Below are 144,179 nucleotides of genomic sequence, written 5' to 3'. Positions count from 1 at the left end.
ACACAATTTTCGGTTAAATACACATGTACACATTTTCTGCTCGATTAACATAAAATAACGTAAACGCTAAAGAATAATTCAATTGGTTCATTACTCAAATGAAGGACAATTTGGTTAATTTCCTTTTAGCCAAGCATAACGAACAAGAGACAGATACACACACGCCATCTCATTCATAACTGTCCAGATGTATTCCAAGTAAAGGCAGTGATGAACAGAAAATCTGTCAGTCAGACTTTAAAATAATATGATTATGCCATCCTCATTCTTTCATTAACTGTTCTAATTGTCTGTAATTATGTCAAAGTAGATTACATCATTCTAAAAAAAGCATTTCACATTTCTTTACGTTTCTACAAGACCATGAACTGGAGTAACCTGCATGTTCCTCATGCCTTATTATGTGGTTCTGAAAATAGTGGTAGAATTTGGTTGTCTGGTTGCTCCAAGCACTGCAAATCGGTGCTCAGTGAGGAGCACAATGTAGTATGAGATTACTACTTCAAATATACCACAACCATAGTGGTAGAGCATTATTTAAATGTAATACTCCACAAAACATGGCTGACATGTGATTCAACTGCTAAAGCCTTTGCTAGGAGTACAGATGGGGTGGAATATTCTAGTAGGGCCAATTTCATTACTGATGATAACCAGGGTTCCCAGACAAAATGCCGTGATGTAGATTTTATGGTATGCAAACCATAAGTCCACCTTAATACAAACCCTTTCCTTAAACCAACATCTCCAGCAAGTCTAGCTCTACCCTAACCATAGTTTAGGATTGTAGATGCTAAAACATTCAGAAACTGAATGGATCTCAATCTCAGACCTGAAATTGTAGAATTTGGTTTTAGGCTTCCTTTGCTAAGATTATTGGCTTGAGTGAGTATAATTTCAAAACATTTTTCACTGTTCCCTGGCAGACAGCCTTTCAAGTCACTTCTGCTGCCATAACCTTGCCACTCGCCGCGGATAGCAAGAGATTCTGCCGGTTCTTAAAGACCTATAACAGCCGGAACTGTTCAGACCACTCAGTTCTTTAATTTCCACAGGATTTCAGGATAACTGAAGCACTTTAAAAATACACTGATCATCACTGCGCCCAACCACCATGGGAACGAGGCCCATCCGGGAGGCCTGGACAGCTATTAGATCATCTGGAGACCTAATGGAAATCATTGCTCATGGGATACACTTTAGTGTGATGGCCATCTCTTCGGCAATAGAGGAGGGAAAAAAAATCCTTCCCTTTTCTCGTGTAATTTTCCAGTTTGGTCTGGGGTTTCCAAAGGGGCAGGAAGAATAATAGGTTACTAGTGTTCCAAAGCCATTAGGAATATCAGTATTAAGTGCTAATTAGACTCAAGCTGCACAGCAGGGAAACTCATTTTTTCTCCTTCAGATTCTCTCCATAGTATGTAGAAGTAGTCTGGGGCAGCAGTCTGGAAGTAGACAATTTCTTCTGACCCTTAAAAAATATACTTTAGATTGTTACCTCTAACACCTGTCCAAGGACACAATATGAGCTGGAGAAATGCACTTCTAAATTGAACAAGACAAGGACATTTTAACCCAACATCTCTTATAGATAAGGAAGTGAAATGTATTTAGAAAAACACTTTGCTTATACTGGAGTTCATCTGATACCAAATGTATTAGACTTCTGTAACTTCAGCGTAGCTAATTGATGGCTATTTTGCATGCAGATGGAACCATGAAGTTTTATGCAGGAAAGCAATTAAATCCACACAGAAGCAGGGAAAGCGTGTAACTAACTATGTTTGTGGGCAGGAACTGTTAATACTGACCGAATAATAAGATTAGACATCTCCCTCGAGCATTACCTGAAATAAGCTCGGCAAATACAATAATACTAATAATAAGAATAAGAATTAATCTACATTTTTCAATTCCTAAATACATTCCAATTATGCTATCTCCCTTGCCTGTGCCAATGAACACCAATAATCATGAAATTATACTTACAGAAGCCAAGCAGTTTACATTGTAAGCTACCAAATGGGAATAGGAAAGGCCACTCTGGTATTATCATGCATGCAGTGAGATAATCATGTACATTATTGAATTTCTCCAGTTACTGTGTGGAATGAACCCCACAACAGGAAGTCAATATATTGGACATTTTAGTTAATCCTTAGATGACTCCCAAGCTACATTATCACATCATTATTATTATTACAAAAATTACTTTTTTTCTCCTCCTAATGACACTCCCCCCCCTTTGCATAAGCCACTTAAATGGTATACATTTCTTTTTTTATTTTCCTACGTTTAACCGATTACATTTAGACAACACACAGAACAATATTTAGTTTAAAGCAAAGAATATGAGAATAAAATGTTATCTCTAGTAAAGCTAGGGGTAAAGAGAAGAAATATATGTGTAGGTCAGTGAAGGAATCCACTATGTAACATATAAGTATGTTAAGAGCCCAGAAAATACTGTAAATACGGTTCTGTTTTGTTTTTTTTCACTTAGAAGTACATTATAGATGGTATAAAAATAGAAATGATTTCATTAAATTTGCAGCAGGCAAGTTATTGCCTCTCCCCGTGACCTGATCTCTTCCATTGCCAAAATGTGAAATTCTTCAGTACTTTGAATGCATAATCTGTGTCTGGTTTAACTAACCCAGCATATGAATATGATGGCAAAGGCAACACTTATTGTCACTTTCTTTCTTTATGAATGCTTGCAAGACAACCAGCAATAACGTCAGGTGTTGTTGCACTGTTACTTCAAATTCCATTAACAAATGTATAATACAAGGGTGGGGGGGGAATAGTAATGTATCTAATCATATTGATAGTTCTAGCAATTAGATCACAGGGCTGGAGGCTCCAAAAAAGCAAAAGCACAAATGAAATGATGAACAGCTTTGTGAGCCAGCACAAAGTACTGCCTCCCTAATGCTGAAATAATTGTAGATATTAACAGTTCTCAAAATGTCAATTGAGTCAAGGGATAAAGTACGAAACATTCTGCAGGAATGTAATATAATAAGGAACGAGACAATCAAAACTGGCAGATTTAATTAAAAAAGATTCTAAATGAATCTGAACATTAAAACTGAATGAAAGCCAATAGCTGTGTCATTCTTCCTCAGTGATGACATGGCTGCGGGCAATCTCTAGTCTTTATAGTGGGATCATAATCTTTGCTACTTCTTAAATTTGCTACATTTGAAATAGGCCAAATCTCAGGCCCAGTGTAAGAAAATGGCTGTTATGGGTCTGAATCCAATTAAGCTAGTGATTACATTAAAACAGAAAAAACATTATTAAGATGCTTATTTTAGCAGTGCCTCAGACAACACTTGTGTAATGCCAGTAACATTGTTAATGGCTACTCCAAGAGTCAAAAGTTGGAGTACAATCATGTGCAAATGTCCTTTTCTGGCAGAAATTTCACACGTTGAAAATTGGGAAAGCAAAGCAAGAAGGCAGGTTCATAGGACAATGAAAAATTCAAAAGATGGAAATCGTGTAAATTTATTTTGCTGATATACTTCTTTCTCAAGCTGTTTGAATGCACTGACATTCTTTTTCCAAACCACTTACCTACTCAATCACCTCTGAGACTTTGACTTCAGCTTGACTAAAACCTACCCATTAACCTCAATGGGTTGTACTAATAGGTTATGACCAACGCTGCATTCACTTATAATGCTGGCCTTTATGCATCTCCACAAGCTGCCTTCGGTGTTCTTAGCAGCGATCATTCATCAAGCCCCCCTATCTACGTAAAGAAGCTCATTACATGGAATTACTGATACCCTATAATTATGATAATGCAATCACCCACAAACCAGTCACTTTAAATTTTCAGCTCTCACAGCAGTATATTATATTTACAATTTCGGGAGCGTGTCTGAAATAACAATTTCATTCCTGCTGTACAAGGTGTCTCGGAACCCTTAGAGAATGGAGCATAAAAATAAATAAAAAATGACATGTTTTTCTGATCCATTCCTGGAATTCACTGCCGATGAAATCCAGATGAATGAATCTTAAAGCACATCAGAAAAAGCTCCATGAACTACAGCACTTCCAGAATGAACTAACTTTGTTTGGGGGGGAAAATGGTTTGAATACAAATAAATCTAATGACTAGTATTTTGATAGTAAAACAACGGACACACAGATACTCCTCCTCAATCTCACAGTCCTAGCTGTGGTTCTTACCTTCCTGTTGTACAGATTGCATGATGTTATTAACTAAATGCAAATCAACCAAAGCATGACTCACACTCACTTTTGAAAAAACCTTGAAATTTGGCAGTTTTACCAGCATCACAGTTTACATGTATAATAGTGTTCTTCTAAATAACATTCTTCAGAACAGTACAAAACAAAGCACAAAACACCTCATATGAAAATAATCAGAAAGTGCAGGGGCAAATCTATAGACATGACAGTTTCATAACACAAATACAAATCTGACAAAGAGCAATAATGCCCTGCCCTTAAGTGAATCAGTTCACAAAAACTGTATATCATTATAAGGTTCTGTGGAAGACATGGACAAAAGCCTTCGGAAAATTATTTGTTGTCTGGTTTCTAATTAATTCACTCAATTAAAGGACCCCATCCACTTGCAGATTAGCCATTTACACAAAAAATGTCTCTTGTAAGGAATTACACAATTATTTAAACTAGACAACGAATACTAAACAGCCGAGTACCATGTTTCTCTTACATTTTTAATATGCAAGGCCTTTGAATCCATAAGCAACATGAATTCTGATTTTATTAAAGGGCATAACAGAATAAGCGATCACAACTATAAAATGGCAAACATTTCCCTCTCATCTCCACTGTGTTGGGAGAAGCGTTTTCTTTGTGGTGCTAGCACAGTTAAAGGAGTATTGAAAATTGAGTGCTTTTCAAGAAAACAAGGGTTGCTGATGGCCTTTTTGATCATCATTACGTGTACTGGAGTCTTGCACAAAGCGTCAAGGTCAATATAATTTGCACGTTTCTTGAATCATCTGTCAGTGTTGCAGCCTCTCTGCCTGATCTTGATATTAAAAGATTCACAATGTGTTACAGTGTTACACAAAGTTTTTCAATGAAGAAGCAGGAGCTATAATGCCTCTTTTAAAGTGCCTTTCTTTGCGATTTGTTTGTTGTGATAGTTTTGTCTCTGCAATAGCCCGTTTCCTTTATAGCACACGAAACTCGTTTGGCTACAGAAATTCACGCTCACCGCATTCTGCCGAATTGAGAAGCACAAAATTAAAAACAATCTGTGCAGCGAGGCAGGTGGTCTTTTCAAAATCACAGCAGAAAGGTGATTGCTGTCATTGCAAAAGTGCTAAATGGAAGGCATCTCTAATTTATGTATTTATTTTTAGGAAAACATACTCTAGTTCTATAACAAAGTGATACAGGAGACTGCACACGCTGAACAGCTATTATTTACAGATATTGCAGCAGTTATTGAAGTGGATGCCTCATGTGGTATTTTAGTACAGGACTTTTTTGATGTGTCAACTGAAGAGATGAGCATTAAGGTGGAGGGGGGTTGGGGGGTATTACAAATGCATATATATCCAGAAAAAAGCACGATCAATTGACAAAATGATACTGCAGCACACCGATATAGACAGTCCGTTTCAGACTACTTCAACTTAAACCTTTATTTCATACCAAAGCTTCCTGCAGAATGAAAGCAGGTTATATTATCATGGATGAAATTATGTATGATAATTTAAGTATTATACTTTTCAACAGCACTAAACTAATAAGAAGCTATATTTACTCAGATATTCCAAATAAACGTGCCTTTTCTCTAATAAAGCTTCAACAGTTTCAGTTAGGAATGAAAAAATGAATACATTTATCTGATAAATAAGCTGCTTTATTAGTTTTAAAATTAGGATTTAAGGCTGCTGTTTAAAAATATATAAATCGGGCAGATTGACACTGGCAAACAATAGAAAAGAGTAGATAATGAAAGACTTGTGTTGTGTAACCATTTCAAAGACTGTCTGAACCTTGGGCTCTAATACCTAATGCAGTGGCTTTACTGAAGCAATACTATCTGCTTTATGAGACTAAATAACACGAATGAAAGCCACATTTAAGACACAATAGGAATTGAAAATCTACTGTTTTCATGTTTCCATAGAGATCGAACAAAATATTGTATTTCTTTGTTCATGTTTTTTAGGTCACAGCATTTCCTCCCTTTTACTTTTTTTTGGTGAGGAACAATTAAAGTAACAGCACAAAAGCAACATATATACCCCACCCCACCCCACAGAAGGATACACAAGGAAAAAATTTAATAGAAATAAGTAACAAAACAGAAGGAACAGATCAATGCCGTGATGGAATCAGCTGCCGCCTTCCAGGCCAGTAATGTCTCCTCCCTGGCCCCATGGATCGGTGCTGTTGAAAGCTCAAGATAGATGATATCACAAAAAGCGTGCAGCCAATGAGGCCATGGAGAAGTGGAGGCTGCCAACGAAGCACCTCCTGTTTACTATTAAACTTTGTAAGGAACAAAAACAAGATGCTGCAGGTTTTTTAAAGACCCAATAAATCCTTCCTACTTCTGCATTTGCCAAACTTCATCGTCCAGGTGACATACGGTTTCATTAAAAGCTCAATTCAGCTATCCCATTTTTTTTAATAATTACAAACAGAGGACTTAAATATGCAGGGATATAAGGTCATGTCAAACGCAGTCCCAGAGTTTACCGACCTTGCCATTGAGGGGAGCCACTTAAATTGTGGCATCAAATCTGACATTTATCTCGATCATTGGTCATTGCTTGTTGTGAGGACCAAAATGTCAAACCTTCTGCATCTATTAAGATCAATATTTCTTATTAATTTCATGTATGAATAAGGGCGCCATCAAAAGAGGTCATTTTTAAGAAGAAACCGACAGAGCTGCACTGCCCCACTCCTACGCACGTCTCCATCACGTGATGAGGGATGCGGATCTAAACAGCAAAAGGAGTTTATGCCGATGATGCATCTTCCAGAGGTTATTATATCATGATGGTAGTTTTTAGTTTGTGTCACATGCAACTTCTTCTGAGCAATGTATTGTTTACGATTATGAAAAGCAAACCTCCATTCAACCAAACCTAAATGGACACAATTAGATTTAATTATGACACAAATGCACTACAAAGTGTAGATTTAAAATTCCATTTAGTTGTACTGCATGAGAAAATGCCAATCCTAAGCATTTAAAAAAACTCTCTCATGGGTTGAAACTGATTAGTTAAGAAAAACGAGTTCATGGCTCCTGTAATATCGCTTCACTCATGGGAAAACAAAGAAAATTGCCCTGTGTGGACAGCAGTATACGTATAAAAACGTTCTTTGCAGCCCGAGCAGTGTTTAATTTCCCTGCCAGTCTGTGAACAAATACAGGAAATGGAAAGGCTTTTGCAAAGTGTAAAATCCCTTTTACTGACATTAACCTGGCAAAATTAAACTTAAAAAAATATTTGATTAAATACATGCATTATTCCATTAGCTACAGGCCTGGCCTCAATAACATCCCAATGCACCCATGTTTTCATTTTTTCTACGTGTTCTACACATTACATTCGTACACTTCTGCATTCATTTATAATGTACAAAGTTTAGCCTATGAAAAGTATATAGCATAGTGTCCTCTGTTTACTGTGTCTCAGTAAATTTGCAGCCTTTAAAATAAACTGTTGAAATCCATCCGCAATGAAGTGAGCCTCTATTTAGTTTTTGCAATGCGAACACGTGCAAGACTGAATGTCAGACATCCCCAGCAGAGAACAGCAAATACATTACAAATGACAAGAGTGGTGCAATTGCGCAAAAACACCAGTAAGTAGTAAAAATAAATAAACCAGCAGCTAATGACCAATGGAAAGAAAGAGCTAATTCTGAAGAGGTGCATATTGATGTGGGAGTAATACAAGAAATACAAGTTTAACTGTGTGTAGAGGGGCTAACAGGATGAATTTCCCCTTTGTCTCTGTAAGTACAGGTTGTGTGTGACAAACAGGCTCTCCTGACCTGTGCCTCTTATTAGTTTCAAATAAGAGCTGCAGAAATGACAGAGACTGGGACTGGGCATCAGCCAGCAGCTGATGTTGTCCCTCTTCCAAGTCTGTGCAATATACTGCTTTCAGTTTCTATTTCAGACTCAATGGAATCTGTGAGACTCAATAGAAAAGCGAAGCTAAACAGAAAGCAAAGGAGGATGTGCTTTGATGTAAATACCGATCAACTATTCATCTCTCAGAATATCAGTCAAAAGAATAGTACCCACTTACGAGTTCTGGAAACAAACATTTTGGTCTATTATTTCAGTCCAGTTTTCCCTAATTTAAACAGATAATTCTTGTACCGTCCCAAACCTGCAAAGTACATTAAAAATAAAAGCAAGGCGTTGTTTTCCATCACCGTTCCATTAGTATCTATTCATAATGCAGTCCGCCAAGTGAGGAGTCAGTATTTTGGTAACTCAGAATATTTCACAAGGTCTTATTCTTCAGATCTTCCCTCGTAAGAACATTCTGCAATTATTTTTTCAAGTTGATACTGGGATTGGTAAACATATGCATGTACATATCTTGCTGCTCTAGTCTTCTGTACTCTGAGGAAAAACATCCAGTTTTGAATTTGTCTGCTCAAGTTTTCAAGTATCAAATAAACAACTTAAAATGACACTAACTACAGAACTTTTTCAAATGTACGCAAATGTACATTTTAAGTTAATAATAACAATATGAAAGTGGATTTTCCTGTCCTTAACAGTCCTGGTTTTAGATGTACAATGCAGTTCAATTGTGCCTTCCCCCCCACCCCCCATTTCAGAAGAAGAGTTCAAAAACAGGGACAGAATGTTATTGGAAAACTCCCTATCGAGTGCTGATGCTCTCATTAGAAAATCTCCCCTAGTCAGGCGGTATTGGAACCCTTTTCTCAAAGGAGACTCTGGAACTTAATAAGCACAGGGACCAAGTTACTTTCTCACCACTCTGACTGGTCTTCACTGATCAGAAGTGAAAGATAGACAGTCTGTTCCCAATTAGTGTGTGAAGGTGAAGAAATAGCCACGTATGCGCTTTACATACCATCCTGAGAACAGACAGGCCAGGTACCCGAGTATCTCATTCTTGCTCCTGCTATCGATTGTACATCTCCCACTCTCCCCTTTTTCAAATTTGAAACCTTTTTTCGTTTCTTCTTCTTTTAAAGTAGGGGTTTGGAATGAAATCAAAATATAAGGGTATACGTTTCACATTATTAAAAAAGAAGGTATACATTTAAGATTCTTTTCAAAAAAATCATGACAGCATCACATGACCTCTCACACTAACTCACCGCAAAAGTGCTTTGGCTTATTTACCCCCACCAACATATATACATCTATCATATTTAATATATACACACATACACCTACACCTTTACTTTTTTGTGGTTCTTTTTCAAACTATCTGAATGCAACTGAGAAGGGCTTGCTGTAATTACAGACAACGAAACCCTTATCCCGTATCAAGATGGAAACCAACGGTGTAGGCTGTTACCTAATTAATGCTAATACAGAGCAGGTCTTATTTCAGACAGGGTGCATGCTGAAAGTCTGACAGCCTAGGGAGCATCATGGTTTGCATCAAAAAAGAAAAGCGGATTAAAAAAAAACCAAAGTGATACGTACAAAATTGAATGTCTAAATCCTCACATCTCTACTGCAATGAAGGAAGCTAGGATAATGATAATCCTTACTGAGAAAGTTTTAAGTTATCTGATGGTGGAGCTTAACGGCACAATGTTTTGTGTTGTATCAGGACATCATGACAGCCCCACAACACAGAGGAACTTTGTGAGGTTGTCAGATATAGCAAAACTCCTACTACAAACTCCTCTATTACATGCCTGCAACTGAATAACAGGGGAAATGACCACAAGTTCCACAAAAGTGTTCACTATTTAAAGGCTACAGATGAGATAGACATGACAAGGACCATAGTTTCTCGAATTAAATGCAATCTGAATACTAATCTTAAATCTACAATGCCCTAATTTTTTTTTAACAGTTTATTCAATTTACTCCCAGCAATGCCATATTTTTCTCTGGTGTTTGAAGTAGACAGCTGCGCAAGTTTTCTAATGATTCAGGGAGTTTTCAGTTTTAACCCAGATGTTGAAATAGCCATGCAGAGGGTATACATCTGGTTAAATCAGGTTTATAATGAAAATCAGAACCACTAGTTGCATTGCTGTAACATTAAGGGAAAAAAAAAGAGTAACTATAACTTGAAGACATTTTTAATAGCTAACCTGATTCAAATTTACAGTTACTGGTGTCATGCATCCTCTGTCTTTGAATCACCAAGTACGCATGCGTGTATTCACTGACCGTTTCGAAGATGAGAGGAGTCTTTTCGGGTTTAGCACGAATTATGAAAATAGAGTTTGGACTAAAATCGGGCAAAATCCCAAAATCAGAACCTCTCAATAGACTACCGTTGTACGGTTGATGAAAATCATGTAACTGAAAAAACCTCTTCTGAGATCTATTACAAAACACACCAGAGTACAACAGTTTAACTGCAGAAGTAGTAAAACACAAATACTAGCCACTTTAAGGCTGTGAAAACAAGCAATCATTATCATTGTGTACCATTTAACATTAACTATGGCATTTAACATTTTATTGGCATTGATGTTTTTAAGAAATCAATGAATTCTTCACAAGTGATTGACCCCACTTAAGAGTCTGTGCAAAATAAAATGTCTAATTAATATTTCCATTATGGGTTGCACAAAATCTACATTGGAAAGTTTCATTACATCAATTATTTACAACCAACTTCATCATATAGTTCACAACAGGCCTTCCTCAACCCTAGAGCTTTCTGCCTTTCCCTGAAAATCTCTGCTAAATGAGCTGTTGTTGATAACTGATTAGGGGACACATTATCGCAGCACAGTTCTTCTGAAGCAAACTTGATTAATCTTATTTGGAAAGTGCTGATTATATAAAGCACGCTCCACTTTACAATCGAATAGGGCATGTGGCAAATGGTACTGATGAGGCAAGTTCTAAGTGCTATTTTGAGTTCTTTAGTTTTCCCTCTTTTGTTTTTTTCCCCCTCGGTGCAATCTCAATCCTGAATGTGTTGAAAAAGCACAACCGTTCAAACACACTAGTGTCAACTAAATTCCTGTTACGGTTGGTGCAGAATGAAGAACTGAAGATCTTCTGGGATACTGAGAACTGGGATCCTTGGATCACTTAGGTACTAATGGACGCTAAACGAGCACGATGGGTCGAATGGCCTCCTCATTTGTAAACTTTCTTATGTTCTTAGGTTTTTAAGTTCAACAGAGTGCAGAGCAGCACAGCAATATCTCCAAGGTGAGGTGTTTGGGGTACACAAGAATGTGCAATTTACAAGCAATGGCAGTATGTTTAAGTGTAGTCAGCTTGCTGTGCTGCAGTTTGCAGTCTAAACAGGAAATAATTGTGATCAGGACCATGCCTATCACTGTGCAGTATTCTTCTGCATTGGAATATTCATTGGAGAGATACCCAGATAGCATTATTTTGTTCGATTGTGATTATGGTTTTTTTTTTGTGCGTGTCCCCAGCAATTCTGAAGAAATTAATTTCCCCACCCATATTCCGGCTCCATGTCTTACAGTCTCAGGAACTGGCAAAAAGGTTATCACAAAGGTCATGCTCTTTGCAGCTCCCAACTTCTAAGGATTTTTATTTTCTTTACAAATAAACTGTGCTTTGAATTTAGGTAATAGAATAGGATAGGATAGGCAGCAGTCATTCACCCTTCATGTTTAAGAATAGCCTGAAAATACTCCTGTTTTATTCACTAAAATTACACAGAAATGTATTTCCCTTTAGCTTTGTCACCAGCATTCACCTGCTCTCCACAGACAAGGTCAGACTACCTCTCATACATCATCTCAGTGTGTGATAAAGTAAACGAAAGGAAAAACTAGGCAAGAATGACATCCGTTTTAAATCTCGGATAGGTTGTAAACACATCATGGTTTATAAATGTTCCGACGGACTATAGGGTTGTCCTGTGTGGTTTCTGGTTTAACCAAACTATGAATTTAAATCTCTATGAATTAATTTTAACTTAATTCATTTTTTTTCTTATTGCTTTCAACACTCCACTTAAGGAGTGATGTTTCTGCATAGACATTGAGCAAACCAACATATATATTCAGTCTGTTCTCAGATTAATAAACTCTTGCTCTCAAACTTGTCTGAGCAACTCTAACAGTTTACCAATCAATGATGCTCAGACAAGTTGGGTAATTGTATTGCATCAAACACTCCCATAATGAGCATTGTTAATTCTTTATGGACTCCATTAGTTTAAGTCCCAGACATCTTGCTTAATGAAACAACTCCCCTCCATGAGAGGCATTCTGAAACACAGAACTTGAAAATGATCTTGTAAAAAGTTAGTGAATTCACTTGAAAAGGGTCTTATCAAGGAAATGGCACAATAAAAAAGTGTTAGATTAGTGATCACAAGCTCGGGTGCAACGAAAGACACAAAGGACCCTTGGAGCAGGGCTGGGAAACCCCGAGAGAGAGTACAGGACATGCACTGCTCAAGAATGAATGCAAAACCTTGTGGTGAATGTCAGTCCACGATATTTAACGGTGAAGAGATGACCCAGGGGAGATGACAAAACATGCTTCCCCCTCACCCTCTGAGAAGCTGCCACTTTCTCCAGACCCTCCTTCCAGCTTCCCTCATACTCAGACACCCCTCAAGTCGATTTTACTAGATTTGTCCCCGAGTAGGTCCATAATGGCAGCATTTTATTTCAGCAGGATTCAACTCCTTGACAAGTATTATAAACATAAAACAAATTGCTTGGATGATTAAATACAATACTACACACCAGGCCTATAGACACAGTGGTACAGTATTGAACACTCGGATAAGGCTCTTTACTGTTTTTTCTTAATCAACAATGCACAAGTCAGTGAAACGCCGTAATGGCTGCCTGACAGATAGGGATGAATGTCTCTCTGATCTCTAATAAAATCTAATGTTGTAAGACTCAATCTTTAAGATTGTGTTTCTCGCTCATTTATCACTGCCTAAAGCCATTCAGGAACCTCTCTTTAAAAAACGCTATTCCGTCCTCATTTGCAAAGCAATGCAACAATATACAAAAGCTGCTTTAATAAGGTTGCCATAAAAGAGCATTCACCACCCATTTATCTTACTGGCTTTGAATAAGTCTTCAATTTTAAACAAATAGCTGTAAATCCATTTTATAGTATAGGCTTATCTTACTTCCTTGCAAATAACCTGTTTTTAAATTCTACACAGGTAACTTTAAGCATAGCAAAGATAAGGACATGCAGTTTAATCTCTACAATACTCTGTATAACCAGATTTCTTTATCACTATAATGTACGTTACGTGTTTCAGCTGGGCTTTCAGTAATTCATTGCTAATGTCAGCAATATACATAAAAAAGTAGAGGCAAATGTTCAAAATAATTCAGCCTTTTAGCAACAGAAAGAAAATTACGTTTAATACAAGTGAATGTTTATCAATCCATTTCCTAATTGAAATGAACACACAAGTAAAAAAAAAAAAAAAAAAAAAGGGAAATATCATCTAAACTATTCCCCACATTTCTGAGTATATTTTTTTGCCATGCATTTCACATTTCAAACAAAATTAACAATACAATGAATCCCGGTCTTCAACATCATTAGTGAAGGTTTTCAAGAGTGTTTCACATTGTAAATGAAGAGTTGGTTATAGATGATAACTACACAGCAGCTCACTAAGATACAGTATATTAACTAATGATCTTGCAAGTTTCACAACACGCTTAAAAAACATTTTGGCACCACATGAGTGTCTAATTGTCTTAAAAGTTTTTGCAGGTGTGATGTAATGTTTGAAAACTTCTGACAGTCTGACACGTGATTAGGAAAATATGAAGGAAGGAAAACAGAACCCACTTTTGGGCATTAGCGCTAATATCCTCTTGAAATAAATAGTCTCGGTGCATTTCTCCAGCACCTTGCAGGCAACATTTTACAGTTCATTCACTGCTGAAATTATCACATCGAGATTGTATAGTTTTAAAAATAATCTTGGGTTTGTTTAATGAGCCTTAGGTAAACTTTTGCTGCTAGATTCTGGGCAGCAATGTCAAAGGGCTTCCAAAACATTCATCCTGGCTGCACAATTAAAAACTAATGTCAATTAAATCCAGGAGGAAGCAATTTAGGACAGGTGGCGGTGTGAGATTTTAATGACTGATTGTTCCTGAAGCTACAGAATAATTGCAGATATGTTTATTTGAACTAGATGGAATTTTAATTAAAGCTTCTCATTTGATTTTCCGAAGTTTAAAGTGAGAATACACAGCCTAGTGTTCCAGCCATTAAGTAGGAATATACTTTAGGGATGTTAAGGGGTCAGCAACTGCAATTAAAAGAAAGGTCCTATCTGAAACCTCTTATGGTATGCACATGGTATTGTCAGTGTGCACAAGAGTGTCAACAAAGTGGATTAAATTTCATGAATACAAAGAGAAATGCCAGATTAAAAGGTCTTATACTCTTCAGGCACTTGGAAGAATACACCCAGCAGTCAAATTAAATGAGTTTTTTGATGGACGTGACATAAATATTGATTGTAAATGCAAGTTACTACAACAGCCTGACACAAAAAGAGACTTGGTTTTCCTCAAAATGTTGCAGAATGCAAAATCAGGACTGCATTTGAGCGTTGTAATAATAAACAAAAATTATGAAGTCCCCGAAAATATGTATTTGTGTAAAATGGACATATGTAAACATATCAACATTGTCAACAAGATATCATAGTTGAACATGCCAACATTATTATTCCCGAGGAATAACAATCACTTGTGAAGTACTGTCGGAGAAATCTGTCAAAAACTCCCAAGTATGTGTTTAGTTGAGTGGTGCTGTGAAAGCAGCTATTCACCGAGACTAAAGCCAAACCAAATCAAAACTTTGACCTACCCAATCACATTTTAATTTAAAAGGAGAAGCAAGACAATTAAAATGCGATTAGGTACAAGACTAATTTGCCATTAGCAAGTAGGTCAAAACTTTGATTTGATCTAGGACTAAGAAAACTTTAATGTTTTAAGACACTGAAATACTTTAAAACATGGTAGCAATTCTAGGATCAGTAATTTAAAGGTAGTAACGGTTTCTCTGTAAATGCAGACAACATTTTGGGATCATCGTTGTATCTATAGGGTGGAGACTACCATTCAGCCTACCATTCAAGAAATGTAGCTGCTATACAGAGGAATACATTTCTTCTAGGTTTAGCTATTGCATAGTATTCATTGCCTTATCTCTCCAGAGTCATAATTAACAGCAGTAAATTACAAGTCCAAGCTTCCCTCATTTTCAAAAGCACTAAACACATGAGTGATTGTCAACAGGTACTGGGGAATCATAAATTGAGAGCGTGAACACTGATTTCACAGCAGAGACCTGCCAATAATGGACAAATCAATTCATTAGAAGGAAGGTCATCTTCCTTGACCGCAGCTTGTTAAAGCGAGGCGACGTAAAAACAAAAAACCTCTCAAAGGCTTTATTTTTTTTATTTTTCCCCGGGATTTAGAATACCTCATTTGAGACATCTCCTGCATGAACAAGAGCATGGCGGTCGATTTTATGATTCTTTATGGGGGTCAACCCTAGAAAATAGTCTAGTGCGTCAGACCAGCATAAATCAGCTGAGCCACTGTTAGGTTAAGTACACGTTGAGGAGTTTGTCTATCTTGTGCTTCAATGGCATCATTTATGAATCTTTCATGGAGATTCCAACCATCCCACACCACACACTTTCTTGATTAAATAGCCAACAAGGAGGTAATGGCCATACTGTAGGACATGGACGTGGACTGGGGGAGCAAGCAGTAGCAAGCAGGAGGCCACAAAAGAGACTATTTAAGAGACAGACAAGGATGGTTATAACTTATGGAGGAGGACCTCAGGCTTCAACATAAACACTTTTTATAATGCAATATTCTCATACTACAGTGTACATCAAGCTCAATGACTAGTATGAGCACCCACTGCTGCTTCCTGAGAGTATGGGAAACTGACGCTTCAACTCTGTTTACACAGCAGAGATTGAACAACAATGGAGTCTTTGATTTTCCTCAGCCTTGATTAATTGAAATTCAAACTAGCTATCCTGTTGGTTATCAAAGTGAACACAAGGCCCAGGTACCTTGTCGTGTGAAAAAGATGTTTTCTCAATGACGGAAGACCTATTCAGTTTTAACACTGCACTGTGATGCACGACATCCTCTTTTGTATTGAAAAACACAAAGAGGAGAAATCCATTCCTTCATGCTTTTGATTGACTTATTTGTTGTTGGGGGGGCGGGGGAGTTCCCCCATTTCCCCAAAGTTCAAACCATGCAGGTGGCAAAAATCGAAGACAGTGGTTGTTTTGTGAAACTGGGGAAGGGCAGAAGCAAACTGTTATTTTCCTGGAAAGATTAGTGTTTTCCAGTCTCTAAGAAAAGCTCTATTACCATTTTATGGATGTTTCCAAAACTGGTCTTTACTCTTCGTAAAAAAACAAACAAAACAAGTATATTGTGTATGACAGAGAAGCAAGGCGCTGGGGAAGAAATTCTGTGTTTCACAGCGAGGGCTTGGCTTTCTTTCAAGCTTGGGTTTCAAAAGCATGCAGGAGCTCAAACCATATTTCAACAAGTAATTACATTATCTTCGTATATGATGCATTTTTCTCTTGGCAGAAGAAATAATTAATTCATGCACTAGGTTGCTTGTTCTTAATATGCATAGAAGTGATCCAGGGCCACTTTTTCCTTAATCTTGTTAATGTTTCTTTTTCTTTGTGTGTTGGTTTCTTTTTATTTATTTATTTTACTTCAAAAAGGTATTTCACTTTAAAGGGTATGAGGTTTGTACATAAATCAGAAAAACAACTGAATAGGTTCACTCCAGTGGAGTGGTATGAAGAACCTCTTTCACATCCATATCTTCAAACACTGCCCCATAAAATCTACATAAAGCACACAGAAAAGCCTTGATAACATATTTCCTTCAGTAGGAAGTTATTTTGTATAGGCACTACTCACACGAAGCATTCTCAATTCCACATACCATTCTTCATATGTATCACTAGTGTAATATTCTCTATTGTACTTAAGGAGAGTACTGATGTTTCAACCCCAGTGAAACCAATTAAGAGGATCACATATCAAGGTTCAGATGCAAGTCCTACCCCCTGACAGTGTTTCTGTGACCTGACCCCCTTCTGCCACCGAAAGTACAACAATGTTTTGCTCTAGGGAATGGCAACCTTGGCTTCACCTTTCTGAGGTCATCTCCAAACACTAATGGGACAGCCTTAGTTGTACCCTCATACACATCAAATCACACACTACATTACCAAATGTATTACAATAATGATGAGTATAGCAAAAAGGCAGCTGTTCATGAAAAACTCTTAGCCTTAAAACTGCTACCACCTTTTGATACATGTCCACTCTGTAATTGAGCCCATAACACACTTTTGTAGTGCAGCTAGAGAAACATATACTGTCTCTTGCAGATTGTCCTAGAGGTGTAACTATAGAAAATGGGTCAGTGTCTTTGCTCTGCCTGGTCAAGGTTCAGATCTGGCATATCCCACAGTCTTTCACTTCTATATAACTTAATGAAAACCATATTCTTGGTGATAGTCAACATGGGTTTAGATGAGGCAGATCATGTCTTACTAATTTATTAGAATTATTTGAACATGCAACTGCAGCTGTAGATCACATGAAAGCATATGATATGATATACTTAGATTTTCAGAAAGCTTTAAATAAGGTTCCACACCAAAGACTGATCCGCAAATTGGAAGCTGTAGGCATTCAGGGTAATGTAAGTAAATGGATTATGAACTGGTTGATGTATAGGAAACAGAGGCTGTCAATAAGAGGAGTCGCTTCTAACTGGAGTGAAGTTGTTACTGGAGTTCCACAGGGATCAATATTAGGGCCAGTGCTTTTCTTATCTATATTAATGATCTGGACTCTGGGATAGTTAGCAAACTTGTCAAATTTGCAGATGACACTAAAATAGGTGACTCAGCAGATACAATCTCGGCAGCACAGGTTATTCAAAGGGACTTAGATAATATTCAGTTGTGGGCCGACACCTGGCAGATGAAATTCAATGTGGACAAGTGCAAGGTATTACATGCAGGTAACAAAAATGTCCACTATAATTACACTATGGGAGGAATAGAACTAGAATAAGTAATGCATGAGAAAAACTAGGAGTTTGTGGACTCATCACTTTCCCCATCTAAACAATTTGGGGAAGCAATAAAAAAAGGCAAACAAAATACTAGGGTATATTGTCAAAAGTGTAGAATTTAAAACAAGGGCAGTAATGTTCAGACTGTACAATGCACTAGTTAGAGCTCATCTGGATACTGTGTACAGTTCTGGGCTCCACACTTCAAGAAAGATATCGCTGTTCTAGAGGCAGTTCAGAGGAGAGCAACCAGACTTATTCCAGGTCTGAAGGGAATGTCCTACTGAGAGACTGAGGGAACTGAATCTTTTTTTACCTTGGAACCGAGAAATCTACCTGGGGTACTTGATTCAAGTCTTCAAAATCATGAAAGGCATTGACCACATCAAGCCAGAGGAGCTTTTCCAGCAGGCAGGGACACATGCACACAGGGACACAAATGGAAATTGGGCTTCAAGGCATTCAAGACAGAAAACAGGAGACACTTCTTCACACAGAGAATCGTCACCATCTGGAACAAACTAGCCAGTGATGTGGTTGAAGCCAACAATTTGGGCTGGATATATACACACATATACACCCATAAGTATCATGTAATGAAAAGGATGATTATGGTTTTGAAAGCAATATGTTAGATGTACTCTTCCAACAACCCAAATAAATACAAGAGCCAGGAAAAGTCTAAGACTTAAAAAAAAATGTTTTCCAATGTGTAATTGTTAAATTTATTATCTTATCAAAATCATAATTTGTCTTCTCTAGCTCCATAGTCACCAACACATGGCATAAAAATAAAATAAAAGATAACTGTCTATTCAATACACCACTAACAAGGAAATCAGATTGTTTTCAGATAACAACTTTCAAAACAATCAGATTAACTATGTTGTAAACATCTCATAAGTAGATCCTGTAGAGTGTGGGTTTTATATTAACAGCATGAGACGTTCACCATAATTCACTGTAAAGAACGTCTGTCGCCACATTCAGCTCTGTAAAATGCTATTTCCCAGGTAAATCCAATGAGGAACATAGGGGAATACTAAATCGGTAACACTTTCATGTTTATGCATAGCACGAAATATTAATGTTTAAAAACTTATAGCTGAACAGGAGCTATAAGAATATGAAATCCAGGGGAAATGAGACACACAAAAGGAAGGAAGAGGATAAGAATTTCACACACATAAAAAAATGTGCATTTATAACAGTTTATTTTTGATTAGATGCAAATGAAATGCAAATAGGTTCTGCTCCTCGTGTAGGGAAAAATAATAATTGCCGAATGCAAAAACTGGATTGCCAAGTGAAATCTTTAAGACTAGCAGATCAACTAAGTAAACTAAGAATTCCCTGTGCTGTACAATTCCTCATTGCAGATTGTAAAAAAATAAAAAAATAAAAAAAAGGTAAGCTTAATGCGTACTTTTTCTAATTGCTGTTCATTCGAAATCAGTAAGTCATGTCAAATTAAGGAGAATGTAAGCCTAGCTGAAGGTTATGTTAATGTGTGCAATTTTGAGGCAACGGGCTACGTGTAGAGCCGTGTTTCACAACCATCGTGCCATGACACACTGGTGTGCCTCCGGGCCTGAACAAGTGTACCACAGAATAAGTAGGTGTGCCTTATTGTATTAAATTCAAAAAAGTTAATTACCTACCTTAAATATGGAAATATTTACTTCAAACAATGTTAAAAAGTTATTCACCTAACGCAAAACTAACATAAACTAACATAAACTAATGTCTGAATTTTCGCACTGTTTTTCCCTCCATCCTAACTGGTATGGAAACGGCTAAATCCTCATAGTGAACTTCAATACTACATTGCAGTGTCGAAAGGAAAGATCTGACTCTGTAAAACATATTAAAATAATGCTCTGCAAACAACCTAAATGACACTGTAAAAACATTCATAACTTCATTTATAGCCATAATTATACTTTAGCTTGGTCACATTTTGTATGTATCCAACAGGTTTTATAGGAAACCTTTAATCATCAATGTCTAAACACCTGGAACAATTAAACTGTAATCAATTAAGCTGGTGATTTCTTAAGCTATTTAAAGATTTGGTATAAAGAAAATGAACTACCCTTTTCAGCCCTCAATGACCACATTTAACTTAAATTGAACAAGTTATTTGCTTAATTGGTCAATAATTTCCATGTGTCTTTGGAAATTAGCGATTTAGGGTGACTAACAAACATATTGCATAGGAGCTCTCAGGATCATTTTTGGGCACCACTGACTTCTAATATACACCATTGTGTTGAGAAAAAAAAAAACATGAAAAAAATGAAATCATAAATAAATCAGGAAAAACTCAAGTTTCTCCCTGACAAATGTATTTTCTTTCTTTTGTCCTCTCTCTCACTCTCTCTCTCGTTTATGATGGAGTAGGTGGGCAGAAGGGGTTATTTTATGTTTAGCAATTATGATTTAGGCCTGAAATGATGTTCTAGACTGCTTAAACTTCAACACATTCTCCACTGAGGCAACGCGGTCTCCCTAGCCATCTGCACTTTTCACTCTTAAGCACTTTCTTCTGAGCCTGATAATGAGAGTGTACAAGGTGTCCCTGAGCACTACAACAGTTACCCTCTACAGGCAAATTCCTGAAGAAGAAGAAAAAAAAAATAGAAAACTAAGAGCAGTCAAAGAAAGCTTGCTTCACCATCAGAATCAAGAGCATTCACCTCCACATGACGGGGAACAGCGAGATCCTCCTTGTTTAATAAACAGAGACATCTTACAGCCAGAGGCTTCAAGTGACTGAAACAATACTCTGCCATCCTGACATCCTGTACTTCCCAATCACTGGCTGCTTGTGATCCTGTGCATCAAAGGGCAATTCCTATTACTAGCCCATGCGTACTGGATTCAAACCATCAAAGCTTTGAAGAAAGTACAGGGCTAACAATCAAATGACTGGCCTTCTCAGAGCCTCGTATGTGATCAATCCCTCACTAAAAAAAACCACTTCATGAAAAAAGCACAGTCATTTTTTTAATGTTATTTTTATCCAGCTTAGGTCAAAACAAAATAGAAAAAAAGCCTCATCCACCAAAAGGAATAGGAGGGAAGACCTTAAAGATGCATTTAATCGTGTATCTAATGCATGGAAGGAAACTTATGATGTATTAAATATTGCATTAATTGTCTTAGTGATATGGGGAGTTAAAATAGACTTCCAACCTTTTAAATTGTAACGGAAAATCTATTATGTATTCTATTTAAAACACACTGTAAACAAATTAAAAAAAAAATCCTGATCATAGTCAGTGGGATTGAAGAGTGTATTTTTAACATTACAAAAGCATATTCTTTGCATTCTACACCAAAGGTCTGAAAGTCATGAACCAATTTGCAGACCATTCAACAAACAAATAAAGAGACAGAAGGAGAACTGGACATGAGGGAATGCCAGGCTGAAACCCAAAGCTAAAACATTGAAATTACTAATAGCCCACCTTGGTTGTTCGGGTTTTCATGACATTAGGATGCAATTATACCAGTCCACACGGGAAACATGGAACCATGGCTAATATATTCTTCCAGTAAAACTGTCAATAGACCAGTAGTATCCTATAAGGATTGGTTTTCCATAAAACAAAAAGGACCTGCACCAAACCTCTAAAGAATTGGCCTTTATTTCATTATTATGGGCATTTTGACGAATGCCCATAATAAGCATTTTCCTTGGTTATATTTATTACTTTATTATCATTCATTTTCCATAAACTGTTAAACTCCCCATGAATCAGGGTTTATTGTTCTTGGGGAAAATGTCCTTCATTTACCCAACATCAATAACAACAGAAGATGTAAAGATAGTAAATAGTAATTTATTTGATACCATGTTGGGCACTATGACCCACTGATAGGACTGTGCTGATTTCAATTTTGATTTTCTTTTTTGGTTTATTTGTTTACCCATCACACTATTTCAAATATGCATTAAAAATGTAATAATCCTGCCATATTGCATCACAATTAAATTTGAATTCACAAATATTTATAAAAAAAATCCCATCCACAAGTGATGTTGTCGAGTAGAGTACTGCTAAGAATGTGTGTAGTTTTGCAATGAAAAAAAATGGGGTGTGTGGAATACTGTCCTGCTTGTCAAATCCAGATAATCCTTAAAGGATGTGTAGCGCATAAAACCCTTTCGTGTTTATAAGCTTTACCTGATTTGTACTAGGATTTCAACCTTGGGAAACAGTTGTACATACCTGTACTCCTGCCTCTCTCAGCCCCCTGTATAAGCTTGCACTCTCCACACAAATGACACAAATATATTCTGAATTTGAAATGCTGGAAATGCTTTCCTCTGACACAACCATTCTTCATATCTTTCACGAAGCACCTTGCACCTGCAAGTACTCTTATTAAAATCCAAATGCAAAAACAAGATCTGTTTTAAAAGCAAGGAAATCAAATCCAAGTCTAGCCACGTAATAAAAAGAAAACAAGATTAAACAGATTGTAACATTAAAAAACAAATCTTAAAAGAAAATTGGAGACATCTACCTGGTCCGACAGTGATGAGCGAATTCTAGCACACATTTCTCCATCACGTATTACTACAAAGTAAACAGATTAATTCATGAAAAAATCAAGAGTAGGATTTATTTTATTTGTGGACAAAAAAATTAAGGAAAAAAAGTAGGGTTGCATAAAGTTAGGGCAGCTTAAAAACTAGTTAATTTCCCCTAAAAAAAATTAAAATAAAATCTGTGAATGTTTGACAGCGTAATGAGTTTTTCTGAGGAAGTGTCAAATCAACAAATTACTGACTTGTGCATAGCTGTGCCTGGGTGAACTGTCCATGTATACATTTGAATTATGCAATTACATATATCAATATATGTTCTAAAATGTTATTGGTAATCATTGTACTACAAGAAGCGGTCTGCTGTATTTTATCTTATAAAACCACGCATTAAGTGAGTACAGGCCTACAAAAAATGCAATGAATAATTAAAAAGCGGATTAAATTTTGCGACATGGGAGCCCATATTTGCAGTTTCTTACCAAACAGTCTTCCACTGGAGAGGGAAATTGGGAATCACACAGAATACTCCCTTTGGAATTCTGTGCACCTTCAATTAAAAAGGGTTTAATAAGGTGTTGCAAAACATGAATGCTTTTCTACTAGTTGATTCCCTTTTACACCAAAGGACTTAAGTAAATTATACACTCCCTCCCATGCAAAGTTCAACAATGTTCTGATTTATTAGACAGCAAAATAGGAAGCATGGTCTATCTTGTACATACGATTGCTAATATCATACTGAAGGCTTTGTTTGCCCAGCTCATGTGGAGTGGTCAATCTAACATTCTGAGAATTTCCATATCTGGCTCAGTGCTCTATAATCTAGCTGTAAAAACAGACTAATAAAATAAAAACTGCCATCACTTATAGTTACTAATTAATTGTCTTCTCTTTTTCAATGCTCTAACCATTTTGTGAAATAGCATGGATCACACAATTATCTTTTATTGCGCATTTGCATCTGAAAGTATGCTACTATTAAGAAATAGTTTGAGGGACAGCCTACACAAAGGACAAGCTTAATTAATTTCACATTTTGCTTAGGACTCAATAACTTCTTATTATATTTTTCCCACACTGCAGAATGCACATCACGTGGCATGTTAGATTAAATGAAAAACGTGCTGATGATGTGAGTACTTTAAACCTAAACTGCCACAAGGTTTTTCAATCTACTTTGCCGAGAAATCTAGTTCCAAACAGTAGGTCAATTAATTTTATGTGAAAATGAAAAATAAATAAATAAAAATCTCAGGGAAAATGGTCTGCCTTCAAAGAGCAATAAAAACCATGGAGATATTTATATTGTTTTGTTTCCTTGACTTCAAGAAGAAGTAGATCCTAGAGCAAAAGCCCTCGATTAGGCTTTAATGTGAATCAATGACTCGCTCTGCTAAAGTGACACAATGAATACAGCCCAAAGAGTTCAGTCCAAAGACAGTCTGTTTAACAGGTTTGTTTTCCTGTCAATATTAGGCAGACTTCTTATCAGGTTCCTTTAGATCTAGTACGCAATACTGTAATTTATTACAACGGTAATAGGGCTTTTAAATTGCAACGGACTGGTAGACCCGTGAGTAGAATTAACTAACAGTCTGATTTGGATTGTCAAACAAAAGTGAGTGTAATAAAGTAAAATACTGGGGTATAAGGTAAGAGTCAGTAAAATATAGGTTTTATTTTTAAATAGCGTTTGTGACAACACCTCGTTTTGGTCATATGGATATGTGGTTAGATCTTAGTTCTGTTTTTGTTCTTAATAAACAGTCTCAGCTATACAACATTATACATTAAACTATTAGCTTCATACAAAGATTTAACACATCTAACACATTATAAAAGCAATTCTGAACTCAACCAAAAGGACTACTAATTAATAACTGGATTTGTTCTGCGAACTACTGAAAAATGCATTCAAATTGTGCAAGGGTACAAAGCAAACAAATAATAAAGATCTGATATCAATGTGATCATGATTAAGGGAGTATGTCTGTATTGCATAGAGTTTACCATGCTTCATCATACCCACATGTGTAAGAGCTCTGACAGAAAACTCAAAACCAAAAACTGGTTTAGTCTTAACTTGGTAACCATGCAGTAATGTTAAATTGGCTGTAATTAGCTGAAATCATAAAATTAGTCACTGTCAGAAGTTAGTGTCACAGAAACACAATATTTCTTCCACAAGCCATAGCAACCACAGCTTCCCCTGAGCGTGACAGAAAATAAATGTTTCTTTCCGTTTCTCTTTCCATCGTCACACCTTTCAGTGCAATGCAATGGGGAGGTTATTTATTTTGGTCTTTGTCACGTGTGCCATCACTGCCACAAAGCTGCACAGCTTCATTGTCCATCAGTTTCACATGCCATGCAAATTACGAACCCATCGGACATCCATTCTTCCGCTGGAATTATTCAGCTGCATCTGGTGGTCTTATTTCATCTAATTAGTGCTCAAGTTCTTTAGTGCTTTACTTTGAAAAGTTTACCTGGCTTTTAATACACAGAGCAAATTTGTTAATTGAACTCAGGAGACTGCTTTTAAATTGTTGAATAAACAAAATAATATGTGCAACAAAAAATATAATAGGCCTTTTGGTTATTGTGCAAAGAAAGCCAGGTCATATGCTCACCTCTTCAGCGCTAACACCCATATTATTCAATGCCATTCATGCAACTGAATGAATTCCAGTTGGTAATTTTCCCAGTGTAGTCATTTAGTTTTATGTATTTATCCCTGGAATCTTTAAACACATTTTCAGCATATTATTAAACCACAAGACAACTCCCTATACACAGAACTTATGAATAAATGATCAAGATCATCATAACAATAAGAACAATAATTGGAATATGACCTTGCATTTCTACTTCACATTTCATTCCAATGGATTCCAGTGAGGGTAACAGGAAGGAGGAGAACAACTTCAATGAAGGGCATCACCTTCTGGGGTGGTGTGCAATCACCATTTTGCACCAGTAGCTCACCACAAAGCCTGAGGTGGGGAGGTGAGGAATTACTAATCAATTAAACAAACACGTTAATAAACAAACTTGCTTTACTGTTAACAATTTGATTAAAAACAGATTGCTTAACAACTGCTGATGACACTTTCAAAACGGAAAAGATCAATCACAAATAAATGTCCTGAACAATGAATCCCAGAGTCAATGTGCACATCCATGACTGCTAAAGTTTAGACAGATGACTCAATCTTGAAACAGAGGAAGCCAGTGGGGGAACAATGCGCAACACCCCAGTCAGTCCATCACTGCTCACTTAAGTTAGATTCAGCAAAGACTTTGCTTAACCAACCGCCCACAAAAAGATAACAAAAATAAGTCAAGAGAATGACATAGCTTAAAATACCCTATGGGGTCTGTGCAGTTGACAAACTGTAAGTGTATCTTCGGGAGAAATTTGACATTTTCAGCGGTGCAATGGCACAAAGCAATCAGCCGTTTCTACAGCCCAACACCGCTTGCATGCTGCCATGACGGAGAAGAGAATGTGAAAGTAGAGATTAATTTCTGATACATTAGGGTTCTCCGGCCAGCCGAGTTGTCGTCACCTCAGGACATCAGGAAATGCTTATTTGAATTCCTGTCCTCTAAGATTTATTCAATAAACTGAGAGACCATTAAGCAACATATTTCAGCCAATGCTAAGCATGTTAGACTGACAAAAATGTACATTATTCAAATTTCTTTCTAAATACACTGCAATGACACAGCTCTTTTTCTTTTTTTTCAAGCCATTCTGAATTAATTGATTGCACCTGCAAAGACCATTTACAATAGATTTATAAACTGATAATTTCATGAATGATTCAGAAAGTATTCACAGATGTTTTTTAATTTATCCTGAGTTTGTGCCATCACAGAATGGTTAAGACATTACCTAACCAGAGTATGCAGTCTTCCACAAACACAATTAAAATTGTCTTGTGTTAATTGAAGACTGTGCAGACTCTGGTTAGGTAACTGAATATACTCTTTTTTTTTCTCCCTCTAAAATCCAAATCCAAATATTCTCTTTCCATTTTTTAAATTGTTTAAAGACCACCAGAAGACTGTGTACCATTCATTGTGCAATACATCTGTGCAGTAAATCACTTCTTAAATTCCTTTCTAGTGTTTATAGTATCAGTTTAATGAATCTGAGTTTCAAATTCATGCAACAGGTGTACACCAATAGATTATCTACACCATCTTAAGCCCTTGCAACAGCCTGAGCCAAAATCAAACTTCAACTATCAAAAATGTGAAGCTTGGTCCATATAAATCTACACAGAAATGAGTTGGGTCAGTAGAAACACAGTCACAAGGGTACACACATGTATACCTTAGAGGGGACAGCAGATCATCAGAAGAGAGCACTAACACACAGACGCACACCACACTCTCAGAAATACAACTAAATGTAGAGCAGCCAACGGACCTAAGCAGCATCTCTTTTTGGATGTGGGAGGAAACAAAAGCACCCAGAGAAATCCCAAGCAGCCACTGGGAGAACATGCAAACTCCACAGAGGCAGATTCACAATGATTATCCAGAGTTGAAAAACACATGACATAGACTGTCCCAAACATCCAGAATTATTTTATGTAAAATAAATAGATCAATAAATAATTAAAATATCCTTTGAGCAGAAAATACTAAACACTGCAGATTATAGAGCTTTACATACTAAATTGTAAAACGTGGATGTTTATTGAATTTATCTTTTTTCTCCAAGTTATAAAGACTGCACCTGAGATGCACTTTCCCCATGTTCAATCTAAAAATACAGAGCTGGTATACAAATCTAAATGTCATGAAAAATTTGGAAGATTTAACTATGCGATTTGAATTTCTTTGATAATGCCTATTGGCACTTAAAAAGAAAGGTCATAGCCTTGAGATGTTTTTGTTGTTGTTCTTTTTTTGGTTCTCTTAAAATGAGAGACGAAAATGATGTTTGCAATGTTTTGGACCAAAAAAACAAAAAAACAAGTGCTGTAATACCAAAGATTGCTTAAAGAAATGTGTTGTTTCTTAACCTGTTTAAATAAACTTGAAGTAAAGCTCTCATGCATAACATGTTGTCACAAATCCCAAAATAATAATAAAAAATAATTGTGAAAACAGTTTGTATGAGCTAGTATAAATTCAGGTCAAATTCTTCCTAGGTCACTATGGTCTATGAGTAAAAATGTTGGTTGCCAATTCTATAGATGATTTTAGAAAACTGCTTTAGAGCTCTGAACAGTTTGTATTTCTAAATCGCGTCTGCATGTATTTTCTTTTATTTATATTTATTTTTAATTTAGTCAATTTCAGCAATGCAGACTAAATGGCATAAACTTTAAATGGCACTAATTTACAAATTAATTCTCATTGGAATAAAAATTGCTTATTTTAGAGCAGAAGCTTATTGTAACAAACTGCAGAGTTGGACAGTATGCAGATAAGTGCATATCTATGTCCAAAGGGTGTGCAATATGTACCTGTTTCTCCAGCAATGCAAAACAAATTAAATTAACTTCAATTAATGTCACAGTTATTTATGATTGAAGTTATTTAAGTCTAATGTACTGTGGCTTGAGACTTCAGTGTAGGTTGTTTTTCTAATATTGTAAACACTCCATAAAACATCATAAATATATGAACAAAACAATGAATAAAACATGCATCATTATATGACCCATTCAATCTCTTATTCTGCCTACTTTACACAATCTGAGAAAAAATTATTAGTTAATTATATGAATATTGTGTTATCAGAAATACCTTGTTTTGCTATTTTCTTAAAATTAAGCAGGTGCAAAAGATTAAACCGATCTACATGTCTTACCAGGAAGCTACAGGGAAATATTAGAGCTCCAAATCAAATATACTTATATCAGTAAATTGTAATCCACAATGATTATTTGATTGATGTGTATAGTCTGAAATCCAAACACTGAACTCGGCTCCAACCTCCACAAGGAAAGCAGAAGCAATTCAGATTGTACTTCAAGTACTCAGCCATCTTAATACCTTTGACCAAAAAAAAAAAAAAATGATGGAAAGATCCCAAGTCTAAATAAATTAAAATGACCTTTTCACAGAAATGTATGGTTTGTAATCAGTTAAAGTTGCTTTTGGTTTATTTATTTTTTGCCAACATCCCAAAGCTTTCTCTGGCATACTCTTGCAAACCAAATTACAGTGCAACAAAATTAGGATCCAGATCACTGTTGGGCCAATAATCAACGATTCAATGATATTCACAATAATCAATACATTCCTACTACACACTAAGCAAATTATGAAGGCATGCTGGTAAATATTTTACAAAGAGCTGTTATGTTTAGACAATAGGGTTCATATCATAAACCTGATGTTTAAATTTAGAGATATGAAACCCTGCTGATTAATTACCCTTTCCCTCAGAACAAACACATAAGCTATAAATTAATTAAGGCACAAGTTCAATTAGTGTAATTGGCAGCAGGTGTACGTGCGTTACCTCTCCATATCAAATATGTGACAAAAGAGTGCAACAAAGTTGGAACTAAGGACCTACAAAGCAGTTTGCCCTTACCTCCCAGAAAGGTAAGGTCTATGGAGGAGTATTTTCTACATTAATCAATACTGACAATATGTGTGGTTTGTTTGCCTTAGTGTGTTCTGGAAGTCATATTTTAATAATTAAAAATCTGACACATGAACCAGTTTCTCATCCGCTTCCAGTAGTCTATACTAGTCTATCCAAGAAGTTCCGGTAACACTATACATTAAGTGTCCCTTTTTTTTTTTTTATCTGGGGTGCCAGGTATATTCTAATATTCAAAGGGAGAATACATCTTTGTAATTCCTTCCCAACTCATCACAAGGACATGGGAGTGAGGCTTACCAAACACCCCAATGCCCTAATTCCAGGGAGGTGTTATGGCAGTCAATTGTTCCTCCTCTCCAAGAAAGATACAAATAGATTCTATAGATGCAAACTGAGTATGTGACTGAGTATACAATTTATACAAATAATAAGGAATAAACAGCAAAACAAACGAGTAACACTCTTTTAAACAGAGATGATATGGTTGACAGTACTTATCCACACTTATATTCCACTTTTTCACACTAAGAACAACAATACAGATTTCTATAAACAGGTGAACATTCAAGTAATTACAGTGTAAATACACAGTAATTAGGGACATTTAATGTAAAGTGTTGCCAAAGATCCTTATAATTCTTAATCATGCTCCAGAAGCTGATAATTTTACTACATACATACTTCATGCATTAATGTATGTACTTAACACCGGTAAAATAGACAAGCTAATATTGTGTGAAATACTGTTCAGTTTTGTTTTGCTAGAATTTTACTATAAACTTAATTTATCTCTCGATTTACCATCTGAATGTGTCCATTACAATTGAATCTTATCCCACAGCATATTTAAACTGGATTCAATCTCTTTTCACATCCTCATAGGAAGGTCCACCCATACAGTTTTATTTAGGTTAAAATCAGGAGGCTGGTATGCCTTTCTTCACATCAAAGTGACAAGGTTTATTTTTTATTCTGCCTATGCATTTAGGGGCATTATCAGTGACTTTCCTGTGGTTACTGCATAAAAAATAAGTATATAATGGTAGTGTTCCTTTACAAAGATAGAGAAATTTTAAATACCAAGGGCTACGATTTCCCATGACTGTTAAATAATCCTCACTGTGAAGGCAACTATTTGATTGGTCTCGTTTCTTCTGCAAATCTTCATCTCACTTCAGTCATACACTATCAAACTCTATAATCTACCCACCCTTCAATTAAAACTTTTTTACAGTAATCAATTGAGGACAGCTTTTCGTTTGCCAGAGGCTTCTTGCTTCTACCAGATGAAAACCTGAGATCAAGTAATGGGATTGTAATTCGCGACTGGCAGGTAGGTCAGAGTTTTGATGTAATCCGAGCCCAAGTGATTCCTGAATGACACAAAACCCTGCTTTGAAAATTGTGCAGGAAGAGACCCACCGGTGGGACACGATCCGAATATTTTACAAAGAAAATATTAAGGGGTGTAGTTGTATGCAGTACTTTAACATGAAATGTATCTGATAGCAAGAGACACAACTAGTACACGTCAGATACCATATGCTGGGTCTCCGAGGTCAGTCCTTTTTTTATAACATCAGGTTCCTCGGGAGAATTTCCCTCTCCAAACATGTCAGGATGACAGCCTGTGAGAAAGCAGGCCACTGCCAGGTTTTACATCCTAGAGCCTCTGTTCTGTTTCAGTCTCACCAAGTGCATTCATTTTCCCAGGGCACAATGAAAATAGATCTCAGACACTATCAGTGGGAATTTATACGGACTGGTAATTTTCTTTGATAAGGAGCAATGCAATCTTAATGGCCTACAAAAAGAAACCTTGTGTGATGCTTACGATGCTCCTGTATTCATGTAATGAATGGACTGCTTTGCTTCACATTCCATTAGTCTTAGGTGTACCTTGTGTACACCGTCATTCATATTTTGGGACAGAAAAAAATAGGGGTGTGGTTTAAAGCAGGAAAGACATGTAGATAGGATCAAATTGCCTCCAATTCACAATCGTTTGTCCCCATTGTTTACCGTTTACTGTTCAGCAACACCAATTCTAATTTGAATTGCAAACTATATTCCAACTCACTCCTTTCATGAGATACAATTGTTTCATGAGGTACAATATTTACTTCATTATCCATATCATTAACTCACAGGTCTACGTGAATGATGGTAAATCTGTATACAACTAAATCAAGCAGGAATATTGCAGTAATAAAACACACACAAATGTTTCTTTGTTAGAGTGAAAAACAGAAATTGCTGAAGTCATTTTATACCAAGGAGACAACATCCAAAGATCCTGTATAGTATCAGATGCTCACAGAAGTGTGTCAACAACAAAGCACAGTGAATTGTTTGCCTGTAACATGGTAGTGTTCTTTCCTGGTAATTCAAAGGTACATTATTTTTCGCAAGAGAAGTCCTTTGTTCCAAGCGAAGATTAAAAATTCTCGTGAAATGAAAAAATCATGTGCCTGTGCGGATACAAAAATGTATCTGATGTTTAGCATCAATAGACTGCAGACAAGGATGACCTATGTGAAAAACACAAGTTATGATGACAACTAGAGAAAGAGCATAGGTTTCCATCTCAAACCTGTGTAATACATCATTATATTACTGAATGTCCTCCGATGGGTTCAGCAGGCCTTAGAGTAACATGCCTGATGTAAATATCCATATCCATACTGGTTATACTTTCCTCTGTATTTTATTTGGAGTCTCAGATGAGTAATCGATGTAAGAGAACTGCCTCACCTCCTTTACATCGAGCACAAAATAGGTCGGACACACCAACTGAGAACTACAGGAAACTCTCCCTGACCTCATCACAGCAACTGATGAAGAATAGAAGATGAGTCCCCAGCATTTAAGTATTTTTATCATCATGTCTTCTACAATGTATATGATTAAAAAAATAGTAGTTAATGTGTGAACTGGTTAATGTGCATCAAACGATGGCCCTCGTCACACAACTATGCCAAAATTGCCTTTGCAGAAGCTTTCAAGCACAGAAGGCAATGACGTGATGGACAGCTATAGTTAACACCATCAAACTAAAGAGAACAAGCTCTCTAGAGAGACACTGGTGGCGCCATACAGAGAGAGACCCCCCTCCCTCACACACTCAGTAATGAGTCAGGCTCAAATTGACTTGGTCAGGAAAGCAAAAAGGAAAAGAGTGACATTCTAAAACCTAATTAGTATATTTTTATATATTCCACACCAGCTGAGTTAATTTCAAATACTCTCCTTTGTTAAACATAGCCATAGTGCAAGCAAAAATTACGTACGAGAAGGCCTTTCAAAAGCATCATTCCATTCAGCAGGCTGACTTTTTCACAAGAGGGTGAATTCCAAGTACTTCTGTGCTTATGGCAGCTTTGACATTTATCGTGACATAAAAAAAAAGAGTGACAGAATAAGAGCATTACAGCTGCTCTTAAGCACAAATCATAAAAAATCACTTTTAGTGCAATTTGGTGGTGAGGCCCACTGTCTGTCATCTGTAAGTTGATCCTAAACAAAGAAATCCCAAATATTACTGCGCACCCCAATTAAAATTTCACCTGCCCAAAACTCCTAAATACAGCCAATCCCCAGGAGAATTAATGCGCTGCCATATAGTGAACTGAGAACAATTTATAACACATCTGCTAATTAGCGTGCACCTGATCACAAACTCTCTCCTGGGAGCAATCATTCCCTTTCTGTCTACTTTGCCACTTTCATCAGCATGGTAACAGTAATGAGCAGTGTCGCTGACAACACAAACAGTTCGGTGTTTCCAGGGACTGCAACAAACATCCTGCATCTGGCCAGAAACAGTAAAAACAGGTCTCCAGTTCAAACTTGAGCAGAGCTATCATTACTGTTGCAAATAAGCATTTCCCATCGGCTGGCTTCTTGCTGAAGATGTATTTTCACGTTGAGTGGTATGCAATATTCAAACCCCGATAGTGGTTTCCTCCTGCAGTAAGTGTACAACACTCATAAAACTTTCAACCAGGCACCAGTCCTGCATTAGTGACTTAGTGTTTTGACCCTTTCGCATGCACATCCCAGTTTAGTCCAGGAACCCTATTAAGGACTGGGAATCAGCCATGAGAGAGAAAGCTCACATCAGCCAACACAGATCCAGCCATCCTTGTATTTAATGTAGACATTTTTAAATCTGGCTGGCGTCTTCATTTGAAAACTTACTTTTGAATACTATTGGATTTGAATGCTCTAGTGTATTCTTACAAATACCACACGTTAGAAGCCAGAGGCCAAACTCTGATAATAATCCATGGGAAAATGAATTGCTTACTAAAAAAAACAAAAAAAAAACAGAATGCAAATAAAGAATTGCAGGAGTGTAGAGCTTGTCTGAAAATATTTCTACAGGAACATCATCTGTTGACACTGACACTGCTCACATTAGCTAAATTATTTGTATCACTATTTATTTCATGGTGTTAGTCACTCTGGGGGCTGGAGTACGAGATGTGACTTTTCTTTGTGGTACTGAATAAAATTTGTGCATGCATTAAAGTACGACCGTTGCCTATGGAGAGCTGTTCTAGCACTTGCCATAAATAGAAGTCTCTCTCTTTGACATTATATGCCTGCGATAAGTTAATAGTGATAAATTGATCACTTGCAGCACATCTATAAATGTAGGTTCAATGGAAACTGAGCTTTGCTTTTTTGTGGTATTAAAGAAAGAACAAAAAAAATCACCCCTGCGCATCTAATCAATTCACAGAACATCTGTTCATTAGAGATCGTCCATAATCACCTGAACACAGCAACAAAATGAGGTGCACGCAATTATGATGCAAATGCATCATTATAGGACTAGCACAGGGAAGAGTTGGAGGCGCTTTACAATTTTCCACTTTGTATCACAGCAGCCACAGTGTGAACTCATGTACCTATTCTGCACTGAAAATACTTGAATAGACATGAAAAGTACATAGTTTTAATATATGTACATGGACAGCTCAATACACCCAACTGAATAGTGTATTATTTATTTGCTCTACTTCCTGTGGGGTATTTTGGTTCACTGTTAAAATCTTGCATAATATTGAATTTGACCCGTTTCTGATCATTTTAAATCCACGCTTTGCATTTGTGCATGAGGTAACTCCTTACAGTGCCCTGTAGATTGATCATGCATTTATTTGGTTGAATGAAATGCAAACCAAAGTGTTTTGACACGGCTGGGGATTAAAAGGCACAGATTTCTCACAATTCAATGTTAAAATTAGTTCAGTTTCAATGGGGTCATTTACTGTTCATTCCTGAACTGTGATTAAAATAAAGGCTTTTCTTATAAGGAAGGAGGGGAACGACTTTTATTGGCATGGACTTGCAGAACCAATTCACTGAAGTATGTATTTAATTAGTCAGATATCAGCAGAATAAATTGGCCAGATATTAGTAAGAGAGTGGAGCCCCTGATAATGCAGTTTATCTACGTTGAAGCGTTTATATTAACAAGTTCATATGTCCATTTGATGACCACGTGTTAACACTCTCTCTTGCTCTCTCTCGCTCGTTTAGTCTTGGAGAAATAAAAGCTGATTTTATACTGAATCCAAAAGGGGGTTAGGGAGATGATTTTCCCAACCGCCTGTTTAAATGCGGTTTCAACGATTTGAAAAAAATAAGAACACTAACTGGGCATTTTGAGGCTTGCAGCTGAATTGAAAAAGTGCTGTCTAATATTCTTTAATACAAACATGTCTAGGCAGGATTAAAATGAATGCCACTTACTGGTATACAGCTGTTGTTTGTTATTGAAAATGACAACGGCCTTGTTAGTTCAATTTATGACATATCAATATATTCAAAACCAAGTAAGCTCCGCATCAACAGATGGAGATGTTAGAGTCATTGCATATCATTTATCTCTCACATATAGTTAGTGCCTCTTTCTAAACATAAATTATTGTATTGACAAATTCCTGAGTTAACAGCAGTCAAAGGCTGTGGTTAGCATCCTCGGTCCAGGAAATGTTTTTTATTTTCATTTTTCTTACTACTACTACTACTAATCCTGAGCTTTTGCATTCAGGAAATTAGACAATAAAAAAGAAACAAATGTAATCATGGTCCATTTATGAAGGATACGCATTCTTATTTACTACTCAACACTCGCACTAATTCCTCAGGTCACATTTCTTTAATTAATCTGCATACCAACATTCTGATGTGTGCAAAGTAACAACTGTGCTCTGAATAGAATACTAATGTTTTTTTCATAACCAGTTAACTCTTTACAAATTAATTATTGCATGAGAAAAGTATACACACATATACAGTTAGGTCCATAAATATTTAGACAGTGACACAATTGTCATCATTTTGGCTCTGTACGCCACCACAATGGATTTGTAAGGAAACAATCAATATGTGCTTTAAGTGCAGACGTTCATCTTTAATTTGAGGGTAGTTGCATCCAAATTGGGTGAACGGTGTAGGAATATGTGGTCCCCCCAATTTTAGGGGCTCAAAAGTAATTTAACATACTCATGAATTAAATTGTGTGTTTCAATACTTGGTTGCAAATTCCTTGCAGTCAATGACTGCCTGAAATCTGGAACCCATAGACATCACCAGATGCTGGGTTTCTTTCCTGGTGATGCTCTGCCAGGCCTGCACTGCAGCTGTCTTTAGTTCCTGCTTGTTCTTGGGGCGTTTTGCCTTCAGTTTTGCCTTGGAAATCAAACTAGTCAGAGATATAACAAAATCATTAGGTGTGGACAAATCAACTATTTGGTACATTCTTAAAAAGAAAAAACGCACTGGTGAGCTCAGGAACACCAAAAGGCCCGGAAGACCATGGAAAACAACTGTGGTGGATGACAGAAGAATTCTTTCCCTGGTGAAGAAAAACCCCTTTACAACAGTTGGCCAGATCAAGAACACCCTCCAGGAGGTAAGCGAATCTGTGTCAAAGTCAACAATCAAGAGAAGACTTCACCAGAGTAAATACAGAGGGTTTACCACAAGATGTAAACCATTGGTAAGCCCCAAAAACAGGAAGACCAGATTAGAGTTTGTCAAAAAAACGTCTAAACAATATTATCTATTCAGATTCAGCCAAATGCTTCAAAACTCATTGGACGGCGCTTCACAGTGCAGATGGACAATGACCCGAAGCATACTGCGAAAACAACCCTAGACTTTTTTAAGGCAAAGAAGTGGAATGTTCAGCAATGGCCAAGTCAATCACCTGACCTGGAAAGAAACCCAGCATCTGGTGATTATTTCCTTTCTAATCCATTTTGGTGGCATACAGAGCCAAAAGGATGACAATTGTCTCACTGTCCAAATATTTATGTACCTAACTGTACTTACTTAAAATGCACTGCATTATCAGTCCATTAATTTTTTTAAATAAATAAATAACACCTTTAATAGGACAAATGCCGAGGTAGTTCTACACAAAGTAATTGTCTGCATGAATTGATGGGGTGTTAGGAATGAAGAAATTTCTAAACTGTTGCGTTAGATATATCCTTAATTATTCTGGAGCAACCAGTATGGAAAATAATGGTATTAAAGAGTTGGGCTTATTTTGCAGGCCTCACCTGGTGATATAGTATAGGTGGTAATATAGTAATATCAAAGATGTCATGAGGGCATCTGATGCAAAAGTCCTCACCCTATGAAGTAGACATCCGCCCTTGAAGTTTTTCCCATCAAAGTTTTAAACCGTTCCGAAGAATTAATAAATGTGTCATAAAAGAGTAAAAGGCCTGGGAGATTAACATTAGAAGGTGGCAGTGTTTGCATTCCCTGCTGCCTAGGTTCTTGAAATCAAATCTCCTGCTGGAATACATTTTCAAACAAGGCGTTTAATTGCCAATCTAGGTAAAATGTTTGACTGTCAAGGCAAAAAAGTTAAAAACATTACAGGAAAAGTAAGAACTGTCGGCCTAAAAATGAAGCTGAAGGTCATTTCCACAAATTATGCACAGCTGACTTCATATGGCAATGAGCAGTAACATAAAAGAAATGTCACAGTGATTTTCCTCTCAAGACACAGATGACAAAGAGGCACCTAATGCAGGAGTGATTCAATCAGGGCTCAACATATGCATATTAAGATCAAGTGTGAGCACCTAGCCACAGTCCAGGTTGCAAAACAGAAAGAAGCTCATCAATGGTGTGTGAAGAATTCTATGTCTTTCCCTGTGTGTCTGTGTAAACAAGGTCACGGTCTCACTGTGCTACGGTACTGTGCTCTAGTTCAACCCTGATACCTAGAAGAACAGGGTCTGATAATTCATCAGCAATTTGGGCTTGATACATCGTTCAAGTCCCCTTTATATCACACATTATGAATGCCTTAATTTGATCATATATGGGTTTTCCTGACCCATATACCAGGCAGAAACTAAGCTTCCACTCATCCCAGGACAGACATGTGGGCCCCGTTATCTTTCTGTCCTGTGTGGTCTCCATTAAAATGCCTGTACTCTGTAACTTCTCTAAAACTGTTCTTGTCCTCACCAAGAGAGGTCTCGGAGAGTCTGTTGGTAGAGGCCACAATCGATTTTAAAGGTTAAATAAAATAAACCATTTTGGTTGTTTATTATCAAGATGTTTACCTAACTTATTAGGGATATTAGAGGTGCACAATTTGAACAATACTCACCATGTGGGATGTTCTTTCTGTGTGACAACAACCGAAGTGTGAAAGTTTAAACCTCCTTCAGCACAGGCCAACTTTTGATACTTTGTTACCGCATAAGCATATGGTGGGGAGCAGTACAATTGAACTAATACACCTATGAACATAATGCAAATACATTCTAGTTCTTTTTTAAATAGGGAATACAAATAGCACACTACACAACCATGCTCCAAGCTTCAAGGATCATGACCCACCATCATATATTGGCTGGTTCTTTGTATTAAGTCTCATCTACAGTACCTACAATCAATACTTGTATTTATGCGTTAAAACACAGACCTATAGTGTAAGCCTCAAGGAGAGGAGAGAAAAAAATGAAAAAAAAAGGTTTGCACATGAGAGCAGCTTCTATTAAAATGTCAAGCAGAAATAATACATCTATCATGAAGGTATATAGTATACAGGTGACTTGACCTGAAACAAGACAAAATACTATTAAGTTAAATGATATGCTTTTACCAAGTGCAATTACATCCACAAAAAAAACAGGATGGTGTCCTTAAATCTGTAAAATAAGAAAAACATTTTGCTATATTTTCCTGGTGGCTTTTCTTAAAGAATCGTATTGAATGTTTATGGAAATCTTTGGCTCACAGTGACTGGAGGTGCTTTGTAAACAATCCAATCTAAAACGGGATTAGAAAGTTGGAAAAATAATGTTACCAGAATGAAAAAATAACCAATTGAAAATAATACATTTTCTACTGAATTATTATGTAAAGTGGAATTGAGGAGGACACTCAACCAGTGGCATATATGTCTAAGGGTATGACTCAAACAACTCAATTGCAGCAGTTAATAGTTTCTAGCAATTTAATCAGACTTAATTTCAACTTACCATTAGTTTGATCTCAGTCCCAATCAAGAGGGAAATCTGATGTATGAAGGTAATGACTAATTGACATACTGAAAGATATTAATGGAGAAACCTGAAGGTTCTGCTTCAAAATCATTTTTTGTAATGGTAGTGTAAGGTACATTTCAATGCCCATTTTTATTGCACGTGTCCAATTGAAGTTTTTCTTTCTATGCCTAGATTACAAAAGAAGATTAATATATAATAAAGGGTGATTATACAGAAGAGATGAGGGGAAGGAAGTCAGCCAGACACTGACCAATTATTAAGCAGACTGTTGACCTAGTGCTATATTTCAATTTCATATTTTCTTGAGCATCCATTAAATAATTAATCATGGCTACATTACTATAGTGTACAGACATATGCTATATACAAAAAATACTCCTCATTTGTGACAAGGAAATAAAATCCTGAAACACAAGGTTGGAAGAACTAACTTCAGAAGCCGCATGCTCAGGACATGAAAATTACTGCTATGCTTCTATGCAGTAAATGTGTATTAAAATATCTGTAGCTGTATTTTCTGATGAACAATAGTATTAACCATAACTGGCACTTTAAAGAAAAAATAATTATAATCTTACACACCTTCACCAATGACACGCACAGACACCGAGAAAGTGAACTTGGCAAAAACTATTGTTATTCAGTCAGCAATTCCGCTGCTCATATCTTGTTCAATACTTCAATTCCTGCTAGCATTTTATTAAATGTCTTTGTTCAGGGTAACCTTTAGAAAAGACAGATTTGGCATGAAATTGTCCATGGCACTTTGCAAAAGTATTTCATGAACAATACCTATTATAATTGTATTTTTTGTAATAAATGATCCAATGTTGTATTGCATTGCAACATTTAAAATGTAAATGTATGAATAGAATATAAAAAAACCTGAACTGAGTTTCATTATAATTGAGATCATTCAAGGCAACAGATAAAGATAGAATATACATATAGAATCAGTGTTTATATACAACTTCATATAGCTTAATATAACTATTGATCTGGAACCAGATATATTGTATGCTTAGAAACTTAAGAAGCTTAAATGCATAGCACTAAAAAACAACACTTTTTTAATCTAAATGTATCAGAAATGCACAGTGTTACACCTAAAGGCTTGAATGGGAATGTGATTAACAAATATATCCAGATGGTCCACATTTTAAAATTTTCCTTCCTTCTGTTCTAAAACAGGTTTATATCCTACCACTTATGATTTTATACCAAATGATTACAGTGTGAAGTACAATATATTAATTCTATACCATATAGAGAAAAAGAAAAATAACAAGTTGACCTAAACAAAATATTGCAAAGCCTACTTCACTCTAATATGGGAAAGAAAAAAAACAGGCATGTGAACTCAAAATGAAAAAATAAAAAGAATATTTGTAACATCAGCAAAAAGAAGAAACAGAGGCACAATTATGATGTCAATTTAAACCCAACCGCAAGAGAGCTTGCATGGATGAAGTCACAATACTAATCTCTAGGGCTTGAAAATTATTCTCCCACCTCTAGAAAAACTAATTTGGCCAAGAAGCACACATTCTAAACCATCAGAGCCTAAATCATGTCACACTAGGAGATGGTGAATAAGACATCACTGTTAACAACTCAGGAAACAGATATGGGCACTGATACAGAATTCAGTTAATGCTGAACAAAATGGCACCATAGATGTCTACAACACAATTCGGAAGAGCCTAAGATAGACATACTACTTGAGGAATGAGTCAAGTTCCTCTACAATTAATTACCCAGATCCCACACAGGATTAAAAATATCTTCACTCCATTCATGTGCCCTGGCTGGCTTGGCTGAAAATAAAGCTTCCTTGGGGTTTTACTATGCAAGAATGAATGAAGAGGGATGGCTTTTCCAGAAAGGAACAACAATTTTTTTTAGGTTATTCATAAATCAGACCGTAGAATTGAACTTTACATACCTGGTTTCATTCTTATGTCAGATGTGAAAAACTAATTTCAATACCTGTCATACCGTTAAATGAATAAATTGCCAAAGTAAGGCAAAAATTTGTCCTAGAGCCTGAATTGTGCCAGTTCAAAATAATTAGGTTGGAATCCTTGCTGCAAACAAATCCTTATCTTAAAGTGTAAAGCAGTTTCATCAATTGATTAATTTTACACTACACGGCTTTTCATGTAAAGCCAAAGTCGGCCTGTGGGAGTGATATTGACGATGTTTTGTTACATGGGAGGGGGGGCGGGTGAAAGTTGTTATACTCTTAGGTTCTGTTCCAAACACTAGGTTGGTTACACCTTAGCAAATTCAAACACTCACATTCCTATCTAAAACAGTCCCCATCTTTTCAAAGCCACGTCACACAATGCAAAGGATGTTAAAAAAAAAAAAAAAAACACAAATAAATGCCTGCTTACACAACTATTTGGAACTATAGATGCCTGTTATGTTACTGGAGGGAAACATGACTAAGTACTAGCAGAAGCACAGAAAAACGAAGCACAGTCATGCACCGGGAGCAGAATAAGTGAAGGAAGCCCATCAGTGGTTTTGATCTAAGTGAGGGCCAGGATTACAGAAAGTATATTATGAAAAAGCATTTGTGCGATGAGAAAATAGCTCCTCTGATAGCATCCAAAAAGAAACTTCCCAAAATGATTGTGGTAAAACGAGAAGAAAAAAAATCTGATGAGGAGATAGGAGAGTGTCAGGATTACTACGGGTGAAGGACCGTGATCAGTGATAGCAGCCTGGCAGTCCCTTTGAACGCCTTATTTGTGGTTAACAAGGAAAAGCAGAAGACATTAAGCAGCAGCCTGTCACACACAGCTGGAACATAAGACAAAGTAGTGACTGGGGCTCCCTGGAAGTCTTACAGCTGGAAACTCATTTAGCACAGATCAGAGCTGCAGTCCTGGTCACCTGCTGCCGAGGCTCTCAGACTGACCAGTTGATTAAAACCAAACATTAGAACAGCACTTGACCTGGACTAGGTTATGAACCCAATATAGGCCAGTCAGTGCTACTCTACAATTTCGGAGTTCAGCAACAACATGGAGGAAGGGTGAGACAATACACCGATATCACAATAGAATATGCCCCACAATACACTATGCACGATACGATATATGTATCACAATACTAATGAATAACTAATCTCTGCTTTACAGACTTAAAAATGTATAAGAAATTCTATTTATAGACAGATTATGAATATAAAATTAAGCAGTATGTAAACTAGTTAGCTGGATATCAGTTTTAACTTGATAATTATGTTCACCATGTTTTAAGAAAAGGAAAAACAAATGGTCATCTGTTTTGATAACCAAACAATACATTTTTTCAGCATTAACTTGTAATACCTAGTCAGTAACAGTTTAAATATTCACAAAAAAAGCAGCCTACATACAAAGAGAGTGGAGTCAAGTTTCCATTCTTCATAATACATAAAAAATAAAATCTCAGGATCAGCAGCTTTACAAATATGATATTAAACTAATTGTAAACTTAACCCAATGCACAATACACAAATGTAGCCTGGTATCATACGGAGAAGTATCTTGATTCATGGATACAAATTGTCTCACCCCTACCGCCGAGGTAAAGAAAATATGAAGATGAATCTGTGGATTATGGAATACATAGGATTTTGCAAATAACATCATACCGAGGAATCTGATGCACCTTTTGACATCTCTCCATGTAAACTATAATTTGAAAGCTTAAAGGATTTTGCAATAAAAAAAAAAGACTAAGGTGGTTTATACCCTTCATATTGGAAGGTAACGTGCTCTAAAACTCTGTAATGAGCACAACTGAACGATACTGCTCCTTGTTGAAATGCATATAATTAGGGACAGTGCAGTACTGATACTATGACCTGTATTCCACTTTTCAAACTGAAAAATGCAGGCACACCGTTTCCACATTTCTGTGACTGGATAATGTAATGTGTGTATTCACAACTGATACATGGTGTTTTTCCAGTTAGCACTACTAGACACTGTCAATGACTTTGTTGTGGTCAACAATACATTTTGGATTATTAAAAAAGCAAGAAAATTCAGATTACATACAAATACACTAAACATTAGGTGCAACATAGATGCAAACCTGAATCGCATCAGACTACAATACCAATATACCTTCTTTGTTTGCATGAGACCCTCACACAAAGAGACTGTTCAAAAATCCAATTAAGGGTTCAAAATCTTTTCTTGCCAACTAACCTACTGCACTTAATGCACGAAGAAAGGAGCTTAACGACTACGAATCCCATTAGCAGAAGGCTCCCAGCAGACAACATTGTTTCTGAGAATCTTTCGGAATCCCATAAAATGAAATGAATACAAATTATCTGAAACCGCCTGTAAGGAAATCTCTATTGCAAATGTCAGTGTTTCTGGCTCACTTTTCTGAAATGTGTGTATTTAATCAGTCTAATACTAATCCAGAGCATTTTCTTTTTTTTGTCCTGTGACTGGCAAATGTGTGGTTGAGAAAATGATTCAGTCAGGTGAAACAGAAAGACTGCTCACAAATGTAGTTTTCATTTAACAGAAACTTCATTCAGATTCAAAAATAAAAAATGAAGAGGCTAATGTTGTCAGTGATTTTTGCAGATATAACAATTGTCTAACAACAACAAGCTGTTCCACCAAGGAGACACATCATAGCCCAAGATCCCCAAAAGCCATACTGACCTGCAAGGGCAAAGAAACACATAGACTTGGACCTGTATGGACCTGTATCCCAAGAGCAGGCTGAAGGATGTTGAAAGTGTAGTTGCTATTTAATCCCCAGCAACAGACAGACATCACAGGAGACTGAGGTTGCTAGCTAGTCATCAGCTTTTACAAGAACTAAACATAGCAGACACTTAAGAAACACACACACACACACACATATATATATACATCTATATAAGACTTACTGCTATGTCAGATATCAGCAAAGCTTCATGTTGCCCTTCCTACCCTCACAGAAACATACACAGGCATGGGCTTAATCATTGTACTGACAGAAATATAAAATAGGGGCTATATATTATATACTCCTCATGCATGAATACAGTTTATACTGCACTTTGGTAGAACCAAGCTCTCTAGGGTGTTGAAATTCATAAATGTTGCACATTTAAAATGTACAGGCTGAAGTCATCTGGTCTACATGTCATAGGAGACAACTTACAGCTCCTTAAGGCAGACCTTTGGATTAACTTTCAGAATGCTTTATGGATTCCTCCCCCCCACCCCCCTCAATAAAGCAAAAATAAATACATACAGTAACAGGGCACCATGTCTGGATTTTGCAAGCTTGAGCAGTCTTTTCATCACCCATGCATAGTAAAATGAGTTTTACTCCACTGCCTAGCAGCACAGATGATAATTCCATTCAAGAAGCAATGTTCAAAATATGGAAATTATTTGATGAAACCAGACACATTTTTACAAATACATTTAAACTTAATCAAGTGTAGCACGGGATGGGCGATAATGCTTGCCTGTGAAACGCATCATGAAAGTTAATACCTCAAGTCAAAGGACAAGCATTTACTTTCCTTGCTCATATACCAAGTCCATTTAGAGCTGAACTACACAATACAGGGAAGCATTACAAGGCACAATATTGATTAGTCAAAGACGTCTGCGACAGTAAATATCTTGGACACATGATGAGAAAGACAGCATCTCTTGCTTTTTGGATTTCCAGTTCTTTGATTTCCTTCCAACTGCCTGCAACAGTTGTTAATACCATATGCTATTAATTGCTAGCAATCAACAGTTTGCAATCACATTGCCATTGATACTTCATGAGTGCACGCAATTATATTACAGCGAAATTAGTATTCCTTTTAATTTTATGGCCAATTTGATAATGTGAATTGTCTGGTAGATTTCACTGTTACAACTTATTGTCTGTCAAGCCTAAATGTTAATGAGCAAATTTGCAAAATGATTAGACAGCACAGGAAAGAGACAAAACAAAGCTGCCGGCTTTTAAGCTGATAAATGAAAATCGGCCTTATATGCACTGAATCCATTATGCCTACTGCCTTCCCCGTACCAGGCTGTTGTCCCGTCGGGGACTGCAGCACTCATCACATGAAGCTAGTGCTGTGACAAGCCCTAAGGGACTTCCACATGAGCCAGAACACTACAGGGGGAAAGCACACATCTCACGTTTCCTTCCTAATCTGCCCGACATCATTATAGCTTCCTTGTCAATGGATGGAAATGCCACACATTCTTTTTTTTGGTGTGTTTGTTTGCTCGTTGTTTTGCTTTTTCTAGACCTGCAGGCAATGTGTCTTTCCCTGGGGTGTTTTTTCATTCTCATTTCCAGTTTAAAATACCACACATCCCTAACCTGTAAAAATTAGCAGGAGATGTTCGTTTGCACGTCAAGACACTGCGGGGGTGTGAAATCTAAAACCCCAACGTGTCCTTTTATCACTTTAAAGGATTATGATTCCACACACCAGAAATATTTCTCTGGAACACAGATTATTCGCCTCAGACATGCATCACTTCATTTTGATTAAGGCACGTCTGTGCACACTATCTAATAACCACAAAAGAAGTCCATTATTGAGAGACAATAAATACAAAGATCCCTATAGTGCAAGCGCTGATCTCCATAACAATATGCTAACCTATACCTCAAAACTCCAAAGTTGATTACCTTCACTAGGATAAACCATACAAGCCACTACTTCTCAATATACATCAGAAACCTCAGGGGATAAGAAAAGACCCAAAGGGCATAATTTCTCCTGTTTTTCTTTCTGCCTCCAGACAGCCAATGTGAAATAATCTTTGCAAGTGCTTCTTGCTATCAGGCTAGCCATAATCTCACATTTCCTAACTTTCCTTCTTGTAATAAAGTATTCACAGCTAAAAAGGTTTCTTTGGGATATGTTTTTAATGTTTTGTCAACTACAAAGAAAACGCATCTAAGGAACCAAATGCTTCTTCGCAACCAGTCATTAAATAACCAGATTTGTATGTTACATTTAAATAGAACTAAAGTGATGGTACAGCAAAACAAAATTTAAATATTGTATGTGCACAAAATGACTTGCAAATAAATGCTAAGTGTGTCCTCCTTTGGTATCTATCAAAGCAGGCACACTTTTTTTGTGGGGGGAGAGAAGTTGTTAAAACAAAATGATGCTAGTAATCAAGTTCATTCATATTGGTGTCTATGAGAAACTTCTCCTCCTACTGAATTAACTACAAAATGAATATCCACCATACAGCTGTTCAACATTTTTAATGGATTTACTGGGTATTTCATAGAAATCCATTCTTTAAAAAAGAATTTTAAAAGAAATTATATCAGAATTAAATTGTATTACAATCACTTCAACAGCAGATGGTTTATTATTGAGCCACATGTAATGCAGTCTATTTAGATTCAAGCAAAGTTTGCAACTTTTTTATAATTCACTGTAGAATCTCCCTCATGGTCACCATTGATTAGCAGAGTATGATGCGAAATAAATTAAAGTCCTTTCTTTCAGATACTCATTCAAAACACATCTGTTCTTCCTAATAAGGATTCTATTTACTGTTGTCTGATTACATTTACTGGGCTTTACTTTTTCCGAGCGCCTGCCATCTACTGATGAAAATGAGTCAAGCAATATACGGCAGGATCATATTTTAGGTGTTGCTTTATGACTCAACTAAGTAGATATACACACGCAATGTTATTTCAAACCACGTTGTTTACCGTACCTCCAGTCTTTGATATTGCACATCACTTAATATCCTGCTTCCCTGTGGAACATTTACACACAGCAGAGATATCTAACACACCAGAGAAGCTGCATGTTCCCATAATAACAAATATCTGAATGTTGCACACAATGTTGATTAGGATCCAGTTTGTTGTAAATATGAACCAATTCAAAAAGAAAGCCATACAAATTCAAGGGTGCCGCCTGAATCAGTTTTTAAAAGCCAATGCATTTCAATGTGACCTATTTGAAACATCAACTTTTTCAAGGGAGGCAAATTATACTTTCTATCACCTCTGAGCATAAAGTATACATTTGGATTGTGTATAATTCTCCAGGTTCAACACTGTATGACAACATCAAACACCAACCCAACACAAGGACAGAATGCCTTCATTTCTGCAGATGATCAGTTGCCCATAGGTTTCATCATTTTAAATGTGTGAAATACAGTTGTAAATGGAGCCTAGCAGAGAGGACAGTGTTTCCATTAGGTCACACACAATTTAAGCTATTCAAAAGGCACCTTATAGGTTACTACACTGCAGGGGCCTCTCATGACATGCTAAAAACAAACTTGCTAAAAGAATTCAAGGGGGAAAAGTGTTAAAGGTGCAAACATGTGGTGTGCTGCATTTAACAAACACCTTTTAAAATTGACTAAGATGAAACCTGTTCAAACTAAAGATTATTTACCCCAAATGTTGGTCATTTGTCAGAGGAGAATGTGCTTTATTCTATCCCAGTGGAATATCTGCATCCACACAGCTCACTCGTCATAACTTTAGGCAAGACATTTTACAACAACCTTCTCAGCAAATCTTACAGCATCCATAACCAACATCCTTAACCAAGCCTATTACTTTATGTCTCAATGGAATGGGATTTCTATTCCACAGGTAACCGTTAGACCGTTTACTCTGATGTATTACATGGGGACTGGAGCGCGGTAATATATCAAACAAACAAATTTGGTTGTGGTTGTTAACAATGATTCAAAGGACTTTAAAACATCTCTAGTTTGCTGATTTATTGTCCTATCAAAACACCGATTTCAGCACCTTTTATAGTTCAGTGAATCACAGGTCATTCGTTATTAAAAAGTAGCAAAAATGAATGACAACATATTTTGAGCCAAAACAAAAGTCTATACGGAAATAAATCAACAACGCTCACTACTTCAAGTTAGCCCCATTGATTAAAATCATAATGAATACAAACAAAGCTTACCCAAGTACGTTGGTCATGAATTTCATGAAAACACTGAGCTTTTCTAACCATTACCTCCAGTTATACAAAATAAAAACATTTACCACTTCAAAATATTACTTTGAATGACTAAACTTGACTATGTAAATTACACCCATGCCACCGAGAACACAATACAAATCAAAAATCAAAATCATTCCCCAAACAATGAGACATAATTGAGTTTGACTCTGCAACTGATCAGAAGTCCATTTTAAAACACAGCCAGAAATGTGCAGTGTGAATCAGATCTCTTCCATCTTTTACTGCAGGCTAAACAGATGTCAACAAATAAACTGCCAATGGTGCCAATTAACATGGAGTCTGAAGGACATTATGCCAGCTATTGCAGCCACCTTTATACTGTTGTGAGTGTTCCAATAAATTTAGGCCAGAACAAAAAGATAAATTGACCTAATACAGGCACAACCGGTTTTCATGTGCTAGAAGTCTTATCTACACAAAAATAAAACACATTACTTTGCAGGTTCAGTTTGACTTTGATGTGAAATGTACGTGAGACACCTGCAAATAATTGCATAAAACATCAGAAGCACAATGCTATCCGTTATAATATGGAAACATTTGAGAAGGTAAACTGATATCAGTTTGGTCACAGACTCCAATTAAATTTCCCAGTGTCTATATGTTTTCCACAAAGTAAACAGCACAAGTGAACAATGGGAAATTGGGCTGCACTAGATATCCAGTTAGCCGACGATGTGACAGTGTCTGAGCTAAGCATGTAAAAAAATAATTTATCCTAAGATAAATCTCTTGGTTCAAGGGCATTTTATACATGACAGTAATTTACCTCTGCTTTTCATTGTGTAAATATTTTTTATTTAGACAGAACTTCTCAGGCATGTGACATTCTTTGCTTTTAGGTTTCAACAAGCACAATTTTCCTCTATTCCCCATCAAAGCCGCAAATGAAAAACAAGCATTTATATAAAACGGTATGAAAGGCACTCTTGCATTTTCACTTTTGCATCTCCCAGCTCAACAAAAACTGAAGGTGAATGTGTTCTTCAACACAGTGGCCACTTGGACTTGGGAAGACACAGTCGCCTCAAAGTACAGGACATAGCAAAGGGACAGACAATGGCCTTTTATCAGTCGATGTGCAGCTTATTCTCAGCTCTAACTGTTGCTAATGATGCGTGAGAGAAATTAACGTTGCATATCCACATTTACAGGCACTAGTCACTGGAGATTCCTAGAAAACAAAGTAGTAAACTCACAGCTAACAAAAAATCTGTTCCCATTTCTTGGATTTCTTCACTGCCATATGTTCTGTGCACACCATCATTAAGAATAAAGCATCTAAAATGACATTTCCAGACTTTTTTCCCTCCTTTCTCTCCCCTAGAATGAAACTTGCATTGTGCAGCTTTTTTCTCCCTTTGTGAGGATTTATGTACCACTTGGATAATGCAGTTCGTGTCTAAAAAGTCTGACATAAATCAGTCAGGGTTTTTTTTTTTTTTTTTTTTTTCGTCTTTCCTTTCCCAGCTGTAGCTTTAAAGACAGGATACATCAAATCTGAGAAAAACCATCAAGGACACTGCTAGTCTTCTGGATGAGCAGTCACTGTACATGCAATGTATTTCTTCTTCATTTTGTTATTAAATTGTTACACATCTGCCACAGAGAACACCTGATGCGGATAATAAATTAAGAAGTGCAAGAGTTAAAGAAAACACCTCGCTACTTATGCTTGATTCTGGTGGCAACATTCAAGGAGTAAAAGACTTTGGATTTTAAATTATAAATCTAAAAATGAGCTTTTCTTTAGGGCCATACTTTAAATGTTCCACTGTCTCTATTTCAGTGTAATATTTTCTTCCTCTACAACCAGAAGTAGAAACTTCCTCAATGTAATCTTGCTAGAAAGCTACTCACAATTATAAAATATTTATTCTGTCTGGCCTAAGGATTACTGTTTATTGCAGTTGAGCTAGAAAGAGAAGGAACATAATTTAAATGCAATGGGTGAAAACCACAAGCAAACAGATTTATTTTTCCTTCTACTGTAATGGTGTGCTGCTCTTAATACCAGTATGTATCCATGCTTAGCTTTCAAAACATTAGCAGTTTGTAATTACATACATATACATAGGAGGTGAAAGTCTTAGGAGACACACAGAAACAAAGGTGGCGCCCACACTTAAATTAAAAATCAGAAAACCCACTGTAGAACAGCACAAAATAGCACTGTGCCGTTTCTCTACTCTGGGGTCATTTAAAGTGGTTGGAAATAAATTATAAAAACAGGCAACAGAAATTGTTTTCCTTTTTCAATCAGACTGTGGCACACTGTTAATGAATAATATCTTAGAGGATAACAATTAAAGAAAGTTGTAGGCCCACACACCCAGCCAGGCAAAAGAAGGTGAAATTAAAATGACATCCTACAAGGCACACAGCAGCATAATGACACATCGGGAAAATCATGGATCATGTGCTGGCTTCCCAACTCTCACTGCAGATTTGCAACATCTGAATCACCCCGGTAGCACGCCATCAACATGGGTTTGCTTTCAGCGTTATCCTGTGCGCTTGACAGCCGTCTCTATGTAGGACTGCCATTTGTAAACAAGAATAAGCAATACTTGATTAATGATGGGTAGTATTTTATTTTGATACACTTGCCACAATCCACCCCCCTTTGTTTTTCTTTGTTTCTTTTGATTTTATGGAAATGAGAGCAGCATTAACTCAAAATCGGGATAGGCAGTATTGTCAGCAATATACTTCATTCTTCTGTGCAATTTACAAGCCGTACAGTAACCCCTGGGACTTAATTAGAACCTCAGTTGTTCGTTTGCTTCTCTTTGCCTCCTTGATCATTTGTTTACTTCCAAGCAAAGAGCCACACAGTCTGTGTGATCTCGACTCCAGATACTGATCTGTAACGCATATGGACAATGCACTCGGCGTTAAAGTCATCGGGGTGCATGCCATCTAGATTCTGGAGGAGATTAAAACCCCCCGTCATACAGTAAATCGTTTCAAATCCTATTTAACCAAATGCATATGCTGCACTTTTAAATTCCGATTAGTTGGCTGTTTGTTTGGGTTTTTTTTTTTTTTGTTTGTTTTCCTCCCTCACAATGAATGCTTACAAGAATACCAGACCTATTCGCAAGCAAACATGGGTTTATTTGTAAACTGCACAGACAAATAATCGGAAAGGCGTGGAGCGGATACCCAACTGCGCCATGTGTAACATCTTAAATTATATTATATATTATATATAGAGGCACCTTTGTGAACATCTGAATGATTAAACCTCAAACCCAGGACTGCACCTGTGTGGGCATGTGCAGCTTAGGACTGCACAATTAAGCACAAACACAGATCAATCAACAGATAGAGACACAAAAGCATGCATACATATCATCACCAAACAAGCATCACCCTACCTGCAGCTGTCTAACTCTTGCATATGTGGACATTACAGCACCTGAAAAAGCTAGCACGCCTGAAACTTGCCTTTACCAGATCCTGGCTTCGCCTCCGAAAGAAAGTAACACTTAAACAACAATGGCCACAAATGCCTGCTACCATTAGATCAGCCCCAAGTGCAGGTGCAACCCGAAATAAAAGGGGGAAACGTGTCGTGTCAAGACCTGAAACTTTCAAAGCTGCCATTGCGTTTGTGGATCACTGCGGGCAACTCCGATCATCTCACTTATGCCAGCCAATGAGTGCAATCGGTCTCTTCACCTCTCCAGCGCAAAGATAACATAGTGTCACATATACGGTGTGTAAGGAAACAATAAAGAAAGCCCCCGTTCGCCTGCCAAAAACCCAAGCCCCGGCTCGCTTAGTTTCAAGGCTACCGGCAATAAAGCGCTTCTTCACCCACCTTTGCCTGCAAGGACGCGGCTCGGTCCCAGCGCCACCAAAATAAACACCAAGGATATTCTTAGGATCTTCATGATGGGAGACAGGGCACGCTGACCTCGCAGTGTCTTCTTCAAATCAGAAACGAGAGAGATGCAAGGGGGATGGGGGGGGAGAAAAGAAGCACTTCTCCTGAAGATGCCCAGCAGTAACGGAGTACAGATCGCTGAGTGCTGCTCACTACTAGTCAATCTGAAAGGACAGGAGCACAGACTACAGCGCACCCCAGGACTAGACCGTGACGTCACTGGGAGGAGAGTCATTCATATTCATAAGCAGAGCAGCCCCCTTTTTTTTTCGGCATATTTAAACTGACACTGACGGGGTTTGCTTGAAAAGGTTGCATCTGGAACGAGCAGACCCTGGCTGTGAGTCCCGACTAGGCTATTCATGTCGATTTGATGCACTCATTTACTTTGGGATTATTGGCTTCAGGTGTTTGGGGCAAAGTTGAAATAAAAAGCACACGGCAATAACAGTCATTATAATAATGTGATCCGATGCAAGTTCCCATTTGATCAAAAGTTGTTGTTTTGTTTGTTTTATTGTAGTTTCAGTGGTGTGATTGAGGTTTTGTTCTTGCTTCCCCCAGCACTCGATCAACACTGCTCGTTGTTGCTTAGCTTCAGTGTCAGAAATAGGATGAGGTATCAGATTCACTGGGGCGTCTCTGCTGCCTGTCTGCAGCACATATTTTTAAACTTCATTTTTTTTCCCCTTTGAATGGGCACTCGGCAGTGAACAGTCTCGAAATTGTGCAGTTTCTGCAATTCTGGGAATTACAGAGGATATAGCCATTGCAATGATTGTGTCCTTTAATTCTGACAGAGATGCACACTGGTTTATGTATTGTTTCTGACAGTCTCTATGGAATATTTCTTTAAGTGTACATTGTTCAAAACAATGCGGTCGGTTTGATTTGTATAGGAAATGCACGCAGCACGCATGAAGGGGATTTCATATGCATGTAATGCTTCCCGCTGTGAGTAAAATGCATTCATTTCAGCTATCCCATTCGGGACTATTGCAGCTGTGGCTAAAGTAACAGATGAAACAGAAACATAGAAACCTGCACAAATCTTAATTTCACATACATACAGAGGTGTTGTCGGGTAGCCTGTGATGTGTGTGCTACTATTCAGCATGCCATCATCTACATTTGCTGTTCGAACCCCCTTGAGCAATAACTCTTGGAGAATTTGCCGTAGAAATAAAGACAATATGTGCTTCCTTTGTTGGTAAGATTATTAGCCATTGTCATGAGACGTTACAAATTACGATTGTTGGCTTTGCTGGAACTTTAATCCACACACAAATTCCAAATGCATGTACAAAAGTATGTTCCATTAATAATATTATCAATCGTGAAATGAAAGTGTTACGAATTTCTGAAAATTAAAAAAATTATATATATATATATATATACATATATATATATATATATATATATACATATACATATACATATATATATATATATATATATATATATATATATACACTCACCTAAAGGATTATTAGGAACACCTGTTCAATTTCTCATTCATGCAATTATCTAACCAACCAATCACATGGCAGTTGCTTCAATGCATTTAGGGGTGTGGTCCTGGTCAAGACAATCTCCTGAACTCCAAACTGAATGTCTGAATGGGAAAGAAAGGTGATTTAAGCAATTTTGAGCGTGGCATGGTTGTTGGTGCCAGACGGGCCGGTCTGAGTATTTCACAATCTGCTCAGTTACTGGGATTTTCACGCACAACCATTTCTAGAGTTTACAAAGAATGGTGTGAAAAGGGAAAAACATCCAGTATGCGGCAGTCCTGTGGGCGAAAATGCCTTGTTGATGCTAGAGGTCAGAGGAGAATGGGCCGACTGATTCAAGCTGATAGAAGAGCAACTTTGACTGAAATAAGCACTCATTACAACCGAGGTATGCAGCAAAGCATTTGTGAAGCCACAACACGTACAACCTTGAGGCGGATGGGGTACAACAGCAGAAGACCCCACCGGGTACCACTCATCTCCACTACAAATAGGAAAAAGAGGCTACAATTTGCACAAGCTCACCAAAATTGGACAGTTGAAGACTGGAAAAATGTTGCCTGGTCTGATGAGTCTCGATTTCTGTTGAGACATTCAGATGGTAGAGTCAGAATTTGGCGTAAACAGAATGAGAACATGGATCCATCATGCCTTGTTACCACTGTGCAGGCTGGTGGTGGTGGTGTAATGGTGTGGGGGATGTTTTCTTGGCACACTATAGGCCCCTTAGTGCCAATTGGGCATCGTTTAAATGCCACGGCCTACCTGAGCATTGTTTCTGACCATGTCCATCCCTTTATGACCACCATGTACACATCCTCTGATGGCTACTTCCAGCAGGATAATGCACCATGTCACAAAGGTCCAATCATTTCAAATTGGTTTCTTGAACATGACAATGAGTTCACTGTACTAAACTGGCCCCCACAGTCACCAGATCTCAACCCAATAGAGCATCTTTGGGATGTGGTGGAACGGGAGCTTCGTACCCTGGATGTGCATCCCACAAATCTCCATCAACTGCAAGATGCTATCCTATCAATATGGGCCAACATTTCTAAAGAATGCTTTCAGCACCTTGTTGAATCAATGCCACGTAGAATTAAGGCAGTTCTGAAGGCGAAAGGGGGTCAAACACAGTATTAGTATGGTGTTCCTAATAATCCTTTAGGTGAGTGTATATATACACTCACCTAAAGGATTATTAGGAACACCATACTAATACTGTGTTTGACCCCCTTTCGCCTTCAGAACTGCCTTAATTCTACGTGGCATTGATTCAACAAGGTGCTGAAAGCATTCTTTAGAAATGTTGGCCCATATTGATAGGATAGCATCTTGCAGTTGATGGAGATTTGCGGGATGCACATCCAGGGCACGAAGCTCCCGTTCCACCACATCCCAAAGATGCTCTATTGGGTTGAGATCTGGTGACTGTGGGGGCCAGTTTAGTACAGTGAACTCATTGTCATGTTCAAGAAACCAATTTGAAATGATTCGACCTTTGTGACATGGTGCATTATCCTGCTGGAAGTAGCCATCAGAGGATGGGTACATGGTGGTCATAAAGGGATGGACATGGTCAGAAACAATGCTCAGGTAGGCCGTGGCATTTAAACGATGCCCAATTGGCACTAAGGGGCCTAAAGTGTGCCAAGAAAACATCCCCCACACCATTACACCACCACCACCAGCCTGCACAGTGGTAACAAGGCATGATGGATCCATGTTCTCATTCTGTTTACGCCAAATTCTGACTCTACCATCTGAATGTCTCAACAGAAATCGAGACTCATCAGACCAGGCAACATTTTTCCAGTCTTCAACTGTCCAATTTTGGTGAGCTTGTGCAAATTGTAGCCTCTTTTTCCTATTTGTAGTGGAGATGAGTGGTACCCGGTGGGGTCTTCTGCTGTTGTAGCCCATCCGCCTCAAGGTTGTACGTGTTGTGGCTTCACAAATGCTTTGCTGCATACCTCGGTTGTAACGAGTGGTTATTTCAGTCAAAGTTGCTCTTCTATCAGCTTGAATCAGTCGGCCCATTCTCCTCTGACCTCTAGCATCAACAAGGCATTTTCGCCCACAGGACTGCCGCATACTGGATGTTTTTCCCTTTTCACACCATTCTTTGTAATCCCTAGAAATGGTTGTGCGTGAAAATCCCAGTAACTGAGCAGATTGTGAAATACTCAGACCGGCCCGTCTGGCACCAACAACCATGCCACGCTCAAAATTGCTTAAATCACCTTTCTTTCCCATTCAGACATTCAGTTTGGAGTTCAGGAGATTGTCTTGACCAGGACCACACCCCTAAATGCATTGAAGCAACTGCCATGTGATTGGTTGGTTAGATAATTGCATTAATGAGAAATTGAACAGGTGTTCCTAATAATGCTTTAGGTGAGTGTATATATATATATATATATATATATATATATATAAACTACTCTCAGTCTGAATTCATTAAAGGAATTGGCTAAGACTTTACATTAATGGACACAAATGAATTAATGTATGAATCTTACAGCAATCATATATGAAATGCATCTGTAACCCTGACCCTATCCTTATTATACATGTGTTCAACAACAGAACTCAGGTGTGCATAAGGTATGCATGTGTTATTCCTGTGGTATTCATACATGAGTTCATTAAGAATTAGCGCCCATTATTGTAAAGTGTGACAAGGTAAATAATAGACAAAATCAAGTGGGGTGTAACTAAGTGCACCAGGTATCCCCTCAGTGGCAGTGCCAGAAATTAGTTTTGGGGGAAGGCAAGAGAGAGGCAGATGTATTTCATTGAGACTGGAAATGCTTGGTGAAACTGACAAGGATGCTCCCAAAATACATGCATGCCAGGGGTTAAATTGCCTCTGAGCACAGTGAAAATAGCAACTGTATATTTATCACGTGATACATATATAGCAAACCTGTTAAAACCTCTTTGCACCATTAAAGTTTTTGAACCGATGTGTCCATGGGGGGGAAGTGGATGGGAAAAGTGACCTTGGGTAGGGTTAAATGCCCTTCCATTAACCCCCGACCCCCCAGTGGTGAATCACCTATGCTATGCAAATGTTCCATAATGCTTTACAGTAAAAACTCACACTTTAAAACCTATATGGAAAAACCTAGCTCAGCTGGGATATTATATGAAATGATGCTACCACAGTGATTAGCTAACTATTAAGTGGTGCATTTTATCAAAAGATTGAGCACACGTGTAAGATTGTACTCTATTATTTCACATTTTAAACGTGTGAAATGACTACTTTGACTCATATCTGTTACAATATACTTGTATAATTAAACTTTTGCTTTGACCAACAAATATAGTACTACACCAGACCGAATAAAAGGATTCAATTAAAACCTCAATGTAATGGGAGATGTGTGTAATTGGACAGAGATTGGCATTGTTCTTACAGTTCTGGTCTCTTGCTAACTGGGATGATCACTTTATTGTTGCTCAGGACGTTCGGAGGTTTGGACTCTTGGGAACTGCTTTCAGGACTGACAAGAGCAGGCTTGAGGGATAAAGATCTTTAAACAAACACAGTGACGTATAGAAGCCAGACACTCCACCCCCTGTTGTTCTGTGTCTTCAGAGCTGCATGCTATACACAGACAGGGGAATAGGTGTTAAACTGAAGTATTTCCATGGGCATCCTTGTCAACAGTAGCTATAAAGAGGTTTTCCAGGTGAATCTGCAACAGCCTCTGCAGTGTGAGGGGAAAGCTTTAGCTGCCCTTAGTCAAATGAGGACAGCATATTTAAAACGTAAATAAGAAAGAAATATTTAAATACATATAAGTATTACTCAACTGGACACTTTGCAGAATTACAATTTCTGGGGATTTCTTTTCCAGTTGAGATGGATCAGATGTCTGTTGTTTATAACGTGGTTCAATATCAACTTGATGAAGATTTGGAGAGATCAATGGAAGCTTAGTGAACTAGTTCATGTGGGATATTCTTGCCCTAATTTAGTTAATTGAATCAAGAGCACTCGCACCTGGTGTGGGATGTGATTTATCTTCAAAGACACTGACAGGGCTTTGTAAAATAAAAGTCTGTTGTAAAACAGATAAATAAAGTTTGCCATCTTTATTCTGAAGTGTCAATAAATGCCAAACATGTAAAGCCCACAACCTCTGCCCCCTTATAACCCAGTTGACATAAAACACTAACCCTAATGGATGTCCAAGTATCCATTAAATCTAAATCTAACCCTAATCATCAATCTGGACCTGAAGTAACACCAATAAAATGCTCAGGGGGGACCAGCATAAACTGGGATTAATTCCCGGAGAGTGTAGGAAGATAATCATTAAAGGTTGTCAATCCCAATTTAAGTAATGATATCCTAATTTAAAAGATTAGCCCGGTGTTAAGAATTTGACATTGAAATTGTGAATTTTTGAAAATTACATTTGCAGCCTGAGGATAGTAGTTATCTGTTATTGACTTTAGAGGAATTCAAATCTTCATAATGTAGCATAATTGTTCTTCTCTGATGGCAGCAGTAGTGTTTATTTCATTTAGTAGCTGGCAACGAACACAGAATGCCTCAGGTCAGGTCACTTGAATTGATGTTTGAGGTTGAGGCTTGTTCTTTCAACCACTGACAAAAAATATGTAATTCTATGTGTAAGTCTGCTTGATTCTTAGCCACAGCTGTAGGAATTTTCATATTTTCCCAAGATTCTTTATGAGCCATTTACCTTGGAGGGAAGATGAAGCAAAGTTTGTTAATATTTTATATTTTCCTTGACTAAAGCCACGGTTGGAATAGTAAATGATCTTCTTCCTGTGGGTGTTAAAGGTTAAAGCTAATGTTAGTACGTAATGGGGGGTTTCTAAATTTGTTAATTTATATAGAAATATGAATAAATTAGAGCACTTCTATATATAGCATTGGTGATTCTTAACAATCATGACCCTGGTAGCGACCCTAAAGACTTGATTGATACACATTCTGATTTCATACAAAAAAAACGTAAGTATGAGAGGAGCATTAAAATCTTTTAAAGAGCTAGAAAACATAGACCGCTCTGAATAAAGCTGTATATGTGCTCATATTGGGTTTGGTTATTAGGAGATTAAATCATAATAATCTTGATGAAAATGGAATCTGGCTTCTAAACCAATGGTTTCTTATATGATCAAAACATTCTGTGAAATAAAGCTGGTTTTAATACATGGCTTCCAGCTCTCAAGGTGAGTGAGATAACATTGATGTGATTCGTTCATTCCCATGCCTGCCACATTAAACATCAAGCCTTCATATCCCTTTGTGCTGGACTCTGCAAGAGAAATATGATCCTAAGTGGTGTTTTGTGTGTAATCATATGCACATAAAAACATTGAAAAACTCTACAAAACTTTTTCTTAATGTAATTCTCTTTCATGATACATGAATTATCATCCATATTATCTATTTGTAATAAAAGCATTGTACACTCTAAATAAATCTAAATCTAGTGCAGGTGCTGTGAAAGCTGCATCTGAGTGTACTGACCTATTTAAATTATTTCAGAAATAGTTGAATTGAAAATTGGTGACCATCCAAATGCAAATTAATTTTAACAAAGTGAAGTTAGTAAAATGAGAGTGAAATTGTATTTGCCCCGCTGATGCTCACAGGCTGATGTGCAGAGGGAAAAAAATATTATTTTCATATTGGGTGGATTGCTCACTTAGTTGTTAAAAACAAAATCTGTATCTGTTTTAGCCCTGTTGTTTGCTGTGTACTGAAGCATACACTTGTCTAGGCATCTTACATTTTGTCTTGTTTTAAAACACGGCTCATTAACTGAATAGTGACAGGGAGCTGAAGGTTAACATGGATAACCCCTAGTTTGCACACTATAAAAGGGATTATTTTACAAGTTACATGAGACACATAATTGTTAAAATGAATCTTGGAAAAATAAACTCCAAAAAGATATAGATTGCAAGATTCCCATAGCAATTCAGTGAGATAAAGAAAAAGATAAAATTCAACTGAATCCTATTTTGAAAGTAACAGATTCACTTCCTACAAATACGATACTGGCAAATAATACAAATATATCAAGCCACCTCATTAATCTAATGAAATTTGTTAAGAACAATGCTAAGGATAACTAGACCAAGCTTGAGAGCCTCATTAAAAACAGCCATATAAGGGTCAAAACAAGTAGTGCACCATTATAACTACCCTGCATTGTCAAATATGTGAAACTTCAGGCCTAAGAATAAAGAAAATCCAGGAACACCTCTATGCTCTTCAAATAAAGTACCAGTACTGCATGTGCGGTTAAAAGACAATTAAAAAAAAAATCTTGACACTTCTGCAGAGTATTTCCATTCAGTGCAGCGATGAATAGCTGAAATGAAAGGGCATTATGCAAACAGAAATTCAACAATGGAAGCCCAAATCATAGTTACTGTGTTCTTAATTGTCTTTTCCATGTTGCCAGCACTTAAATAACACCTTCAGCTTGATAGACAATTGCCTTAAACCACGAATAGGGGAATGGAGAGATTTTTAACTCAAAGTAACATTTCCTCTCACTTCACACATACATTTCACCATGCATTCTGATTGTGTTCATTGTAGGACAAACTAATCTCTTCTCACCTGTTCAGACAATCAGTTAAAAATCGGGAAACTAATGAATGGAGGGGAAAAAAGTAATATATATCAGTTTATTATTTTGTGAGGATAAACCACCAAGTTATTTCAGTGCATATATACAAGGAAGATGTATTTACCTCTTCAGATGCATCTCAGATATAATATTGAAACAAATCTCTGTATCTCGTTTTGGTTTGGCATACTAGGTCAGTGATATGCAAGAGTCAAGTCCAAAAACATTATTATTTTTAATGTTTCGAGAGAGAAAGAGCCAACAGATTGGCAGTCATTCCTTTGGCTAAAGAAACACCTCTTCAGATCTGACACCTCGCGACTGCAGAAAATTTTGAGGGCAATCCAGATAGATGTGAAGGGTTTCTATTCCAATGTTCTTTGTATTTTGCCAATCAACCCTCCGCCTTCCCAGATGATGCAGCAAGAATAGCCTTCATCATCACCCTCCTCAATGGAAAAGCTTTGCAATGGGCATCTGTAGTGTGGAATCAGCGAGGTGCTGTCACATGCTCCCTGAGGGTCTTCCTGTTCCATTTCAAGGATGTGTTTAACCACCCGGCAGAGGGAAGAGGTGCGGGCGAACAACTGTTTTCACTCAGACAAGGCACCTCCTCGGCGGCTGATTACACCCTCCAATTTCGTACCCTCAATTTACAATCGATCTGATTGTATACATCGATTATATTCTTATCTTCTCCCCTACCTTGTCCTCTCATGTTCGCCAGGTTCAACCCCCAATAAGTGCGCTGGGCACTCTTCTTCACACGTTTTGATTTCACCCTTACCTACCGCCTGGGCTCTAAGAACAACAAGGATGCGTTATCCAGGTTGTATGATGCTGACACTGTTTGTATTTCCACAGACCCGATACTTTCCTCTGCGTGTGTTGTGGCACCTATTAGATGGGACATCATGACCCAAATCCAGCAGGCGCTGTCCACCAACCCAGTGCCTCCTGACTGCCCCTCACATCTGACCTATGCCCCTGCTTTGGTGCGGTCCCAACTGATGCACTGGCTCCATTCTTCTCCCGCCTCTGGACACCCTGGGGCTCATCGGACCATATCCCTAACTCAGAGGAAGTTCTGGTGGCCAGCGCTGTCACAATAGGTGGCTCAGTTCATGGTGGCGTGTCAGACGTGTGTACAATCTAAAACATCCTGGTGAATATCAGCAGGTCTGCTTGAACCTCTTCCAACACCACAGTGACCCTGGTCTCATATTGACATTGACTTTGTCACCGACCTTCCTTGTGGCTGTGGATTGCTTTTCTAAAGCATGCAGGCTTATTCCACTGAAGGGACTTCCCACTGCTCTGGAGACTGCAGAGTTCCTCTTCAACCAGGTCTTTCATGTTTATGGGATACCAGAGGATATCATCTCAGATCAGGGTTCACAGTTCACCTCACGGGTCTGGTCTGCCTTCATGAAGTCACTCCAAATTAACATCAGTCTCACATCAGGATATCATCCACAATCCAATGGACAGACAGACAGACTGAATCAGGAGATGGGCAGGTTCCTTCGGTCCTACTACAGCGCCTCTCAACCAGACTGGAGTTGATTCTTGCCTCTTTCCTGCCCTTTCCAGTGCATCCTGGGATATCAACCTCCCCTCTTTCCAGGTTCAGGGGAGATGCACCAAGTTCCTGCAGTTGATGACTGGTTTCACCGAAGGGATGAGGTTTGGCTGTGCACACCCATCTCCAACAGGCTATTCACCGTCAGAAGGTCCAGGTGGATCGCCGGCATCAGCCTGCTCCCCTATATCTTCCTGGACAGGAAGTGTGGCTCTCCACCAGGGACATCCGTCTCTGTCTCCCCTGTAGGAAACTCAGTCCTCAGTTCATCGAGCCCTTCAAAATGCCTACCGCTTGCAGCTGCCCTCCACCTATCGCATCTCGCTGACATTCAACGTCTCCCTGCTTAAGCCTGTCATGCCCAGTGCTTATCCGGATTACTATCCTGCAGACGTCCCTTCTGCCTCCCCTGCCTCTGTTGCTGCTGGATGATGGTTCCGTCTACACAGTCCAGACTCTCCTTCATTCCTGTAGTCATCAGACCAGTCTCCAGTATCTGGTGGACTGGGAGGGGTATGGTCCTGAGGAGCAGTCTTGGATCCCTCCTTACTCCGTGACTTCCACCGCGATCATCCCATGGCTCCGCCCACCCGCCCTCGGGGTCGCCGTCGCAGGCGAGACAGTGTTGCGTCAGGAGCTGATAGTGAGGAGGGGGTTCTGTCACTGTTTCATCCCATACATCCCACAATTCACAACCACACTACCAGAGGTCATCATCACCTGAGTACTAAGCCCTCACATTCCCCAGCAATCAGCCACTTTACATTCCTCAGCACCATGTGCACTTGCTCTATCTTCCTCAAACTCTCATTGGACCAGCACTGTCCTCTGCTCCCCACTGCTACACATGTAAACCCCTCTGTGACTTCAATACTAAATCTAGTCTTCTTTTGAGTTGTTATTCTCAGTGTTCCCTTTGATTATTGATTGCCTGTTTGCGACCTCCTCGTGTACCTCAACCTTCGATTCCCGGATTCTCCAAACCAGCCTGTTTGCCTCATCGTTGACCCTTGCTTGCCTTATCAACCTCACCTTCAGATCCTCCTTGACATTGCTGTTTGCCGGTTTTGACCCTTAAGTTTAGTTTACTGAAAATAAGTTGGTTTGAAATGTCATCTCTTTCCAAACTCTTTTGAAACATAATTGACCTAGAATAGAAACAGATTGGAATAGTAATTTATATGCTTTTTAACATGCTCACTTCCCCATTTGTGAAAACTACATTATTCAATTCTTCATTTTGTAATTGCTGCTTGTTTCAGCAAGCCTCTTCTGTTTGTTTACCAGATTGTCAGTAAATATACTGTTTTGTTCTCAAGAGCATACATTGATACCACAAGCATATTAATACTACTGTAGTAATCAATTTGCAAATAAATGTCATATAAAAAAATGTATTTTTTAAATCACCCCAATCATTCCATATAAAATTCATAAACATTTCCACATCTAAGCTACATCTAAGCTAATATTTACTGCCATTTGTGGGCTATATAAATAATTGATTCAACTTCTATTCAACATCATGCTGAGTATAAATTGTGATGCTTGGTTTCTAATATTTCAAATAATATTCAAAGAAACATTTGCTTGCTGTTTGAGACATCTTGCACCTGTAATTATTTAAAAAACATTGTATTTTCCCCCATTTATTTCTGTTCATCCCAGTAATTAAAATAATGTGCCAAATGTTTACCTTTTAAAATAGCAAAACAAAGAGTCAACACTGGATGTTGAAAACAAGGATTGTACCTATGACTGTAGAATATTTGTGTGAACTGATGAATACTGCACCTGACAACACGCCCTCCAAAGAAGCATGGTTAGTCATTTCAAGCAAAACATCTTTCATCTAGGGAATTTCAACAAAGTGAAAGCAAACGGCAGGCTAATGCTACTGAAGCACAGATTATAGCTTGTGTTATTTTAAACAAACAATGCAAGCTGTTACTTTGTCTTTCCGATGGATTGCAATGAATAAACCTTGGTCACATTGTATCACAATGCCGATAACATACAGAAAAAAAAACTCCATACTACAACTGTTCAAACATTAAAAATAAAGGATGCCACTTCAGTATCAGTATCAGTCAATGTCAATGGTTTTAAATTAAAATATATCTAATAAATGAGTATGATAAAAAGTATTGACAAGAAACCCAAACAGTTAATTATTTATTACCTATGGTTTATGCATATGCGCGCACACACACACAAATAATAATAAAAGTAATTTAAAAAAACAAGGCTTGAGTTGCCTATGGTATAAAAGTAGAAAATACAAGAATGCCTTTGAATATATCTGAAGTAGAGCACTGGTTACACGGTTTAGTTTCATTTCACTAGTCTTGCATAGATTTTACACATAAGAACATAAGAACATAAGAAAGTTTACAAACGAGAGGAGGCCATTTGAGCCATCGTGCTCGTTTGGTGTCCATTAATAACTGAGTGATCCAAGGATACTATCCAGTCTATTTTTAAATGTTCCCAAATTTTCAGCATCTACCACATTGCTGGTTAGTTTGTTCCAGATTGTGACAGCTCTCTGTGTGAAGAAGTGTTTCCTGTTTTCCATTTTGAATGCCTGGTAGCCCAATTTCCATTTGTGTCCCCGGGTGCGTGTGTCCCTGCTGATCTGGAAAAGCTCCTCTGTTTTGATGTGGTCGATGCCCTTCATGATTTTGAAGACTTGGATCAAGTCCCCACGTAGTCTCCTCTGTTCCAGGGTGAAAAGGTTCAGTTCCCTCAGTCTCTCAGTAGGACATTCCCTTCAGACCTGGAATAAGTCTGGTTGCTCTTCTCTGAACTGCCTCTATAGCAGCGATATCTTTCTTGAAGTGTGGAGCCCAGAACTGTCCACAGTATCCAGATGAGCTCTAACTAGTGCATTGTACAGTCTGAACATCACTGCCCTTGTTCTCAATTCTACACTTTTGACAATATACCCTAACATTCTGTTTGCCTTTTTTATTGCTTCCCCACATTGTTTGGATGGAGAAAGTGAGGAATCCACATAGACTCCTAGGTCTTTCTCATGCGTTACTTCATCTAGATCTGTTCCTCCCATAGTGTAATTATAGTGGACATTTTTGTTACCTGCATGTATTACCTTGCACTTGTCCACATTGAATTTCATCTGCAAGGTGTCGGCCCACAACTCAATATTATCTAAGTCCCTCTGAATAGCCTGTGCTACCAAGATTGTATCTGCCGAGCCACCTATTTTATTCTGCAAATTTGACAAGTTTGCTAACTATCCCACAGTCCAGATCATTAATATAGATTAGAAAAAGCAAAGGCCCTAGTACTGATCCCTGTGGAACTCCACTAACAACCTCACTCCAGTTAGAAGTGACTCCTCTAATCGACACCCTCTGTTTCCTATACATCAACCAGTTCATAATCCATCTACTTACATTACCCTGAATGCCTACAGCTTCCAATTTGAGTGTGGAACCTTATCAAAAGCTTTTTGGAAATCTAAGTATATCATATCATATCATTCACGTGATCTACAGCTGCAGTTGCATGTTCATATTTTTTAAATAAATTAGTAAGACATGATCTGCCTTGTCTAAACCCATGTTGACTATCTCCAAGAATATGGTTTTCAATAAGATGCTCCTCTATTTTCTGTCTAATCATTTTTTCCAACATTTTATAGGTGATGCAGGTGAGACTGATTGGTCTGTAATTTCCTGGCTCAGTTTTGTCCCCTTTCTTGTGGATTGATATGACATTTTCTGTCTTCCAGTCAGTTGGCACATCCCCTGTTCTAAGTGTCATTTGGAATATTTGAGTTAGTGGCCTATAAATCATTTCCCTAATTTCTTCAAGTACTGTTGGAAATATACCATCTGGCCCAGGTGATTTGTTTTTTGTTTGTTCCCTTTAGTCCTTTTGTTAACCTGTGGCATGTTATCTGTTTTTTCTTTTGTAAAAACCTCTGTGAAATACTCATTTAGAACATTTGCCACATCTTGTTCCTTTTCTAAGATACTGTTTCACTTCCTCCTTTATTGACCTCTTTCTGTTGTAGTACTGAAAAAGCTCTTTGCATTAGTTTTAGCTACAGGAGCTATGTTTATTTCTATTTCCCTTTTTGCTTTCACCTTTGAATACAGTCTATTGATATATTATAACATACTCACAAGCAAATTCCACCTATATGTTATGCACTTTTTATGTATGTATGTACGTATTTTTATGTATTTGTTTGTTTGTTTATTTATTTATTTCCCAAGGATTCAGTACCTTGGAGAGCACATAGCTGATTTTGCAATTATTTCGCTTGGAGTGAGAGACTCCTGCTGCATAGTTAACACAGACCTGCTTCATATTTTTAGGTCGCTAAAATGTAAATCTTTGTGTCCTACTTAATCAGCTAAATCATTCTTTGTCTGATCCACCCTGTGTGTCAATGACTTCTTGTCTCAGACTAAATGTTCCTTTTTTGCTTTATTGGCTGCATTTCTGACAAAATAGAATTGTTTCTAATGTAATGTTAATATATTAGTTCTTTGTTCTTTTATTGTATGTTTTTCCTTTTTTGCATCAGGTTTGGGGTTTGTTTGGCTATGCAAAATCTTTTGTGACTCAGTAGCTTTTAATTACCCTCATATTGACTATTCATAGTCTGTTAATTTGGTGCAGATTACAACACACAACAAATTAACCTTTAATGATGACAGGACAGAAGCTCACTCTCAATTAATGCTTAATGAAATGTCTCTGTTCATGAACTGATTAACTTTTATCACTGCCAGACAGTGAGTGGTAATACTCCAAATGCTATAGCCAACTCTACCAGTGCTGTTAAGAAATAAATATGTATACTGAGGGCAATTAGTCTCACACGCTCAGACTGCAAATCTTGGTATATTATTGCTTTTGTGAAGACACCAGAATAATGTACATTAGCTGTTCGAAAAGATGGTATCTTTAGTAACAGGGCCACAGTTGACTAACTCCTAATGCTAATTATCATTGAATTAGTGAAGTGTTGAACTGCATAATTAATTATTCTATTGACAATTTCTACACTGAATACTTACACAATAGTCTGACAGAAAGACAACTTGAACTGTTTTTACAAAGCCTGATGGAAAATTAGATGACTTAAAACCATTTAATTTGGAAACAGACCGGAAACAAGAGCATGGGATGTTTGTTAATGGAGTAATTCCAAGCCAAGTGCATGATGATGGTTTTCTGCTATGTACAAGTGAGCAGTACTATCAAAATACAAATCTACCATCATGTGACATGTCTGTGAAGTCTGTGAAGTGTGGGATAAGGTTCTGCATTCATTTCTATATACTTTGTATATGCTTCTACTACAATGTATTTAAAAGCAAACTTTACATTGTAACACACAACCAAAAAATCTGAAGAAACAAGCTGAGCACAAGGAATTCACACAAAAAAATGAATTCCATCAATTCCCTTATGTGAGGCTTCCAGGAACTTAAGGGTAAGATTTTTTTATTTTCCATTTAAACAAAGAACTGAGTCAGAAGAATTCACAATAACCCTTGTGGATAGTAATTAAGTTTTCAGCAGCAAATTCTCTTTGATAACACTAGTCTTTTTTTCTCACTTTAGCTGTTGTTTGCTTTTCAATTGGCATCCTAACATTTTGAGCGATACAGCCAGTAGCAACAATACCCAACACATACAGCACTGCTGTGTGATCATGTTATCAGCCTGCTGAAGAAACAGAAGTATGTTTTCCTATGCCCTTAAGTGCTATATTTGCAGTAACAAAGGAAAGAACTGAAAGATAGTATAAAATGGGTACCTTTTATGCTCTGAATTACATGAGATTCATATGCAATTGTATTATATTATGACCTTTATAACACATCATAGGCCTGCAGAGTAAAAATAAAACCTTAAATCTTACCATCTGATGTAGTGTCTAAAGCAAACCTATTTGCTTCCCTGTTTCACTAGTGCATTAAAATGATTAAGCATTCTAGTATGAGTCAAAATCACATTCTTACATTAAACATACAGAAATATGACAAGAGAGTACTTCTCACTGCTTTGTTTTGAAAATAATGTCACACTAAAATGGAGAATAAATACATACCACCAGGTTTGCCACTTTGAACCTCATACCAATCTGAGAGAGCTGTTATTACATGATAAGTAATAGTCAACTTTAAATGTTATTCATTTCCAATAAAAATAATAATATTGTTTTAAGAATGAACTTAACCGCACAGTACAAACCATCAACAGAATGCCATGTAAATGGCAGAATTGTGTCTAGCACTGCACGTCAGGATGTATTCCTGTTCTCTGGAGTAACAGCAGGGGGCGCACACACAATTACACATTGGACTAATTTATGGTTAATTAACTGAACTGTAAATACTGCTAAACATGAATCTGAAGGCCTTTGCCCTGGTTCTTTTTGAACTTTGGGGTCTTCATATCTCTGTTCCAACCAATGTTCTCTGTACATAATGTATCCAATTATTTGCTCAGCTGGATATATTTGATACAACTTCCCCAGTCTTGTATTTCTAATTACTTAAAATATGATGTAAGTAACTCTATGAAACACAAGTACATAGGTGCAAGTTAATTTTAAATTCCAACAACCTCACATTCAATTGACCAGTGGCATAAATAGGTATGCCAGAGAAATCTTGTCACACATGAGAAAAATAAATTACTAAATTAATTAATTAAAATAAATGTCTCAATTTATTAAAATTGAACACATTCCTAAAATAAATTAAATTGTGTGTTGCAAAATATATTAAGTTAAATTAATATGTTTTGTTGCATTACATCAATAGGTTGAACATTAAAATTGGATACAAAATTATTCACCAAATACCTAATTAATATTCAACATTTTCTAAACTGTGATACTGCATTGCTGTGCAGAATGGAAAGATCTCAAGCAGTACATAATTGATTTACATAACAGCCAGCATCAAAATGTCAAGCTATGCCCATGACATTCTACACATTCTAAACTAAGTACAAAAGCAACCCTATTCTTAAAGAAAGCCTGTTTATTGGAGTCTCTAACCATAGCCCTAATTTGTTCACTTTACTTTCTATGTAATATTTAACTAAATAACTCAAATTAATGCTCTGTAAACAACTCAAATGTAACCATTAGACCATTTGTATCTTTATATAAATCCCCAATACAAAATTAGTTTGGTAAAATTGTCTGATTTGGGATTTTCCCTTTTTTTCTTTTCATTAAACTTCCAAATCAGTGGTTAATATAGAAAATGGCAATTAATTAGCCCAACACATATACAATATTTTGAATCTTCATGCTGCACAATGACACTGCATTGCAGAGCACCTTTCACTTTGTACATCAGTACCAAGGTTGCCAGACCCTAATTAAAACCTACCCAAATTCCGTAATTTGGGGTGTGCCATGACATTTTGGAAAAAGAAAAATGAAATATTAAATAAATAAATAAATCCTTCTAGAATTGACTGAAGGAAGTAAAGAAGGAAACTGCAGGAAAACATTGGCAATTAAATCAAAAACACTTAAAGTCTTAAAGAATGTCACATATATGAATGGGACATTACTAGTACATTTAAAAGAAACAGATGCCTCTGTCCCCTGCTGGCCAGATTAATACATTATCTCAGATCCATCTCCTAAAGACAGCTATTTCTGGCACCACTCAGTACAGTTCTCTTTAGGCAGAGCTGGCAAGCTTGGGGTGGCTTTGATTCCAAGGGAGCTGGTGGTTTTCCATTTTTCGTTCACGGAGATCTTCTCAGTAGTACTGTAGTGAATGATTTATTTCTCCCCCCCCACATAAATCAGGACACACTGAGACGAAAGCCTCAGACAATGTTCACCGCACTCCTGGAACAATCAAGTTGTACACCACATGCAAGAAGCAACACAATTAAATGTTCAGTTAGGGACTTTGAAACAATAGCCTAACGTGAAACAAAAGACTAGAGAAAGATTGTTACACATGGACTGAATTAATATACAGATACATGTGAGAATTATTCAAAGACAGGCTTATGTAGCTTGTCTGCTTTGTCATTCTCCCTTTCTTGTTTTCTCCAGGACAAAACCAGTTGGTATTTTCTTCTGCTCTAGGGTGGTATCATTTGATTTGATTTTTATTCTTGCACAATTATACTGTCTTGTTTGAAGCTTCAACTATATTGTTGCTATGATTGTTTTCTTTTCAGACTATATTATTTAGCATATTATTGTTATAATAATGCATTGACAGCTGTATCTCACAAGAGCTTGCAAGCTAAGGATTTACAACACTACATAAGACGTTCACCTTGACCTCCCCTTGCACTCCAGCCTGATAATGATCTGCCATTGGTTATTAGCTGACATGACCACGTGGGGGACTTTGTGTACTTAACAAGCTAGGCAGGGAAACTATTCCTTGAAACAGTTACAGTACCTCCACTGCATGGTATGACCAAAACTGCAACATGAAATCTAGTTATAAAATCTATCTTTATTTTAGGAATAAGCTCTGAATCCTTAACTCACTCATGCACACACACACACACACACACACACACACACAAAGGACAAAAGCTCATCGCCCTAAGCAGCATGCAAGAAAGGTTGAGGAACACATAGCCCCTGAAAATGCCAGATGTCGCAGTTGTTTCCTTCACTACTGCTAACCATCAAGACTATGCAAATAGAAAGAAAAATAAATTGTCCTTCACCCTCCATAACCTTTGTCATACAAGAAGAAGCACACAGCACACTTGTTCAGGATGAATTTCCTTGTGTGGAACGATTCATGCCAAGGTCAGCAGGAACTGGACTGAGGGATGTCTGAGCACTGACATCTTCATTAAGCAGTCCACAAACTTCAAACAGAAAGCCTGCAGGGGAGGCTCATTAAACAATATTTGTGTGACCTTTGCCACTGTGGCATTAGCACAAGGGAACTGAATTGAAAATGCACGGTGCCTTGACTCTTACCTAGGTGAACCCAGCAAATTTGCTCTGTAATTTCACTGTTGACCGTCTCTTTAAATCTTTTAACTTTTAATGTCTTCTGCAATGGCATTTTATTTTAATAAAACACTATTTATGGTTGCACTCTGCAGTGGATCTACTTAGCTTCCATTTGAGGTGCTTATCATTTACAGTTACTGCTAGCAAATTAAGTGAAGCTTCAGTGATGATAAATCCAAAGAAAATAAGATGGTTTATTGTTTCCCTTCTGGAGAAATTTAGGTTTTCTTTCTTCTAACATTTTCCAGTGTCCATTTTTCACCTGTGCAGGCCTCAAACTTGGGGTTACTTGAGGATATGAGACTATTACCTGCAGGCACTGCAGCTTTCACCTCTAAATGGAGTTCCTTCACATTTCTGCAATCAGCTGTGCCTGTCTCATTTTATGAGACAGCGCAAAGTGTGGAAGACATAAAGTTGCCTATCTGACAGCCTTTCTTTTTGTCTCCTTTCTTTTATTTATTTGTATTTCATTTTAACAGGAGAGCAGCTTCATGTTAAATATAATTGAATTTTATATAATCACACATGTCATGTCCTATCTTTTCATGTCATATAATTCATAGGGCAGGATAAAAATACATTATTTAGAAACAGAAAGGGTGTTCCTTAGGGATTCTTCTGGTGGTAAGAGTCCTGTCATTTTGATCAGCTATTCATCATCCAATAGTAATTTAAGGTCAGGTGGCCAGTATCACACAACTGTTTTTAGCATGCTGGGAATTGTTAGTCTCCTGGATTAATCACGGTCCAGCAGGGTTACGGAGCTCTACACATACTCCTGTGCCCCAGGTTTTACACTTCAACATTAGAACTGAGCAGACAGTGGGGTGAGAGGATAAATACAGTACTCATTTGCAGCCAGTCATATTGTGCCTGAAGCTTTAGGGTGAAATGGATATATACCATAAACTCCAAGATATAGCTCCAAACTCCAAGATATTTTGTACTCAGAGCCAAACCAATTCCTACTGACCAATGACATGATAAAAATAGAACAATCTCTGTTGTTGTTCTTGTTGTGAGAACAAAAAAGTGGGCTCTGCTTTTATTAAAAGTGACATTTGTGTTTTCCGTTTCTCCTTAATAATAATGAAGGAAAACAGAGTAATCTAGTTATGAATCCCACAGTATGTATTTCATTGCTGATGTACCTTGTATAGACTTGGATTAGAGGGATTAGTTCACTGAAGGTAGAAAAGGACCTAAACCTTTTTGATTCACAAAGCTCTTGTGGTTGTCTGGCTGAATAATAAAAAATATATATGCTTGCCAAAGAAATAGGTCAAAGATGACCTGGAAATACAATATAAATAGCAGCCTAACATTACAGCACTCTAACTGAAAGTAATTTAATGGGACAATATTTCATCACAGCAAGATTGGCAGTAAAATATAAATCTTACATAAGGTTATTTCATTCAGTATAACGCACAGACAAGAACAGCATTCAAACAACACTCAAAGCATGAGTATGTGTATATATATATATATATATATATATATATATATATATATACACTCAAAGTTTGACTAATTATTACAAACATGCAGAACTGCATACAAATAACCTTTCACCAGAGCCAGAACGTTCCTTCTAACTTCTAATTACGAAAGTAAGAAAACAATATTTTCTCCAACTGTTCCTCATCAATTGTATAATACATGTATTTTAAATAGAAATTTAATTTACTTGAACTGGAAAATCATTGAATAAAAGGCTTATTCTTTGAATTTGCTTAGCAGGATGGAGGTCGTGTGAAGGTGAAATGCTACTGTCCATGATGTCTTGTATTGACGTAGCTTAGATATTAATCTAGACAAGATCCACATGGAACATGACATATGAGAACATAGTACAGCCAAGCCTCTTAAGCTCACACTAAGATATTATAGCCTCCCTAATGATATGCTACATTTCAAAAGATTGATGTGTATTGGACATCACTATGTGATACACTTGCACTTTTATTACATTGGAATTTATGATGACAAAGCAAAACCTAACAAGAAAATGATGGCTGTACATCACATTGGTGGAAACAGGGCTGTCTCGTAAATGCTTAGGATATGTCTAGGTGACACACTGCACAACTGTTGAGTGGTACTGAGCAGACCATAAGCAACTGCAGCAGCAAAAGCACATTATCTGTGGAGCACTGGGCTGCCGGGGAGTTGCTGAACACTTTCTGAAATCTTACCATTTGTTGTGTCCTGCATTAAGTTTTGAGCAAAAAAGATATGAATATATTCATTAAAAAATAAACAAAGATAGAGATAATACCACCCATTTAAAGAATACCCAAAACCCTGGAAGGCAACCCTCTGGCAGAAAATAGACCACATGAGAATTTCCGTCTGGCCCTGGGTGAGATGAATGGGAGAACTCCATTCTATTGGGCACAGCAGGCAGTAGTATACCATAAGAAAACCTATGCTACCAGTCTTTAATACTGATATTTCTCGATTTAGAATAGAAGTAGCAGATAATTATAGCAGAGATAATTATAGAGCTTGATTTTAATTTTAATTTTATAGAGGGGAACTGTTTCTCTGTTGTCCTTCACCTTTTTCCTGTGCTGTTCTACGATAAATAATGTGGGTAAAGTGGCTGGTTATTATAATAAGGTTGAAAACCTTTGTGTTGTTCCTTTCTTCTCTGCATTTGAAGACTATCTCCTTTAGTTTGAAACAGATGGATTGTTATTAACCTTTGGTTGGCAGAGAACCCTGACAAATCCACACATAATTAATTATGCATTTGCAACTTTGTTCACATATAAACAACACCATATGGACTTTCTTTATGTAGCATGTTGTTGCTTTCTAAGTGAGGTGTGTGATCAATTCTAACAATTTTAAATTTAAAAATTACAGAAGACGTTAATCATTCTCGTGGCCCTCTGTAATGTACTATGTTGTGTTTTCTTGCTGATTCCTCTTAGGGCAGATGAATAGCTTTCTTATTGATGGTAATTCTATATCCATTCTGTCTATAATAGGCATAAGTCTTTGGCAGATTGTGATCTCTTAAATGCTTGAAGCTGGGAATGGCATTGTTAGATTTGTCACTTCAGAAGTTCACGGACACAGCTCTGCATGCTCAGCAGGAATTCAAGTTCTGTAGCAAGAAAATATATCTATATATAAATGTCGAACGGTATAAGGCATCTTTTTTCCCTGAAAAGAAGTAATCAATTTTAAGAGGCTGTATTTGTCATTTATTCCCCTTGTGTCATACATGAGTTTCATTTGTCACCTTTGACTACTCATGTAGTATACACTTTCCACGGATTATTACCAGACCACTGGCTTTGAATCATCTAACAGGTTAGAAATAATCAAAATGGACCCTTCCCTGAAAACTAAAGTACCTTTGGGGTCAGATGGTAACCATTCAAATTGTGTGGTTGGCTGACGTCATAATGCAGAACCTATTGTCTATTTTAAATATTTCTATTCTTTAGCTCCATATGATTTTACACTTACAGAAGCCAAAGCAATAGATTTCAGTAGTAGATAGCTTTGAATTTTCAAATTTGAATTTTGTAATTTACTTTGAATAAATTAGGAATCTTCTGGAGAATAATTGAAGGTTGTATCCCTTGGGATTGATACATGGTATTCTTTTGATATCTCACATACCTAGTTTAATTTTTCAATGCTTGGATTGTTAAATTAAATAAACTAAACTTTCTGCTTAACAACCTCAGTAAGGTAGACAGATAGATTGGTTTATATATACTATCAACAGGTCTCCATCTGGTAATGTCCGGCACAGCATAATACAATTCCACAGATTTATTATTTAATTGTTTGTTTACATGTGAAATGTAATAATTGATATACATATACAGTGAGGGAAAAAAGTATTTGATCCCCTGCTGATTTTGTACGTTTGCCCACTGACAAAGAAATGATCAGTCTATAATTTTAATGGTAGGTGTATTTTAACAGTGAGAGACAGAATAACAACAACAAAATCCAGAAAAATGCATTTCAAAAAAGTTATAAATTGATTTGTATGTTAATGAGGGAAATAAGTATTTGATCCCTTCGACTTAGTACTTGGTGGCAAAACCCTTGTTGGCAATCACAGAGGTCAGACGTTTCTTGTAGTTGGCCACCAGGTTTGCACACATCTCAGGAGGGATTTTATCCCACTCCTCTTTGCAGATCCTCTCCAAGTCATTAAGGTTTCCAGGCTGACGTTTGGCAACTCGAACCTTCAGCTCCCTCCACAGATTTTCTATGGGATTAAGGTCTGGAGACTGGCTAGGCCACTCCAGGACCTTAATGTGCTTCTTCTTGAGCCACTCCTTTGTCGCCTTGGCTGTGTGTTTTGGGTCATTGTCATGCTGGAATACCCATCCACGACCCATTTTCAATACCCTGGCTGAGGGAAGGAGGTTCTCACCCAAGATTTGACGGTACATGGCCCTGTCCATCATCCCTTTGATGCTGTGCAGTTGTCCTGACCCCTTAGCAGAAAAACACCCCCAAAGCATAATGTTTCCACCTCCGTGTTTGACAGTGGGGATGGTGTTCTTGGGGTCATAGGCAGCATTCCTCCTCCTCCAAACAGAAGAGCTCGATTCATTGGCAAACTTCAGACGGGCCTGTACATGGGCCTTCACAGCGCAGTGTGTTACCAATTGTTTTCTTGGTGACTATGGTCCCAGCTGCCTTGAGATCATTAACAAGATCCTCCCGTGTAGTTCTGGGCTGATTCCTCACCGTTCTCATGATCATTGAAACTCCACGAGGTGAGATCTTGCATGGAGCCCCAGACCGAGGGAGACTGACAGTTATTTTGTGTTTCTTCCATTTGCGAATAATCGCACCAACTGTTGTCACCTTCTCACCAAACTGCTTGGCGATGGTCTTGTAGCCCATTCCAGCCTTGTGTAGGTCTACAATCTTGTCCCTGACATCCTTGGACAGCTCTTTGGTCTTGGCCATGGTGGAGAGTTTGGAATCTGATTGATTGATTGCTTCTGTGGACAGGTGTCTTTTATACAGGTAACGAGCTGAGATTAGGAGCACTCCCTTTAAGAGAGTGCTCCTTATCTCAGCTCGTTACCTGTATAAAAGACACCTGGGAGCCAGAAATCTTGCTGATTGATAGGGGATCAAATACTTATTTCCCTCATTAACATGCAAATCAATGTATAACTTTTTTGAAATGTGTTTTTCTGGATTTTGTTGTTGTTATTCTGTCTCTCACTGTTAAAATACACCTACCATTAAAATTATAGACTGATCATTTCTTTGTCAGTGGGCAAACGTACAAAATCAGCAGGGGATCAAATACTTTTTTTCCTCACTGTATAGTCTATGTATTCAATCAATTCTGTTTTATCAGTTAAACTGTGTACTTTTGATTATGAAAATGAGACTGAAACAGTGATCCGAGTGGCCATGTAGATATAATACATAGCTTCATATGTAGAGACAGGAAAATGGTATATTTTATTTTTTATTATTAACTGAAATTGTGTTCTATTTAAATCACTATACTGACTTGTTATCTTGCAGTCTATTAAACTTTAATACATATGTGAATTAAAGATGGTGACAAGCAGGACTGGGATTCAGATCAACCCCACTTTGCTAAACCGTCTTCCCACAATGTTGCTTGGTCTCAACACAATGTGTAGCCCTGCAGGCAGACATGAATTGTGCACACTAAGGCAACCCCTTTGGCTTTTGCATCTGGAGAAATTAGAAAGATTTCTCCCTGGGCTTTAGTGTTAAAGCAATCTTTAGCACAATTTTCAAGAAGGGGGGACATTAAATTCAAGGGCGAAAAATCTGAGTAAATCTATAATAAGGAGACTTCTCAAAAATACAATTGTACAGAGTGGGAGAGTAGGTTGCAACAATGAAGACAATCAAATGTAATTCAAATCAATAGGTCTGATTCATCCTTTCTAGACTGTAATGCAACATGATTTACAGGTGACTCCATACAGGCCAGTGAGTATACATATATATATATATATATATATATATATATATATATATATATATATATACACAATATAAAATCTATTTTAAAGGGTTTTTCTTTCGTGTTGACCTAGTAATACTCATCTAGCAAATTCCATAATCCTCAAAATTATAATTAATAACTTAATATATGTAATAGTGCTACTCTCCAAATGCAAGCCTTAAACCTTCCCTATAGGATAATTAGAAAGCATCACAAGAAGTTTGACCAAAGTATTTTCTCACTGACTATATATGCATGGTAGGTCATGAATTAAACATTATTGTGAGGCTTGGTATAAAGCATGAAGCAGAATAAATATACTAAGCTCTCTAATGCCATAGTCATCACACCCATAGGCTGGGTAAAAATAAGGTTCAAGGTCTCTCTTTGGCAGCAGTCATAAACTGTGACCTTTAATCACACACACATACACATGCTACTAAGTTTGTATATAAACGGCGAAATAAAAACAGACAAATGGAAAAACATACAACTTATGTACCTTAACATAAACATGGCGCCATTCTTCACAGTAGGGATGGTTTTCTTTGGGTGAACCCGCTGTGTTGGGTTTGCCAAAAGGTTCCATTTTAGTTTAATCTGAGCACAAACGTTTTGTGTTTGTTTGGATTCGTCAGACTGGATTCAAGGCAGGTGTTCTTGAGAACCATACAGGCCAGATGTGTGGAGTTCTTGTTGCACACTTCAACCAGTCTTGGCTATAAAAGCCTGTAACTCTTGCTAAGTTGCCATTGGCCTCTTGGTAGCATGCTGTCCTTCTTTGCTCGGTCATCCAGAGGAGGTACGGCCTGATCTAAGCAGGATTTTGGTGGTGCCATACACCTTCCACTTTTTAATAATCATCTACACCGTGCTCCAAAGGCTTTTCTTTCTTTTTTTTTTTTTTTTTAATACGTGTACATCATCTAATCTGTGCCTTAAATATTATTAACAAGATCTTTATTTCTGAATAAAGACTTATATTCATGCTAATGATATACAGACTGATTCTAATCTGCATAAAAGCTGCTTTTGTATTTATTTATTTGTTTGGTTGTTTATTTATGTTACAACATTCCCTGACCTTATTTAAACGTCTCTATGTGGAACTGTTGTGTGGGTCAATGTATTATTGGGTAACACATTGCTAAACGTCCAGCAGAGGTCTCCATTTCATTCATCGTGTTGAGTCACGCCCTTGGAGTTATAATAGACGCATAAGCAAACGAGTTTGAGTGATAATAAGATGACTGTACGCAAATACGAAATATGACACGAAGTGTAGCCTATGAAACTTAATACAGTATACAGACAAAGATAAAAAGTGAAGCAGAAATCATGCCTTTCATCAGCCCACAGCATTATTCCATTACTGTACAACAGTCTCCTATTGTAAGTCATACTAGTCTATAGTATATATACTATATATATATATATATATATATATATATATATATATATATATATATATATACTGGGAGAGACATGTTTATTTACTGAACAATTCTTAAATATAACCATAAAGGCCTGGTCATGGAGAGCTACTGTACTGGTCCTGGAGGTTGTCTAGACACAGAGCAGTACAGCTAGCGATACAGACACACGTGTATTTATTGACACACACCGGCACCACATGTCACTTTACATCGATACAGTTCACGTTGCCTTTGCAGAAGTTGCAGAAATCGACTGTACTGCGAACACTATAACATCTATAAAATACTATTATGGAGGAAAACGATTCATGTTTTTTTCAACTGCCTGTTGTTTGAGTCAGGCAATATACTACTCAGTGTACGCTTTTAAATAAGTTGTTCGTTACTTCTTTTCAGGAGACTTACAGCTTTTGCGCTTTCGCTAAACAGTCAGTAACGAAAGCGTTGCGAGTTAAACGTGGTTTCAGGAGAGGCGTAATTCCCACCCAAGATGGCAGCCGGCACTGTCACTCCGCACACAGGAACAGCGGAAGCTCTGACAGTGAACACACGCTAGGCGACAATCTAGTGGCTGTATTTCTATGGTCGCTGTCTGGGGGAGCATTGATAGTGTTGCACACGGCGTGTCTGACCGGAGAAAGGTAATTAAAAAGGTGTCATTTTTCTGCACTTGGCTATGCTATTGTTATGTTTGACTTTACCACTTCTTGAAACCAGTATTGAGAGTAGTTACAATAACAACAAAATTACATGCATTAACATGTCTGACCCATGCTCATATCTATAAACTAGACATACTGTACACGTATTAACCAAAAATATAGCCAAGCCAGAGAAATAACTAATTTCGTCACAGAAAAACAGCTTTAGTATTTCAACCGAAGCTTAGATTTGGTAGCAAGCTGTGTATTAAAATAACCAAAACAACAACAACAACAAGTAGACACGAAGTGAACTACATCCTAACCCTTTTCTGTGCTTAATATCACCAAGTTCATGATATATGTATGTGGGTTTGTATATATATATATGAGATGTGTTTATCCGCACCTAAGTCATAATTAAAGTGGCTTATTTCCATTGGCAGTTTTATGAAGCCCACAAGTAATTTACATTCTACATTGTGCCATTCATTTCATATATTTGACAAACAAAAGATCCAAAACATACATTGGAAGAATATTATACTCTATCTTGTGGCATTACCTAGCACAGTTTTTCTGATTTTAAACAGTTTGCCATCTAGCATGCTATTGCAGATGAAATGTATATGCTACATAAATAAAACAATGATCTTCATAAATCTTGTGAAATGTAGTATCCAGGTTCTGTAGAGGCATGCACAAAATTCAATTGTACAACAGTGTGGGCAATTATGAGTGTTGTTAAGAACTGCCATAAATTAAATGTTTGCCCTAAAGACATGCAATGGCTTATGCAAATCATGAGCAGATGCTGCTGCTAGTTAAAATTACTTCCCTTACCACCCCACCCCACCCATTTTCTCAATTTATGTGCATTTTAACTTAACGATTTTGTCAGGCTTAAAATAACATAAAACATGCATTTCACAGTATTCATGCATTCACTTAAAATGTGTAGCTTTCTTTTTGTCAGTGGCTGGAGTTTGAACACATTCCACTACTTCTGGATAGACTTATGTTAAATTTCAAAGTTTTAAAGTTTGCAGCTATTATATAATCATCTGATCATTTCCTTCTAAATTACTATATGGGTTTATGGTCTGTTCTCGCAGCTTACTGGTGAAGGTTGTCATAGTATGTTATAATACTTCTGCAGCGGACTGTGGAATATATTTAAATTTACTCTGACATTTTATTTTTTTCCAGAGCAGCAGTAAATGTTCAGATTGAGTACACTTGGTCTATGTTTTTCTGTTGACATTATAATTTACCTAAAAATATAGATAACTTATTTATATTCCATAATATGTTGGTCTTCCATAGTCTATTAGTCTTACTTTAGATAATTAGTCCTACAATTTATTATAGCAGGCAGTGATTGAAAATCTATCACTTAACATGTGAGAAACTTACAAATAAAGGCATACTTGGATGTGTGTCTGACTGGCTTTCTATATGGAAAATGAGGAGGGAAACAATGAGAAAATTGCATCTGCTAAAATGTGAAGACTTTCATTGACAATAGTACTCAATTTTAATTGGCCTTTCATTCTGCACTAAGTGAATACAGGGGAAAAACACACAAAACAAACAAAATTGCCTACAATTTCCTATTGATCCTTGATGTTCCACATGAATTGGGCAGTGCTTGTGAATGTAACATAAATGTCAGTCCTTGCTATGGTGATTTTCTGCATTTAAACTTTAATAAGTATGCTTAAATGAAATTGCACTCTGATTTAGTCAAATAAAGCAGAGTAACAGTGATTCAAACCAGTTAGCATTACATTTTAAGAAAGAGAATAGTGCCTTTTATTTGTTTATGTAAAGCACTGCAAAGACATGTATTAGTGGTACCATTTCAGACTGGAATATTCTGTTCTTATTTGAATTATTCACTCATCTTTTCGCAGTGGCCCTGGTTGAAACAACGTGTTCTTTGCCCTTTCAGAATGTCTTGAGAAACAGATCCCATCACTTCTTGCTTAGGTTTATTTAAATTTTTCATAAGACTTTGAATAAAAATGTAATGGCATTAATATTTTAAGGTTAATAGGCAGCACACTTGGTCTGAATCGTTGTATCAAAGAGATGAATGCCTGCCTTTTCTGTTCGTGGATATAACGTGCGTGAAAATCTGAAATTTAAATTCCCTTTGGAATTTGAATGGCCCTGATTTACTTAATATGAAACCTGTCTGTCACCTTTTCCCCCATAATCTACCTATGGTTTTCCATCAGGTCTCTCTCACTATTGAATTTGCTTCTTTGATCATCGCTAGTGCTTTTGCCCCTACTTCTAAAACTAATGTCCCACATCCATTTCACTTTGAGGTTTTGGCATGAATAGACCATTATGTTATGGACAGCATTCTCTTCGCTTCCTCCTTTCTGGAGTACCTTTTCATAATTTTAGTTTGTTCTGTTGGAGGGAAACAATTGAAGTCATTGCATGCTCCATGATTGCTCAGTGTGATGGATTATGGCTTGCTTGTAGTGGACAGCAATTGGAATCTCATCTCTTGTGATAAGATCTTCGATTGCAGAGAGGACACTTGTATGTAACCTATACAAGTGCTGAGTCCCTTCCCTCCCTTCCCACAGCCACAGCCTTTTCAATCTCTTTGTTCTTCCTCTTATAAAGTTCTAAAGATATGAGATTTTCAGTCACCAGCACAAACCACTTTTGAAAGTCAAATTATCATGTAACAATCTATGCCTTTCAGGTGTGATGTCAAGCTGATAGAAAGAGATAGGGATTCTTTACTGTAAAACACCTTTTATGTTCTGTTTAATGAGATGATTTTCATGTAGTTGAAGTTCTGTGTCTCTTTTGATTTCCAGGCATTTGGGAATACATTTTAATAACTCTTGTCTCTGAGACCTGACTACCTACATGTTATGTGCTGTATTAAAATATATGGATAGACATGAATTGTATCTTAACATTAAACACATTTTCAGAATGCACAGCACAACCGAAGGGGTCCTTGATCGGTTTCATTCTGAGATCTTAATCTTGCAGGTATCATACCAGTGGGATAGTTAGTGAGATGAATAAGCGTACAGTGTAGTCTATCAGATAAAAAATGATTGTATGCCAGAACCTTAAAATGTGTTAATTAAACTTGAATGTGCAGTTAATCTGAAACATGCTCACTAAAGTAGGATTGTCCATACCGATGTTTGTTTTAATACAAGAGCACCTAAACTATGTGTCTCATTAAAAGAATCATATAAATAATAATAATAAAAAATAATATATACAGTCAGAGTGGATCTAAAAACTGGAACTGCTTCACACCTGCTGTCAAACAAAAGGAATGCATTGTATTTTCTTATTGTATTTTCAGACAATTATGTTGCTAGCATATGTTTTATACATTTGTTACCAAAAAAGGCCTTTACTGATGTTCAGATTTTGGGTTCGAATGACTTGACACTTCTGATGACACTCAAATATCACCATTCTGACATCACTCTGAATGTTGTGCATGAAAGCATTTAACTTTTGACCACCAATTACAGTATTCAGGAATGCGATGTTTACATCTCTTTAGATGGGCGAAAAATGAAAAGCACTTCAATATCCATAACTCTTGAGTACCTGTGAAGTATGTCTTGAGAAATTGTTTATCCCTGCTCCCTTATTTTGATGAATGTGAAATTGGGAGGTCTGCTTGTCACAGTGCAATGTAATGTAATGCATTGCTAACTCAAAAAGAATGAAAGAATATCTGCAACCTAGATTGAAATCTAAATTTTTATTTTTCTATTGTGAGTAACAATGTACATCAGCCATTGGAGTCCTGGTATTAATGTTACAGGACAAACCTCAGTGTCTAGAATCCAGAAAGACAACAGTAGCTCCAAACAGATGGGCAAAGCCTGAGAAATTATTATTTTTTATTTTTTTATTTCTTGGAAATAGAAATGTATCACAGTTTAGTATTTGATTTAATTGCTTAATACTTGGTTTACCAGAGCCACCTTTTCAGCAGAATCCAATACCAGCTACTCCCAGATCATCATCGAACCATTAAAAACATGCACTGCTAGCAGATTACCAATCCCTTTCGCATTAGGTCTTAATCCTCTTACTGACCCCTTTGTAATTATCTGTAGGAACAGCAAAAATTTTCAGTGGAAGGAAAATCTTCCATCCCTATAAATTCAGACTTCCTACCTATCATTCACATTCCCAACTGAATAAAGTACAGAAGGTCTGATTCCAGTTAGGCCACTTACTCCATGTGCAATTTCAGTACTTGAAATGTCTAGGCTATATTTAGTGACAAGTCTCCATGGATATGGGCATCCACAAATAAATAAATAAACATTATTGTTGTTGTTAAAAATAATTGTATCCTACGTACTCCTACATGTGTAATTTATTTATTTAAAGTTTGCATGATTATATTATATTGCTCGACTAGGGGCTGATGCTCTTAGTGGCATAATTGCCTGAAGGTAATGTAGCATCATTGAAGAGTCAAATATTGTGGTCTGTTGCCTAAAGGCCATTAAGACATTAATAGGCTTCAGGCAGAGGATTTTCTTTTTCATTCTGCCACTATAGGCCTATATTTAAAAAAAAAAAAAAACTTCCTGCTAGATGCAACAAACAACAATGTAGGTAGTACATACTTTATTTTTAAGTTTTATTTTTCTAAAATATAAAGACGCTGCTATTATAATTGTGTGTTCCCAGACTTTTGACTGCATTCAATAGAGCGAATGCTGACTTTTTCATGTTAATGGAGTTAGACTTCAATAATATTGAATTGCTCAGTAAACTCAGTTCCATTATCACTAAGTAATGGATCCATTGCTACCCATTTAATCAATGAAGCAAGGACGTTCTGAGACATATCATTTTTGTCTCAATAATTTTGCCTTGATCAAGCAATTTACCATTTTCCAGTGCTTAATGGAGCTGAATTATAGCTGTGTGTGAAGATTATTAGGTAAAACAATTGATGAAGAGCTTCATAACCTTAACAAAATGTTGCTTTCCATCACTGGGTGCTTTCACTTTTACCATGTGGTATGTTCTCAAGATGTCTGCCATAAGTGATCAAAGTGAACTGAGAAGACACAGTGGTAAAAAGAGTTGAATGATCAACTTGAAACAGCTAATACTCTGGGCTAATACATTATGACTAGATGGAAACTTGATGAAAATGCTTAAAACCAATTACCAACTAGTTGAAAGACCATTAAAGCATTGCTTCTGAATACATCTTTCCAAAGGTTTAATTTCATGAGGAAACCAGATTTAAAGATAGTCATGTTTTTTTTTTTTTTTATCTGTGTCAGAAATGGCCAATAATGGGATTATTTAGTTTCCATGCATGTTGTAGTTTTATTTGAGACATCTTGCTTAAATAAATAATTACCCTGCTCATCATTTGCAAGTTTGTTTTCCTCAGGAGCTTTTCTCATTGGCTTCATGTCCTATAAAATTAAAGCATATGCTGAAATATGACTGGGCGATATGACTTAAAAATAATATCTCGATATTTTTAGAAGTTTGGGCGATGCACGATATATATCGCGATATATATATTTATCCAATCAAGCTACAAAATAAAACCAAAGACATTAAAACTACAAGTATTTTGTTAATCATTAAATAAGCAAAACTAACAAATACCACATGCAGGCTGTCATGGTAAATATATGCAGAATGCAACACATTACAGCGCAAGTGTTGTGTGATTACTATTACGTGTGTTATGTTGTTATGGGATATATATATGTATATATACACACACATTTTGATATACTGTCGCATAAAAACAATAACACAAGTAATAGTAATCACGCAACACATGCGCTGTAAAATGCTATACATTCAGGTAGATTTACCACAGCCGGGTTTACATCTGCTGGACAGGGACATTTCTTCTCCGACTGTCGCGTTTCAATTCTGCTTACCAGTACATCACATGTTAATACCAAATAGCTATAATAATAATAATAATAATAATAATAATAATAATAATAAAACTGTTGTACCACTTCACCATCTAATGCAACTTTCTGCATCTGTTTGCATTGCTTTCCAATTTATTAAAATGTAAACAAACGTTATTATTCTTTAATTTTATACAAATTATACACATCTAAATTAGTGGCGGTGGGGGTGCTTGCAGATCGAGTTCAGCCCGGCGACGGGAGCGGGGCGCAGCGTGTGCGCTTGCGCATTAAAGTATCTCTTGGTTGTGTTGGTTATTGTGTGTCACTTCACTCTCCTTATGTCTGTCTGTGTTTCTGATGCTCATTTCTTGCCCCATCCGACACGTGTGGAAGAACGCAAAGCGTCCTAATGACAAAAAATATTGCCGTAAAGAGTGTCATTCTCGACAAAACGATATAAACGATAGAGCATAATATGAAACGATAGACGTTTTTCTATTGTCATACGATATATATCGTCATATCGCACAGCCCTATGCTGAAATATAAATGAGCTTCATGTAGGGCCACTGTCGCATTCTGTCTTAACAGACAGGTCTCCAAAAGCATGGTGTCTGTCCATAAGGAAACCTTTACAGGAAATTCCACCAGGAACGTCACACCTCCAGAAGTGCAATTAACTTACCTTTGTTTTTGTTTTTTTGTGTTTGTTTCTTGTTTTGTTTTGAAGGTCATAGATTGGGGAACATGTTGTAGATGATGAAAAATGTTCTGTCAAATTCATTGTTTCAGGTATTTGAGATACAGTCATAGAATGTATTGAATGGTATGTGTGTTGGGGAAAATATAAAGCCAAACTAGCCCAAAGCCCAACAGCACCAAATTGAACACAAGTTTGAGGTATAGTACCCTTTAAAAAAGTGCTTTCAGTGCAGCCAGTTCAAAAAACAATAAACATTATTCTCCACAAATGGCATCAAAAAGACTGAACTTCAAATGTTTAAATGAATACAACAGTTCTAACAGAAGTCCTAATTATGTTACCAGTGAGCGATCTTTATCCCGAGGAATGTTTTTGATTTTAACCAAAGATCTCTGTGTTGTAATAAGACAGAATTTATTTTTGTATTCACTAATTTTCATTGTTCTGATTGATTTCTCCAGCAGAGCATGAAGTGAACACCCTTGAGTCCAGTGTAGAAATGGCTGGCCGGGTTCCTATTGTATTGCTGGCATGTGGCTCCTTCAACCCCATTACCAACCAACACATGCGGCTGTTTGAACTAGCAAGAGACCATATGCATCAAACAGGTTGGCGTTTTTTCACCAGGTTGTTTTCCCACTGCACCTTAAGACATTGTCCACACCAGGTGACACATTACAGACATGACTGGAATTCAGAAGTCATCCTGGATTTTCACAGGTCTTACTTTTTATTCTGACTGAAGTGATGAACCTGTATGCATGCTGTTTTCATTTTGTGAAGAACATCTGTGAAAAAAGGCCTGTTTCTGTTGGCTTAACAACCCAAGCACTGTTGCCCAGTCAGGCACGGAGGTAGAAGGCAGACAGCACCCACAGTGTCATAAGTGCTAGAAGTGCTAGCGTGCAACAGAAATGAGCTCTATGGTCTGGGGAGAACATCTCTGAGACCTGAAGAGCATCCTAGAATTTGAATAAACTGGCTGAATAGAGGCATGGCACAATGTAGAACTGCAAGAAGGGATTGTGCTAGTCTGTAACTAATTTAAATAGCCAATATAAAGTCCTTGGGTATTGTGCTTATTTCCTTTAATTGAACTTTAATTGGAGTGTGTATTGTACGTGGTTAGATTTTAACGTTCATATTATGACAGAAAAAGTTAAGAAAAATCCTAAACTATTAAAGTTTTCGGTGCAGAACAATGAGGATTTGAATGGTTAGAAAATATAATTAATTTACTGCTTGGTTTAATTCCTTTCTGTATTATGTTTGTAAATATTTTAAAGGATGTTCAGCTATAATGGGCTTAGATACAAAAGGAACATAAAGGAACCTTCTCACATGTGAAAAATGGTTGATATTCACAGAACTGGTGTTCTATAAACAGCTACAGTGTAGAACTGCTTTTTGGAGCCATGTTCTGTGTGTGAAATTACAATACAAGTTAAAATACAGTACCATGCTGATTTTTAAATGGAAATTCAAATGAATACTCCACAGCAGGACTTCTGTATCTGTAAAGGACCAGATTACCTAGGTTCAGCCAATTAAAAGAATAATAATTAATTTCCATTAGCAGAAAGAGTTTTTGATTAAGAGTGTGTGGCCCTATGACTCTTAAAGAAATGAAAAACTGTCTTCAAATGAATTGAATGCTGCTTGTTTAGAAACATATTTAATGAATAACGATAAAAGCTATCCATGTAAAAAAATTTAATTAACGAGATAACTTTGATAAGTGAAAGTAGGACACCTTCACTTTATTTAAAACCTAATCTGATTTTTATTTAATTTTTTATTAATGCCACTTCAACAAATACAATATTTCATTTTTTACAGTGCCATGAGCACACTGGTGTGCTGTTTTTAACCTTCAAATTGTTTACTTCTTTCAAATATAGAATCTGTGTCTGTGTACTTCATGATAGTATGTAACATGTAAACAAAAACGGAAAATGCTGTATGTAGCTTTCTAGGAGAAGAAAACTGATTGACAGTTATTGCTATCAAATGTAATATTCTATGTTCATCAAACTGGTCATTCATTCATGCTAAAGGCAACCTTTTGGGCAAGGTTGTTTGTTAATCTTTAACTGCAGTCCAGATTCCATATTTTGTGGAAATAGAAATCCATGTAGTGAAATATACATGGGTATAAGATGTAATATTGATCAGTAATACAGCATGATTTACATCTCCTCAGAAGCTTTGCCTTTTTGTCTGCTGTAAATGTAATCAGCCTTTTCTGATGTGTGGGGGACCGCTGTGTGTTTTTCTAAATTTATGTGAGAGTTCCCATTTTGACACTCAACTGGAGGGAACTGAGCAGAGATAAATTTAGGTTTGTTCTGTTTTTACAATTGTATCTGGCTGAATTAAAAAGCCTTCACTACTGGTCAAAAGAACACGTCAATTTTTCCAGTTTTCATAGAAATTTACGCAGCTTAATGTCTCTATAAATTTTGTTCATCCCACGTTTTGGGTCCGTATCTTCCTGTAGAATAAACCCGTGACCAACTAGGCATATACCAGAGGGTATTGCATGGCTCTGCAAAATGCTGGGGTAGCCGTTTTGGTTCAGGGTGCCATTCTCTCTGTGCTAGTCGCCGACTCTTGATCCAACAGAAGAGCCCCAGACCATCACCTCCTCCATGTTTGACAGTTGGTGTCACACACTCAGGAACCATCCTTTCGCCTACTCGACGGCATACAAAAACCCTGCGTGATGAACCAAAGATTTCAAATTTTGATTCATCGGTCCTTCTTCCAGTCTTCAGTAGTCCACTGGTGGTGCTTCATGGCCCAGGCAAGCCTCTTTTTCTTATTTTGCCATCTTAGCAATGTCTTTCTTACTGCCACTCGACCTGTCAAACCTACAGCTTGAAGTCTTCTCTTCACAGTTGAAACTGAGACTTGCTTACTTCGACCAGTGTTTAGCTGTGCTTGAATCTGTTGTCCTGTGAGCTGCCTATCACGCAAGCTGTTGACTCTCAGAAACTTGTCTTCTGATTCTGTTGTGGCTTTGGGTGAGCCAGACCTCTTCCTGTCAGAGTTTCCTCCAGTTTCCAAGTGCCCTTTGATGGTGTAGGAAATTGTACTTAAAAACTGTGCTTAAAGTTCAATAAAAACTGGAAAAATTGGGTTGTTCTAAAACTTTTAACCAGTAGTGTATCTATCAGACATAACATTATGACCAGTGACAGGTGAAGTGAATAGCATTGATAATCTCATTATCATGGCACCTGTCAGTGGGTGGGATATATTAGGCAGCAAGTGAACATTTTGTCCTCAATGTTGATATGTTAGAAGCAGGAAAAATGGGCAGCGTAAGGATCTGAGACTTTGACAAGGGCCAAATTGTGATGGCTAGACAACTGGGTCAGAGCATCTCCAGAACTGCAGCTCTTGTGGGGTGTTCCCGGTCTGCAGTGGTCAGTACCTATCAAAAGTGGTCCAAGGAAGGAAAAGCGGTGGTATTATCCAACAGACGAGCTACTGTAGCTCAAATTGCTGAAAAAGTGAATGCTGGTTCTGATAGAAAGGTGTCAGAACACACAGTGCATCACAGTTTGTTGCGTATGGGGCTGCGTAGCCGCAGACCAGTCAGGGTGCCCATACTGACCCCTGTCCACTGCCAAAAGCGCCTTCAATGGGTACGTGAGCATCAGAACTGGACCACGGAGCAATGGAAGAAGGTGGCCTGGTCTGATGAATCACGAGTTGACTTGGCCTCCAAATTCCCCAGATCTCAATCCAATCAAGCATCTGTGGGATGTGCTGGACAAACAAGTCTGATCCATGGAGGCCCCACCTCGCAACTTACAGGACTTGAAGGATCTCCTGCTAATTTCTTGGTGCCAGATACCACAGCACACCTTCACAGGTCTAGTGGAGTCCATGCCTCGATGGGTCAGGGCTGTTTTGGTGGCAAAAGGGGGACCTACACAATATTAGGCAGGTGGTCATAATGTTATGGCTGATCGGTGTATATATGCTGCAGAGAAAAAGTTCATCAACAATTAAAGGAATTAATTATAAAATACATAAGAATTAAAACTTTCTGTTGACAATGACCTTGCCATCACAGATGCTTGAAATTCTCAAATGTGTAATAGACTGATGATAACAGTGTACTTGTACATGTGTAATTGATTTCATATTTTGTAATATGTTCTTAATTATATTATAGATAGGGTAACATTTTCTTGGGTGATGTTATCATTTATGTAAAGAGACTGAACATCCAAATCTTCAGTAAATACAGGGATAACATTTTTATTCTTACCCTAACAAGTAAATAATATTAAGAATCTTTATTCTGATTTCTGATACCACACTCATAGGACAAACAGAGTGACTTGACCCTGCGTGACTTGACCCTGCAGAATGCCATTTTGTTAGAAGCAGTGCCTGTTACTTGTTGGAATAAAACCATTTCTGTTTCTGCTGATAAAGCTTTAGACTCACACTCCCTGAGATTAAGGAGTGGATTTACGCATTGCCTTGTACATTTTTAATCCCAGAGTGGTTTTTCATAGATTGGTAAAGCTGATTTCTTCCCGAATGCGTATGTGTTAGACTTTGTTTATGAATAAAATACGTTCCTTATAATATGATGTGGGTTCAGCTAGCAGCCTTAGCCTTAATCTTAACCACTATCGATGCAGGGCTGTATTTGTCTTGGGTTTCTCCCCCACCAGTTTTTTGTCTGTTTATTAAGTGCTTTCTGAGGTAATTGTATGTCAGGTGAACTTGAATGGCGTTACCACTTCTGAATATTTTTTTTAAAGAAGAAGAAAGAAAGAAAAACACAGACAACTAAACACATTGCCAGTTTGAATGTTTGGCCAATGTATTCAAGAGATCCATTCAAATACATGTAATAATCACAGCTCACCTTGTCTACTTTATTTCTAGGGAATATTTTGCCTTTGAAAATCATGGCCATTTGCATTGCTTATGTTAACAGCAAGGCTAGAGGTAATAAACTATACAATATAATGCCATACAGACTATGGCCATGATACACAATCTACATACATACATTAAAGTCTACAGGAGAAAACATTAATGTAAGTCTTTTGTTACCGCAATTGTATGCCTCAGTGACATAACAGTGTGCTCCTTAAGACAGGGTTAGAAAACTGTGTAATGTGGCCTTGCAACAAGGAGTCTGTTTCAGTATAGATTAGGGCACTAAATCATATAATAATAAGCTGACACCAAGTAAGAATTGAGTGCAAAACAGGTTGATATTTATGATCCAGGCCTTCTAATAGAAACATATATTTGATAAAGGGACCTCTGTTCTTTCCCATTCTTCATTTTTATTTTGGTGTAGACTGGCTTCATCTGTGGTATTTGCACATTAGGTCATTTGCCAAATGCAGTCTTAAATTCCCCCAGAGAATGCACTTAACTTTGTACTATAACTTTACAAACTTTGATATATCTGGGCAGCAGAGTGGAGTAGTGGTTAGGGCTCTGAACTCTGGAGGGTTGTGGGTTCAGTCCCAGGTGGGGGGCACTGTTGTACCCTTTACCTAGATTACTCCAGTAAAAACCCAGCTGTAGAAATGGGTAATTGTCTGTAAAAATAATGTGATATATTGTAACAATTGTAAGTCACCCTGGATAAGGGTGTCTGCTAAGAAATATAATAATAATAATAATATCTCTAAGAACTTAAATAAATCTGCAGACTGTCCAGATGTATCAGGACTCATGGTGTGTGAGCCCATTAAGGTGATGTAATCCCTCTCTGAGTGTACAAATGCCCCATGCCAGGGGACCATTTTTTTGTTTTTTTTTGGTGTAGTGGCTTTGTTGCTCTGCTGGGGGAAATAATCAAAGATGCTTATGCTGATATCTTAAATCTGATATTGTCCACAGTTAGAGATTAAGTCCTCTGCTTCTTTTCATCACCAACTGTTTTATTGCTTACTGCATCCACTTAGCACTGCTTCTGTCTGGTTTCTAGCATCCAGTTTCTGTTGTTTTTTTTTTGTTTTTTTTGTCTAAACTTAATAGTTATTTTCATATTGGAATATTAGTTCAATTTGAAAGCAGCCAATTTAACTTACCATTTAATAAACTGATATATTAATACAGTGAGGGAAAAAAGTATTTGATCCCCTGCTGATTTTGTACATTTGCCCACTGACAAATAAATGATCAGTCTATAATTTTAATGGTAGGTGTATTTTAACAGTGAGAGACAGAATAACAACAAAAAAATCCAGAAAAACCCATTTCAAAAAAGCTATAAATTGATTTGCATGTTAATGAGGGAAATAAGTATTTGACCCCTTCGACTTAGTACTTGGTGGCAAAACCCTTGTTGGCAATCACAGAGGTCAGACGTTTCTTGTAGTCGGCCACCAGGTTTGCACACATCTCAGGAGGGATTTTGTCCCACTCCTCTTTGCAGATCCTCTCCAAGTCATTAAGGTTTCGAGGCTGACGTTTGGCAACTCGAACCTTCATCTCCCTCCACAGATTTTCTATGGGATTAAGGTCTGAAGACTGGCTAGGCCACTCCAGGACCTTAATGTGCTTCTTCTTGAGCCACTCCTTTGTTGCCTTGGCTGTGTGTTTTGGGTCATTGTCATGCTGGAATACCCATCCACGACCCATTTTCAATGCCCTGGCTGAGGGAAGGAGGTTCTCACCCAAGATTTGACGGTACCTGGCCCCGTCCATCATCCCTTTGATGCGGTGCAGTTGTCCTGACCCCTTAGCAGAAAAACACCCCCAAAGCATAATGTTTCCACCTCCACGTTTGACGGTGGGGATGGTGTTCTTGGGGTCATAGGCAGCATTCCTCCTCCTTCAAACACAGCGAGTTGAGTTGATGCCAAAAAGCTCGATTTTGGTCTCATCTGACCACAACACTTTCACCCAGTTCTCCTCTGAATCATTCAGATGTTCATTGGCAAACTTCAGACGGGCCTGTACATGTGCTTTCTTGAGCAGGGGGACCTTGCGGGCGCTGCAGGATTTCAGTCCTTCACAGCGCAGTGTGTTACCAATTGTTTTCTTGGTGACTATGGTCCCAGCTGCCTTGAGATCATTAACAAGATCCTCCTGTGTAGTTCTGGGCTGATTCCTCACCGTTCTCATGATCATTGAAACTCCACGAGGTGAGATCTTGCATGGAGCCCCAGACCGAGGGAGACTGACAGTTATTTAGTGTTTCTTCCATTTGCGAATAATCGCACCAACTGTTGTCACCTTCTCACCAAGCTGCTTGGCGATGGTCTTGTAGCCAATTCCAGCCTTGTGTAGGTCTACAATCTTGTCCCTGACATCCTTGGACAGCTCTTTGGTCTTGGCCATGGTGGAGAGTTTGGAATCTGATTGATTGATTGCGTGTGTGGCACTCCAGTGCTCCTAATCTCAGCTCATTACCTGTATAAAAGACACCTGGGAGCCAGAAATCTTGCTGATTGATAGGGGATCAAATACTTATTTCACTCATTAACATGCAAATCAATTTATAACTTTATTGAAATGCGTTTTTCTGGATTTTTTTGTTGTTATACTGTCTCTCACTGTTAAAATACACCTACCATTAAAATGATAGACTGATCATTTCTTTGTCAGTGGGCAAACGTACAAAATCAGCAGGGGATCAAATACTTTTTTCCCTCACTGTATATTTATCCCCCCCAAAATAAAAATAATAAAAAGATTTACACAGCATTGTAGGATTTTATAACCATGCATACGGATAAGATGTTTCATTTGTTCTTAAAGGGCAGTTCGAAGTAATTGAAGGCATCGTTTCCCCAGTCAATGATGAATATGGCAAGCGAGGCCTGGTATCTGCAAAACACCGCGTTGCCATGGCACGGCTGGCCCTGCAGACCTCTGACTGGATACGAGTGGACTCCTGGGAGAGTGAGCAGCAGCAGTGGAGTGAGACGGTCGCCACGCTGAGGTATGCAGAGTGTTGAGTTAAAGAACAAATCGGCCAGGAAAACCGTTGTACCCCGGGGCAAGACTCCTGAAGAGCCCCCAACCAGCATTTAATTTTCTTGAAACCCTCTTAATCATGACTTGCTACAGAACTGCAGAGGTGTTAAATTGTTTTTAGGTAGTTAATTATTTACCTCAAGTTAGTGACTCACAACACCAGGAGGCCCTCCGGTCCCCGGGGACAAGAGATGTGCATCCCTGCTGTAACCATATTTGATTCATTTGGTGTAATAAAACCGCAGAGCACATTCATAGCCTTTGTTCCCTATCGTCGCCTATAGTGGGGCAGATCAGGCAGACTTTGAACAAGCACTGTGAGGCAAGTAAGGAAACCTAATTCCACTTTTGTTAACTCATTTTTTTTTTCTTTAAGGCAAAGCAAATTTGTATGGAAGAAAAATACTTGCTGACTCGCCTGATAGCTAGAAAGTAGCATTGCGCTAAATATTCTGGCTGGTACACAACGGAGGCTTGGTATCAGGCAAAACCAGACAAAATGTTGAATTCAAAATCATGCCAGTAGTTTCCTCTGGTTGGCTGAGGGCAATGAAAAGACAACAGATCTGTTGCATCTTCCCACCCCATTGCAAAACCTCTATAATCCTGCCTTGGGGTCTCAGAACACAGCTAGAGACATTAATTTTGATTTCAAACAAACAAATAAGCTGCTGTTCTAGGGGAGAAGTTTGATAAAGCCACATCTTGTTCTAGACTCCATTGCCTTTGATTTATTTCAGATTGTACCTGGAAGGGCAGGAAGTTTTGGACAATAAAACTGGAAAAGGAAAGTACACAACTTAAATGAATAATTAAATGAAATATTGTATGACAAAGTAATGGAGATAAAACATGTACTTAATATGTTGGTCGTACTGACCTAATGTCTTCCAGGTGTAGCCAGCTCACTAGTTTTTCTCAATTTCCTACAAGTGGGAGCTGGTTATAATCAATATAGACTCTGAATTGGGTGTGAAATTATACAAACAGAGAAGCAAACAGCATTCAGGTCATGGTGTGTTAATGGATTTACAAGCATGTTGAGTAATACCTCCGGTCTTTTTGGCAAACGGCATGCAATTTTTTATCTCTTACTAACAAGACAGCGGGAGCTACAGTAATTACTGGGCTCTCAGTAGACTCACCCTAGTGCAGCACAATACAAAGCCTTTAATGCTACATTGGCATTTCTATTTTGAGTGCCCTCTGGTTGTGCTAGGGGTGCCTAAGCTGCCTTTAAAAATATAGCAGCCCCTGTGATCATTCAGATTTTTGCAAGTAGGTGAAAAGCAGATGCTAATCTCACCTACTAGAACCTGCAAGGAGCTGTTCCATTTCAAATGCGTATTTAGGTAGTGTTGTTTTTTCATTTAAAGAAAGCTGTTTTTCTCTCAGGTTTGTTCTCTGTGGGGGAAAAAAACTATGTATGAAATTTCCACCAAATCATCAAATGCATTCTGCTATTCTAAAGATTTCCATCTTACATTAATATCTCATAGGAGCAATTTAAGTGCTTTTCTCTGTATGAGGCAGTGAATAGGCGATTGGATTTTGAAAGAATGGGGGGGGGGGAACTTCATTTGAATGGTAATGTCATGATTGCCAGCCCTTGGGTGAATTTCTTTGAAAGCAATGAAGTGCTAGTCATTTTATAAAGCCTCCTTAAAGTAAGTGTTCTTTTCCTTAGTGGGCTTTGTAGTAGCTCTTTGTTAGTTAAGTGAATATTTAGGATACATTTAAGAGATTAAATATGTAATTAATATTTTGTGCTTTTTCAATATAAAGTTGTGCCCCCCTCTGTCACCCCCCCACCAATTATGTAGTCAGTACAGTTGACAGAACAAAATATGTTTGTCATGTTGGGTAATTATTTACTTGGAGATGCTGTAAGGTTTGCCATGAAGCTTAAAATGTACAGACTTACCAGGAGGAATAAAAATCAGAATAAGAGGACCCTGCCCGTGACCATGTAATTGAAGTGACCATGCTGATATAAATAAATAAAAAAATATCTATGAATGCCCTCTATCATGTCACACTGCATGTGCACATCTTAAAAGCTCTTGTCCATGTACTTGGAGCTGGAGAGAGGTCTGGGGAAGTTGTTCTGTTGTGCTGCAAACACTTGTGACACGTTACAAATTGCTTTCTGTCCCTAATACAAATCCTCTCGTGAAAAGATTCATTTTAAGCTGCATTTCGTAAAGAGCTGATTAAAGCATGAAGTGGCCTCTTGTCTTTCTTGCTGGTGCCCGAAAGCCGACTCTCGTTCAAGTAATTGAAAGTTAGAGGAAAATCATGTACATCTCTAAGAGGATTATGGAAACAGTAGCCTTTTTTTCTTCCCCTTATACTGCAGGCACCATTATGACAGACTTCAGAACAGGCATCAGTCGAAGGAAAACTTGAATAATGTCTACATAAACAAGGCATACACACTCGACAATAAGTCCCCTACAGGTAAGGCTCTTTGAGTTCAAGCCTCTCTGTTGCCTGCCAAAACAAAATAATTAGATGTATTTCCTTTGCATTGGTTTCAAGCTTTCTCAAGACTTTTAGTTTCATTCTACAACTTCTGCAAAAAACAAACACATTTAAATACAGTTCTTACCAGTTACACTCATTATTCATCTGTGGCAAACAAAATTGATATGCTAATAAGATTTTATACTTCCTTCGTCTAATTTGGTTTATGACTTATACAAATTAATAATGCCCGGGATTGTAGTGAGCCAAAAACAGAAGGCAGTCTTAGCTGTAGGCCGACATGAACTAGAACCATCTGTTGCATAACAAATGTTTTTGTTTATTTAACCTCCTCCAATGAGGAAAATGCTGTGAGGGTCTCTGTCTCCACAAGAAGAGGCTTTGGGGCTTTGTTCAAGATGGGCTTTATACACTGCAGGAATTGACTGGTTACTGTATATGGTAGCTTTGTCTTGAGCATCATGCCGGGCGCCGCTGCAGACGGGAACGGAGGAGGCTGATATTTTTCTTATGGGCATTGAATTACATTTTTTATTGCTGGGGTGCTTAATTTAATTTGACAGGGCTCTGTGCTATGCAGTGTACTCAAATGAAAAAGCCAGACAGGAGTGAAATAAACACAGGAATGGCCTTTTTCTCTTATCTTTCCCATTTTTATCAAGCATTCTCAATCTGATCATTGATTATGGTCTTTCCTTTTCAATTTACCTTAATGTGCTTCCTCTTGGCTGAATGTAAATCTGTATACTGTATCCTGCTCTTTGTCTCTTTGTTCCACATTATGATTGTCTGCGGCACCGGTGGTGTTGGATTGCTATCAACGCCTTATGAAAATCATTGCAGCACAGTACAGATCATTGCATTGTTTCACTTTGTCTTTTTGTGGGGGGGGCTGACAGAAAAGTCCTAAGTAATATTAGCATTCCACCATTCCTGACCAGGCTTAAAGACTGTTACACATGAAACGGATTGAAAAGCACCTGGATGGATAGGTAGTCAGATTATTATTTTTTAAAATATTTGATTTGCTGTACTGCAAATTTGCATTTAATTGCAAATGATCAAATGAATTACAGGTATGGATTTGCAATGACTACAGCCTGTATTCAGATGTAACATAAGAAAAGGATAATCACCAATATGTCTATGTTAATACTGATGTCTTTTCAAGTGGAAGTTTGTACAATTTCTCATCTGACATGCATTTTCGGTTCTTTTCTTTTAATTTGATCCTTTAAGTCACTGACACTGGTGTGCCCTAGGAAATGGGATTCTAGTTTCAGTGTAAAATTGTCTTTGCAGACCCAGCTGTTTAATTTTTTCCACAAGTACATCATTTTCTCTGCTTGTGCTCAATAGGAGCCCATTGCCTTACTGTGTTTAGATGAGCTGAGCTTGATTAGAGGACTATGCATATGTGCTAACAGAATTTATCTCTGCAAGCTGTCAGAACTTACCATGAGAAAATAACTTCAGTGAATGAGTGCTCCATGCTGTAACCTAATGGGATTGTAAGAGGCAATCGTTCATAAAAAAACATTAAGGCCAGTTAATTATTTAACATGAAAAAGAGAAAAATTATGAAAATATAAATCTGAAAATTACAGGTTGAAAATAGGTTTTGAACAAGGGCTGCAAGGAAAGTATTTATGTAATCCCATCTACCGTACTTTATTTGCATTATTTAAGACCGTGGGTTTTATTAATTATGGAAACGCAGAGCGAGTCCATAAAGAGAATTAGTGCAGAGGCTGGAACATCAAAGCTATTTGGGGTTTCATTATGGATGTTAGGATTTAGGAGCTGAAAAGCTGTGGGGAAAAGAACACACCAAAAAAATACACACACATAATTTAGTAGCGCCTTTTTATTTATGTATTTATTTAGGTGATAACGATGATCGTCCCAGCAGACCCCAGGCAACACTTGTTTGTCTTTCTTTAGGAACACCGCGGCTTAAGTTGCTTTGTGGAGCCGATTTCTTGGAGACATTCAAGGTTCCCAAGCTCTGGAGGGAAGACCACATCGTCGAACTCGTCGGCAAGTTTGGCTTGGTGTGCGTCAGCCGTGCCCACCTTGACCCCTGCCGGCTGGTCCACGAGTCTGACGTCCTCACCAGGCACAAGCACAACATCTTTCTGGTCAGGGAGTGGATCCAGAATGAGATCAGCGCCACCGAGATTCGCCAGGCCATACGGCGAGGGCAGAGCGTCAAGTACCTCCTCCCAGACTCTGTGATAGAATATATTAAAGGCCACTGTTTATACACAGTGGAGAGCGAGCAGAAAAATGCTGATGGCATCCTTCAGCCCCTTAAACTGTTTAAAACCCTTAATGAGTAAATATTTCATTAGGTGATAATGGATTTTCTTTTCCTAGGCCGTATTTAGTTTTTTCCCTCTTCGTTCTCCCAATCTGAAAAGTAATACAAACAAAGCTTGTGCAAGCACACTATTTGGCACTGCATATTTATCTGCTCAGTGGGGAACATGGAGGAAAATGTTTAAAATGTGCTATTTGAGGTGTGTTTTTTTGTGTTGTGAAAATTAAATTAGGCCTTGGAAGGGTGCTCATGATAGTTAGACATGAAATTCACTAAAGCACAAACTCCCCTTTTCACCTGTTTAAAGTGAACTGAACAGAAATTAAGGAATGTAGTATAATTGCTCATTCTATACGGTAAACCCCACTTCTGATGCAATACCTGTATTTTCAGATCAATCCATTTCGTATATATATTTTTGTAGGCTTGCTGAAGGACAGGGAAATCCCTTTAATATTTGTATATATATTTTGTCATCTGATGTTAAACATTGCTGCAATTGTGCGTGACCTTTAAAGTGTTTTGCCTTTCATAATACAGCAGGGTTACTGCACTTCATGATTTGAAATCTAGTCATAATCAACAGTGTGTGTATAAAGCCTTCGGATTGAGTGGAATAACAGATTGAATTTGACTTTACATGCTTTCTGCTACATCAAAATGTTGTTCCTGTTACAAAACTATTTTCTGGAGAGGTTGTGCTATTCATATAAACACATTTTATAACCTGGATGTGAATCTGTAAACAGAACCAAAGGATGTGAGATATTGTATTTGATGAAACAGAATTGGTGAAGTATAAATGAACGTGGATTCTACAACAGAAAATAAGGATGTAATACAAACAATACAAACTTGAAAATCTGAAACGTACCCTGTACAAGGTTTTTCTTTATTGTTATTCTTCATTAAATGCTGATTAATATGCAAGTTTAAGAGATAATGGGTACTGAATCATCAATAACAGTAAATATGGGACCGTCATCATGCTCAGTTGGTAAAATTCCACCTTGCAACACCTGTGACATTGTGGACAACTCATAGAAACAACAGGAAGGTTTGTTATCAATATACCAATATGTTTACCTCATCCGCTGAAAATGTCAAGTCAAAGAACATTAAATATTTTGAGAGTGTCTCTGCCTGCTATAGACAGTCTCAGAAAGAAGAGCAAAGATGCACAGGATATGCCAATCTGAGAAATTTTGATGAATTAATGAAGTGTTGATCAACACTCACATTTCTCACATGAACCACATAATAGCCTGTTGCCTGTGTGTAATTAACACCATCAATGACAGCATTTCACCAGAGAAGCACCTGTTCTGAAAATAAACCTTGTGAGATTGACATTATACAGGACTCAATATTAAGAAAGTGTAGACTTGACTCTTTTTAATTTTATTCCTTGTATGAGAACTTCAGAAATATTTACTTTTGCACCAATAAGTAATCATCTAATCGATTATGCTGATTATCATGTAAATCCTGTCATTCCATTGTGTTGTATTGTGTGTGTGTGTGTTTATTTACTTACCTGAAAAACACTGGTCGGTTTTAATACAGGTTTAATACTGATCGCTTAATCTTCTAGTAAGCCCCATACCTAAATATTTGCTGTACTAATTAATTCCCCTTTATGAGAGCCCTGCAATATTTACAAAGCTGTATTAACTTTGTATTGGAAGTAAAGCATCCAGCATCCAGGTACAGCAAATACATCTGACAATGGTGATGCATAAAAGAGCAACAAAGAAATTATGAAATTACCAGTTGAGCCACAAGCTTTATCCTTGTTTTGTTTCATTTCATGGTCTAGTTTATTTTTTTTCTTCTTCTTTTCTTTTTTCTTTGACTCTTTAAAAGAGTCAAAGGGCATATGGTTCCCACAGGCTGTTTAATCTAGTAAATGAATGTGTTAAAGGTGAATGGGGCATTCATCAACATAAAGCTTTTAGTCTGGGTTTGTACCCATCTTTCTGTGAGATCGCTGTAGTCATACTGTTTCCAAATGGTAACCAACTAAAAGTAATGTGCAATCGCCTGTGTTCATTCCCGTAAACTCTGATATGAAAAGCACTTTCCAGAGAAACAGAGCAGAGTTTAATTTAAAAGTGTTAAAAACTCTTCTGGTCCAGTGACAGTGGGAGAGAAGGTGAGAATGGATCTCAGTTTACTATGATATAATAAGCAAGTAGCAGAATGCTAAATTTCAATTATTGGCTAGAGATTTTTATTTGATGTATTTGAAAAATATTGTGCCACATAAGGTTAAATTCACTCGAATTTTCTCAGCAAGTTTCACAAAAGAAAAACGTATACAGGGCAAGTATAGTGCCCAGAAGTTGGGGCTCAGGCTGAAGGGCTCTGGATCTATCTATGTGCACAGGCAAAAGAGATATAACATTGAGAAAGAAGCTGCAGTAAATACATTTTTGCCAGAAGATATTTGAGTACATTTCATTATGTTAATTGTTGTATTAACTCGCAGTGGAATGTAGTTAATGGAGTGTATTCATCTCGTATTAATATCATAAATCCATTATTATTGTTATTTTTATTAGTGCATAAATAACTTGATGAAGTAGCACGGTTTATTGCTTTGAGGATATTAAACTATGCACCACTCCACCCATTAAGATGTATTAGTAATTGCACTGTGTTAAAAAAAATAACACTGTGAAGACATATATCAGAAAATTTTACGAAAACAGGCTTCCTATGATTCATCCTAATGATTAACAAGGATCTAACGAAACCGATATACTTTTGAAAGCCTCGGTTTATAAGTAGAGCGCTCCTTATACAAGAACAAAGTTGTGCGTCTTTTTAAAGGAAATGGGGGGTGCAACAGTAACGCCGGAGCAATAATGTAATCCGATTAATAGGTCTGGGCAAATAAAGGGTCTTTTGAAGCCGGGCTTGTTGAAAGAGATCCTCGCATTTACAGGTGAACTGAAAACTGAGCAGGAAAGAAACCGGATCTCAACTCGGAGCAAAATGTCTACAGATTTTAATGGATATTGGAAAATGATCAGCAATGAAAACTTCGAAGAGTACTTGAAAGCACTGGGTGAGCTTGTTTATTTTCTTCTATTGTCATTTATTATTGGTTGGAATTATGCAGAACATGTTTTAAGTCATGCAAGATATGTACTTTAAAGAAAAAAACTAGTTAAAATATCGTACATATTTCTGGAGAGTATAATACGGAATATTAAATGGCAATAAATGCATAAAAACTTTAAATCGTAAGTACTTTTCAAATACAGGTCAAGGTCATCGTGTAGGTTTGGAATAACTATAAGGCTTTGTAACATGTTGCAAAGTAATACGAAGTAATATAATTATCTTACAATTAGCATGCTTCCATCGATAGCAACAGAAGGCAAGCACTTCTGTTTGAATGATGCTATTAAATAGAATGAACTTTATTGTATAAATATGCTTGTCATTTTCATGACAGAAAACAAGGATGCTAATTAGACTAAGCAAAATAGCACTTTTAACTAAAGGAGAGTGCAAGTGTATGAACAAAGGAAGCAATTTCGTTTATTTTATATTAATCGCTCTTTAATTGTTTGCATAATCCAGTTCAAAGTGTTGGACTGCATTTAATGTACATTGTATCCAAGTTAAGGTAGATCTGAGTAATCTAATTAGGAACTGCTGAAACCTGCTGCCTAAGTATTTATTTGGATTTTATTTACATAAATGGAAAATAACCTTGTGCTTTGGACAAGTGAAGCATGGGGATACATTTACTGTATCATCGCATCAGGTGTAATTGTTAATTTGGATTTCTGTCAAAGGCTAAACATCCTCATCCTGGCTGCATAAATAACATTAAGTAAAGCGTCTTTAACACCAACAGTAACCTAAAGCAAGCAAGCAACCAACCAATCAATCATTCAATCTTTACATTTTATCAGGTCCAATCTGACAAGTGTGCATTTACACTTTTCTAAATGGATACACACTCATAATTGTATATGACATTAATTTCAGATAAAGAACAGAGGGAGATGTAGTCACAGGGACTATCCGTATGTGTAGTCATTGGTATATTGTTTATCAAATGCCAGGGTTTTCAGCTGTGTTCCTGTAGGACCCCTGTGGTCTTGGAGTTTTTGCTCCAACTGAGCTGTCAATGACTTAATTGATGCATTAATTAATCCTTTTTTATAATTATTTTCCTTCTGAAAACAATTTAAAAGGTCTGGTTAAGCACATCATTAGTTTAATTAAGTTGTCAATTAGTCAATTAAGCTCAGCTGGAAAAATAAAGAAACAACAGAAGACTCAGGGATTCTCCAGTAGGGTTGAAAAGACCTGATCTATGTGATAAATCTCTCTGATTCTGGGACACTTTAAATATTTTCTCCCCCCCTCCAAAACACACTGAGTGACGGTAGCACTGTGTATAATGTATAATGTAACTATTTGAATTTAGACAAAATGCAATCCACAACTCTCTGTGGTGCAGGGAAACCTATTGAAAAACAGAAATCCTCTCCCACACCCACTCCAAACCTCTCTCCAAAATGTTATATTACTATAAGCACTAAAATCTTTTGGAGATAAGTTTAAGTGTGTGTACGGGAGATATTCTAAATATTTGAATTTAGCCTTATGTAAGTATCACACAGAACATTACATGTGTACAGTGGTTCAATAATCCTCACAGGACGTTCCTTGTGATATTTACCATCTGTATTAAAAGATTATCCATATTTTTGTCTACCTATGCATTCGTTCACTCACATTTTAATGAAGCGTCTGAGAACAGTGTTTCGCTGGCTGGCACACGAACATCCACTCCAGGCAGTTAAACACTGAAATTAGGTTATGGAAGCTTCTACTCTTGCTCTTAATGTCAGTCTCATTATTAGTAGTACAAAGGGAACTAAAAAGCTTAACATCTAGAAATAATGGGCTAGGTTGTAATGCTATGTTAGTCTTACATCACATAGTTTAATAAAAGGAGTTCCATTTGAGAGCTATTCCACTACATATATTTCTATGTTGTTTTATTATAATTCATCTGCATGATAAAAAATATAAACAATCAAAGAAAAAGCCTAGAAAAACTGATCATGTGGTAAGCTAGCATCTGATTGTGACTGATAATGTTTCTAACAATCCCTTTTTAGAGCATTGTCTTGTTCCCAGTAACACAACAAAGTGCATATTTTGAGGGTGTTAAAATGATACACCATCTTATGTGTACTTCTGTTTAAGCAATACACTTTTGAGGTGAAATATTTGGCTATATAAAATAAGCTTTGAGAGCTGTTTCAGGACATAAACTTCGCAGCCTGCAAATTAACAGCATGGAAGGGAATGGGAACAATTTAATGAAAAGTATCCAACAATCCTGTCTGTTAAATGGGCTTTCATGGGCTAACTCAGTGGCATTTCATTTAAAGTGGCATTTGTGCATTTAACCTGACAGTGCTGCCAAAACAATATCCTTTAAGTAAAATGTGTGTGTTTGTTCAGAACTTGCCTAATTTTCTCCTTTAAATCTTTTGGAACCCTTGTAGATGTGAACGTCGCAATAAGGAAAATTGCAGGCTTGTTGAAACCTGATAAAGACATCATTCAGAATGGGGATCACATGGTCATTAAAACGCTCAGCACTTTCAAAAATTACAACATGGATTTCGAAATCGGGAAGGAGTTTGAGGAGGATTTGACCGGGGTGGATGATCGCAAATGCATGGTAAGAATTAGGATTGTTTCTGACACAAGGGCCTGTGTTTCCCTTCAGTGTGGGGCGAGGAGAGATTAGAATGGGTTAGCCATGGGTCATTAAGAATTAAATCATCTCACACAAGAGCTTTATTGAAAAGCATGTTTGTGTAAGTTCCAGATTGAATTAAATAGTTTGGGCCTTAGAATTAATAATATCTTCTCACCCATGTCCAACCATGTCAACATAATCAAAGTAAGCAAGATCATTGAGGATCAAACTGTACGCTTTTGATGCATAACATTTGAAGTTTGATCTACTTGACAGTAAGTCCATGGTGTTTTGCTGAATTCAATGTATTTAGTACTTTGGGATTAGCAGTTGAAGAGTGTGCTCTAGTTGTCACGGTGATAGTTTTCAATGCAACATACCTTATTGTTGTATATATGAAGCCGATTGACACCTACGACTGCATAACAAATATTTCATAAGACGTTTGCAGTGTTCTTTTCTCTGACTCCAGACAATGTTTTGTAGGTGTGTAGAATACATGAAACTAACCAGAAGCAGATACAAGCATATTTTCTTTTGTTTCTGGAGCACTGGTGCAAATAGTTTAATGCAGAAATGACCTTGTTCTTGTCACATAATATTGGGTAACAACTCCGTTTGACTGGCACATCCCAGCATGAGAACTACTACATTGCATTTGCATTGATGAGCACTTTGGTGGAAAAATAAGATGATAAAATCAGTGTTTCAGACAGGTGTTTGAATAAAGCCTGAAGGCTGCACTTAATCACTCTCATTTGACGGGAATTACCACAAGATTTAACATCAAGCAGTGAAAGACTAATACATTCAAAGATTTAATTTGTAGCAGTGTTTTAAGTGTGCAGTTTTTTTAATTCATGAGAAGGTGAGACAAGAAGATGGGCCCGTAAATGTTTTGGCACTTTCCAAGTTAGTTGCCCCTTACAAGGTGTTCGTTAATCCATTCAGCCTCATTTTGGTGAAACAGCTATAGCATTTACAGGTGTCTCCTGTAGTGCTGTTCTGTTAATTTCAGCACAGCTTCTGAATAAAGGAACAAGATCAGAGAAAGGTTAGCATTTAACATCAACAAGAAGCTATTATGGCAGGGCTGTAGACCCCTAATTGCTTAATTAATCTCCCTCCTCATTAGTTATTTAATGTTGTGGTTCCCATCCAATGCAGGAAAAACCATCCACCAAAAATAAACTTTGGCGAATGGGAGGGGACTTCAGATGCTAAAAGGCATCACTGCCATCTAGTTGTCATGTCCCAAACATGGGAAGAGGGAAATCCATCACTGCAAATTCACTGGTTAGGTTTTCCAGTTAGAACTATGAGATTTTCATGGTCCACTGGGAAAGATTGATATTTTTCTTGTAGCAAAGGAGTTAATGGCTCACTGAATAAACTATCCTACATTGGATTAATTGTAAATAAGATGACCCAGAGTCTATTGTATGATTTTTTTTGGCTTTTTGTATACATTTCAGACCTCAAAAAACATCTGTAACTATATACTCTATATCAGGGAGAAAATGGGATGCAAGACACCCTTTCTGGGGGTGCGAGACATGGCAGACTTTTGTAGATTACGTCACCGCAATAAACCCGTACCCTTTGAGCCCTTTTACAGAGATACTCTGCCAATTACATATAGTCTATCTGTAATGGGCAGAGTATCTCTGTAACAGGGCTCAAAGGGTATGAGTTTATTACAGTAACATAATCCCTGTCTGAGTGTACAAATGACCCAAATCAGGGACTGGTCACTTGGCATAGTGGCTTTTTCGCTCTGCTGGTAAGGCTAAGTGGAGCGGGGGCGCTGTGATGTGTGCCTGAGAGACATTGGTTCAAATCTGAGAGGGGGTGCTGACCGCACACACTACAAATGTAGATATAAATGTTAAAATATTATAATTTTTTACCTTTACCTTTTTTCTTTCTTTTCAAATTTACACCTGCTTTTCAGTCTGTTCAGAGCAGTACAGACAAATAGGCTTTTCTGGATAGATTATATACATACTACTACTTTTGTGTGAAAGAAGGCCTCAATTTGTCTATTTCAAGTCAATTCATAGACATCTGTAAATGTTCTGTACATCTTTGTACTTCTTACTTTTGCTTATACTGTGGTGCTCTGTTAAAACTCTGAATGAAATAAAACTTTAGCTTTTTTGTCTATTCAAGAACACATAAATGATTGAACTGATTTATCAAAGCAGAGTATTATCTGATGTTTGCTGGCAATATGAGTTCGAGGCACCCTTTCAGTTGTCTGCATTGTGCAAACGGTTTAGTCTGTTTCGTGTACAATACACATGAAAGGTTTGCACAGAAAGTAGGCCAAAGGGAGCAATGACATATGAGTAGTAACTCATGATTTCAAATAATATATTATTTGTGTCAAGGTTTGGAGCAGTTCATTTACAAATCACCTTTGTTTATAAAAGAACAAGCACGATCATTCAGACCAGGCCAAGGAATTGTTTTTCAGAAGCCATTCATTTTGGGATGCGGTGAGGATCAATGCATAAAAGCACTAAATACAACAGACTTGGTTATCCTGGCACTGTCTCAAGTCTTTGTTTATTTTTTTTGTAATTATTGCAAGCATTATCAATCAAAGGGTGTCTGATGTGCTATTACCTTTAAAAAACCTTTGCTTGCTTTTTTGATAGACCACTGTGACCTGGGATGGAGACAAGCTAGTCTGCGTTCAGAATGGAGAGAAGGAAGGGAGAGGATGGACTCAATGGGTGGAAGGAGACGAAATGCATTTGGTAAATCTTTGTGGTGTCTTTTTTTTATTTTACAGCCATCACGCTCACCTCAACATTTGTTCACTTCAGAAAAGATCTTGTGACCCGTTTAAGGTGCCTCCTGCACATTTCGTCTGTCCGACCCCCCTTGTGAACATGGAGAAGTGCGTCTATATCTTAATATAAAAGTATTTTGCTTATCATAATGCTGTTTCCATTCCCAAAGTCTTTAATGAGGGCATCTGTTTGACAATAAATGATTTAGCAAAACATTTGAGACAGAAACTTGTGTTCTAACATCACATACTATTTCAAAGATAATAGACTTTTGCTAACTCTTACATGTATAATTTATATGATGTACAGAACAGGAAGCGCATTGTATAGCATTTCTACCTTTAAAATTCAGTTTTGCCACCACGTTAAAAGTGGGAGACTTTATCCAGAGGACATTTGTTAGCGTCCACAATGAATAGAACTATTGCTGTATTTAAGGACTAAATACTTTCAGAACCGAAATAAGCAGCTGCTGGCATTAATAATGTATCACTAAGGAGTTATTTTCATTTTTGCATTTAAGCAGTGGGTAATGGCGTCTTGATTGATGGTAGTCCGTGTCTCCATATGAAAGATAAGCCATTATAAACAATCAGAACAACAGAGATCTACGTGATTTATAAAGTGTCTCTATGATGCATTAGTAATGAGCTATAAATCACTTGCATGTACATCATTAATCACTGGCATTAAAACTGATGGTCTTAAATGGTACCTTAAGTGTGTAGATCTGTCAATAATACATTTGTATGCACTTTCAAAACATTTTACATGTATTGTTGCGAAAACAGGTTTGTATGGATTTTCTGCTGAAAAGACAGATGCTGGTAAAGCACAAGCAGAAATGATTTACCAAGCGGTTCCCAGTGAATTAATTTTTGAAAGAGGGTTTGTCCTCTGAACTTGTAATGCTCATCATAAAGAGGTTAATTTCAGTCAATGATTTTTCTCTACATCCCAATACTTGGATCTTGTGGAGTCCATCATAATAATACATCACTTGCCTTGGGGGGACAAAAATGATTGGTTTGAACAAGTATGGGGTTTTTATGTGTCTGGCATTTGGATGTTAATTATGAATCTGAATTATTTGTATTACTTTTATTCTATAACAATACAAATAACACTTATAGTTCTAGCTAAAATAAAGCTGAACTATTTTATTTGGTTCGATTTTTTATTATTATTCTTCAGACAATGTCGCCTGCAATCACTTCTCATGTGATTATGAAATTGGGGCCCTCTCCTGGACATCTCATGTAGTGCTCTTTTGTACACTATCTGAAGACAAAAAGAAAATCCTCTTGTCGGTTTAAACGTAACAGTATTTTTAAACCTTCTCCCTCTGTTTCTGCACCCTTTATGGACTGTAAGAGTTGATGTGGTCTTTTTTAATGCCAGTGTGTGTTTTGTTTAGGAAATTAGGGCCTGTGGTGTGAAGTGCAAACAAATCTTCAAGAAGGTCCCGCAGTAACAAGGTTTCTCATTGGACAGAATGTTCCCAGCCGTCTCTGAAGAGACATGCAAATCTATGGAGGAAGCTTGTGCTCATAGTTCTCCCAGAGAAACTCATATTCTGCAGATCTCACAATACAAACTGACATGGTCTTCATATTTGCCAAGACTCTAGAGGTGTGGCTTTATACTGAATTGTACTTATCCTTCACTGGGTTTATTCAACTGTGTAACAGACTAAGGACTTCTAGTTTGTGATTTAAACACAACAAAACAATGAAACTGTTCAACCCGTTTGTTCTTTTCTTATCCATGTATTGTCTACCTGCCTATCTAGTTATTAACAGTTTTTACCTCCGATCAAAATGTTGAAATAAAAAAAGAAATTGAATTATGAGCCACATTTTGTGCCAAACATCTGAATAAAACAAGAATAAATAAAGAAATGTGTTTGTCGTTTTGAATGACTGAAGTTTGAGCCAATATGTATATTTCTGTAGGGAACGATCACGATAATGACAGCTCACGGAGGTTGTAATTTCTTCGGCAATGAGGTCAGATCCCAGCAGTTTAAAAGGTTTTGCTGAAAGGTATTATTTGCCTAAGAATACTGTCATTAACACTTTTCAATCATCATCATAAAAATTGATTTATGCAAGTATCTGAATTATTAATAATGCAATGCTATTGAAAAAGGCCACTTGACTTTTTAAACATTACTCCATTAATGTTTGTTTCAGAATCTCCCTACAGCTTTTTTCTTCCAGTTTATATGATGATTCTGATATAGAATGATTGAGTATTTTAATCTAAGCCTACAATCACATTTATTTTGTACACACCATGTAGTATGTTATTCACACCTTCCTTGATTAAGAACACCGCAGCATGGATCTGACTGTCATAAAGACTTTTTTTTTAATGCCAATTTATATTAAGCAAATCCCATAAAATACACAAGCAATTTGTGGGCATAATTTTTAAAAGCCAGCTCTGAAAGCAAAGTGATTTTATAGCATTAGATGAAGAAATTTGATTGTTATCAGTCTGATCACTGATATGGGTCTCCACGCAAGGCTGCCCTTTACACTTACTGATAGAGCTTTAATCAGCACAAGAAACTGCCTCTGTGGCAAGTTATGAATAGATAATAAAGTCATATTTTGTCTTTGAAGTGGTGCAAGCTGTACTCAAGATTTTATGTGGCAGCATCTTTACACGGGTTAAGAAAATGAACATTTGTACTGTGACAATTGTATTTCTGTATTCATGTGTAGTTTTAAAAACTGGAACTTGTATGTTCTGGCATTAAATATATGATCAAGTTAATAATCTACTGGCAACATGCAGGGGTTATTGGAAGTAAGTTATGCTTTTCCTGCTAGATTTCTGTTGACACAGCCAGTGACGCAACAAAATTGTAACAAATCAGTGCCAAAACTCAGTGTGCAATTTCTGGAAACAACATACCATTTACAAATCTTATATATATATATATATATATATATATATATATATATATATATATATATATAAAAATAAGATTTGTAAATATATATATATATATATATATATATATATATAACTATAATAATAGTATATATTTGTGTCAGTGCATGCAGTAGGATTTGATAAGGCTGGTTAATGTTCCATAGTACCTTTGTGTCAGGTTGTATTTCTTACCAAAGAACTGAAAAGATAAATATTCATTCATTCCAACAACAGGTACTTTATCACTTTATGTTGCCATACAATTTAATTGTAATCTGTCTCTCATTTAGTATTTGTGAAAATGGAATTCAGGGGCTTGCATAATATTAATAATTATTTATTAAGTTATTTTACAGGTGATGATTTCAGGCACCCTAAATGTGTCAATTTCAACTGAAACATGAAGAGAATACATAAATTCATACAAGCTGCATAATTACATGCATTTCTGACATTTTCCTGATGATTTTACAAGAGAATTTGCATGGCTTTTATCCTATTGTCCTACCCCACCTTCTTAATCTCCTGGACTATGATACTGTATAAACACAACTTTAATTCACATGCAGATTACTAAAGATTATTTCAGTGATCATGGGGTTAATTCTGACAAGTATAGGCTGCACTCTATATCTAATTTAAATTATGGATTCTTAAAAATATTTACTACTACTGTTTTTTATTAAATTATTTATTTATCACTTTTAGAAAAAATGGATTAAATAAGAATATGAAAACAATTGTTTCTGTATGAAGGACCCACATGAACCCATGGGGCTTCTTATCTGAATGAAAAACTGTATATCGATTTTTGTCTGTGCGTCTCTTTTGTAAATTGCCATTGCTAATTGCACATTAGAATTAGTAATCTATCATTCTGTTCTACTGACCCTTGCAACAGAAGTTAAAAGGCTGAATGCAATGCCATCCGAGCAATAAACATTTCTATCTAATGAACTCTGAACTGAGGCCACATTTGTAGAAAGAGTCTATAAATAGGGCAGAAGATACTTCACGTTCTCTATTTGCCTGTAAGCCAGAGTCTCTAGTCTGCACACCACCCAGAACTAACCTCAGTGAAAATGCCGGCAGATTTCAATGGAAGATGGGAGATGGAAAGCAATGAAAACTTTGAAGACTACATGAAAGCGCTTGGTAAGCTGCTACCTCTCTGCATGAAAAAGAGCACAGGGCATCAGTGCTGCCTCATTTGCTTATTGAGAAGCTGTCAGTGCAGCTTAACCTTGACTATTTGAATGGCTTCTGCTACTTAATGTGTGAAATAAATATTGATTTTTCTTCTGCATTTCTATCCCTTAGAGAAACTCTAAGTCTAACTTTGCATGTCATGCCACGATAAAGCTGTGCTGATTCGCCATTGCATACCATTGGCTTAGATGTTGTAATTCGGACCATCACATTTTCCTGTTAGTTTATCTCAAATTCATCTTGTTTTATTTTCCAGCAAAAAATCATTTGATTCTATTTTAACCACATTAATTTTCATGAGGTAATCGTAAATCATAACAATATGGAGATGGAAAATGCAATGTAATAAAATAAATAAAAAAGCAGGGATTGAAATAAATAAATAAATCCAATGTAAATTGAGTTCTGGAAAATAATGTATAAATAACAAATCGTATTAAATGCAAAATGATTTTGTCTCAAGCGCACGGCTGACCGCATGATTGAATATTTGTGGCTCAAACAAAACTGAACGTTTGTGACCGAATACATTGGTGTGATGCAATATCAAGTTAATGTATCGCTTTGAAATAAAGTGAAGAGATTGTCCCTATGCATGATTTTAATTTTTTTATTGCAGATATAGATTTTGCTACCCGTAAAATTGCCCTACATCTGAGTCAGACAAAGGTATTTGTTCAGAATGGTGACAAGTTTGAGACAAAGACCCTGAGCACATTCCGAAACTATGAGGTGAGCTTCACAGTTGGAGAGGAGTTTGAGGAAACCACCAAAGGCCTGGACAACAGAGTAGTCAAGGTAATAAACTGTCTTCCTTTAAATTAAAAAATATTTGGAGATTGTCATTTCAGAGGTAATTTTTGCTCACAGAATAAAAAAAGCAAAATTCTGGTACATTCCCTTTGATATCTGAGAGTGCAGTGCAATTAATCAGTAAGTCACTCACCTCTGAAGGCCTTGGACTAAATTAGGCAGTGTTTCCTTGCAAAGCTTGTTAAGTTGTCAACAATTCTGTATTTGTGTTGTTGTTGTTGTTTCATTCTACCATGACATGTAGTTTCGGAGCACAGGCCTTTAACTAAAGAGGTCCTGGCCTTAAATAAATCAGCCCTGACGTTCACATTTTGCAGACTTAAGAAACTAAGTCTAACTTGATTTTAATTATAGTTTCCCTTGGTTCCAATGAAGTATTATACAAATCTATTGATCCTGGTTACTCATTAGGAATTATTACTCAAAAAACCATATATGTTTTGATGAAATCTTTCTTTAGACTTACAGGTGCATTTGTAAGCTAATCTATTAGTTTGCAAGTTTTTCCATTTCTGCAGCAAAATACATGTTAAGCAAAAAATATACAAGAAAAATATATGTCCCCAGCCATTTTCTGAAGAGAATGTGAAATATTCAGTCAGCAAAGAACATGAATAAATGTACAGAGGAAACCTGAGCTAGAGGGAAGTGCATTTCTAGGTGTGGAGATTAGAAATCGAATTAATGATGATGCAATGTCATTAACTTTAATTGGAAGCTGTCTGTCAGACTGTCTTCTGGTCAAATGTCTAGACAACAATGTTTTTTTTTTGTCTTCCAGACTCTCGTGACATGGGATGGAGATAAACTGGTTTGTGTCCAGAAAGGCGAGAAACCCAACAGGGGCTGGAAGCATTGGATTGTAGGAGACAAACTGCACATGGTGAGATGCTGTTCATTGATCACCATAGAACTACAATGTATAGTGTTATATGTACTTGAGTGAGAGTGAGCATGAGTGAGATTAGAAAGTTTAGATGGTGACAAATAATTTAAATTACCAAAATTGCTTGTCAGTCAACTGAGTTTACATATGTAGATTATATTTCTAGTCCCGGATCGTTCCTTTGATGAGGCTGGTTTGTGGCATTCTGGATCAACAATATTTGACCCAATATTTGCCTGCTCTTCAGTGTCTTATTATGGTCCAGTTGAGCTTTATTGTGAAGTTCTTGGAGATACTGAATTATATAAATCTGTATGTTGATGTTGTTGTTGTTGTTGTTGTTAAATGACTTGACATTATCCTCGTCCCTTTCAGGAGCTGACATGTGGAGATAAAGTCTGTCATCAGGTGTTTAAAAAGAAGGATTGATGAAGACGTTTTGGGCCACAATGTTACTGCCATTATTGAATGGATTAAACGCCTGCGTGAATTGCATCTATTTTAATTTGTATTAAAAGGAACAACAAATATATTTGTATGTGTCAGAATTTGTTTAAAAATGAATGTTTCTGTTTTTTTTTATTAACTCTGTAAGGGTGCTGGGGTGAGGCGATTAAAAGGTAACTAAAGAACAGTGCATGTTTGATGTTTAATTTTAGTGGAGCCTTCAGGGAATGGAAGAAGATACATATTGAAATTTAGTAGCACAACAAAAAATAGGTTGCAGCACTCCATCCATTTAACTATACTATTTCAGCAATGACACACAAAGGGTTTGGTTATCCTAGTTTGAACCCAAATCTTAATTCTAGTGGAAAATATCACTTATGTTCTCATTCGAAATATCAGAACTTTAAACCATTCATATCTTTGATTAAACCCCAACCAAAATCCAAGTCCATGCTTTAAAAATACACCTTTTATATGTAACATATATGTGCGGAACATTATTATGTAAAACTATACACAACAGCCTGTGATGGTGACGTCACTCCCCTAATTCCCCACGTCAGAGGATTTGTCTTTTAGAGCTGGGTGTTTGTGGATCGTATCACATCGTATTGTTTTTGAAATCAGGTATTCAGATCTGACTCTGAGACTACATATACTCAAGTACTCAATATATTATGTAGAAATTCAACTATAAAATTACTGCTTTGAGCTTTGATTATTTAAATCCTGAACATTCTTAAATATAGAAATAAAAAGCCCCCAACCCAATAGCCAGAATCTCTACTTTAGCCAGACATCAAAATGTCATAAGTACAATATGCATTCAGTCCTTCTCATTGACCTACAAGAATCTCAAAATTGATCCTACCAGACGTCCCCTGGAGAATTGCACATTTATTACTTTTTGGCAAAATATGCATGCTTTATTACATGAAAAGGGAAGATTATTTGCATCCATTTACGGGTAGTTTAAATATAAATCATGCACATTTTGCCAACTGAAAATAAAGCTACATACAGTGTGATATGAATTAAAATCTATTTTAAAGTGAAGACTTCTCTTTGGCAAGCCAAATTATTATTTAAAGATATATTCAAATATTTTGAGATATCTCTAAATCATTTAAAGATATCTGCAAATAATTCCAGATATGTTCAAGTATTTAAAGATCTCTCTAAATCATTTAAATATATCTTCAAATCGTTTAAAAAAAACTAATTTAAAAGTAAATTTAGATATATCTCTAAATGATTTCCAGATATCTGGAAATCATTTAGAGATATCTGCAAATCATTTAGAGATATCTCTAAAAAGCACCTTATTTTGATATCTCTAAATGGTTTGCAGATATCTTTAAATGGTTTAGAGATATCTCGAAATATTTGAAGCTATCTCTAAATGATCATTTGGCTTGCCATATTATGAATGCAAATGTCAAGTCAGTCGTATATAATGAAAATAATTATTTCAAAAATGATTTTAATTATTGTTCACAGTAGTTAATAGTACAATGTTTTAAACTGCGCAGGCGCAATCTGTCAAGTGACGCAGGATTGCAGGAGATGCCAAATATGTCATAACACCGTACAAACCAACAGAAACCTGGCCCTACAAGGAATCCTAAACTTTAGCTCACAATTTAGCAGAAACAGTCACAATACTATTAATTAACAACCTCAAGGAAAATAAAAACTATACAGTTGACACAGATGAATGTAGTGAATTATTTTTCTCCTAGGCTGCTCCGGGGACTGTCATGGAGATAAATCTTTTTCTGGGGATTCCAGTCCAATCCTGGGAGAGTAGTGGCCCATCTAGGGACACATGCCTCAGATAATTTATGAAGAAAATAAAGTTTGTATTACTATTACAGTCGAACCCAGTGTTTATATTTCCAGGTTATAATATTTAAACATAAATTAGCATATGCACAGATCGCTTTCTTCTTTACTGAACCTGACAACAGTTCCTCACTGCCACGACGTGGAACAAATCATGCAAATTAGAAACCTTAATACACCGAATAAAAGTATATAAAAGTTGATGTTTGGGGTAGATGTAGATGAAAAGGGGTTTCAAGTATTCCCATTTTAATTCACTGCATTCATATAAATATTTTCATTTTATTTTTTCATTTCTCACATTAGAAAAAGAGATTACATTCCATGTTGAAACGGAAATTCATATATAGTTCATATGGTCAAGTGGTCTCTTCTAATCGGGATATTACGGTTGAACTGCTCTGGGTTGAATCAGCTGTACGAGATCTCGCAGCTATTCTCGCGTGATCCGCCACAGGAAGCTCCACGTCAGTGAGTCCAGCGCATCTCCGCCGAGTCGACACCGAAGAGAGGGGGACCTGGTTGGGACCTGGCTAGTACCTTTACACACCTGCCCGGCACCGTGCAAACATGGTAAGAACATATATATGACTATTTTTGTGCAAGGGTTTCGGATAGGTTTGGGGGGGACGTACGGCCCGCAGTGCAGTAGTCGTGGACTAGTTGTTTCTGGAGCTTGAGTAAGGAAACGTATTGAGTGCAGGCCTCGATTGGACAGTCAACAGCAGGCAGTCCTCAAAAACACACCAGCTCGGATAAATGTGTCCAGTGTGCTGTATTTTGCTATGGAAAAGGTTAAGGACGTTTGCACTATTCCACTGTCCCATGTTTACAGCATCATCTAATGTCTGTCATCGACAAGCTAGAATATTTAGCCACTACAGTAAAAGTACAGTCAAAGTTATTTTTGTCTTAGGTGGGGCATTTACATTCAGTGTTGTAAAATGTCTCTCATTTTCACGATCTTGAAATGTAAAGTGATAACATGTTACTGTTTGGGGGATAAAATGGTGATAGAAATAGGCAGTGCCTGAACTGACTCGTTTAAGCTGCTCTTCTTTCCAGGCAGTATCTTGTGTATATTTTGATGTAAACCAGACGATTATGTTGTGCACTCTTGCTTTCTTATTCTGCAGTATGAAATACGTTTTAGATAAGGCATTGTGTCTAGTTGTTGTTAAAATCTGTTGATGTGACTAGACATGTTTGATACTTCCTTATTAGACAATTTTGTATTTTACGTTTTTCAATTGAGAAAAGCAGACAGGAATAGCTTGACCTTTATTGCCTTGCATCTGTAAATAAAAGTTTTAACGATTTCCTTGTGAAGCAAAAGAGCTAACAGTTACAATGCTGGTTCATGTAACTTTGTTATTTAAGTACTGTTTCTAAAATTGTATACAAACTGCATTTCTCCCTTTTTATTATGTTTTATATGAATGTTTTATTTTTACAGCCTCTGAGACTAGATATTAAGCGGAAGCTGACGGCTCGGTCAGACCGGGTGAAGAGTGTGGACCTGCACCCCACAGAGCCATGGATGTTGGCCAGTCTGTACAATGGCAGCGTCTGTGTGTGGAACCATGAGACGCAGGTAATGGACTGGCTGAACACAAGGCAGCAGCCATATGAGTGAACCATCTGGTGCAAGTAGGATAACTGTACTTGATTGAACAAATATCTGAATGCTTTCTTTTGTGTTTGTCTGATGTGTGATGTCATATGTGCCTGTCAATCAGATGTCAAACCTACGAGATTGGTGTGATTGTCCAGTCATGAAGAGCTGAATTATTAATAAATATACCTTAGAAATTATTGCATTGAAGCAGTATTTCAGACATGATATTCAAAAAATGAACTGATATCTGACCTTTTGTCTATCTTTTAATTTCCAGACTCTGGTGAAAACCTTTGAGGTGTGTGATTTGCCAGTGAGAGCCTCTAAATTTGTTGCCAGAAAGAACTGGGTCATCACGGGAGCAGTAAGTGTCATGTTTCAAATGTTTTTATTTTGTCACAATTTAACTTTAGAGCAACAACTATGCTCCATGTCTAGACTGTGATTTCATTATCATGAAACTGAGAGGGTGTTGTTATTTTTCAGATGCATGTATCGATTTTTGTATTAAATCAGTATCAGTCAAACTAATAAGATGTAAATCGATTTCTCTTTGTTTTCCTGTATTCTCTCCGTAGGATGACATGCAGATTCGGGTATTCAACTACAACACTCTGGAGAGGGTTCACATGTTTGAAGCACACTCGGATTATATCCGTTGCATAGCTGTCCATCCCACTCAACCATACATTCTCACCAGCAGTGGTAGGTTTGAAAACCATATCTCTCTCCCCCCTATAGTTATTTATTTTTGAATTTCCGGACAGAGGGGAGGAGTCATACACGCTGTGGTAATGCAGTTCAGGAAGTCTCACGTCTCTGTTTTTGTGACTTGACAGATGACATGCTCATCAAGCTGTGGGACTGGGAGAAGAAGTGGTCCTGCAGCCAAGTGTTTGAAGGCCACACTCACTACGTCATGCAGATCGTCATCAATCCAAAAGACAACAATCAGTTTGCCAGTGCCTCGTTGGACAGAACGATTAAGGTGGCTGCATTTGTTTTCAATAAAAATCTTGAATAGGCGGTTGGGGATAAAAATAAACTGTTGATGGTATAAGTGGATTGAGATGTATGACCTTTTAAGTTGAGAGAGTTTATTCTGTGTCCTATTAGGTGTGGCAGCTTGGTTCCTCTTCTCCAAACTTCACCCTTGAGGGCCACGAGAAAGGTGTGAACTGTATAGATTATTACAGCGGAGGAGACAAGCCGTACCTCATCTCTGGAGCTGACGATCGCTTGGTGAAAATCTGGGATTATCAGGTATGACCCTTACTGAAATTTTCAAATTTGGTTTAGAAAATACACAGTAGTCCCAGATAGCACTTGTGGATAAGTGGTAAAGATATTTTTTTATAAATAATTTATTAGAAATCAGGGAGCTAATTTATTTTTTTTGTTCCAGAATAAAACCTGTGTGCAGACATTGGAAGGCCATGCTCAGAATGTGTCGTGTGTCAGTTTTCATCCTGAACTCCCCATTATCATTACAGGCTCAGAGGATGGTAAGTTTTATATATATATATATATAATTATAACAGTTCATTTTACTATTCTTTCATGCCAGTGAGTGCACATGGAAACACAATACAACTTGCTGACCTTCATAATTATTTTTTTCCACACAGAGAGAGAGAAAAAAATCAATCCCGCTTTTTAATTTGTGCTCTGTCAACCATTCTAAGCTGTTAAGAGAGATTGCTTCAGCTAATAAGTATCCTGGGTTTGTTTGTAATATACCACCCACCTCTCAAAATTACACCCTGAATAAGTAATTTAGGTATTTTCTGTCGTACTGTTCAGGTGTAGCCATTGTGTGTATACTTTATTGTTGCCTGAATTAATTGAAGGAAATAGCTTTTCTTAGAATAATACCTGAGATTCTGTGGAACTGTGGAAATGCAGCATTTTATTCCTGTTTTCTGACAGGCACTGTTCGTATCTGGCATTCGAGCACATACCGCCTGGAGAGCACCCTGAACTATGGCATGGAGAGAGTGTGGTGTGTGGCTAGCCTGCGAGGATCCAACAATGTGGCTCTGGGCTACGACGAAGGCAGCATTATCATCAAGGTACTGACCTTCATATCACGGATTACATTTTCATTTATTATATTATTACTATGTAGTTATTCATCGAAAGCCTGTTTTCAAAGCAGCTTATATATAGTGCAATTCTAAGTGTTAATTGTGTGTGATATTAAAGAACAGCCTCTCGCTCTCATTACAGCTGGGTCGAGAAGAGCCTGCCATGTCCATGGACACCAATGGGAAGATTATTTGGGCCAAGCACTCCGAGATCCAGCAGGCCAATCTGAAAGCCATGGGCGATGCTGAAATCAAGGATGGAGAGCGCCTGCCGCTAGCGGTGAAAGACATGGGGAGCTGTGAGATCTACCCCCAGACCATCCAACACAACCCCAACGGCAGGTAATGTGACTCCAGCTACTTGTGCTTGGTTCTTTGCATTTGTAATGTGGGGGTCGATTACTTCGTAAATCTGAAGAAGTCCTGAAGTTAAATAAAGTGAACATGATACTACTAAATGTATTTGATTTAAACATAAATTTTTGTTATTGTATATGGCTTTACTATGAATGTCGCCTTTTCAGTATTTTGTTTTGTTGTTATTAGATTCGTGGTGGTCTGTGGAGATGGAGAGTACATCATTTATACAGCCATGGCACTGAGAAATAAGAGCTTTGGCTCTGCACAGGAGTTCGTCTGGGCCCATGATTCCTCAGAGTAAGTCTACGAAGTGACTATACAGCCTTCCGTGGGGAACTGGGAGACATTCTGTAATGAACCAGTGAGTGTACAGCCATCTGAGTGTTCTCTCTTCACTCCCAAGGTATGCAATCCGCGAGAGCAATAGCGTTGTCAAGATCTTCAAAAACTTCAAAGAAAAGAAGTCTTTCAAACCTGACTTTGGTGCTGAAGGTAAAGTAATAGATCTCCTGGGTTAGCTGTAACCCCTTTAATCCTCGTATGAACAAGTTTGAGCTGAACATACATCTTTATATTGTATTGTATCTTCCCATAGGTATTTATGGTGGGTTCCTGTTGGGAGTAAGGTCTGTTAATGGATTGGCGTTTTATGACTGGGAAAACACTGAGCTGATCCGTCGCATTGAAATTCAGCCAAAACATGTAAGTAATATGATTTAGGTGAAATGTGAATTCCTGAAGGCATTTACACTCATTGGACGCAAGCTTCCAAAAGCTGTGTTAAGCATACTGAAAACAGTAAGAGAAAGTGAAGTGCTAGTGAACTACAGAAAGGGTATTCTGTTAAACTGTCAGATTTGTGTGGTGCCCTTTGTATGTGACCTAGTGGTGTGTTTTTCCCATTCTGGCTATATATATTGAAAGGTCACTTGAGATCATGGTTATTCAACTTTTTTTATTTTATTTTTTCCCCCCATTATAGATTTTCTGGTCAGACTCCGGTGAATTGGTCTGCATTGCTACTGAAGAGTCATTTTTCATTCTAAAGTACCTGTCGGAAAAGGTGGCAGGTGCACAAGAGTCAAATGAGGGAGTCACAGAGGATGGCATTGAAGATGCCTTTGAGGTACATCATTACAGGTTTTAGCTTTTATAGTGCTCACTTCTGTTGTTTTTTCCTTTTAAGTATTTCATGTATAAATGTTTTTGCACTTGCAGATGCACAACAGAATTCACGCAATGGATGATAAAATCAATAAAACCACAGTGCAAAGTGACAGCAGCTACAATGCAAACATTGATTGTATAAATACTTTATGGATTTAAAAATGTTGTTTCTCCTTGGTTGTTAAACATATTTCTTTTTTTCCTCAACCTCACCCCCCAAAGGTTCAAGGAGAAATACAAGAAATAGTCAAGACAGGGTTGTGGGTTGGCGACTGCTTCATTTACACCAGCTCAGTAAACAGACTCAATTACTTTGTTGGAGGAGAAATTGTTACAATCGCTCACCTGGACAGGTATGTTTACTTGGCTTAGGAGGTCCACAGCATTGTTTAATGGATATTAATGAAAAACAAGTGTATTAAAAAAAATATATACAGTATTGCATAAAATGTTTTTATCTAATTATACATGAATTGTATAGAAACATTGCCTTTGGAATAGATGTATGTGCCTCTGAGATAAAGTGAATATCATTCTCTTGCAGGACAATGTATCTTTTGGGTTACATCCCCAAGGATAACCGTTTATACCTTGGTGATAAGGAACTGAATATTGTGAGCTACTCCTTGCTTGTGTCTGTGTTGGAGTACCAGACTGCCGTCATGAGGAGGGATTTTGGAATGGCAGATAAGGTTCTACCCACCATTCCAAAAGAGCAGAGAACAAGAGTGGCACACTTCTTAGAAAAACAGGTGAGTTTATTTTTTATTATTTAATTGAAATATTCTAAATGTTAAAGGTTTATGACATAGTACACAGTGGTCCCTCAGTAAACAATATTAATTGGTTCCATGAAAACCATCGTTAAAGTTGAGAACGAGAGCTGTTTTCACTAGCAATGCACATCAATCACTGAAAATCAAGCCAGCTGAGCTCCAAATGCTCATGAAAGAGCATCGCTGATTGGCTGAGCTCTGCGAGTCCAATTGGGTGCATGCCGATTGACTGAAATTGTCGGCCGAGTAATATCCTAAACGTATCGCTAATCAAGAATTAATCATTCATTGAAACAATGGGACACTATAGGATGAGGATCTTTATTGAAAATATTGTTAATCGATGGTATTGTAAACCGAGGTGGTGCTTTATTCAGATTCAAGGCCTATTTTCTATACTAAGGATTAATAGTTCTCGCTTAAAATGTGCCAACTTAATCATAACTCATAAATAACTTTTTTGGTACATGCATGATTTGCAGGTAATTAGAATGTTCACATGTCAAATTCCTGTTCTTGATCAGGCTTTAAAATCTTTTTTTTAAACAGGGCTTCAAACAGCAAGCTCTGGCTGTGTCTTCTGATCCTGAGCATCGTTTTGAGCTGGCGCTTCAGCTGGCAGAGCTGAAGATCGCGTATCAGCTAGCAGTAGAGGCAGAGGTGAGGAATACTAACCATGTAATCATGTGTCAATCATGTCGTCTGACATAACTTGTATGTATTCATTGATTTATTTTATAAATATTATATTATAGTACATTATACTCAACAGGGGTGGACAAATCACTTCTATGTGTGGTAGTCCAGTGGGCTACCAAAAGGTAAACTATGGTAGCCCGCCACAGATTTTGGTAGCCCACATTTTTCACTTCCATTTAACACTCCAATAAATAAATTGTAGACGGATCTAATTTCAAGGTGGTTAAAGGTTCAGAACAGAAAAACACAAACACTCCCAGGTACATAAACTATAAGTGTTTTTTGTTTTGTTGAGACATTCCACATTTAAATTGTCATATAAACTTGACAACAACATACCCCTGACAGAAAAATTATAAATCAAGTGAAAGTAATATGTTATGCCTAGATAGAAAGGCCTGTGTATTGCTTGGTCTGTCCTATATACATTTTGTACAACTAAAATACACGTTTTTCAAAACATTATATTATATATGGACAGAGGTCCATGCAGGGTTCATCATCAAATTGTATAGGCCTGGCATAGGCATAGTCAGTGTTAGTGTCAAATTTGTTGCGAACTAGAGCTGCGGGGGAGTGGCAAGAACAAGGGCGCTTGTTTTTTTTAGTTTTTTTCCCCCCAGTTTGTTTGTTTTAAAAAAAATGTAATGTTAACTAATTTGTTTTGCCAACCAATTGCATATAGAAACTCTGGGTCCATGTATATTCAAAAAGTAGTCAACATTTCAGCAATTATGAGGCTCTCATAACAACAAACACATCTGTGAATGTTAAAACTGTAGACCTAGTAGTAGCTCATAATTAAATTTGGCATAGTTTTACTTCTGATGCATTGGACTCACGTCGGTGTTAATAAGTTGAGGAAAGAGAAATGCTCTCCTTTTCAATGTCATACATAGAAGGACTACTTAGTTATCCTACAGTTAATAAAATACATCACGTTACCCGCACAATAAAAAGACTGCGAGCGATTTTCGAAAAACAGATCCAATGGCAGAGTACCTCTGTTTTGACATTACTAATCATGCACTCAGGTAACCCTCTTGGGGTTTACAAGGTTTTAGTTTATTGCACTCAAGACGAGCTGCTGTTTACCCGACGTCATGCAAATTCATTACGAAGGAGTGAATTAATATGTAAATTAGCTATACATACAGCTCTCACACTGTTTTTAGCAGGAGCATCACAGAGCAGGTTTACATGTGCGAGAACAATACTCGAGACACTGGCTGTATTCAAAACCGCATAATACACATACTACATACGAGCATTTCAACATTACTGAAGTGTTATGTGGTACGTGTAGAATGCAGTTTCAAATACAGCCACTGACATAATTAAATCCATAGCCGTCATGTGACAACTTGTTCAAATTTAATTTTTCATGTCACTGATGGAGCAGCAAGCCATGAATATCAATGTTTTATTGGGATACAACACGATGTACAGTGAAGGGAAAAAAGTATTTGATCCCCTGCTGATTTTGTACATTTGCCCACTGACAAAGAAATGATCAGTCTATAATTTTAATGGTAGGTGTATTTTAACAGTGAGAGACAGAATAACAACAACAAAAATCCAGAAAAACGCATTTCAAAAAAGTTATAAATTGATTTGCATGTTAATGAGGGAAATACGTATTTGACCCCTTCGACTTAGTACTTGGTGGCAAAACCCTTGTTGGCAATCACAGAGGTCAGACGTTTCTTGTAGTCGGCCACCAGGTTTGCACACATCTCAGGAGGGATTTTGTCCCACTCCTCTTTGCAGATCGTCTCCAAGTCATTAAGGTTTCGAGGCTGACGTTTGGCAACTCGAACCTTCAGCTCCCTCCACAGATTTTCTATGGGATTAAGGTCTGGAGACTGGCTAGGCCACTCCAGGACCTTAATGTGCTTCTTCTTGAGCCACTCCTTTGTTGCCTTGGCTGTGTGTTTTGGGTCATTGTCATGCTGGAATACCCATCCACGACCCATTTTCAATACCCTGGCTGAGGGAAGGAGGTTCTCACCCAAGATTTGATGGTACATAGCCACGTCCATCGTCCCTTTGATGCGGTGCAGTTGTCCTGTCCCCTTAGCAGAAAAACACCCCCAAAGCATAATGTTTCCACCTCCATGTTTGACGGTGGGGATGGTGTTCTTGGGGTCATTCCTCCTCCTCCAAACAAGGCGAGTTGTGTTGTTGCCAAAGAGCTCGATTTTGGTCAGTTACTTAGTGTTTCTTCCATTTGCGAATAATCGCACCAACTGTTGTCACCATTCCAGCCTTGTGTAGATCTACAGTCTTGTCCCTGACATCCTTGGACAGCTCTTTGGTCTTGGCCATGGTGGAGAGTTTGGAATCTGATTGATTGATTGCTTCTGTGGACAGGTGTCTTTTATACAGGTAACGAGCTGAGATTAGGAGCACTGCCTTTAAGAGAAATCTTGCTGATTGATAGGGGATCAAATACTTATTTCCCTCATTATCATGCAAATCAATTTATAACTTTTTTTAAATGCGTTTTTCTGGATTTTTTTGTTGTTATTCTGTCTCTCACTGTTAAAATACACCTACCATTACAATTATAGACTGATTATTTCTTTGTCAGTGGGCAAACGTACAAAATCAGCAGGGGATCAAAAAAATGTTTTCCCTCACTGTACACTACTGAACAGTGCACAACAATATAGAAAGCGTAAGGATTAAAGGGGAAGATAAAATAAACACTTTTCACTTATCACTTTTTAAAGCAGCCATTTAAGGAGGTATATATACACGATTATGTCTGTAGAATTTACAAGTGTTTTTCTCCCATTTTTTTTGTCATTTTTACATTCACTGGAGTATTTGGGACTGACACGTTGTTTTGGCCACAAAACTGATTCTCCTAATTTTTGGGCCAAACGTGCACACACATCATCGCTTCATAAGTCATGTAAATCCCGTGGCATTTGAGTAAACTTATGTGTGTGTATGTATTATATACGTGTGTGTATATATTATATACGTGTGTGTGTGTGTGTGTGTGTGTGTATGTGTGTATATATAAACCGCAACTACAGATGTCTACTACTGTACTAACTAACTCACTTCGCCAACACAAATATTATAATCAGGCTTAAAAGATTCTCAGTTGCACAACTAAACACACAGAGCTCAATGTAAGTTAGTTCCTAATAAATTTCCCTTACCTTTATTTTATGCAGTTTTAACGTTTCAGTTAGTTTCTTCTGTAATTTAGACAACTACAAAAACTCCTGCCTGCAATAACCAATCACAGCTCTGTGTTCAGCATAAAGCCCTCCCCCATAGGCCTAAGAGCCAATCACAAGTCACATCCAACACAGATCTCGCCCCCACGTGTTGCTTCAATCAAGACAACAATATTGTTTTCGAGTCGTGGTAGTCCTGCAGGTTTTGGGACATTACAGTTTGGTAGTCTGGTCCCTATTTTTTTGTAGTCCTGGGCACCCGGACTACGGATTTGTCTGCCCTGCTCTACCATACTGTGTTGCAATGTATATAATTTCTCTTCACAGTCTGAGCAGAAGTGGAAGCAGCTGGCTGAGCTTGCCATCAGTAAGTGCCAGTTTGGATTGGCTCAGGAATGCCTGCACCATGCACAGGATTATGGGGGACTCTTACTGTTGGCCACTGCCTCTGGTAATGCTACCATGGTGGACAAACTGGCAGAGGGGGCTGAGAAGGATGGCAAGAACAACGTTGCTTTCATGACTTACTTTTTACAGGGAAAGTAAGTATAATTTTTGTGTACTCAAAGCCAGGGACGTCTATTAACTGAACATCGGGAAGTTGTTACAAAAGTTATAATATTGATATGAAAAAAGTAAAGTAATCAAATAATATCCACTGCCTATTGTGAGAATAGATTTTTATTTTTATTTTGATATCTAAACTCAATTGATGGTCATCAGTAACAGTGTTTTACTTTCCTCTCTCTCAGACTCGACCACTGCCTGGAGCTCTTAATTCGGACAGGACGCCTGCCTGAAGCTGCTTTCTTAGCTCGTACATACCTTCCAAGCCAGGTTTCCAGGTATACTATGTCAATATTCATTGCTTCTAAGAGATTATTGTGATGTGTTCATTTATTAATCTAAAATTAAGCTAGGCTATTTAAATAGTTTTAACTACATCTGCAGTTACAACACAGCTTAGAATGACACTACAGGGAATGCTTTTTATTTTGTATTTATTATTCTTTTCCTTAACCCTGGCAACTGTTTTTGTTTTAAGATTAATAGTTTTAAACAATTGAGGAAGTAGAGTTTTAGTCTCAAACAAACAGTTGTTGGGGGGGGGGGTTTGTTTTATGCCAGGTCTGTGCCCCCATAAGCAATGCACACAGCCAAAAATGGTGCTTCTGTTATAGTTGCAAGCTATACTTTAAACTATGTGATTGAAGTATTAAAGCATGGAGCAATGGCATGATTCATTATTTGATTAATACATTCTCTGTATTTGGTTTACTTTCCCTTAGGGTTGTGAAATTATGGCGGGAGAGCCTTTCAAAAGTTAATCAGAAAGCTGCCGAGTCATTGGCGGATCCCACAGAATATGAAAACCTGTTTCCAGGACTGAAAGAGGCCTTTGTGGCCGAGCAGTTCCTAAAAGAGAACGCTCTCAGCCAGATGAGACCAGCTGCTGAATATCCCCTCGTCACAGTAAGTCCCGTTGCTGCACAGTTTGTATAATCAGACTTGTTTGTTTTCAGACTTCTCATGTTGCATTTACTGTTCTAGCCAAATGAAGAGAGAAATGTACTTGAAGAAGCCAAAGGTTATCAACCCAAAGGAACAGTGGAATCGGAGGTAAGCACTGGTTATTGAAATTGGAACATAAAAATTAAATGGATTAACACTTAACTTAATTCTTTCAAAATCAAATGTCAAATTTAGAACAATATCATGTTAAATGTAAATAATTAATTTAATGAAGATAATGGTTTGCAATCAGTTATCCTACATGACAAGCAAACCCCATACATAAGATTGAGTTGTGTGGTTTAAATGTCCTGTGCTGGTCTGCTTTAAGACTATTGCAAGTGTGGAAGAGCCCGAGACGGAAAGTGTCCCAGGTCCCTCATTGCTGGTGGAGGCCTCTGCTCCCAAACCTGATCCAGCTCCAGAGATCAAAGATGAAAAGGTAGCTTATTGCTTTTTCATGTACTAGATTTAAAGAGGCAAGAGTTATGGAAAACCAAATAAGACTTCAGCATTTGAGCAAATAGAAAAAAAAATCTGTTCAATGGTAAGAGAGAATATTTTGATTTATTCTGATATCAGGAAATACCAGAATAACAAAATATTGTGTGGAATACAGGGCTATAAACAGCTTCAATTAATGGACTTTTTTTTTTTTTTTTTCAATTGCGTGTGTAGCTTTTTGGGGGCTTTGATTGGAGGTGCATGTTTTTAAAAACATATAACTAAAAACCTTTCCATTAATTGGATTTTAAGATTACACAAAATACATCAAGATTGGGATCAAAAGATGAAGGCAATCACTGATATCTGCATTCAGGCCCCTCGTTTACTACTTTACCATTGCTTCCTGCACATTCACATCTTTACAGATGTGTTAGGATTGTTTTACTTGCTTTCCCTCAATTTATTTATTTTTTGTAATATCGCCTTCTTTCAGACTTTGCAGGAGCTAGAAGATGACTTGGATAACTTGGAACTGGATGACATTGACACAACAGATGTAAACCTGGATGATGATTTTCTAGATGACTAACCCTCATGAGGCATTACTATTTAAGAGACCAAACCCTTTATACTTTTACTTTTTCATTTTTTTCCATGGAAATATCACGAAAAGTAGAATGTAGTCCCTCCAAGATTTAATTGCTGCAGTATACAAATGTTTGTGTTTATTTTGTACTTTATACAGGAACTCTAGCTATCAAAAGCTACTATTATGCACTCAGTGCTCAGTTGAATATGATTTAATATCATTGTGGTGTATCAACTCTAGAAGACTAAACTTTCATTGTCATTTGAATATTAAAATACATCTTTACCATCTCTTGTTCATATGTTTCTTTTCTGAATGGTTTATTTTGAAAAGGAAATGAAAGTAATCAGCATGGGTTTTTTTTAATGATACTTTAATATAAAGAATGAAAATTACACTGCAGTACAGCACTGGCTGCTGCGCTAAAGCAACGTGATCAGACCGGTACATGAGACCAGGTCAGGTAAGAAGCCTCCTCCTCGTGCGAGATGAGCTGAAGTCAGAAATGTCTCGCTAGCGATCATTATGCAGAGCTTTCGAGAGTGGTCTCCTGGTAGGCTTCGAGAGCAAGTTCAATGTAACCAGTCTTCTGGGATTCTTTCTTGGCAAAAATCTTGTAAGAAAAAAAACATTTTATTAGTTTCTAGCAACAAAAGCTATTACAGGGATACATTAGGATTGGAAGTCTTCTTTACTGAGCTGACTGAAATACCCGCAGGAACTATATAGTTAATGCTTACTTCCCTGCTAGTTAAAAAAACCATACAAAGTTTGTGATTAGTTTTTACTATACCAATACTTTGGTATCTAGTAAAGTAAGATTTTGGAAAGTGTTAATTGGTAAACATTAGAGCTATACAGACTGACTATAAATTAGTCTATAATAAGTGTGGTTCCTTTCCCCTTTTAATAAAAAATAGACTACAGTAACACTTTTTAATCCATTATCTTGAACACAGAAAATTGTCCTTTTGTATTCAATGCATGGGTTAAAAAGTCAGATAGCAATCAATGTATTACACAAATTACACAAAATGCAATATGACCTCAGTAGCATCCATGACTAAATTGATTCTCTGAGCTTTTGTCAATTCACAGGCTGCAGCCAGATTAAGGGAAACAGCCTGTCATTGTGTAATGATCCACTTTGGAGATGCATGGTACTCCAGGTGGCCCCTTTTCTTTGAGGTCAGACTTGCTGCAAATTGGTTCTGAAGTGGGCTTTAGCTGACATCTGTAGCAGAGCAGAAACATTAGCTATCTGAGCTATGAAATGAGAGCACAAGATGGAATCTCTCAACTCTTGACATTTAAAAAAAAAGACAGAAAAAATGCTTACTCATAAAAGACCCTTGTAAAATGCAACCGCCCCTCTGTTCAAGAGCAGACCTGCACACATTCACAGCCTGGGTTAACGTGCAGTGAAGTAATGAACAGGATTTTTTTTTTTTATGCAGAATCTCCTATATCAGTTCATAAATTATACCAAAAGAGGGAAGCCACACCTTTCTTATGTACTTTAAAATGCACATACTACTAATATAATTATTACCTTAAGCAGCTCAATTCCACTGGCTTGCTGCTCCTTTGCCTCAATAGCTGACGGACATTGTGGATACAACATATGATACAAATGAACCAGGCTGGCAGCATCTTGTATCCTGCCAAAACACAGAAATGGCACTCTTTCAATATTAACATTGCATGAATGAAGTTCTTAATGAATAGAATGAAGATATTCACTCACAGGTCTCTCTGGATCATATCAATCAATAAGCCGTCGATTCTTTTCACGTTGACCAAGTGCCAAACCATTCCCGCGAAGTGTCTGGTTGAGCGCAGAAGGTCATACTTTCCCTGTTTGTCAATATCCTCATATGTTAGCTGATGTACCTAAATAATGAAAATAATGACTATTTCCCCATGTTCATGTCAGACAGTTTTATCAAAGCCTCCTTAATGTATAATGATCCTGACAAAGCAAAGCACGATGCAGAAATACTGCTAATACTTCAAAGCATAACTGAACATAACATTTCCTATGAAAAAAGGCACAATTCGGTGAACCCAAATACAATCCCATTTATCAGATACTAGAATACAGTGAGGGAAAAAAGTATTTGATCCCCTGCTGATTTTGTACGTTTGCCCACTGACAAATAAATGATCAGTCTATAATTTTAATGGTAGGTGTATTTTAACAGTGAGAGACAGAATAACAACAAAAAAATCCAGAAAAATGCATTTCAAAAAAGTTATAAATTGATTTGCATGTTAATGAGGGAAATAAGTATTTGACCCCTTCGACTTAGTACTTGGTGGCAAAACCCTTGTTGGCAATCACAGAGGTCAGACGTTTCTTGTAGTTGGCCACCAGGTTTGCACACATCTCAGGAGGGATTTTGTCCCACTCCTCTTTGCAGATCCTCTCCAAGTCATTAAGGTTTCGAGGCTGACGTTTGGCAACTCGAACCTTCAGCTCCCTCCACAGATTTTCTATGGGATTAAGGTCTGGAGACTGGCTAGGCCACTCCAGGACCTTAATGTGCTTCTTCTTGAGCCACTCCTTTGTTGCCTTGGCTGTGTGTTTTGGGTCATTGTCATGCTGGAATACCCATCCACAACCCATTTTTAATGCCCTGGCTGAGGGAAGGAGGTTCTCACCCAAGATCAGACGGTACATGGCCCCGTCCATCGTCCCTTTGATGCGGTGCAGTTGTCCTGTCCCCTTAGCAGAAAAACACCCCCAAAGCATAATGTTTCCACCTCCATGTTTGACGGTGGGGATGGTGTTCTTGGGGTCATTCCTCCTCCTCCAAACACGGCGAGTTGAGTTGATGCCAAAGAGCTCGATTTTGATCTCCTCTGACCACAACACTTTCACCCAGTTCTCCTCTGAATCATTCAGATGTTCAAACTTGGCAAACTTCAGACGGGCCTGTACATGTGCTTTCTTGAGCAGGGGGACCTTGCGGGCGCTGCAGGATTTCAGTCCTTCACGGTGTAGTGTGTTACCAATTGTTTTCATGGTGACTATGGTCCCAGCTGCCTTGAGATCATTAACAAGATCCTCCCGTGTAGTTCTGGGCTGATTCCTCACCGTTCTCATGATCATTGAAACTCCACGAGGTGAGATCTTGCATGGAGCCCCAGACCGAGGGAGACTGACAGTTATTTTGTGTTTCTTCCATTTGCGAATAATCGCACCAACTGTTGTCACCTTCTCACCAAGCTGCTTGGCGATGGTCTTGTAGCCCATTCCAGCCTTGTGTAGGTCTACAGTCTTGTCCTTGACATCCTTGGACAGCTCTTTGGTCTTGGCCATGGTGGAGAGTTTGGAATCTGATTGATTGATTGCTTCTGTGGACAGGTGTCTTTTATACAGGTAACGAGCTGAGATTAGGAGCGCTCCCTTTAAGAGAGTGCTCCTAATCTCAGCTCGTTACCTGTATAAAAGACACCTGGGAGCCAGAAATCTTGCTGATTGAAGGGGATCAAATACTTTTTTGAAATGCGTATTTCTGGAAAAAAAAAATTGTTATTCTGTATCTCACTGTTAAAATACACCTACCATTAAAATTATAGACTGATCATTTCTTTGTCAGTGGGCAAACCTACAAAATCAGCAGGGGATCAAATACTTGTTTCCCTCACTGTACATATTACTCTATATATATTTAAAAAAATGGATGCAATAGATGTCCTGTGGTAACACATGCAATTTACAGTGGGGAAGAAGAAGAAGAAAAGAGCAAGTACAACTGGATATACTTTTATGTACTCAGAGGAATCTGGCTCAAACTGGACAAGGCAGAGGTCAAGGATGTCTTCATGTCGGTCTTGCAGAAATACAACCTGCAAAACAAGCGAACAAAAAAGGCAATGGTGAAATTGGCAATGGTAGCAAGACAACAGATTGGTAATATTATCTCTAGACAACCAGGAAATACAAAACTGAGGTAATACAAAAAACAAAAGCCAAGCTTGAGCAACCTGCCCCTCATCCTCTCTGCTACAGTCTGGTTTGTACAGCCGAAAATGTACCGATTATAGGGAGCATTCCATTATTTTAGACAATGTCTTATCTGTGAAGGGCAATACGGGATTCACATTTATCATATTGTATCTTCTTTGGTGCCATGGTAAGTAACTTACTGTACGCTGACCCCTCCACATTTTTCGGGGGTTCCATTTGAAGAGAAACAGCTGACTGCCCAGATTTTCAAGCCTTTAATACCTGTCTTTAACCTACCAGAAAGGTTTTCAGTATAATTGCCCAGGTGACTGATAATATTTACTACCAGAGTGTATCAACATTTCCAAAAATAACTAATATTCATTAATAAAAAAAATCCAATGGAGGCCTTGATGACAAGTGTATTAAAAAGCTTGATTGCATTTCACCTTCATGTTTTCTTCTTTAAAGACTGGTGGTGGTGTGAGTCTCCTGCCCTCCTTAGGGAAGTATATCTGCAAAATCCGATCCCGTTCTACCCAAGAAGCTTTGCGTAACTTCCCATCTGGTTCCCGGACAACAATAAAGCGCTCCTGAGGGGGGAACAATACAAAATAATAAAACTAGCTGTCCTTTTGAGTGGCTGCCACCTGAGTCTGAGAAAAGCATGCTAAAGGTGTATAATGACTACACCATACTATTTTAAACCAGTTGACTGGGGTATTTGTAATTTATTTTTAATGAGAGGATATAAAACCACTCAATATTCTCTACAGGACTGCTGAAATGTTCTCCAAGGTATAAACTTTGTGTTCCTCTCCACAGAAATAATTCAGTTAAACTGAATGTAGCTTCTGATCTCAATCAGAAGAAACTCCAGATATTCTCCTTGGTTTAAATACTTACTCTGTGTGGGATGTTGTAAGTGATGTCAGTAAACACATATTTGGAGGTTTCCACTCCTTCTAAAACCTTGTCTTCTGCCAAGACATCGTTAATTGGTTTTCGTTCAGGTAAAACCGGCGGCATTTTCAGTTGCTTTTTAGCTACTTCTGCAGCCCTCTGTGTGGCCTGTCAAATATTGAGGGAGAACAAAGTGCATGAGTGGTTGGATGCTAGAAAAGAGACTTCCTCATTCAAGTATGTACAAGCAATTTACAAACAAGGATCAGCACAGTTTGTATGTCCAATTTCAATGCAGAATAATATTTTACATATTTAAGTGAAATAATGTCCATACCTCTTCCAGCTGTTGATCTGTCATGAGTTTGTATGTTGGTGGCTTTAGCTCCTGTTTAATAGGTCGGAATATCTTCTGCAGGTCCAGACCAGTGATATTGGTCAGAATATTTTGAACTTCTTCATCTGAGAACTGTGGCTTCCTTCCATCTGAAGATCCTGTAAACATTATAGTCATTTAGATTTGAATCAATACCTGCATCATTAGGCGGAAACAATGAAAATCCAAACTACCCTCATCATCTATACCACTTTCTAGATACGACACACGAGTTTAACATACAGTAAAAATACGTTTACTATATATAGACACATGGTAACGCTAACCTTGTGGCAACATTTTGTGTTAGCAGGGTTGGACATGTATCTATTCGATATACTATTACTACTGTACTAGTGGAATAAAAATCTCTTTAAATGCATAAGCTGTAAGATCTGCACGCATTCATAGCTAAAGGTGCCTCTATCAATATATAACTTGGATTTAACACAAAAAATGATAGCTAACATTGAAAATTCGCTATTATTACTAACATAGTAGATACCGGGTAGTGTACTGTGTACGCAAGGTCAATACAGAAAGCATTTCAAATCAAGTTATGTAACATTAAATATGATATATATTACCTCCCGACGACGCACTGCACAGCATTCTTCTCGCACATTTGTGCAATATATGCGATTTCTTGTCCACATTTGATAGCTGGGAGGAATATTTGAACAGACACCTTGCTACGCTGAAGGCAGCCATGTTTCCACAGAGTTCAACCTCAAGCCCCGCCCCTTAACCTTAGCAAGTGAATTATGGGAAGGCGAGTTTTTGAACGACTGCTGGACAAACGGGAGGGTGAGCTGTTTTATTATTCTAAACTCATTTAAAAAAAATGTAAGTCTTTACTAGGCTTACATTAAACGATTAAGAGATACATATTAAGTACATTAATTTAGAGTATTATGTCAATGTTAAATGCAATTAAAAAAACGTGTGGCCATTAACCTAAATAAGTAAACTGAAGTCTGTACTCATGAACATTTCTTAACAGCAGAGCCTAGGAGAAGAAACTGGCAAGACTTGTTCATAAAGTTAACAGATTGAAGTCTAGTTTTTGGTAGCTGTACATTTGCTTGTTACACTTGTTACAATTGCTTGCTTTTTTAATACATCAGTCCACTTCCCTCACATTTTATGCAGTGTTAAAAGTAAGTGTGTATTATTTCAGAAATGCCCCTTGTTTGATCAGTGCTTTAAAGCTCCAAGGCAGCATCTGAGTCTTGTCCTAATAAATCAGCTACATGTTCACGGTGAAAAGTGTCTCATGTAAACCCAGGGTTTGATTTTACTGGCAGAAAGAGCTACAACAGCTGGCTGAGGGTTTTGGTGACGACCAGACTGTGGTGAAAGCCACTAGATGGAGCAGCTAACTAACTTGAGTAGCTTCTCTGTATCTGAGATGTCAGTTGTGGACATTGTAAACATGAAATCAGGTCCAACATTAAGTGTGAGTTAATGATCAGCTTCTCCTTTAGCAGTTAGGCTATTTGTCTTTGCATCCTGATCAGCAATTTAAGTTACTAACCTTTGGAGGTATTTTAGCAAGAAAAAAAAAAAAAAAGACATTGTAAAACCATCTTATCAAAAGGATTGCGTCTGTCCTTGAGACATTTTGTGAGTTTTGGTACTCACATGAGTCTACATTGTTCTCAGTTGTTTTTCATAGCAGAGAATCTGATTAAGTCGGTAGGTGAAAGTGGAATTGCACTATTTGCAGCCTTTATCTATGCTCATTCTTTGTGTTGACTACTTGCATGCAAACAGATTTGTCTTTTTCGTGTGTGTGCTTTCATCAGGCAGTGGATGATAATAAGGGGTGGAAGGAGATATTGATATTTTGTATTATATTATAGAGTAGGGTGTTTAAAAGTAGCCTTGAATGCATCAAAGGTTACCTATTTATCCAAATGTAGTAAAATGATGGCTTTTGAAAGTTACATGGTTCCTTTTTTTTACTAATGCATCCTTTAAATAACTCTGAATGTCACAATATTTCTGTTACTTACATTATATGGCAAACAAGTAGTAGTAGTGTAGTTGTAGTTACAGATTACAGAGTTACAGAGTAATATTCGGTTCTGAATTTGCCCTTCTCTTTAGTTCTACTGTCTTTATGAATGACAATTTGCATCCATTCTCTACAAATAAATAAATACATTAAAGAAGCCAGTAAAAACATTTCCTTTTGCTGTTATTTAAGAAGTCCCATGGGTCTGTTTCTGTGTGTCCCCCCAAGTTCTTGATAAACACCATCATCTCTGCATTTGAATAAAACAGACTAACAACATTGACTTCTTATAGGGGATTGACTGAACTTTGAAGCAAACTGAGTCAGAGGTTCTTGAATTCCCGGATCACTTGGCAACCTGTGGCTCATTCTCCGTCTGGAAACTTCCATTCAATAGAGCAGGATTATAGAGAGATCAGTATGGCAGGTGGTTATCAGATCGACAGCAGGGTTTCTCCGTATCTACCGAGTAACTACATATACACCGTGAGGGAGAAAAAACAAGACAATTACATTATTCTGGGTTCTTCTCTGTCTTGAGAGTTGCATTGTACAGCCCCTGTTTAATCTTTAATCCCTCTTAATCCCTAGCAGTTGTGCTTTGCTGGGCAAAAGGCGGTGTCTGTTATCGACCAATTCTGCTACTGCACCCAAGGCTATTTTTTTTAATTAGCTTTGTTTATATGTTACTAATCAGAAGTGTCACCAAACTGGCTGTTAGTTGTAAAGGCTATTATAAACAGGTAGTGCGTACAGGAACTGAAGGCCTAATAGGACTGGCTTTATTTTCACAGAGCGAGAGCTGTGATTTAAACAAAGATTCAGCTTCGTTAAGCATGGCACTCAAGACGCATCTCACAAGAACACATTTTGGTATATAAAACAGAAGCTGAGATTAAACTTTCCTTATATTAACCTATCTGATATTGCAGTTAGGATCATTAGAAAGAGGATCCCAAACTGTATTTTTTAGTATGATTACACCCAAGGTAGTGCAACAGGTATTCCAGATGCTTTTGATATATATTGTCTTTTACAACATACTGTACGTTTTCCAGATACATTTGCATTTTAGCACGAGGAGTTCAAAACAGTTACAGACATCTTGATTTTATGTACACATTTTATGTAATTTACTTTAAAAAACATCCAAATCCTCAGATTCCACCATCCCCCCATAAAAATGTAGGTGTTTTTTTGTTTTTCTTAAATGCCAAAAATACAACATCTGTCTTAAAACGTGCCAAAAACAGTTCAAAGCAGAAGTTTAAATCCCATGCTTTCGAAATGCTCTCTCAAAGAATACATACTACTTAGCAACAGTGCCAGGATTGAGAATTTCAGTTTTAACAGCTGTGTGCATCTGGAGGTTTACCCCCTATTACTTCTCTGTCTGCACGTCATTAATACGGTCGCTGTTGTCTTCCCACTTTTTAACTAATTGATACAGCAGAGACTCTTAAAATTCCTCACTTTATCCTTTTAATTACCCTTGTTTCTTCCCTGAAATCAGACTGGGAATGTTCCTTTCACGAGTGCACTGGGTCACACGTCATGAAATGACAGTTTTCATCAAGCTGTCCAGAAATCTTTGTATGTCAGTGTAAATACATAGTCCAGATTTAAAAATCTGAAACACATTATTTTGTAATTGTTAAAATGCCACTTCCCCTAAGGATCAATTTGTTTTTTAAAACAGAAATAAAATTAGAATTAATATATATATATATATATATATATATATATATATATATACCTGTATACATACTATGTTTAATACCTTTTAATAGCTGTTATGTATTTATTAGTATTATTACTTATCAATATTTGCTGTTGCCAATCATTGTTGACTATATATATACATATATATATATATATATATATATATATATATATATATATATATATATATATATATATATATATATAGAGAGAGAGAGAGAGAGAGAGAGAGAGAGAGATTATTCTGGTAGTCTTTACTATAATGGAAGATTTTTTAAGCAGTTTTGTGCTCAAGGACTTTGAATACTTCCTGAAAGATTTAAAAATTGCAGGGCACAGTGACATCCTCCTTTTCTATTACCCAGCTGAAAGCTGACCTGTTTCAAGTCTTTAATAAAAGCTTTAGCCTTGTCTCCCACTTTTTTGTGTAATCTCAGAGATTAAAAGAATATAAAGTAAACTCAGTGGCAGCCCCGTAGAGGAGGGTAAGGTGCTCTCTGGGGTTCAAGGTGCTCACTACTCAGCATTTGGGTTTTCTGCAACACGAGAAGCATGCTTTTGGCAATGTTAACATTTTGGCATAGTCACATCTGTTCATGCTCACAGACTTTAAAAAAAAAAAAGAAAAAAACTCAACTCCAATCACTACCAGTTTCGATTGACTCCATTTGTTTTCAACTAACTCCGTATTGCGTTACATACAAGAGGAGTGGGAACTCTAAGCTCATACACCTTATTATGTTGTGCTCTTTTTATACCTTTTCTGAATATCCAGATCTAACATCATGGGCCTCTCATGGGGTCACATAACCAACATTGTACTTTTGTGTGCATTTTTAAAGATTGTACCTTCAGTGCTTACCTTGCTTTGATTACGTTGGATTTTTATGACAGGTTTCTGTTTATTTATACATATCTATATAATTGTTGCTTTTGTTGTTAAAACCAAAATAAGTGTTAGATTCCAGGATGTAAGACCCCATATATTGTAACATTTGTGTAAATTGGAATTTGTAAAATGTATTATGCTTTGAATTGCACTGTATTATGTAAATTGGAATTTGTAATGTTTTATGCCTTGAACTGCACTGTATTTTTGCACTTTGTATTGCGCTAATATTTTGTAAGTCGCCCTGGATAAGGGCGTCTGCCAATAAATAAATAATAATAATAATAATAATAATAATAATAATAATAATAATAATAATAATAATAATAATATCCTATATGATAAAAGCTGAGTGAAATTCATGGAGGAGTATAGGATAACACTAGCATTTAAAACTGAAGATTGATTAATCTGTGTAATAAATGTAATAAACTACTACACACCAGATACATATATATTATCCAGTATTATTTATTAGGCCTTATCCTGTGTAAACCAGTTTTTATTTCAATGATATTTCATAAGTGGTATAACGTCACAACCAGTACTCAAGACAATTCAGTGAATAAACTCCAAGTAACCTTGAATAATTAGTCCTTTCACTTTCCCATAGAAAGAGGATATAGTTTTAGGTTCTTTGAACTGTTAATTTAATGAGGTATAGACAAATATTTTCACTTAACTAAACCATTTATTTCTAATGCACGGATATTAATATATATTCAAGGGCAGAATTGGAATGAGGACTTAGCTTCATGTTTCGGATATTGGCTCGGTAAGTTTACATGTGTTTTCCTCGACTTGTGGTGCAGCATATGAAATCCAAAATACGTTGTGAGTGATAGTAATTAAAAGTGAACTCTTCTTAGAGTATCCCACAGGAACATTTCTCTCAGGAAATCCCGAACGCACTGTCACTGATAACTGCAGATGCCCACCCCTGTTTGTGCCCAACAAATTGGTTTGTTGATTGAAAGTCCTGCTAATTTTACTGCGCTGTCTTGTTATGTTGTTCTACAGTTGCAGCTGTGAAACATAATCAGCACAGTTAATTAATTGCTATCATTCAGTCATGCCAGGGAGTTGAAATAAAAGTGATGAGAGTGTTTTATACTAGATAACAAGCAGAATGTATGTATTATATTTGTGGTGGTTGCATTATTTCCATGGAAGCAGGCACTTCTACACTGTTTGAGCCTTTAACATTTTAGCCAACTTTTAACTCCATATGATTTAACTCATTGGGCTGTTTGCTCACACCCATACGTTTCTGATAAATGAAGAGGAACATAGTGTTCACCAGGCTGTTCTTGCTTATCAGACTTGTACACAATTTTGCACTGTATACTGCACAAAGCACGCAGTAGGAGATGGGTTGTTAAGCCCCTTTGCTTACAGAAAAGTTTTTTTTTTTGTGGACGAGAAGAAAACAAAACAGAAGAACGCTATCCATGTCGATAAACGTCGCCTCGTAGGATGACCTGTACCCAAACAAGCCATCCCGTTTATCCTGTAGTGTGGCACATTTCCCCTGATTGCACAGCACAGTCTCTTCCCACTATGATAACATGGAGGCAGCTGGGGTAGGTCATATGGGCTTGTTCACTTTCATACTGCAGATCCATGTGAATGTGCAAGAAGAATATCTCGGTGTTTGATAAACCACGCACGAAAACAAACCATCACCGGATCCTTGCATTTTCTTTGGTTCAGTTTAACTGTTTTTGCATCGCCTGTTTTTTCTTTCTCAGACATGGCTTTAAACTCCCCCAACATTCTGAACTTTTGGTGATATATTCAGTGGCAACCTTCTTAACATTGTCCAGGAAAATCTCCCACTAGTGTCTGAAATGGATGAATCAGTCATTATTGCTTATCTAGATTCAACAGAATTTGACACGTCTAAAACACGCTATGTTAGCTTGAAAGTCCCCTAGCATCCAATAACTTAAATATCAGAGAAGCAGTTGAAGTGCTAAGTGTTTGGAACAAATTAATGTATTTATATTATGGAGTAGAAGGTTCTCTCCTTCACAAGGTTATCTAATTTATTCCTCTGCCATGCCAAATAAGGCTAAGGCTGAGGTAATGTTCATTTTGGTGGTTCCACCAAGATTGTTTTCATTTTCCAGGCTTTCTCAACCAGCTTCCAAGACCTTTCAAAGTAGAATCGGCTGGCAGAGCTGTGTTTAATAATCCATGGTGGTTGAGACAGCAATCACATGATGTCTGTGGTGCATTAAAACCATTATGGCACATAGCTGGTTCTTTGGACAAACATGTATACCCATTCCATGAGGAAATTGAAAACTTCCTTGAAGAAATAAAATCTGTATTAGTTGCAGTTGTTCTCTATTGTTTTATTCTCACATCTACATTTTATTTTAGCAGCTTCAATACTGTCTGCTGGCAGCATTTTTGTTTTAAACTTGTCAGAGTCAGAGTTAACATTTGATATTTGAAAATGCTTCTTGTTGCAGCAAAGCTCAGCAGCTTTTTGTAGCCAAACCAAATCACTGGCAATGTATATTTATTTATACTTCAGAAAGTTCATTTTTCATAAAACACAGATAATGTTGGTTTCACCTCTTTCTTGCCATACTATGTGTCAAGCACAGAGAATATAGGTAGCATACTGTACATAACTTTTGTTGCTCTTTTAGATCTAAATGGCTCAAATAGAGCAACCTTAAAAAATGGCAACTTTATAAACATCTGCAGTACAATCAGTGTTTATATCCTGTTTAGTGCTATTTTTGTGGGAAAAAATTTGCTAATCTGCTATAATTGTCCATGAGCACTTTGTTTTACATTATACAGTTTAAATGAAAGCCCACTACCACAATTTGGGCTTCCTTACTTAATGTAGCCCAGTAATTTGTGTAAAGCCCTTTGTTATTCAGTTGAGTTTAAACTATGGCTATCCTTGTCAATATCAACCATGTTTGTCATTCAGCAGCTTGAAAATTAATAGACATTTATATTTCCATTCCAAACTTCCTAATACACTGGCAACTGAGATTATTATTATGAGGAAAAGAAGTAGAAGAAATATCACAAATACATTGCAATGTTGTTGTTTATTGTGTAAAACAATGGAGCCACAATGCAATTCAGTAGAAACTGTAATAGTTATTTCTGCCTTTAGGCACTAGAGGGGGCTTGAAATTCTCAGGAAATGTGAGGGAAGATCTCCCTGTTTTTATTAAAGCTGTAGAGTGTCGCTGGTATAGTTCTCTTACTAACACAGTCCCCACTGTCAAAACATTGTTCCTTGTTTAGACCTACATGATGTGGTCGTCCTTCTATTAACATTTTGTATTCAGGATATTTCGCATAATGTGTTGAGACAAACATGGACATAATTATAACAGTAGAAGTTGCAATACAGTGTCATACTTTACTGTATTTAATAGTTGTTGTTTTTAATGAATAATGACATTGTTTTATTGTTTTAATAGTTTGATTGTGTGAAGTACCTCATTGTCACAGAATGTCCTCTAGCACTTTTTGGTTCAAGCGCAAAATACACAGCTGCTGAAGTAAGCTGATCCGTCCAACACGTCCTTCAGAATTGTTCTCCATAGGGATTCTGTTTCTTGTACTGTACTGAGGATGATTTATTTGTTTTAAATTAGCTAAAGAACTGAAAGACGTTTAAAGAAATCTGTCAGGAGTAATTACCTAGAGCCCCCAGTTATAATTAATTCAGTTCATTACCAGATGCTCTGAGGGTAATTAAATTATCATTGGTAAATACGCATACTGTGTTTGTGTTAGTATGTGTCCCTTCTCAAATAAGTACTTATAATTATAAGGATAAACTGAAATTTCATATAAATTAAATTTCTTACAGATGAAATTGCCCACATTTACACATTTAGTTTGGTTTTCCTTTTGTATCTTTAACATCAGCCACCCCGGGGCTGCAAATAATTAATATTTGTGGCGTTTGATTTCTAAAGCATGTAATTGAATGACACTAGTAAAGCAGTACAGTAATGGTACTCATGTGAATGTAAAACACTGCTGCCATTAGCTTCTATAGTGGCCTCATGGAGAGGAATAACATTCCAACAGCTGCACAGAAAACATCTGGCCTGCTATTCCACTGATTTGAATTATGAGAAAATCCAGTTTTGGAACCTGGAAACAAGATCTTAAAATAAAAATGTTTTCTTATCAAAATATAAAATTGTATAATGTATTAATTTTACAAATAATCCTAACATGCAACTGTTGTATGAAATTCATGATTTCAGATTATATTCCTTTTTTTATTTTGTATTTTTTATTAGGTAGGCTATATGCAAACAGATTTGTTTCTTTCTGATATGTTAGCTTAACATGTTAATGTTTGGGATATCACAACAATGACTGTATCAAGTATACATTGTATATTTACTATGGATATATACAGCTCTGGGAAAAATTAAGAGACCACTGCAAAATTATCAGTTTCTCTGGTTTTACTATTAATAGGTATGTGTTTGGCTAAAATTAACATTTTTGTTTCATTCTATAAACTACTGACAACATTTTTCCCAAATTCCAAATAAAAATATTGTCATTTAGAGCGTTTATTTGCAGAAAATGACAACTGGTCAAAATTACAAAAATATGCAGTGTTGTCAGACCTCAAATAATGCAAAGAAAATACTAATGTTAATACTAATGTTTTAACTTAGGAAGAGTTCAGAAATCAATATTTGGTGGAATATCCCTGATTTTTAATCACAGCTTTCATGCATCTTGGCATGCTCTCCACCAGTCTTTCACATTGATGTTGGGTGACTTTATGCCACTCCTGGCGCAAAAAATCAAGCAGCTCGGCTTTGTTTGATGGCTTGTGACCATCCATCTTCCTCTTGATCACATTCCAGAGGTTTTCAATGGGGTTCAGGTCTGGAGATTGGGCTGGCCATGACAGGGTCTTGATCCAGGTCTCAGCCTAACCATTAGATGACCCTGTGTTGGACAAAGCTGAAAATTGGACTCATCAGAGAAGATGACCTTACTCCAGTCCTCTACGGTCCAATCCTTATGGTATTTTGCAAACCTCAGCCTGGCTCTTCTTTGCTTCTCATTGATGAAGGTCTTTTTTCTAGCTTTGCATGATTTCAGCCCTGCCCCTAAGAGCCTGTTTCGAACTGTCCTCGCCGTGCACTTCACCCCAGCTGCTGTTTGCCATTCTTTTTGTAGGTCACTTGATGTCATCCTACGGTTGTTGAGTGACATTCGAATGAGTTGGCGGTCATCCCGGTCAGTGGAGAGTCGTTTTCGCCCTCTGCTGGTCTGTAGCTTTGTTGTCCCCAATGTCTGCTGCTTGTCATTGTGCTTATGAACCGCTGTCTTTGGAATTTTAAGGATGGAAGCAAACCGACGCTCACTGTATCCCTCTGCCAGTAAAGCCAGAATTGAACCCTTCTTTTCCTCACTCTTTCCTTTTCAACTCTTTTGGCATGGTCAGTAGTTATTTTTTGATTCCAATTACTTTTGAGGTACTACTAGCACTGTTTTGGAATTCAACAGACACTGGAATGGAATGGCTGCCATACATATAGAGATGCTAATTTAAGACAAATTTGCAGTGGTCTCTTAATTTTTTCCAGAGCTGTACATCTATTCATAAGTATATTAATTATGTAAATGTATTTTTTTCTATATTCTATATTCTAGGGAATATTTTAAAAGGAACAATAAACACATCATCAGTATACACTCACCTAAAGGATTATTAGGAACACCATACTAATACTGTGTTTGACCCCCTTTCGCCTTCAGAACTGCCTTAATTCTACGTGGCATTGATTCAACAAGGTGCTGAAAGCATTCTTTAGAAATGTTGGCCCATATTGATAGGATAGCATCTTGCAGTTGATGGAGATTTGTGGGATGCACATCCAGGGCACGAAGCTCCCGTTCCACCACATCCCAAAGATGCTCTATTGGGTTGAGATCTGGTGACTGTGGGGGCCAGTTTAGTACAGTGAACTCATTGTCATGTTCAAGAAACCAATTTGAAATGATTCGACCTTTGTGACATGGTGCATTATCCTGCTGGAAGTAGCCATCAGAGGATGGGTACATGGTGGTCATAAAGGGATGGACATGGTCAGAAACAATGCTCAGGTAGGCCGTGGCATTTAAACGATGCCCAATTGGCACTAAGGGGCCTAAAGTGTGCCAAGAAAACATCCCCCACACCATTACACCACCACCACCAGCCTGCACAGTGGTAACAAGGCATGATGGATCCATGTTCTCATTCTGTTTACGCCAAATTCTGACTCTACCATCTGAATGTCTCAACAGAAATCGAGACTCATCAGACCAGGCAACATTTTTCCAGTCTTCAACTGTCCAATTTTGGTGAGCTTGTGCAAATTGTAGCCTCTTTTTCCTATTTGTAGTGGAGATGAGTGGTACCCGGTGGGGTCTTCTGCTGTTGTAGCCCATCCGCCTCAAGGTTGTACGTGTTGTGGCTTCACAAATGCTTTGCTGCATACCTCGGTTGTAACGAGTGGTTATTTCAGTCAAAGTTGCTCTTCTATCAGCTTGAATCAGTCGGCCCATTCTCCTCTGACCTCTAGCATCAACAAGGCATTTTCGCCCACAGGACTGCCGCATACTGGATGTTTTTCCCTTTTCACACCATTCTTTGTAAACCCTAGAAATGGTTGTGCGTGAAAATCCCAGTAACTGAGCAGATTGTGAAATACTCAGACCGGCCCGTCTGGCACCAACAACCATGCCACGCTCAAAATTGCTTAAATCACCTTTCTTTCCCATTCAGACATTCAGTTTGGAGTTCAGGAGATTGTCTTGACCAGGACCACACCCCTAAATGCATTGAAGCAACTGCCATGTGATTGGTTGGTTAGATAATTGCATTAATGAGAAATTGAACAGGTGTTCCTAATAATCCTTTAGGTGAGTGTATATTGGCATTGATTATTGAACAGGTATTTTCCTTAATCATAGGGA

General features: G+C 37.3%; 6 protein-coding genes across 9 annotated transcripts in view; 4 read left to right on the top strand and 2 right to left on the bottom strand.

The window, feature by feature from the left end:
* Positions 1 to 52,122, bottom strand: part of LOC136753305 (calsyntenin-2) — a 201,561-nt gene extending 149,439 nt beyond the window's left edge. Inside the window, exon 1 of the mRNA XM_066709290.1 lies at positions 51,881 to 52,122. Coding sequence (XP_066565387.1) covers positions 51,881 to 51,953 — 73 coding nt within the window. The 5' untranslated portion in view covers positions 51,954 to 52,122. The remainder of the gene's footprint in view (positions 1 to 51,880) is intronic.
* Positions 52,123 to 78,674: 26,552 nt separating this feature from the next.
* Positions 78,675 to 99,109, top strand: nmnat3 (nicotinamide nucleotide adenylyltransferase 3). Of its 2 annotated transcripts, none has more exons than XM_066709286.1 (5): positions 78,675 to 78,765; positions 85,857 to 86,000; positions 93,151 to 93,334; positions 95,729 to 95,829; positions 97,801 to 99,109. In XM_066709286.1, the coding sequence occupies exons 2-5, from the start codon at positions 85,892 to 85,894 to the stop codon at positions 98,196 to 98,198; spliced, it is 792 nt and encodes a 263-aa protein (XP_066565383.1). In that variant the 5' UTR covers positions 78,675 to 78,765; positions 85,857 to 85,891; the 3' UTR covers positions 98,199 to 99,109. The 2 variants fall into 2 exon arrangements, with proteins under 2 accessions (XP_066565383.1, XP_066565382.1); XM_066709285.1 differs by having other exon boundaries at positions 78,682 to 78,765; positions 85,854 to 86,000.
* A 1,102-nt stretch (positions 99,110 to 100,211) lies between these two features.
* rbp1.1 (retinol binding protein 1, cellular, tandem duplicate 1) lies at positions 100,212 to 108,645 on the top strand. Of its 2 annotated transcripts, XM_066709288.1 has the most exons (5): positions 100,212 to 100,334; positions 101,130 to 101,252; positions 103,726 to 103,904; positions 106,589 to 106,690; positions 108,144 to 108,645. In XM_066709288.1, the coding sequence occupies exons 2-5, from the start codon at positions 101,180 to 101,182 to the stop codon at positions 108,198 to 108,200; spliced, it is 411 nt and encodes a 136-aa protein (XP_066565385.1). In that variant the 5' UTR covers positions 100,212 to 100,334; positions 101,130 to 101,179; the 3' UTR covers positions 108,201 to 108,645. The 2 variants fall into 2 exon arrangements, with proteins under 2 accessions (XP_066565385.1, XP_066565384.1); XM_066709287.1 differs by lacking the exon at positions 100,212 to 100,334 and having other exon boundaries at positions 101,088 to 101,252.
* A 2,025-nt stretch (positions 108,646 to 110,670) lies between these two features.
* On the top strand, positions 110,671 to 113,214 carry LOC136753304 (retinol-binding protein 2). The gene is made up of 4 exons (XM_066709289.1): positions 110,671 to 110,827; positions 111,501 to 111,679; positions 112,476 to 112,577; positions 112,956 to 113,214. Exons 1-4 carry the CDS (start codon positions 110,755 to 110,757, stop codon positions 113,007 to 113,009), a joined length of 408 nt encoding a protein of 135 aa, XP_066565386.1. The 5' UTR covers positions 110,671 to 110,754; the 3' UTR covers positions 113,010 to 113,214.
* A 2,109-nt stretch (positions 113,215 to 115,323) lies between these two features.
* On the top strand, positions 115,324 to 127,617 carry copb2 (COPI coat complex subunit beta 2). 2 transcript variants are annotated; one of them, XM_066709282.1, is made up of 22 exons: positions 115,324 to 115,448; positions 116,332 to 116,469; positions 116,771 to 116,857; positions 117,072 to 117,198; positions 117,333 to 117,481; positions 117,610 to 117,756; positions 117,899 to 117,998; positions 118,423 to 118,565; positions 118,723 to 118,922; positions 119,127 to 119,237; positions 119,344 to 119,432; positions 119,536 to 119,642; positions 119,923 to 120,066; positions 120,330 to 120,460; positions 120,652 to 120,859; positions 121,433 to 121,543; positions 125,107 to 125,321; positions 125,532 to 125,624; positions 126,069 to 126,252; positions 126,331 to 126,399; positions 126,623 to 126,733; positions 127,232 to 127,617. In XM_066709282.1, exons 1-22 carry the CDS (start codon positions 115,446 to 115,448, stop codon positions 127,325 to 127,327), a joined length of 2,763 nt encoding a protein of 920 aa, XP_066565379.1. In that variant the 5' UTR covers positions 115,324 to 115,445; the 3' UTR covers positions 127,328 to 127,617. The 2 variants fall into 2 exon arrangements, with proteins under 2 accessions (XP_066565379.1, XP_066565380.1); XM_066709283.1 differs by lacking the exon at positions 126,623 to 126,733.
* A 62-nt stretch (positions 127,618 to 127,679) lies between these two features.
* mrps22 (mitochondrial ribosomal protein S22) lies at positions 127,680 to 133,309 on the bottom strand. The gene is made up of 8 exons (XM_066709284.1): positions 133,149 to 133,309; positions 132,523 to 132,680; positions 132,189 to 132,353; positions 131,732 to 131,875; positions 131,099 to 131,182; positions 129,075 to 129,220; positions 128,880 to 128,988; positions 127,680 to 127,940 (listed from the first exon to the last, which is right to left on the bottom strand). Exons 1-8 carry the CDS (start codon positions 133,270 to 133,272, stop codon positions 127,851 to 127,853), a joined length of 1,020 nt encoding a protein of 339 aa, XP_066565381.1. The 5' UTR covers positions 133,273 to 133,309; the 3' UTR covers positions 127,680 to 127,850.
* Positions 133,310 to 144,179: the final 10,870 nt, after the last annotated feature.

Source organism: Amia ocellicauda, chromosome 7 (assembly GCF_036373705.1).
Source record: "Amia ocellicauda isolate fAmiCal2 chromosome 7, fAmiCal2.hap1, whole genome shotgun sequence".
In the NCBI taxonomy this organism is placed as follows: domain Eukaryota; kingdom Metazoa; phylum Chordata; class Actinopteri; order Amiiformes; family Amiidae; genus Amia; species Amia ocellicauda.
This window is presented reverse-complemented; position numbering and strand designations above follow the sequence as displayed.

Bases quoted from the DNA above. Each gene is read 5' to 3' on its own strand.
- nmnat3 (XM_066709286.1), top strand. From the start codon at position 85,892: ATGGCTGGCCGGGTTCCTATTGTATTGCTGGCATGTGGCTCCTTCAAC. The intron at 86,001-93,150 runs GTTGGCGTTTTT...TTGTTCTTAAAG, and splicing joins AGACCATATGCATCAAACAG to GGCAGTTCGAAGTAATTGAA. The intron at 95,830-97,800 runs GTAAGGCTCTTT...GTCTTTCTTTAG, and splicing joins CGACAATAAGTCCCCTACAG to GAACACCGCGGCTTAAGTTG.
- rbp1.1 (XM_066709288.1), top strand. From the start codon at position 101,180: ATGTCTACAGATTTTAATGGATATTGGAAAATGATCAGCAATGAAAAC. The intron at 103,905-106,588 runs GTAAGAATTAGG...CTTTTTTGATAG, and splicing joins TGGATGATCGCAAATGCATG to ACCACTGTGACCTGGGATGG. The intron at 106,691-108,143 runs GTAAATCTTTGT...TGTTTTGTTTAG, and splicing joins AAGGAGACGAAATGCATTTG to GAAATTAGGGCCTGTGGTGT.
- LOC136753304 (XM_066709289.1), top strand. From the start codon at position 110,755: ATGCCGGCAGATTTCAATGGAAGATGGGAGATGGAAAGCAATGAAAAC. The intron at 111,680-112,475 runs GTAATAAACTGT...TTTGTCTTCCAG, and splicing joins TGGACAACAGAGTAGTCAAG to ACTCTCGTGACATGGGATGG. The intron at 112,578-112,955 runs GTGAGATGCTGT...CGTCCCTTTCAG, and splicing joins TAGGAGACAAACTGCACATG to GAGCTGACATGTGGAGATAA.
- copb2 (XM_066709282.1), top strand. The intron at 116,470-116,770 runs GTAATGGACTGG...TTTAATTTCCAG, and splicing joins TGTGGAACCATGAGACGCAG to ACTCTGGTGAAAACCTTTGA. The intron at 116,858-117,071 runs GTAAGTGTCATG...TTCTCTCCGTAG, and splicing joins ACTGGGTCATCACGGGAGCA to GATGACATGCAGATTCGGGT.
- mrps22 (XM_066709284.1), bottom strand. From the start codon at position 133,272: ATGGCTGCCTTCAGCGTAGCAAGGTGTCTGTTCAAATATTCCTCCCAG. The intron at 132,354-132,522 runs GTATGGACATTA...AATATTTGACAG, and splicing joins CAGATCAACAGCTGGAAGAG to GCCACACAGAGGGCTGCAGA. The intron at 131,183-131,731 runs GTGAAATGCAAT...CTTGTTTTGCAG, and splicing joins TTAAAGAAGAAAACATGAAG to GTTGTATTTCTGCAAGACCG.